Genomic DNA, 144,179 nt, shown 5'->3' with positions numbered 1-144,179 from the left:
ATGCATGCCATCTATTACCCACCACAGTTTGGGAACCCCACTGCTGCAAAACCATCCACTATGTCCTGCACATTGCCCAGAGTCACAGTCCTTTGTGGCAGGATGCGATGAACAGCCCCGCACACAGTGCATTTTCCTAACTCCAAATTGATTCTTGACTGATCAGTAGCAATTGGGCATTGAAAGTTTCCACAGAGCAATCGCCACTCACTTCGGCACTGTCAGACAGATCTCATTTTGGTGTCACTGCGCTGGAGGGCTGGGCTGAGCTCAGCTCAGCACACAGATCCAGGTATGTGGACTTACGCATCCAAAAGTTCTGCAGCCACTCCTCATCATCCCAAACCTGTATTACAATGTGATCCCTCCAGTCACTGCTTGTTTCTCAGGTCCAGAACTGGCGCTCCACCATCTGCAGCTGCTCCGTGAATACCAAAAACAATTCAAGGTTGTTGTTTTCTATGTCCCACAGTAATCTAGCCTCCAAGGAATCGTCCTGTTGCCTGCAGCTCCTATGGATCAGGTGCCCCATAATTACAACACTCGTCACAATAGTGAAGAGCTGTGCAAGATCCGTGTGTCTCAGACAGATGGTGGACAGTGAAGAGGGACACGCAGGTTTGCAGGGATTTTGAAAAGAGGCGCAAAACATTGTCGGATGCATGTTAAATTGTGGGATGGAGAACACTGCATTATGGGAAATCATGTTCCCAGTCACCCTTATGTGACTCATTTGGCCCCCATGAGGCATTGCATACCATTCCGAAAACACCCTGCACAGTGAGATAGCTACCTACTGTCTACTGCACTCTGCAGCAGTTAAAGTGCTGCAAGTTAGGACGCGCACCGCTGACACAAGGAACATAGTGTGGACACGCAAAAGAGATTTAATTACTGCAGTGGCTGTATGCCAACATAACTTAGGTCAACATAATTTTGTAGTAAGCAACAGAGGGTCCTGTGGCACCTTTAAGACTAACAGAAGTATTTCGTGGGTAAGAACCTCACTTCTTCAGATGCAAGTAATGGAAATCTCCAGAGGCAGGTATAAATCAGTATGGAGATAACGAGGTTAGTTCAATCAGGGAGGGTGAGGTGCTCTGCTTGCAGTTGAGGTGTGAACACCAAGGGAGGAGAAACTGCTTCTGTAGTTGGATAGCCATTCACAGTCTTTGTTTAATCCTGATCTGATGGTGTCAAATTTGCAAATGAACTGGAGCTCAGCAGTTTCTCTTTGGAGTCTGGTCCTGAAGTTTTTTTGCTGTAAGATGGCTACCTTTACATCTGCTATTGTGTGGCCAGGGAGGTTGAAGTGTTCTCCTACAGGTTTTTGTATATTGCCATTCCTGATATCTGACTTGTGTCCATTTATCCTCTTGCGTAGTGACTGTCCAGTTTGGCCAATGTACATAGCAGAGGGGCATTGCTGGCATATATAACATTGGTGGACATGCAGATGAATGAGCCGGTGATGTTGTAGCTGATCTGGTTAGGTCCTGTGATGGTGTTGCTGGTGTAGATATGTGGGCAGAGTTGGCATCGAGCTTTGTTGCATGGGTTGGTTCCTGAGTTAGAGTTGTTATGGTGCGGTACGTGGTTGCTGGTGAGAATATGCTTAAGGTTGGCGGGTTGTCTGTGGGCGAGGACTGGCCTGCCTCCCAAGGTCTGTGAAAGTGAGGGATCATTGTCCAGGATGGGTTGTAGATCACTGATGATGCGTTGGAGAGGTTTAAGCTGAGGACTGTAGGTGATGGCCAGTGGAGTTCTGTTGGTTTCTTTTTGGGGCTTGTCTTGTAGCAGGAGGCTTCTGGGTACATGTCTGGCTCTGTTGATTTGTTTCTTTATTTCCTTGTGTGGGTATCGTAGTTTTGAGAATGCTTGGTGAAGATCTTGTAGGTGTTGGTCTCTGTCAGAGGGGTTGGAGCAGATGCGATTGTACCTCAGTGCTTGGCTGTAGACGATGGATCGTGTGGTGTGTCTGGGGTGGAAGCTGGAGGCATGAAGGTAGGCGTAGCGGTCGGTGGGTTTTCGGTATAGGGTGGTGTTAACATGGCCATCGCTTATTTGTACTGTGGTGTCTAGGAAGTGGACCTCCCGTGTAGATTGGTCCAGGCTGAGGTTGATGGTGGGGTGGAAGCTGTTGAAATCATGGTGGAATTCTTCCAGGGTCTCCTTCCCATGGGTCCAGATGATGAAGATGTCATCAATGTAGCGTAGGTAGAGAAGGGGCGTGAGTGGACGAGAGCTGAGGAAGCGTTGTTCCAGGTCAGCCATAAAAATGTTGGCATATTGTGGGGCCATGCATAATTTTGTAGTGTAGACAAGGCCTTGGGGGATCTTTGTGGATAATCAGTTGCCCGTGTGTTGCTGTGGCCAAAGGGGCTAATGCAAATTATGCAATCCTTGGATGCATAAAAGGGGAATTTTGAATAAGAATAGAGAGGTTATTTTACCTCTGTATTTGGCATTAGTCTGACTGCTGCTGGAATACTGTGTGTGCAGGTCTGGTGTCCTCAATTCAAGAAGGATGTTGATAAATTCCAGAGGGCTCAGAGAAGAGTCACGAGAATGATTAAAAGATTAGAAAACATGTCTTATAGGGATAGACTCAAAAAGCTCAATCTATTTAGCTTAACAAAGAGAATGTTAAGGGTTGACTTGATGACAGTCTGTAAGTACCTGCCTGGGGACCAAATATTTAAGAATGGGCTCTTCAGTCTAGCAGAGAAAGGTATAACATGATCCAACATGATCCAATGGCTGGAAGTTGAAGCTAGGCATATTCAAAAAGCACAGTTTTTTAACAGTGAGGATAATGAACCATTGGAACAATTTGCCAAGGGTTGTGGTGGATTCTCCATCACTGCCAATTTTTAAATGAAGATTGGCTGTTTTCCTACAAGATATGCACTAGGAATTATTTTGGGGAAAGTGCTGTGTTAAACAGGATGTCAAGCTAGGTGATCACAATGGGCCCTTGTGGCCTTGGAATCTATGAATCTATGGTCTAAGCTCCTTTCTCTCTCCCCCCACCCTCCCCCAGGCAGGGCTTCCCCAGATCCTCACATCAGGAGTTGGATAGAGAGATGGGCTTAAACCCCCTTAGGCACCCCAGATTCCAGCTTACACGAGGTGGGGTAGGGAGAGGGGCTCAGACACCTCCAGAAAGGCAAGCCCCATCCAGAACCTGGCTCACATTGGGGGGTAGAAAAAGAGGGTCAGACCCTCCACAGATGGGCAGGGGGCCCCCATATCTTGAACACTCAAGGGCAGGAAGTGGGCTCAGGACCCCCAGATGCCAGCTAAAATAGGGGAGGTAGGGGGAGGGGCTCAGACCCCTGAGATAGGCAGGTGTGGTGGGGCAGCTGCCCCCCACAGGTCGATGGAGGGTTAAAACAACCCTTTGGGAGGCTGCACAAAACCCAACCAATGGGAAGTGGGCTTGTAGAGAACCAATCAGGAGAAGGATTGTTGGAGCAGCCAATCAGGGACAGGGCGGGCCATATAAGAATGGCTGCTCAACAGAGCAAGGGCAGTTTCTCCCTAGAGTGTAAGGGAGAAGGACTGGCTGCCTTAGAGGAATACCTTAGATAAAACAGTGTTGGGCAGGGTCAGGGGAGCAATAGGGAGCTCCAGCCTGAGGACTGCCAGACTGAGGCCCCTGATACAGGGGGCCAGGAAGGTGCTAGGGCTCTGGGGAAGTAGCCCAGGAAAATAGGTGGCGGGAGTTGGAGGAGCGGCAGCATGTGGCCATGGGCTATAGGGTCCCTGGGTTGGAGCCTGGAGTAGTAGGTGGGCCGGGCCCCTCACCTTTTCTCCCACTTGCCACAGAGGGGGATGGCCAGTATTAGACTGCAGTTTGCCCCTTGAGATGTGGGGCTAGACCAAAAGCTGCAGTAGGCCACAGCGGCAAGTAGCTGGACTTGAGAAAGACAGTTCCCCCGGAATAGGGGAGAAAGCAGAGTGGGGCACAGTTGGAGGGCCGTGCCCAGAAGAGGATGCTGCGGGCCGGGGACTTAGAGGTAGAGCAGAAGTGACGGTGCTGAGACACCACTTTCCCACCTACTCTTCCAACCAATCACTCTCTCCTTCCAGTAAGGATCTGCTTGTATAGTTCCCCCCCCTTTTCAAATAATAGTTTTAGGGCCTCCAAACTAATCTGCTGTATTGTACTCAGATTACATGTCTCCAAAATAAAATATACCCTTTGACAGAGGTAGATTTCCTCTTTCTTATTTCAGATTTCTGCCCTGGGTTGAATTCCAACTCACAGTGGTGATGGTGTACTTAAAATTTGATGACAATACTATACTCTCAGAGCAAACGAGCTCGTTATAACTGCCAACGGTATGGGCAAGTAGCAGCTGTTTGTAAAGGGAAAACAAGATGCAGTAAGTATGGGGGAGAATACTCCTATGAAAGTTACATAGAAGGGATAGAGGTCAAATGTAGTAATTGCAGTGGTAATCACAGTTCAAAATATAGCAGGTATATCATGGAAAGGCAAGTTAAAGAAATAAAGACAAAAATTGCAGAAGCTGTAAGGATACTCTCAAAACATCAGGTGGAGAAGGAAGATACAATCAGCACAGGAAAAGGGGACCTGCAGACATACCACGTTCTTTGTAGAATGAGGCTAAACACTGCAGAAGGAATGGGCGATGATCTACCAGTAATGAAAAAATAAAGGTTTATTGCATTTATGATAGAAGTGATAAATTGTCCATCACAAATGGGGGGACGGGGGGTCAAAAAAAAAAAAACCACTATAGCAAGGGCAGTGGAAAAATACTTGTATGTTAGCAACTTGTCAATGGACCATATTTCACCATTACCTTCATTCAAAATTGCATGAATATGACTAGTATGGGGATCACAATCTTTTGTTGGAATGCACACAGTCTGATAGTACATGGTCAAGAAGTAAAAGAAAATATCCTGGAAATGAAAACTAAACCAGATGCTTTATGTATCCAGGAAACATGGTTGGTTGAAACGCTTGCTTTTAAAATTCCAGGGTATATTGCCTTTAGGCAAGACTGAAAACTAGGAAAAGGAGGAGTTTGTACTTTCATAAGGGAAAGAATACACTACATAGCACTAGAGAATGAAGAATTAAGCCTAGACTATAATGCTGTTGAGGTCACAATGCAGAAGAGTAATATTTCTTTAAGGATTTATAGTATCTGTAACCTATGTGGGAAATTAGAAAGTTCAGAGCTACAAGAAACAGTGAAGAATGCTAAAAGACCATAAGACTATATGTGGTGACCTAAATATTCATAATAAATTGTGGGGAAGTAAGACAACTGATAAAAATGGTGCATGCTTAGAAGAGTTAATTGGTTTTAAACAACTGCACCCCAACTAGATTTAAAAGCAGCAGATGGTAGTTTTTCCTGCTCAGACCTGGGAATTATAACAGAAGGTATTGGAAGTTGTCATAACTATAAAGGGAAGGGTAACAGCCCTCCTGTGTACAATACTATAAAATCCCTCCCGGCCAGAGACTCCAAAATCCTTTTACCTGTAAAGGGTTAAGAAGCTCAGGTAACCTGGCTGAAACCTGATCCAAAGGACCAATAAGGGGACAAGATACTTTCAAATCTTGGTGGGGGGATGGCTTTTGTTTGTGCTCTTTGTTTTGGGGGGAGTTCGCTCTTGGGACTAAGAGGGACCAGACATCAATCCATGCTCTCCAAATCTTTCTGAACAAGTCTCTCATATTTCAAACTTGTAAGTACAGCCAGGCAAGGCGTGTTAGTTTTATCTTTGTTTTCTCAACTTGTAAATGTACTTTTTGCAAGAGTGTTTACCTCTGTTTGCTGTAACTTTGAACCTAAGGCTAGAGGGGGTTCCTTTGGGCTCTTTAAGTTTGATTACCCTGTAAAGTTATTTTCCATCCTGATTTTACAGAGATGATTTTACCTTTCTTTCTTTAATTAAAAGCCTTCTTTTTAAGAACCTGATTGATTTTTCCTTGTTTTAAGATCCAAGGTGTTTTGGATCAGTGTTCACCAGGGAATTGGTGGAAGAGTCTCTCAAGGCTACCCAGGGAAGGGACTTAGCACATTGGGAGTGGTGGCAGCAGACCAGATCTAAGCTGGTAGTTAAGCTTAGAAGTTTTCATGCAGGCCCCCACATCTGTACCCTAAAGTTCAGAGTGGGGAAGGAGCCCTGACAGAAGTAAATGCAACTGAAAAATATATAAGGAAAAAGGAATGGGGAGCAATCATTTCCCTATGCTCCTTACTTTTCAAAGGCAAGGTAAGGTTGAAGGTAATGGAAAATTACCCACCTGTAAGTTTAAGAAAGCTAACTGGGCGCTATTTACAAGTGTACTGAATTTGAATAATCATTGTGTGAGTGATGACAGAATTTCAGTGATAATGTAACAAAGGGATTTATAGCAGCAGCTACTGTAGCCAGACTAAGTTATTGAAGTGCCTCAAAACTAAAAGCCTCACTTCCGTGGTGGAATGAGGAGTGCAAAATGGCAGTTATAAAAGGAACAAATCCTATAAAAAAGCAAAAATCAATAAATAAATACAAGGAATAGTGCCGATCTAATGAAGTGTAAAAGAAATCAGGTAATAGCACAAAGAATTATACAAAAATCAGACTTGGAGTAAGTGCTGTGGGCAGATAAACAAAGATACCAAGACATCAGAAATACACGGGCAAATTAGAAGAATGAATGGAATTCAGACTAAGAGTAGCCACATCCCAGGTCGTTTGGGGACTGACAACGTAGTTAGAAATTCTGATAATGAGAAAGCAGAAGTTTTAGCAGAAACTTTCCAGAGTGCGAGGAATGATGAAAACCAAAGTGCAACTTTCCACCGGATTAAAAGGCAATTCATTGACAGGAATCACGATCTATTATTTAGTTGTCTTAAACATGAAGATACTACATTGAATGAATGGTTTTGTATGCAAGAACTTGAGAAAACTATTGATATCAGTGAGAATACATCCCCAGGTAAAGATAATACATGTAACAATGTTTAAATAGCTCTCTGAGAAAGCAGTTCGAGGGTCGTCATGGAATTATTTGACACTATTGGAAAAAGGAGTGATATGGATGGGGTTGAGACATGCACTAGTAATTCCAATATGAAAACCAGGCACACTATCCACAAAAGTGGCTGCCTATAGACCAAGTGCTCTTACATCCTGTCTGGGCAATATTATGGAGAGAATTGCGAATGAAAGATTGGTTTCCAAATAGGAAAATACTGTCATTACAGATAAGGTGCAGATTGGTTTTAGGAGAGGAAGATGCACTGTTGATCATGTGGCTAAATTAGAATTTGAAATACAAAAAAGTACGTGACAAATGTTTCAGGGTAGTTGTCTTCCTATATATTGAAAAGGCACATGACATGCTATGGAGGAAAGGCTTGCTATACAGAGTAGATGCAATAGGGATAAGGAGAAGAATGTATGGGTGGATTAGAAAATTTTGGAGTAAAAGGGCCATGCAAGGAAAGTTATGTCAATTATAGATAATATTAAAAATGGTACACCATAGGGAAGTGTTATCAGCCCAACCTTATTTAATATTTGATATATGATGTCCAAAAATAAATTAAATGCTAGGGTAGGTGTTACTCTATTTGCAGATGATTCTGCTTTGTGGTTTAAGAGCGGGAATAGTGAGGTGTCAGAAAACAGAATCAACAGAAGTGTTATGAGAGACCTTTGACTGGGGAAATGCATGGGGTTTCAAGTTCTCCATTGCTAAAATCAAAGGACTGATCTTTCCAAAAAGGAAAGTTACAAAGGAATATAAAACTATCTGTATGGAGAACAAATAGATATGGTTAAAAAATTCAAGTTCTTAGGGATAATATCTGATATTAAATTACTTTGGAAAGATCATATACACTGTGTTAAAGATAAATGTACAGGAAGGATTGACCTGCTTAAGTCCTGCTGGGACTAATTGGGAGACAGATAAGAAAACACTACTGATGGTATATAGAGCCTTAATCAGACTAATTATTAACTATGGCTGACAAGGTTTTGGGTCAGCATCAAAATCAGAACTTAAAAAATTAGAGATTTAATATAAGCCAAGGCACTATGAATTGCATGTGATACATTTATTACAACACCTATATGTGTGCTACAGATAGCGTCTAGTGAAATGCCAGTTACGCTATGAGTGAAACTACTGGACCTAACTTTCTGGGCCAAAGCTAATGGGAACTGCAATGATGAAGTACCAAACACATTTGGGGATTGTGAGGAATTCAATAGGTGAGCTATAGCACACCATGTTAGAACTCCACATGCTGTTCGAGTTAAAGTGTGGATGCAGGAGCTGAAAGACAAGGAAAAGCTGAATGAAATCAAAACTTTTAGTCGTGGGAAAACTATTTATGGATGGGAAGTCACATGTCCAAATGTGGATTTAGATTTTATAAACTTAATAATAGACAGTATGTATCAAAAATGAAATGTACCAGTGTGTAGATGAAAAGTGGAGTAGGTTGTCTATACACACACACACGTCCAAAAACAATAAAAAAACCCAGGAAGAATAGGGACAGCATATTGTATACCAAAATTGGGAAATAGTCAGATATTCTTTTAGATGTACTATGTAGTGGTCATTATAGCCAAACTAGTAGCAATAATGCTAGCATTAAATTGGCTCTGGGATGTACACCCAGCAGCAGTCGTCATTTTTTCAGATTCAATCTCAGGCCATATGGCAATAAAAATGGGTGTCTCCGTATGTAGAAGTGATTTAATCAATTAAGTTATATGTCTAATAACAGAGTTAGTACAGATGGGGATACATGTAGCATTAGCTTGAATCCAAGAGCATATTGGGATAACAGGGAATGAAAATGGTAGACAAAGCAGCTAAAAATGCTGTGTGGGGGGGGGGGGGAGGGGGGGAGGAAGGATTGGCATAGAAATACCCTTAAGTAAATAGGAATTCAAAAGCCTAGTACAGAAAAATGTAAAAAGGAATGGCAAAAAGTTGTATTAATAAAAAAAGGAAGAATTTTTGAATTGTGCCATAGAGTTGAGGATTATGACATACTACAGGACCTAGATAGGACTGATTAAGTGCTTATGTTTAGCGTAACTGGCCATTGTGGTCTAAATAAAAAAAAAAAATCTTCATAGATATTTATCTTCACAACACTGCAGTGAGGTGGTAATATTATCCCCATTTTACAGATGGCGAACTGGCTCATGGAGAAACTAAGGCCCCGATAGACAAAAGTGCGTACTAATTTTGGGTGTACAACATGAGACACTTAGGGCCTGATTTTTTTTCAAACTACTTAGAATTTCTGAAGTAGTTTATACCAATTGCAGCATCCTGGGATTTTAAGGTTCTATGTGGGAAACTAAAAGATTTATTTTCTCCAAACATAGCAGCTACAAAGTGTGGCACAGTGGAACTGTTATGAGTGGTAGAGAACTTGATGAATCCTCACAGTCTCCGCATGGTTGCTAAATCAAATTTTTTCTCACTGTGGAAAACTTTCCTGTGACTTTACAGATAAAATTGTTCAGGATCTGACTGAGCTTTCTGCTGCCATGGAAACATAGTTGTGTCTTGATAAGCCAAATACCGTGTCTTCTCTGTCTGCTTTTCAGCCGGTATTGGTCACTATCACTATAGAGGTGCTGGGGCAGCTTTGTGGCACAACATGTGATGTGGACCCTTGTCCTTCCTGGCTGGTGAAGGCCATCAGGAAAATACTGGGTAGATTTGAGGTTGAGAATGTCACTGTTTCTCTATGGGTGTGCACCACTTACCGGTTGTCAGGCATCTCCTCCTGATCACTCTGGGGATTAGCTCTTGAGGCCAACACTTCTTCCCATGGTCACATGCCATCGCATCATCTCTCTTTCAAGTCCATAGCTCCCCTCTCATCCCATGAACCAGAGCATCCTTTTCATGACGCAGCCCTCCAGCCAGTCACTTGGCATTCCCCCCCTTCTGGGGTATATCAAAATCAAAAAGTCTTCCCATTCACTGCCTCAAGTACCACTCCTTCACTGGCTGGTAGGAGAACCCACCCTCTACTCCAGGTTCCAGTCCAGGAACCCTCAACCTAGTAGGGCTTTATTCTTTGAGCCCTCACTGCTTCTTCCTTGGACTGCTTCCTACCACTCTTGGTTCCCCCATTTCTCTGGGAATGCCAGCTCCAAACCTTCCTTCCTCTTCCCAGGTTGTGACTGCTGCCTTTCTCAGCAGCTTCTGTCTGTTGCCAGGTTCTTGGCTTTATAGGCCCCACCTGTTCCTGCCCAGCTGAGCCTGCTTGCAATCAATTCCCTGCTCCCTGTCTCTCCCTCTAGGTGCAGCCTGTGGAGTTAATAGGCTTACTTGGCCACCTTAATCCTTTCCAGTCCTCAATGAGGTGGACACCCCATCACAATGGCTGGCAGGATTCCAGCAGCTCTGAAAGAAGCTATCATGAGGCCTACATTAAAAAAAAAAATTAACTCTTGCTGTTGAAAGGCTGATGATCAACTTGTGTCCCATCTCCCATTTTAGGGAAGGTTACTGAGAATATTATGACAGGGCAACACTGGCTGTTTCTTGATTCCTCAGATTTCCTTGACTCTGGGAAATTCGGTTATAAGCCTTGGTATGTAATAGAAACTGCACTGGTTGTGCTTGCTGATTATATCCTCCTAGCAATGGACAAGACAAACTGTCCATGCTGATTCTTTTAGATATATCAATATCCTTTGATACAGCTGACCACAAGAGTTTGTTGCCAGACATGAGCAGGGATGTCTTCTTTTTCATGGGTACTGGCAGCAAGATCCTGAGAGCCCAGGAGAGACAGTCTCCCTGTTCACAAATCTGCTGCCTGGCACTGCACAGGCTGGTGGGAGGAGCAGTCCTGCTCTGCCTATCACCTTTGGTTGCAGTATCCCAGTGCAGATGGAATCTAAAAAGAATTTAGCTGCCAAACTCTAACCAGTCTCTACTGAGCATGTGCAACCTGAGATTTTTCAGAGGCTCCTTACCTGGCCAAATTTGGGTAGATTTTCACATAGACAGCAAAAGGTACTTTTTGGATTCCAGTGAAAGACCCTTTCCTCACCAAATCTGTAGTTCCTGCTCCAATGGATGGAGGTGTAAGAACTTCTCAATGAAAGGGTTATAAGAATTTTTTTACATTGGCAAAACAATACCAACTTTGTTCTCTGAAAAAATCTTTAAAAGAGAAAAAAGTCAGCCTGAGGCATAGAAAATTTCAGGCCAAGCAGTTATTTGGCAAAGTTATAAGCAAATGAAAACAGAGTCTTATAATGGAAAGTGTTAGGCAACCTTAATTACAGGCATCACTGCTAGTTCTGTTTATAATTCATGAAGAGACACAAACACTTGCATCAGACTATATCCTCCCCTCTATTTTATGCAGAACTCTCCATTGAGTTAACTGGGGAGTCCTGTACATGGACTAATGCCAGAACACAGTCCATCATTAGCAACTTATGCCATTTCCGAAATGGAGTATTATTGCCTTGGTCTTATTGCCTGGCTCCTGTTTTAAAAACTCAGACTGGAGCTTGTATACCTGCTGCCCTTGTACAGCCAAGTCCCCAGGCTATACAAAAGCAATTAAATGTCAACACTTGATTAGGGGACAGTGTAATTGCCAAACAACTCAATGTACGTTCACAAGCTCTGTCAGAAGCTTACATTCACATAATAAGCTCTGCTCATGTACACAGCATAATAATGAATACAAGCATTGTATGAAGATTGCAAAGCTTTCTTCATTAACCTTGATTTCACTACCCTTGGGAACACAATGCTGAGGCATTTTACAATAGTAAAAACTTAAAAAAAAATCACTAAAAATACTACATTCACTTTGTGCCCATGTGTGCCTACTTTTGTCTCTCTTGTTTTCCTCTTTCCTGCTGATTTTGAAGAGGCAATTAAAAGCCCAGTGACTTTTGTAATAGATGGTAGAGAGATAAACAACATCTGACCCATGAATAAATAGCTATCTAGATTTCATTTTATAGCAACAGAATTTTTCAGTGGTTGCTAGGGAGACTGTCATCTGCATCACATTGCCTGACACAAAGTTTTGGTGGTCTTGACTTTTTCATTCCCTGAGACACTCAGTGGAATTCTTCAGGCAGTCAGTATCTGAGCACTCTGTTGGCTCCTTTCATATCTGAATGACACATTCTGCTAGTCCAAACCATAGTATTATCTTTGTAAAGGTATAGGTGAGTCAAGTTATTCTAGCTACATTTTAGTACTGTCTAGGCAATATGATGTTTCATAGTTATGGGTTTCGGTGGCTTAACCAGAATGGCACCTGATCACACAAATTTTCTTTGAAAATTATAGCTGTACTTTACAAAATTCCCAGTGAATTCAGTCAGAGCACAATTGGGTCATCTGTGCAGTTTGTAGGTTCAGGCCTTTTCATTTTAAGTAACATCTTGAGCAAGCTGTGCAATGCTGTGTGCAGGTTTACAACCTCTTTGAAGGTCTTTTTCATGTCTGTCTCTTTGCACATGTGGGGAATAGATGTGTGCTTACATGACGGTAACAGGCAATGCAGTGTTTTAAATACAGTAGACTCCCATGTATCTGAATGGCCTGGGAGACATCCAAAACTTTTGGATAACCAGGCATTTGGATAAACCTAAGTGATTAACTAACTAGTTAACAGGGCAACATGGCAGGGGACACACTCTGGATTCAGATAACTAGGATTTCTGGAGAAAGTTGAATTTGGATATCTGGAATCATACTGGATGGTTACTTGCTCACCTCTGAAAAACACTTCAAGGAAACAGAGCTTCCTGTAAGCAAGGAAAGGTAGAAGAGCAGAAACTCCATGAAGACTGTGTTATTCCAATCTAGTAATTAAAAAGCACTCAATACTAAACACGTGTCAGTACAACACCCTAAAGCAGATCATCCATATTAAATCTTACTCTTGCCTTTCATTTCAGTCAAATTATTTGTAGCCTGCATATGTGCTTTGAAAGTCTGAGCCTCATCTGGTTCACAAAAGATACAAATTACCTTAGAAACTGGAAAGAATCCTCGTTGGTTGCAGAACAGTTTCCTCCAGGTTGACATTGTTTTGTACAAATCAGGAAACAGGTTGTAAGTAGAAGCTGCTGTTCCCAACTGTACTCCTTTTTTCCTGAAATACTACACAAAATGGCTGTGCTAACTTGCAATGGCTCTGCCATCCCCCTAGGGACCATTCTGCTGACCCAGGATGACTGGCGGACTCCTGCCTTAGACATGCCCCCAGTGCAGGGAAGGGTGGTGGGAGGGACCAGGAGCGAGTAGTATAGAATTGGCTATGCTAGTCCAATACCACCCAGGCACTCCCCTAGGCAAAGGGAATCCTCAGCTGCTTCCAGGGGGCATGCCATCTATGTATGCAAGGCATGCATTACGAGCCTGACTGGCTGTGCATTGTCCATCTGGCCTCCAGAACAAAATGGCATCCTTCACACAGCATGACCTCGCACGCACTGTACGAGTGAGTCACGCCGCATGGAAGACACCATTTTGGACCCCCTAAGGCAAGCGAGTTGTTGCGTGGACCCCCTAAGGCAAGCGAGTTGTTGTGTGCCTTACTAAAACTGTCACTGCAAGCCACTGGCTCTCTCAGAAGGATTATTGCAAAGCAATCAGACGGAGGGGGAAAGGATCAGGCTCTTTAACTACCAGAATGGTGTAAAGTTGCTTTAGTGTAAATAAGAACCAGGCCCTCTATGTTTAATGTAGTCAAATCAGTTAGGTTAGATAGAAACAATAGGGCCATACATTCCCCTCTCTTTTGCAGAGAGATATAGAATAGTTGGCACTTTGCTTTGGTGTTAATGATGCCAACAACTGAGCCTGTTGCTACAGGGCAGGACAAAGGGGAAATGCATACTGGGCCTAATCTGGCAAAGGGCTGAGCACCATTAACTCCCAGTACATCTGATCAGGTCCTTCTAAACCCTGTCTGGCTGGATTGGCTATGCAGAGTCACCAACAATTCCTTTGCTGTACTTACAGCAAAATCCATTCTGCAGCACAAGGAGGCTATAGTGAGACAGAAGGGGAAGGCGACAGGGAACTGCTATTTGATGTACCATGTTCCTTCCAGGAGCAAACTGCTGTGGCTGATGTTGGAATCAGCAGTGCAAAACAAAACAACTCACACCCCACATGTGCTCCCATTGACAGGGTTATGCGCGCACCTTGCCAAAGGAGTACAAGTGACAGCTGTGCTGCCAGCACTGAGGGAGGAAGTGGGAGGCATATACAGAGACAGAGCGAGCTGACATGTTTGGTCTAGAAATCACCTGGATTAGAGGCTCGTGAATCCTTGGCATCTGCCTGTGTGCCAGCCCTATCCCCTGCCACATTTATGCTACTCTAGAGAGGAATGTACAGCAGAATTTAGGGACTTCCACCCACATGGTTCATGTTTCTCTCCTCACATGGGGAAACATGGGTTTGACATAGGGAGGGAAGGATTTGGATAATAGGCTCTAGAGATGGTTTGGCCACCCACTTCACTTCCCTGCCTGTGCAGGATTGCTCCCTGCAGCACAGTCTCTCTAGTTCTTTATGAGGTGTTCTCTGCTGCGATCCAGAGGTTTTTAAAAGGAGCTATTTGACTCTAAAACCACAGAAAAAGCAGGTCCCTAGCAAGAGGGGCTCTGCAGTACCGGTGCTCTCAGCCAGGGCCGGCTCCAGGCACCAGCTTGCCAAGCAGGTGCTTGGGGCAGCCACTCCGGAGAGGGGCGGCACGTCCAGCTATTCGGCAGCAATTCGGCGGACGGTCCCTCACTCCCGCTCGGAGCGAAGGACCTCCCGCCGAATTGCCGCCGCAGATCGCGATCGCAGCTTTTTTTTTTTTTTTTTTGCACCGCTTGGGGCGGCAAAAACCCTGGAGCCGGCCCTGCTCTCAGCACCATGCTTCTCATGTGACCATTTAAATGCAGTGCTGAATACTCTACCAGGATGGCTTTACCAACACCATGGGTAACCAACAGCCTGCACTTTGGTCACCCTTGTGCTACCACAGCAGAAACCATCTCACTTTGATCTGATGCTCTGAGAAACAGTGAGATTAAACATCCACTTAATTTATATAACTGAGATGCTTTTAAACAAATCATCAAAAGTTTATGCTAATTCTGTGTACATGACTGAATACCCGAGGGGGACACAACTCTTATCTTGTCACCTTATAGGGTAGACCAGTATTCTTTCGCAGCCATTTCAAAGTGAAGGACAGGGCTCTACAGGCAAATGATTATAAAAACTGTCTCTGAATGCCTAGTGAGGGCCAGAACCTGAGAAGTATCTGCAAATCTCATTGAGGCCTTGTCTACACTACGAGAGTACTTCGATTTTAGTTAATTCGACTATGTGGAATCGATATTACTAAGTCGAACGTGTGTGTCCACACTAAGGACAGTAATTCGACTTTGTGAGACTTTGTGAGTCCACAGTAACGGGGCAAGCGTCGACATTGGAAGCGGTGGGCAGCTATCCCACAGTTCCCGCAGTCCCCGCTGCCCATTGGAATTCTGGGTCGAGCCCCAAATGCCTTCTGGGTAAAAAAATGTGTCGAGGGTGCTTTTGGGCGCCTGTCGTCATCCGTCCGTCACTCACGCCCTCCCTGAAAGCGCCGGCGGAAAATCAGTTCGCGCGCTTTTCTGATTACTGACAGCGCGGACGCCACAGCAGTGCGAGCATGGATCCCGCTGCGACCATCGCTGCAGTTGTGGCAGTTCTCAACACCTCGCAGCTTCTCCTCCACCTGTACCAGAGGCAGCTGCAGATCAATCATGAGAGGAGGCTACGGCACCACCGTGACGGCATGAAGTCGGACACTAGCTCCGACCTCTCTGAGAACATGAGACCCAGCGCCCAGGACATCTCGCTGTCACTGGGTCTTGTTGATACTGTTGAACGGCGATTCTGGGCCCGTGAAACAAGCACAGAATGGTGGGACCACATAGTGCTGCAGGTCTGGGATGAATCCCAGTGGCTGCGCAACTTTCGCATGCGGAAGGGGACTTTCCTCGAACTGTGTGAGTTGCTGTCCCCTGCCCTGAAGCGAAAGGACACCCGGATGCGGGCAGCCCTGACTGTCCAGAAGCGAGTGGCCATAGCCCTCTGGAAGCTCGCAACGCCAGACAGCTACCGGTCCGTCGCTAACCACTTTGGTGTGGGCAAGTCTACCGTGGGGGTTGCTGTTATGCAAGTAGCCAGGGCAATCGTCAAGCTACTGCTATCTAAGGTAGTGACCCTGGGAAACGTGGAGCTCATCAGAGATGGCTTTGCCGAGATGGGATTCCCAAACTGCGGTGGGGCTATAGATGGGACTCACATCCCTATCCTGGCACCGGACCAACAGGCCAGCCAGTACATCAACAGAAAGGGGTACTTTTCCATGGTGCTGCAAGCACTGGTGGACCATCGGGGACGTTTTACCAATATCTACGTTGGATGGCCTGGCAAGGTTCATGACGCTAGGGTGTTCAGGAACTTTGGTCTGTGTAGACGGCTGCAGGAAGGTCTTTACTTCCCGGACCACAAAGTAACTGTTGGGGATGTGGAGATGCCTACAGTCATCCTCGGGGACCCTGCATACCCGCTAATGCCCTGGCTCATGAAGCCCTACACTGGCGCACTGGACTCAGGGAAAGAACTATTCAACTACCGGCTCAGCAAGTGCAGAATGGTGGTGGAGTGTGCTTTTGGCCGTCTCAAGGGGAGATGGAGAAGCCTACTCACTCGCTGTGATCTCAGCGAGACCAATATCCCCATTGTGATAGCTGCTTGCTGTGTGCTCCACAATTTGTGTGAGAGCAAGGGGGAGACCTTTATGGCGGGGTGGGAGCTTGAGGCAAATAGTCTGGCTTCTGATTACGTCCAGCCAGACAGCCGGGCGATTAGAAGATCCCAGCGGGACGCGCTGTGCATCAGGGAGGCTTTGAAAGCCAGGTTCCTGACTGAGCAGGGTCTCCAGTGACTGTTCACTTTGTGGACACAGATACTGAACCTGCCCCCGTTTCTTTACCCAGTTACTGTTGACTATCCTTCCAAGTTACATACCCCCTTCCCCACCTTCCCAACAAATAAAATCTGTTCCGTTTTGTTACTGAACAAGGTTCTCTTTCGTACTGTTTTCGCGGGAATGTTTTAAACCGGGGACGCAGACTGTGGCGGGGGGCTGGTTTATTGTTTTGATGCAAATGATGCTTCTAAACTCCGGGAATGACAGGCTCCGCAGTGCTGGATTGGTTGTTTCAACGCAGCCTGCCAGCAGTCCTGGGCGGGACTGCATGTATGTGTCAGCCAAGTGACTTTCTGGCAGGGGGCGGAGGGTAACAGATCCCCTGCTGCGTGGCTCTGTGATCCAGGATAAGGACCGCGGCAGAAGATCTGTAACTGCCCTCCCCCGCCACAAAGTCACAGATCAACCCCCTCGCACCCCAGAACATGAAAACCGCCTCCCAGACTGAGCAGGGTAACTGGTGACTGTACTGTGTATGTGTCCTGATGCTGGACCTGCCCCCGCCTCTGTAGCCTGCTACAGGTGACTGTCCTGTCCAAGTAACAAACCCCTTCCCCCCCTTCAGACAGAATCCCCTCTAAAAGACACTCTCGGAAACAGTACTTAACAGAAACAGATGTTTTATTATGAACCGCACATGAAAAGGGGGGGAGGAAACTTGGACGTGGGCTATTGTGAGATGGGTAGGAAAGGGCTTTTCAAACTTTGGAACGAGAGCCTTCCATTGCTGCAGCAGTGTGCAGGGGCCGACTGAAAGTTTTAACGGCTCTTGCCGCCCCTCCTTCTTTGGACTTTTGGTGAGGGGGGTGTGGGACTTGGTGGCGGGGGAGGGCGGTTAGAGATAGACAGCAGCAGGGCTCTGTCCTCCTGCCTCCGGTCTTGCAGAACATCCACTAGGCGCCAGAGCGTCTCCGTTTGCTCCCTCATTAGTCCAAGCAGGGTTCGAGTAGCCTGCTGGTCCTCCTGGCGCCACCTCTCCTCCCGTTCCATGACTGCTCTGTGCATTTGTGACAAGTTCTCCCTCCACTGTGTCGTCTGGGCTGCCTGCTCTCGTGAGCACTCCATAAGTTCATAAAACATGTCTTCACGCGTCTTTCTCTTCCTTCTCCTAATCTGCGCTAGCCTCTGGGAGTGTGATGCCAGGCTGGGTTGGGAGACAGTCGCAGATGTGTCTGTGGGAATGGGAAAAAGGGAGTAAATTCCTGAGACAGATAAATGAAGTTGCTAACAAAGAACATAGTCTTTCTCTGTGAACAACACCATGCACTGGACCTTTCACATGCGCACTCAGGACAAGGTCGAATTTTCGGCCCTCGCCTTCAGTGCCTGGGGTCTTGCAGTTGCGATCAGAGAAGCGTGGCAGGACACCTCTACTTTTGTTGCAGGAAAACATGGTAAGCCGTAGACTTGTGGCAGCTTAAAAATGTAATAGTAGCACTGGGCTCCTTTCGCACTGAATGCAAGGCCACTCTCTGCTGGCAGCAATCAGGGAAGCATGAGCTCTGCCCCTGTCCCACCACCTCGCGGCTGTCCCCGGGAAAGATCACTGTATGCTGCCCCTCTGCCGCCTCCACCGCGTGGCTGTAAAGCAGTCCCAATACTAACATTCCCCTCCCTAATTTAAAGCAGGGCGTCATGTGCGATATAACTCTAATGAGGATCTCGGAGAGCGAGAGGGGAAGAATGCTTCGGGAGACCATGCAGAGGCCAGGGCCGTATGCCGCCATGCTGTGCCGTGCCATGATCCCGGACTACTTACTGGACTCATGGCGTGGGAACGTGTGTTACCACGGTGGACCAGTTATGTTAAAATTACATGTTTAGATGTTTAAAGCACTCACTGCTTGATCCTTCCCCTGATTCGGTGTCCGGGGTAACGGCTGTGGACGGTTGGTAGGGGATCTCGGTAAGGGTGATGAAGAGCTCCTGGCTGTCGGGGAAATCAGCGGTGCAAGCGCTGTCGACTGCCTCGTCCTCCTCATCTCCTTCCTCATCTTCCCCGTCCGCTAACATTTCCGACGAGGAACCGGCCGTGGACAGTATCCCATCCTCTGAGTCCACGGTCACTGGTGGGGTAGTGGTGGCGGCCGCACCTAGGATGGAATGCAGTGCCTCGTAGAAACGTGATGTGTGGGGCTGGGATCCGGAGCGTCGGTTTGCCTCTTTGGTTTTTTGGTAGCCTTGTCTCAGCTCCTTGATTTTCACGCGGCACTGCGTTGCATCCCGGCTGTATCCTCTCTCTGCCATGGCTTTAGAGATCTTCTCGTAGATCTTTGCATTCCTTCTTTTGGAGCACAGCTCTGAAAGCACGGACTCATCGCCCCACACAGTGATGAGATCCAAGACTTCCCGATCAGTCCATGCTGGGGCCCTCTTTCTATTAGATTGCACGGCCATCTCTGCTGGAGAGCTCTGCATCGTTGCCAGTGCTGCTGAGCTCTCCACGCTGTCCAAACAGAAAATGAGATTCAAACTGCCCAGACAGGAAAAGGAATTCAAATTTTCCCGGGGCTTTTCCTGTGTGGCTGGTCAGAGCATCCGAGCTCGAAGTGCTGTCCAGAGCGTCAACAGAGTGGTGCACTGTGGGATAGCTCCCGGAGCTATTACCGTCGATTTCCATCCACACCTAGCCTAATTCGATATTGCCATTTCGAATTTAGCGCTACTCCTCTCATTTTCGAGGAGTACAGAAGTCGAATTTAAGACAGCTCTATGTCGAATTAAATAGCTTCGTGGTGTGGACGGGTGCGGGGTTAATTCGATGTAACGGCGCTAAATTCGATATAAACTCCTAGTGTAGACCAGGCCTAAGTCACCACCTCTCAGGATCAGGCCCTAAGTGAGTATGTTGAAATCCAGGGCCACATTCTCAGCTGATGCAATTCCATGTGTTCTAGAGTGCTGGGAGCTCCGGAGCTATGCTGATTGACACCAGCTGAGAGTGTGGGACATCACTGCTTTCTCAAAGTCCACTTATGAGAGTTGCACTTGGAATATTTATAAAGTTGGTTGATCATTTGAAAAAAAATACAGCTGCAGCTGCTCATGGTAGCGTGACAGCATTCTCTGTTGCTATCTATCTGGGAAGCCTTAAGATTCAACTGTAAAAGACTTGGGGGGGGCTAGGGGGGAGTCTTGTTTCACTACTGTTACACTGAGTTTAAAAGCAGAATACATTCAATTACATGCCTTGAAAATACAGCCGTTTCAAATCAGTGTATCAGAGTAGAGAATCAGTCCCTCTAATATGTAACAAAGGACAGGATCATCTCTTTTTGGAGAAAGGGCTTTAGCAATTCATTTGGAGAGCTAGTTGCAGCTCACAAGAGACTGTGGAAAAACTAACTCAACTATGAGTAAAGGGAGGTAAATGCCTGGAGCTCCATGTCCGGGGGGAGAAAAAAAAATCTGCCATATGCATCTGGAATTTCTGTGCTTTCATCCAAACTACAATTCCGTTTGGTTAATGGGGCTGAGAGCATCAGAGGAGATTCTAGTGCATTTAATAGGAACGTAACTTTAGGACAGGTTTAGGGTAGTACATTCACGCCTGAATGACCTCAGATACAAAGACACCATCTGCACTGGCAGAATCACACAGGGAAGCTTTACAAGTGCTTGTCTAAACAATGCCAAGCCCTAGCCAGAAGCACTAGTATTATTATTAGACTGCATTCTCCATATTATTCAAACAAAAACATTCTTGCAATCTTTTTTGACAAATAGCTGGGGGAAAAAAGATGACATTGAGGCGTGCTTTTCATTGTTCCTGTGAACAATGGTTTAGATTTTGGCTGAGCTCAGAGCCTTTGAAAATTGAATGTGAAATATCAGGCCACCATGAAAATTAAAAGAATGTAAGCATACAAGAATGAAAAACATATTACAAGATACTATACATTGCGTCCAGTTATAAAAAACATGTATACTCTTATTTTATTTGAGAATAATATATAATCATGTAATTGAAGACTCATAATGCATATGCACAAGGGGTCAGAGTTAAGGCTGCATATGCCCAACTTTAACTTTGGCAAATTCTGATTTTTAAGTGCTAATTATCATGTTCAGTCTTAGTGTACAGTTGATATAGTTGTGTAGTTATAATTTTGTATGGAGTTAATATTAAAAGTCATACTTAAAGAAAGAAGTTCTACATAGTAGAAATAAACCTAAAAGGCAATTCCTGGAACAATCTTTTATTCTGAGAGGAAAAAATTCCACTAAACAGAAATGCATAATCAAAAAACAAAACACTCTGACATTGCTAACCTGAGAAATGTAAACTACCCTTTATTTACAGACAAAATTACATTATCAGAGTCTAAAATCTGCATTTCCTCACTAGCTCTTTACTATTTGTAAAGTTCACATCATCAGATGAAACTGACATGAGTAGTACATTGTAACTGTATGCAAGAGATGACATGTTTATATTGGAAACGCAGATCGACATCTCAGTCTACTGTATTCTATTCATCATGGTATCTCATTGCCTTGTGGTGAAGATGATGCAAACAAATTATTTAAAGTCTCTGATATGTCCCTTTTCTCCTTTATTGCTTCCTGGTAACATAGTAAATTTACCAATTAATTCTCTTACAGGCTTCTGATATGAACAATGTTTTTATTTTATTTGTGTATCCAGCCATTCCCCCTTAATATTCCTTCTTAACCCTCTTCATTTACATCTTACCTGCCATAGTGCATGCTTCTTTCTATTGGCTTCATTATGGTTGGATTTCTAAGCATGTCTTAAAAAGTATAGTTCATAAAAGGAGGCTATCACTGTTGTGAATTGTTTTTAATGAAGACTTTTAAAAATATACTCAGCTACACAAAACAGAGATAAGCATTTTAAACCCAGGATAAGTCCATTTAAATCTGCCTTTGACATTTCCTGAGCAGTCATAGATTGATATGCCACCATATAGGCTGACAGCATAGAATAGAAACAGAGAGGCTATTACATACGTTTTAGGAGCTGGTTACCACAAATGTTACCCAGAAATTATACTGGGGACTTTTCATGACCTAAACGCTGGTTTTTAAATGAGATTCTGAATATCACTCAGTAGAGTTTTAGCACAAATGCTATTTGGTTTGCCCAAATTGTAGAGAACAGCTCATCTCTTCACAAGCTTTCAGAGCTTTTAATTTAGTGAGTTACTGTTTATTTTAATGAGTGTCCTAGGAGATGATTTGGCATTACTAGGGGAAGATTAATTTGTGTACTAACCCAACTTGAAAGTTCACTCAATTTACACAAAGAAATGAAAAGCTTAAACTCTCAATAAAAATTCAGCTATTCCCCCCCCCCCACTGCAGTTTATAGCATGTGCTTCATCAGAGCCAGAGTAAGTGAGGCATCGGGAAAAAAATCAGATCAGAGATGACTTCCCAAATGTATATCAAGGCTTTGATCATTAGAATTGTGTACCCCACACTTCAAGGCGCACTGGCTGAAGCAGTGCAAAATGACTGTAATGCTCTATTTGTGCTGCTGTAGCTACAGATCTGTCAGTATTTTTGTTACAACCCTTCACTTCAGGAACAAACTAAATGCAGCTCCCACAGAAATCACTAGGAGTTTATCCATTGACTTCAGTGGCAACCAAGCTTTAACATCAAGGGACTTTTTATGGTGAAGGACCTGATCCTGCAAACCTTACTCATATGAGAAATCCTCATTCAAGGAGCCCTCAGTCAAGTACCTTAGCCGTAAAATGACACCTGATACAGATAGGATTTGCCTAAGGCAGTGGTTCCCAAACTGTGGTTTGAAGAGCATTTTCTGTGGGCCATAAAGAATTGGCTGTTCAGAGAATGCAGCTCCTCCTCCTTGTCTCTAGCTGCAAAATAATGCCCAAAGAAGTTAAAATATATTAAATATTTTCCTAATGTTACACTTCCATGTCAGCAATGTCATAGTTGCCACAGGAATGTTAAGATTCAATCTCCAACTGTAGGGGAGGTAGTTCTTGCAATCACCAGTGAGAATGGAGATTGTCCAGAAGCTAATGGCCTATTGAGGTGTAATTTGTTGTGACACTGATTTAAACCTATTTAAAATATATATATATATATCAAATCTCTTTGGTGGTTTAATCCCTAACACAAACCTTCTTTTCCCCTGAAAAACTAAGAGGCTTTACCTCAAAACCAACTGATTTTAACAACAATGTTCTGCAGATAAGGCTACATTGTTTTTTCAATTATTGTTTTAGAAACTAACTATTGTGCACATTAACTTTTTGCATTGAAAATGACAAAAAATGTCAGCACACAGATTCATTGCACCCTCAGGGCCTATGTATTACCTCAATAAACTAATGACTGAAAGCATGGCAGTGTGTGGGTTGCTGGTCTGTTGAGGTAAAAAAACCCAGACACAGTATATCACAGTAACTGTTCTGAACTATGGTGTGAGCCATGCTAAATTTATCATGTAATAATTGAAAAGTTCACATCACCTTCAAATAAGTCATTAAAGTCTTTTTACCAAATTACTTACATGGACACGTTTTGGTTCTCTCAATGCCTCCTTAAAAAGGATCAGGGAAATTAAAATAAAGACAAAGTCTATGAACTTGAATCAGACAATTTTAAAATAGAGTTAGTGTCAATAATACAGGTTATTTCGCTGACTTTTGCTTATGCTGTTGTGCAAGACAGACCGGTACAAGTGATAAAAGGACATAAGTGAATGTGTGCTGGCCTGGATTTTCAGATGTAACTGCAAATTTCTGTAACTTTGCTAAGATTAAAGTGTGATTGTGTACTAAAGTTACTGGAATGATATTGTAAGGCTTCATGTTTATTATATCTTGATTTCCAAATCAAATTTGCTCAATTTACAAATACAAACTGTGTTTTTTCTCATGGAAGTCACAGAATCATAGGGACCTTGAGAGGTCTAGTCCAGCTTCCATGCTGAGGCAGGACCAAGTAAACCTACACAACCCCTGGCAGTTGTGTAATCTGTTTTTAAAAACCATCTATGATGTGGATTCCACAACCTCCCTTGGTAACCTATTCCAGTAGTCAACTATCCTTATAGTTAGAAAGGATTTCCTAATTAACATATATCTTCTGTGCTGCAGGTTAAGCTGATTACTTCTTTTGTCTTCCTAGGTGAAAGGTCTTGGCCTAAGCAGGTTTCTCGCCTATCTTCAATTTCCAGTGGCTTCAGCCCCTCCTTGATTGAAGGGCCCATCTTTCTCAGCTTGCAGAGCTCTGGCCCCTTCTGTCTGTCTAGTGATGGATGCCAAAGATGGCCTCTGTCCTTGCCTATATCTTCCAAAGTTCAATGACTTTAGAGAGGCAACATAAGATAATAAAAGAACATAAGAATGGCCATACTGGTTCAGACCAAAGGTTCATCTAGCCTAGTATCCTGTCTTCAGACAGTGGCTAGTGCCAGATGCTTCAAAGGGAATGAACAGAACAGGAAAATTATAGAGAAATCCATCACCTGTCTATTCCCTCAGGGACACTCAGAGCATGGGGTTGCATATCTGACCATTTTGGCTATTAGCCATTGATGGACCTATCCTCCATGAACTTATTCGGTTCTTTCTTGAACTCATTTATACTTTTGGCCTTTACAACATCCCCTAGCAACAAGTTCCTCAGGTGGACTCTGTGTTGTGTGAAGAAGTACTTCCGTTTGTTTTAAACCTTCTGCCTATTAATTTCTATTCCCAACTGATAAGGCGTCAGTTGGAGTATTGTGTCCAGTTCTGGGTGCCAAATTTCAGGAAGGATGTGGACAAATTGGAGAAGGTCCAGAGAAGAGCAACAACAATGATTAAAGATCTAGAAAGCATGACCTATGAGGAGAGGTTGGAAAGACTGGGTTTGTTTAGAGTGGAGAAGAGAGGACGGGGGGGGGGGGGAGAGAGGGATGGGATGGGGCGGGGGACATAACAGTTTTCAAGTACATATAAAGTTGTTACAAGGAAGAGGGTGAAAAATTGTTCTTTAACCGCTGAGAATAGGACAAGAAGCAATGGGCTTAAATTGCAGCAAGGGAGGTTTAAGTTGGACATTAGGAAAACTTTCCTGTCAGGGTAGTTAAGCACTGGAATAAATTACCTAGGGAGGCTGTGGAATCTCCGTCATTGGAGGTTTTATAAGAACAAGTTAGACAAATGCCTGTCAGGCATAGTTTAGTTATTATGTACTCCTGCCTTGAGTGCAGGGGACTGGATTAGATGACTTCTTGAGGTCCCTTCCAGTCCTATGATTCTATTGTTGGCTCATATTCAATTTATCTTTTACAGCAGAACTACTGGCTAGCCAGTTATTCCACAATCTGTAGTTGTGCATTTGATCTTCCCTTCCTAAGTGAAGTACTTTGCACTTGTCTTTACTGAATTTAATCTTATTGATTTTTAGACCAATTCTTCAGTTTATCAAGGTCATTTTGAATCCTTATATCCTGTCTTCCAGAATGCTTGCAACCCTTCCCAGCTTGGTGAATCAAGACTTAACTGGCCTATGATGATCCTCTAACTACACCCAGGAGCTGGTACCTGTTCCAGATGGTGGCTCGTTAGCCAATTAGCAAAGGAGAAGCTGAGTTCTATAATTCTGCCTGCACAGCATAAATAGGAGGTGGCTCAGGTAGGAAGGGAGATCCCAGGTGTGAGTAAGAAGGAAAGTGCTGTTCCCAGGCAAGGCTTGGGCCTACAAGCTAGGGAGAACCAGTGCTGGCTCCTGTAAGGGAGGAGCTCTGAGTTATGGCTTAGAGGAAAGAGGGAGATCCCCCAAAGGAAGATGGTCAAAGCACTAGGGAAGGGAGACAGTAGGGGATGCTTGTTGTCAGGTCTGGGAGGCCAGCTTTTGGGTGCCTTTAGAGAGGCCCAGCAGTTTGGGGCTGGAGAGCTGAACTACAGGAGTAGAGCTGGAAGGCGGTCTGTGGGGTGGTGGTCCAAGAGGGTAACAGAAGAGGCCAATGGAAGCAGGATAGGCTTCTGGGAGGGAGCCCTGAGTTAGGGCATTCAGGAAAAAAAGGCCAGCAGGGGTAGAGCACCTGTTTGTTGTATTTGGACTCCCAGCAGGGGGAAAGCCAGGGAAGCTGGAACTCCAACAAGAGTGAGAAAGTACTGAGTTGAGCCCAGGAGGGGTAAAGGACCTTTTCTTTGCCAACTGGGACTCTGAGTATTCAGAAGGGGTTTGAACTGTGGGCTTGGCTGGATGGCTGAGCCATGGAAGACCCAGGCAGCCTGCAGGAGGTGCTGGAGCTGAGGATACTGGTGACATTAGACACTGAGGCAAGGGGGTACTCCAAGGAGGTGTGCTCTATAACAGCCTGATTCAAAGCCCACTGACATCAATGGGAGTCTTTCCTTGGACTTCAGATCGGACCCAGTATCTCAGAAACAGCAGGAGAAAAATGAACTTTCAACACTGTTGTAAGGCCAGTTTTAAATCCGCATTTAGTTAATATAACTCTGACCCTAGGAGCACCTCAGTGCCAGATGGTATGGAGCTCCCTAGTATGGAGCAATGAATCTCAGCTGGTCTGGCCAGCTCAGTGTACCTCGCACACTAAATCCAATGGGGGCATTTAATGTCATCAGAAAACTAATAACTCACTGGTCAATATTCTGATATATGTACAATTAACCTGCAAAGAATTATACAAATGTGCTGGAAATTGGTAACTAAAAATGTCTACACCAGGCATATGAGGGGAAGTTGATACAGAGGTTTTTCCAGACAAAGGAAAGGGGCTGACACCTCAAGCCAAGTGTGGCAAGGGAAAGTGGGCCAGCCATTTGTATCGTAGACTGCAAGAAGATCATGTGCATTGTAAAAGTCACAAGTTGGGAAGGAGCCAGCAGGGGAAAAGAACTTTATCTGGGGATACACGTCAAGATTATACATTTCAAATGTTTACTGGACTATAAAGGGGGGGGAGAGGAGATCCCTTAAGTTATACTTCACCACAAGAGACAAAAGAAAATCAAGCACTTCAGGCTATGTAATTGATCCTCAGCCAGGACTAGCCAGCCATGCTGGAAGAATGACTATAGTGAGAACTTTTTTGAACAAAAGGACACTAGTTTGTTGCATTTCAGTCTTGGTAGCCTATTTTTGCAACCATTTCTATCACTTAAACCTATGTCTATGTTAATGAACTTTTTAGTTTTATATAAACCAACTCAGGGCTATGATTGAAGGGAAGGGTGAGAGAACCCCAGGTAAGTTAACCAGCTGCTGTATACTGCCTTGTTAAAGGAGCAGCAAAATTGATAGTTTTGTGGGTGCTACAATAAGAGGGGACTAAGCACTGCAGAAAGATGTCTCTGGGGAGAACTTGGGGCTGGAAGGGTTGTGGAGGTCCCTCTGCAATGAGTAACTGGGTGGTGAAGCTGGGTGAGACCTGCATGCTTGTAGGCTGTCTGTTGCTGTCTGGGCTGTGAGCCACAGCAACATAACTGTGGGTGCTTTGACAGTTGCAGGGCAGGTGGTGACTGAATGCTTTACTGGCCTGGGTAAATCCCAAAGGGTCACAATAACCACTTTTAAATTTATCCTTTTTGAAATATTAGGTTGATTTAAAAATGTGGTTAACCAACTTATCTTGCAACATTTTTGAACTAAATATCGTTTCTGATTTTTATACACTACAGATTGTATAATTTTGTGCGCATTTCCTAAATAGAATATTTACATATAAGAAAAAATAATTGACATATCAACATTCATTTTTAAGCATAAAGAAATTTATTTTGCACACAAGTATTTACAGAAAAATGTACTTTTTTTTTTTTTTTTTTTGGAAGTTGCTGAAGTTTAATAGATTTTACTCCTGAAAGAAAACTTCATATCTTTGCATTATAAAAACATATTGCCTTTGCTATGTGAAAACCTGGTGTTTAACTCTCTGGATTTCTTTATCAGGGCTTTCTTTTGAACTTCGTCAAATCGATTGACTTGGAGGTCCTGGTCTCGGTCAAATGGCCTTCTCTCTTGAGGCTTCTTATCTTCAGTTGCTTTGCTCTTTAATTTTTTATGATGCATATCCATGAGAGATTCTGATCTTTTTGAGTCCTGGAAATAGGGGAAGAAGGAGGGTGAATATTGCAGAATGATGGTGAAATATAGCAAAAACAAAAATGACTTAAACTGTGTCAAGAGTCAGGATGGTTATGAGGAATTTCAGAAAGACAAGATAAGCTACTGGGCAACATGAAAGTAAATGAAATTCAATGTAGACGAGTGCAGGGTAACTCAAATTAGAAAAAACACTTTTATACACTGTTTTAAAATCGGGTTCTTACCTCTGAAACTCACTGTAGACAGATGAATATGAAGTTACAGGAAAAAAGTACTAAAGATTGGTTTTAATTCAGCAAAACACTTAAGCATTTGATTAGTCCACTGAAGTCAATAGGACTATTCACATGCTTGAAGTTAAGTACCGGCTTAGGTGCTTTGCTGAATTAGGGGCTTGTGTTGTTTTTCAGAACCTGATGCTGCTGTCATACAAGTCAATGGTAAAACGCCCATTGATTTTTAAACAGGAGTGACATCAGTCCCAAGTAGGGGATGCGGCACCATCCTCTGAGAGCAAAGTGTGTATGCCCTGCTATGGCTAGGCAGTTCCTTGGACTCCCATCCCATTGCAAACCTGTGCAAAGGCTTGACACAAACTGGTCTATAGGCAAATCTGCTTCTATCTTTGTCTGTATTTCTAATGACATCTACATGAAGACAAGCTCTTTGTTAAATTGTATTTTTCTTTCTGCTTATTCCCCACTTGTAGTCACCATCTTCTGTGATATCAAACTGTTGCTGTGGAAAATCATTAAAATCACAGGCCAGATTCATTCCTGGTGTAATTCCACTGACTTTAATAGAGTTACACCAGAGGATTGATAGTGCCAAGTTATCACTGCAGATGCTAAAAAGAAACCATTTTAAGATATAAAGCACTTTCCAGGAAAGTGTCCTTGGTAGGAAATCAATGGAAAAAGGAAGAAAAGCCATTTGAAAATGATCTAAGACTTGTTTCAATGCAGAACATTTTTCAAAACATTCTAAGAGGCATCAGCTAACCTTGCACAGTAATAGTATATGCAAGTTTCTCTCTGGTAGGGGAGATAACAGAATACAACTTAAAAGAACTGCATTTATGTAATGTCCACAACTGAACAAGCAGCAGGAAATAGAGAAAATTCAAGACTGTACACTAATAGTTCTGGATCTGCAAGCCCTATAAATCTAAAAAGATGCATCACCTAATGAACTGCAAATAAATTATTAAGAGTGCCCCATAAACTCAATTCTTCTAATATAAACTAAGGTTGCTGTTCTCTCAGTTAATTGTTTTCTCTTAGGAGATTTGACTGTCTTCCAGCTGATGGCTGTAAACAAGGGAGAAAAGGAAGGGGCAGCTGTAGGACAGACAATAGCCCATGCTGTGAGACAGCAGTGGGTGGGGGAGGGAAGTGATTGTGAAGCTATGAGGCTCAGATTTTTAATTACCAATATTTGTCCATGAAAACCACAACTGCTTTTGCAGAAACTAAGGAATATTTCCAAGTAAAAATGTTGCCCGAAAGGCAGACAATTATGGTATTGATCTCTTAGGCACATTGAGCCTCCTTTGGATGGTTCTGTATTTTAACCTTTCAATTAAACCTGCAATGCTGTTTTCTTCCAAGGATTCCTGTAATTCAGTGAAGTCTTTTACTGTTTGACTTGAAACTGTCTATTCCCAGCAATGGAAGTTCTACCATAGGAATCGTTTAAGTAAAACACAAACTGAAACTCATCTAAGAAAAGGCATATAAAAACCTACACACACACACTCTGACACTATTTTTCAGCAGCAGCAGGAGGGCCCAATCTTGCTCTTGTTGAAGTCAATGACAAATTCTCTAATGGCTTAAATGGCTGCAGGTTTGGGCCCCAGAAGAGAAGAATGTAGTGATATCACCATGGAAACCAACAGTGCTAGGAATGAGAAACCAAAAGAGAGCTAAGAATTAAAGGAAACCTAGAAGAAAAAGCATTTTGTGCTTATACTTGCATTGTATGAAGACAGCTGCTCAGCCAGTCTCTTGTCTCTTGCCGATAATACAATTTCTTCATCACCTTTACTGGTTGACTTCTTTGCTTCTTGCATTTCCTGATGAATGGAAGCAGACTGCAATTATTAGCAGGCAGCATACTTGAAGTAAGTGACAAAGAAATCTATACTTATCTTGCTTAAATATTAGAGGAGCGGGTCAAGATAGAGCCTTTGTACCTCTGCCCCTCAGGCATTTTTGTTCTGCTTGATAAGAATCAGTAACTGGCTGTTCATTAAATTGATACAGAACAATAGACTTCCCAGGCCGTAGCAGACAGATATAATGTTTAATGTAAGAAGGAAAATAACTACTTTTAGGTCTGAAATTTCTGTGTTTGGGAACATGAGAGCACTTTTATTAGGTTATCCCTGAATGGCAGAGGTGAACTCTGAGAAGACTGATAACATATAGACTGTCTGCATGTTTATATGAATGAATAAATGCTCACTTGGGCTTTCCTCTCTCTGTCGGCTGGAGTATCTGTCCAAATTGACTTATCTCCTGATTTCTCATCTGTTCTTCTCTTGAAAGTTCTTGGGCCCAATCCAAAGCCTTTCAATTCTGGTGGAAGCTCAGTCATCCAGGACTCCCTTGAAACTTGCTTGGACCCATCCTTTAAGAAAAAAATCATAGTGGGAATGTTAATAAATAAATTGTGGGTTCTTCTAGATAACATTTTCTTAAGTGCTACAGTCATTTAGCATCTTCAATATATACAGCTGAGCTTGCTAAAATTCACATCTTTTTAGGCCAAGAAAACATGCACAGTCAAAATTATTAACTTACATCATCTGAAGAAGTAAGTTTTTCTTTCATTCGCTGAGCTCTGCGTTCAAAGTCTCTAGTTACACTGGATTCTACTGGTCCTTTTGCAGGCATTGGACCTATGACAGCATCGTCTTCCTCACTACTATCTGTTGCCTTCCAAAAATAAAATAAGACATTATCAACCATAATAGGTCACTACCGAAATAGTCTTAGCTATAAACCCAACTGTCTTCTCAAACAGGCCCATAACCAATAATTTCTTTCAATTCATATTAAGAAACAGGTGTATTATAAATACACATTACTTATATATCCAAGCATTTAAAAGCTGTCCAGTCCCAGCTCTAACTCCCATTGCCTTTAACAGAAACCAAATTATTTCTAATCTCTACACTTCTGAATGTGTCATCAGTGGTGGTCAATAGAATTCTTGCCAGAGAGACATTAATAATGCACTTTTTTTTGTTTAAGATGTGTAGAATACTCAACATCAAGATGATATCTTTTGATATTCTGCTCACTCTCCTGTAGCTCCAGTGATAAATGATTAACATCAGAAACAAGTGAAGTGTACATGTACAACTCTGATATCATGGGCACCAATATATCCTCCATTACTGCCATCAACATTCTGAATGTATTGCCATAGGTGTGCATAGCATTTTACATAGCAAGAAAAGAGTTTAGAATCTAAACTGATCATAGTAAAACTGGATGTTGGGAGGAGGAGAACAGGAAAGGGTGGGGGTGGAAAGAAGGAAGGAACACACAGAATATAGTTATGGAATTGCTTCACTGGTACAGCACATGCTGTGCTAGTTCCTAGTTAAGGTTTGGTTTGTGTGTGTGTGTGGTTTTTTTTTTTTTTTTTTTTTTTAAATTTCCTTTCAACGTTGTTTAAAATGCAATTTATATTTGAAGGATTGTTGGGAAAGCTAGAACTGAAGAAGGCTGGAGGGAGTACAGAATAAAAGGAGACATTCCAGGTGTAGAGTGCTGAATGGGAGATGGCGCAAAAGTCCATCTAAGAGAAGAACTAAGCTAGGTGGAAATGGAAGGACACAAGTTCTGCGAAAGAGACTGCCAAGTGACTAGTGATGAGCTGTAGGAAGTGGCAGAGTTGTGCAAAGCCTTGAAAATGAGAATAAGGAGTTTGCCATTGATGTAAAGGTGGGGCCTGTTAAGTGGGATAGATGCATTCAAGTGGCAGAGGAGAGTGGTGGCATCTATTGGTAACCTACAAGGCAACAACAGGGCTGGCACAGCCCAGAGGAGCAAGCTTGAGTGGCGAACAAGCTGGTGGTGGTAGGGAAGTACCAGAGCCACTGTGGGCAAGGCGGCTACTTGCAAGAGGCAGGGGGTAACAACATGATCAATAGTCCTAGGTACCCTGAGAACCATCCCAATGGACAAGGGTGTCTCTCTCTTTCTCTTCTGCCCCCCCCCACCCTCCCCCCAGTCGGTAAGAAATCTGTATATTTTGTAAAGCAAGATGTGGCAGGCTTTAGACACACCCTGAACGTTGGAGGAAGGCAAGAGAGTAGGATGACAATAAGGCTGTGGGCCCACAAAACTGACAACTGTGGAATTATCTAATATGATGGAGAAAGGAAGAGGAGGGATTTATTTTGGGGGTGAGATGGTTTTGGCATGCTGAGTTTAAGTTGACAGGTGGGCTTCCAAACAGTAGATGAGACAGTGGCAGAAAAGAGTGGAGAGGAAAAAAACCCACCACCAGACTTCAGTGTAAAAGAAGTTACTCACCTTGTGCAGTAAGGATGGTTCTTCGAGATGTGTGTCACTATGGGTGCTCCACTGCAGGTGTGCTTGCCTCCCTGCACTGCTGATTGGAGAACTTCAGTAGTAGTGTTGATTAGACAGCAGATGCGGGCTAACCCCCCTCAGTTCCTTCTCTACTGCAGAGTCCCAGACAAGAACCCTGGAGTACAGGGAAGGAGGGTGGTGTGCGGAGCACCCATGGGGAACACATCTTGAAGAACCATAATTACTGCACAAAATGAGTAATTTCTCTGATTAGCATCTGTATGGGTGCTCCACTGCAGGTAACTCCCGAGCACTATCCTTATTGGCGGGTTGGGACTTCGGAGTCGGGTCAGTTACAGATGACTCTACTGTGGCGCTGAAGATGGCATAGGAGGTGGAGTCTCCAGTGATCGCGTAGTGTTCTGTGAAAGTGTGGACTGATGCCCATGTTGCTGCTCTACAGATTTCTGAGATAGGATGTTCTTGAAGAAGGTGATGGGTGAGGAGATCGACCTTGTGGAGGGCATGCAAATAGTATCTGGAGGGGTCCTATTACAAGGTTGATAACACTGTCTAATCCAGTTTGACACCCATGTGGAGAGTCTCTGGACTGAGCCCTTGGATCTCTCCGCAACAGCAAGGAAAAGTCTAGAAGACATCCTGAAAACCTTCGTCCTATCCAGGTAGAAGGCTAGGGCTCTTCTGAGGTCTAGCATGTATAATATAGCCTCCCTGTTGTCTCAATGAGGTTTGGTATAAAAGGTTGGAAGCTGAATCAGTTGATTCATGTGAAGTGTGGTGGTTAACTCATGATTAACTCAAAAAAAATTTACTGCAATTAAAAAAAATTAATTGCGATTAATCACACTGTTAAGCAATAGAATACCAAGTGAAATTTATTAAATATTTTTGATTTTCTACATTTTCAAATATTGATTTCTATTACAACACAGAATACAAAGTGTAGTGTTCACTTCATATTTTTGATTACTAATATTTGCACTCTAAAATGAAACAAGATTTTTCAATTCACCTCATACAAGTACTGTAGTGCAATCTCTCTACTGTGAAAGTGCAACTTACAAATGTAGATTTTTTTTGTTTTGTTTTGTTACATAAGTGTTTTGTTTTTGAGTGCAATGTAAAACTTTAGAGCCTACAAGCTCACTCAGTCCTACTTTTTGTTCAGCCAATCGCTAAGACAAGTTTGTTTACATTTACAGGACATAATGCTGCCTGCTTATTATATACAATGTCACCTGTAAGTGCGAATGCTTGTTCTCACTTTTGTAGCCGGCATTGCAAGGTATTTACATGCCAGATATGTTAAAAATTCATATGCCCGTTCATGCTTCGGCCACCATTCCAGAGGACATGCTTCCATGCTGATGCTCGTTTAAAAAAAAAAAAAAGAATTAAACTTGTGACTGAACTCCTTGGGGGAGACTTGTATGCAGGGGTGAAAGTAACTTAAAGGACTTACCGGTATGCCGGAGTCCTGAGTGGGGCGTGGCCTTAACTGGAAGAGGCAGGGCCTTTCAAGATTTAAAGGCCCTGGGGCTGTGGCTGGAAGCCCCAGGGCCTTTAAATCACCCCTGAGCTACCAGCTGCAGAGGCTGGGGTAGCGGTGGCAGGGCTCCGGCAGCTATTTTAAAGGGCCAAAGGCTCCGGCTGCTGCGGGGAGCCCCGGGACCTTTAAAGCGCCGCCGGAGCTCTGGCAGCGGGGCTTGGGCGGCGCTTTAAAGGGCCCGGGGCTCCCCGCAGGGGCCGGAGCTCCGGGACCTTTAAATCACCGCCAGAGAAGCCGATCCAGTCCGGCACAGCGTACTGGCTTACTTTCACCTATGATTGTACGTCTCCTGTTCTGTTTTACCCACATTCTGCCATATATTTCATGTTATAGCAGGCTCGGCTGATGACCCAGCACATGTTGGTTTTTAAAAATACTTTCACAGCAGATCTGACAAAACGCAAAGAAGGTACCAATGTGAGATTTCTAAAAATAGCTACAGCACTGGACCCAAGGTTTAAGAATCTGAAGTGCCTTCACACCTCGTCCCTCTCAGATTTTGGGAGCATGCTTTCAGATGTCTTAAAGGAGCAACACTCTGATGCGGAAACTACAGAATCCAAACCACCAAAAAAAAAAAAAAAATCCACCTTCTGCTGGTGGCATCTGACTCAGATGATGAAAATGAACATGTCAGTCTGCACTGCTTTTGATCGTTATGGAGCAGAACCTGTCATCAGCATGGACGCATGTCTTCTGGAATGCTGGTTGAAGCATGAAAGGACATATGAATCTTTAGCGCATCTGGCATGTGAATATCTTGCAACGCTGGCTACAACAATGCCATACAAATGCCTGTTCTCACTTTCAGGTGACATTGTAAACAAGACATGAGCAGCATTATCTCCTGCAAATTGTAAACAAACTTGTTTGTCTGAGCGATTGGCTGAAGTAGGACTGAGTGGACTTTTAGGTTCTAAAGTTTTACATTGTTTTATTTTTGAATACAGTTATTTTTTGTATATAATTCTACATTTGTAAGTTCAACTTTCACAATAAAGCGATTGCAATACAGTATTTTTATTAAGTGAATTAAAATACTATTGTTTTTTACAGTGCAAATATTTTGCAATAAAAAATGTGAGCATGGTACACTTTGTATTCTGTGTTATATTGATTTCAATTACATTTGAAAATGTAGAAAACATCCAAAAGTATTTAAATAAATGGTATTCTATTATTAACAGTGCCATTAATAGCAATTAATTTTTTTTAACTGCTTGACAGCCCTAGTTATGACACTAAACATGTGGCACCAATTCTGTCAAATATCTTACACCTTCCCTACAATATATCTTACCTTGGAGCAGAGTTCCCTGCAAGTTACATCCCAGCAGGAGCTGGGCATTCAGTAGTGAAAGAGGAAAGACACGAAGGGCAATGGGAAGGAGTAATGAGCACAATTTTGAAAGAAATCTTAAATAGGGAGGAGAGTAAATGGGAAGAAAAATGACCATTTCCCATCCTAAAGCACACCATCATCTGACCCGTAATTGAAGATAACATACAACGGAGAAGGTGGGAGTGCTGTGCCCAATTTTTACTTCCTTATGATGGATAAAGGAAGCATGTAAAAAGTGTGTGTGTATATTTTAAACATACAATTCAGGCCTCATCTACCCTCTAAGACTACAGCAATTGAAGAACTACTGTCATATCACAAAAGATGAGCAACTGAGAAGATATGAGATTTTTAGACATGCTCTTTAAAACTCTGGGGTTTAAGCTCAATACAAAATGGAGAAACTGTCATTGTTAAATATTCAACACTCCTGCTCCTTCAAAACAAGTGTGACATCTCATACTCACTAGTCTAACAGCTCTTTATATCTAGTATAAGAATCTTCTGAGCCTAGGGTGACCAGACGTCCCGATTTTTGCTGCTTTGTCCCGCGTCCCGACCGATGTTTGGTCGGGACACTGGACAAAAAAGAAATGTTGCGCTCCGCCCCGCCCCCACTGGCTCCCTCCCCAAATCCCCGCCCTGGCCCCGCCTCTTCCCCAACCACGTAGCATTCCTCCTCCCTCCCAGGCTTGCAGCATGGCGGCGCAAGCCTGGGAGGGAGGGGGTGGCGGCGGTGCCTGGATCCTGTAGCTGGTGAGGCAGCTCCGGCACCCGGGCACCCGGCGGGCAAAGGGGGGCTGGCAAGGGAGGGAGACGGGGGGGCTCAGCTTTGAGCCCCCCGCCGCGACAGAGGGCTCCTGCCCGGGCCACTGCACCCGGGGCCGGAAGCGCAGCCTGGAGGCTGCTGCAGCCCGCGGGGCAGCGCGGTGGGTCCGGGCGGGGGCAGTGTGGAGCGGGCAGGGGCCGGTTGGGCGGCGTGGGCCGAATCCCTGCTGCTGCCAGGGAGCCCTGTGTCTCTCCCTCCCGCTCGCGGCTGCGGCTCCTTCCCGGCAGGATGCGCCCCCCGGCCACATGCGGCACACGTCCAGCTGCTCCTTCCCGGCAGGAGGGAGAGTAGGCGCGGGCGACGCGCGCCGCATGTGGCCGGGGCGGCGGGAGGCGCGTCCTGCCGGGAAGGAGCCGCAGCCGCGAGCGGGCGGGAGAGGCGCAGGGTTCCCTGGCAGCAGCGGGGATTCGGCCCCTGCCGCCCACCCGGCTCCTGCCCGCTCCGCGCTGCCCCCGCCCGGATCCACCGCGTGCCGCATATGCCCGTGGCGGGGTGGGAGGCTCCCCGGGGAGGTCAGCGCGCGGGGCCGGGGCCTGCTAACGCCCCCGGCCCCTTTTAAACGCCCTTTTTTTTTTTTTTGGCTCCGCCCCCCCCCTTTTTTTCCCCCTCCCCCCCCGTCCCGATATTTTGGACTGCTGATCTGGTCACCCTATCTGAGCCCAGCACTAAACAACTTTCAGGATTTCTCTCCAACCACCACAGGAGTGCAGGGATAGATGGTAGTTTGGGAAGCACCCCCAAATTACTGCCTCTGTTCCCAGTGCAAGAGTGAAGTTCCCAGGTATGGGGTGGTTGGGAATTCAGTGTATCCCTCACTACTCAACTGTTGCTGGGTATTGTCTCAGGCTTCCAGGAATGTAGTTTAGAGTCCATCAAGACATGCTGACCATCTGACTGTCTCTTCCCCAGAGACAGGGAAGTGAATACCGTCTATTTGGGATTTGTTGGCATTTTGGGTCCTGGGAAGGGAAGCTCTAGGGGAGAGGCTATCACACCAGGAGAAAGTGAGGGGACACTTTGACTACAAGTCCACAGGCCTGACTTTTTTTATTTAATTCAGTCTACAATACCCATCCTCCAGCAAAACCAAGAAAGAGCAGACTTTGGGCTGGTCTACACTAGGAGGGGGGATCGATCTAAGATACGCAACTTCAGCTACGTGAATAGCGTAGCTGAAGTCGAAGTATCTTAGATCGATTTACCTCGGGTCCTCACGCCGCGGGATCGACGGCCGCGACTCCCCCGTCGACTCCGCTACCACCTCTCGCTCTGGTAGAGTTCCGGAGTCGACAGGGATCACGTTCGGGGATCGATTTATCACGTCTAGACGAGACGTGATAAATCAATCCCCAATAGATCGATTACTACCTGCCGATCCAGCGGGTAGTGAAGACATACCCTGAGTGGCAAAGAATAAGTTTGCCATAGTTACTTTAACACCTGCTGCTTGCACCCTCACCCCTCCTTTTCCCCAGACCTCACATTTCCTCTGCTTTGTCCAGCTCCTTACTTCTATCCTCCTGCTCGTCACCACCTCCCCATCTTCATGTTTGTTCCCAACTAACTTGTTAGATAATTAAACTTAGATTGTAAGCTCTACAGGGCAGAGATTTTCTTTTTTAAATTCCTTGAAGTGCCTAGCATGCTCAATAACAACATAAATGAAAAGGTGGGCAGAGAAACTTACTTCTCTGCTGCATAACCCCTTTCAGACAGGATTCTGCAGTTACAGTTCAGAAGCTACTTCATTAGCACTGATTATTTATACTGCAGTGGCACCCAAAATGAGCCAGACACTTTCCACCTACAGAGCATGACAAATCCCTGCCCTATAGAGTTTACGGTCTAAAACAAGATCTACTGTATTAAAAAGTTATTTCTATGGGCTTTGGATCAGGCTATCTGTTAGAATCCTTCAGATGCCAATGCACTATAAATACAAGATAGATCTGTGCCATTTCAGTTTTTACAAACCTGGGTATGGAATTCTGAAGAAACAGAAGATCCTATGGAACAGCTGTTCTCCTCACTATACTGTGTAGGTTTCCTAAAACCAGGTGGTAAAGCAGGACCTATAACAGGCCTCAAAAAAAAAAAAAAAAGAAGAATTCTTATTTTCTTTCCCTAATTTAAAAAAGAATCAGCATGAAAAGCACATTTAAGTAACAACTTTTTATTGTTTGCAGCAAGAATCAATATTTGAACAGTTCAATGAAGTGGTAAAGTTGAAAGTGTATTCTCTTGTAAAAGTCACGTTTTCATTAATATTCACACACTTTCTATGCATTACATTCATAAAGGGATATCATTAACTTGAAAAATCACACTTCCATCTCCACATTCCAGGAGATTTTTAAAGTTATCACTTAAACCCTCCCCCCCCCCACAAGTAGACACTGTCTCTATTAAATACTTTCCATCTGTTTATCAATATGATCTGCACATTTTGTGCAATCAGAAATACCTCATTAAAGTTTAAGGCCAGAAGGTACCAGCAGATCACCAAGTCTGACCTCCTGTATATTCACAGGCCAACAAAATTACCAAGCACCCACACACTAAACCCAAATTAGACAAGAGGATCATTAGACTATTATGTTCCACAGGCCAAGAACAGGAGGGATTGAGGTGCACCACTGCTTGAGGCCCCTTTTATGGCAGGGAAATGATTAAATGAGATATACCCAGATAATCCTGTCAAGTGACTCTCACCCACACTCTGCAGGGGAAGGCGAAAACCCCCAACGTCACTGCCAGTCTGACCTGGGGAAAATTCCTTCCTGACCTTGCATATGATGATCCGTTAGACCACAGGCGCTGACTTTTGTTTTTGCCCGTGGGTGCTTTTGAAGAGAGTGAGTGTGTGTGTGTGTGGGGGGCACTCTGCCAGTTTTGGGGGGAGGCTATTTTCAGCATATTTATACATTTCTTTCATATTCTAGTTATTGAATGTGTCTATCATTGGTACCTTTACTATTTGAATAATGATTCACTTATTATGAACTACATAATTACATTATCATGAATTACAGTATATTAAGATGATTGCAATCACCTACAAGCCGTCTTCACCAACGTCCCAGTTTAAAGACATTATGTCTCACTGTAGCTTTCTGGATGAAACTGTCAGCAATCTTATTTACATCTAGGTTCCCTGGTATTATTGAGATGCACATTAAGGACAGCTACATTATTCAGTTGCGTCTGTCCCATTGATGACTGGTGATAATTTTTAAGTCTTCTGAAGCAGGAGAATGAGCATTTCACAGTTCGGAATGATACAGGCACAGTGAGGAGGATTCTTATGAATTGGCAGTACTCTGGAAACACAGTGCTTCCAGAGTACAGCAAATGACTCCAAGATCTCTTTCTTGATATAGGCACTATCATTTTGTATGTATTGTTGGGTGTGACGCTGTACCCCATAATGCTTTATGGGAATATGACATAACTGGAATATGTTTTGTGCTGCCTGTGCCATGTAACATATCTCTGTAAAAGTTATGGTCTACCATATCTATTCATCCTATTTGTACACATATATCATTTTCTACTTGAGGTTAAGAATATGGGCTGTATACTTGCTTGGTTTCTAAGTAAGCTTTGTGAGGCATTTGGTCAGCTTCTTTAGGAAGGAATTCACAAGGTTAAGTACCCGATCAGGAAGCACTTGGGCAACAACGCATCTTGGAATGCTCCAATCAACATAAAAAGTCTTCCTGGAGACATACAAGATACCATGTGGATAATGGCTTCTGCCTGTAAAGACTGTGAGTCATGCATGGACATGTGACTTGCCCAGGTGACTCCAGATCTCCATCTTGGAGCTAGACTTTGCATAGGAGTGAGGAGGAGGGATCTCCACCCACAAGAGAAAGTCTATTTAAACCCGTGGGAGACCCCTCCATTTTGTCTTCAGCTGGCTAAAGAGAGAGCCTCCTCACCCCCCAGGATACTTGGAAGAAACTGGAACAAAGGGGTGTGAGTGATTGCTGGACCCAGGCTAAAAGGAGATTAGTCTGTAAAAGGGAGCATTCTGGAACTGGTGAGGATCTTATCTGTATTCAGTGTTTGATTAAACATAGATTTGCGCATTTTATTTTATTTTGCTTGGTGACTTACTTTGTTCTGTCTGTTACTACTTAGAACCACTTAAATCCTACTTTCTGTATTTAATAAAATCGCTTTTTACTTAGTAATTAACTCAGAGTATGTATTAATACCTGGAGGAGCAAACAACTATGCATCTCTCTCTATCAGTGTTATAGAGGGTGAACAATTTATGAGTTTACCCTGCATAAGCTTTATACAGTGTAAAACGGATTTATTTGGGTTTAGACCCCATTGGGAGTTTGGCAGCTGAGTGCTAAAGACAAGCACACTTCTGTGAGCTGTTTTCAGGTAAACCTGCAGCTTTGGGGCAAGTAATTCAGACCCTGGGTCTTTGTTGCAGCAGATGGGAGTGTCTGGCTCAGCAAGACAGGGTGCTGGAGTCCTGAGCTGGCAGGGAAAACAGGGATAGACGTAGTCTTGGCACATCAGGTGGCAGCTCCCAAGAGGGTTTCTGTGATCCAAACCGTCACATTGGGTTTCTATTTTGCCATGTGCATTACTTTGCATTTAACATTGAATTTCATCTGCCATTTTGTTACCAAATTTGTTACCAAAAAATACCAGTTTTGTGAGATCCCTTGTAACTCTTTGCAGTCTGTTTTGGACTTAATTATCTTGAATAATTTTGTATCACCTGCAAACTTTGCCACCGCACTGTTTACCCCTTTTTGCAGATCATTTATAAATATGTTGAACAGCACTGATCCCAGACCAGCAGAAGCCCCTTGGGGGGACACCACTATTTACTTCTTTCCATTCTGAAAATGGACCATTTATTCCTGCCCTTTGTTTCCTATCTTTTAAAGGACTGCCTGGGAATGCTTTCAGGATCATCTAAGGATCCTTAATTTAATGACAAGCCTTTTGTTATCTTAATCACCCTGCCTCTGTTTATAAACAAACTGCCTGCCAAGGGCAGAAGTTGTTAACAGCACAGAACTCATCACATTCCACACTCAAGCTCTGACTCCTGGTTATTAAGCACCCACTATTTTTTTCTGTGGGTGCTTGAATCCAGGAGCACCTACGGAGTCAGCGTCTATGCGTTAGACTCTCAGAACGTTAGTAAGAACCAGCCAGCCAAGCACCTGAGAGAGAGAAAATGCTCAGTGACACTTCAGAGTCCTGGCCCTCCACATCCAATGTCCTATTTCCAGTTGTGGCCATGCCTGATGCTTCAAAGGGGATTAAAACAAACAAAAACACCAAGCCAGAATACACTGGGGGAAAAATAATACCTTCCTGACTCCTGCAGACGGCTGGCTGAAACCCTGAATGTGAGATTTTAGGAACAGAGGAAATGAGCCCCAGGGCCACTGAATTATGCTTTTATTAAATCTGTTATAATCTAATCAATCAAGCCTTGCAGTAGTGATGCTATTGCCAAGACTTCAAGCAAAACAAACAAAATCTTACCAGACTCCTATAGTCAGAGGATTACACCTACTGACAAAAAGGAGATAGAACAAGGGGCATATGTGTAAACAGGGGGCACCTGCAAGGTTCAGGGTCAATACTCCCCCGAGAAGCCAGCCTGCTGTAGCAGGAGTGCCAGGAAGGGAATTCTACTGTGGTGCTGCCCCTAGCCAGAGAGAGCTCCCTCTTTCATTGCAGCCTCTGGCTTACAAGTGTCTGCTAAATGTGAAGCTCCACCCCCATCTAGCTGCTGGAAGAGAGAAGCAGCTTTTTGTCTTCTCTTCTGCTTTCTCACTACTAAGGCAGCGTCCACACAGGAAGGCTTTTTGGTATAATGGAAGTGTGAATTTAAAACAAATACATTTATACTGGTGGTACCCCTTATTTTGGTGGAAGAGTGCCTTTGTCAGTTTTGCTTATGTTGCGTAGGAAGGGGTGTACGCCAAACAAGAGAAAGCTACTCTGGCTACGACACTGCAGACACTGCAGCTGGAGTGTGATCGTGAGTGCAGGTAGACAGACCTGTGCTAGCTCTGCCTGAGCTAGCACACTAAATAGTGTGGATGTTGCCACACTGGCAGCGGCTTGGGCTAGCTGCCTGAGTCCAAGCCTGCCGAAGCCCTTAGTCCAAGCCTGGGTGGTTAGCCCTAGCTGCTGCCCATGCTGCAGTGCCTCCACTGCAATTGTTAGCACACTAGCTGAGGCAGAGTTAGCGCGAGTCTGTCTACCTGTGCTGGGAATCACACCCCAGCTGCAGTGGAGAAGTTCCCTCATAGTCCAGAGTAGAGTATCTATGCTGGGGGTTATACCTGTATAACCCATAAAACTTCGCTACATAGACAAAGCCTGAGAGAGGGGCAAGCCTCAGCTACTCTACCCCCTCCCACCTTGTAGGCTGTTCCAAGGAGGGGGGTAGGAAAATGGTTTTCAATACTCTATGTGTCCCACAGCCTCCATTTCTGTGGTGTCTTCTGCATGAATAACTCTGCTGCTGCTCAGGACTTTCCTCAGCAGCATAGAACTGACAGGATTTTTGACAGCTTGCTGGCTGCCCAGAGGATCTCTGAACAGCAAGTGTGAATCTGAGTGAAATCTTGTTAATAAGCTCTGCTGTTTGGCACAGCTTTGATGTTTTTCTACGGACTGAGGCAGAAAACAGGGCTGCTGTTTACTTTTGGCACATATGCAGAAGATTATTTTTAGAAACATAAGGGCAGGAAACAATATTTTTTAAAATGAAATTTTAAGTTACACAAAAAACGATGCACCGAGGACTCCATACTTGCCTGAGAGTTTCCCATTAGCCACTGGATTTTTCAAGCCACAGCTAGTATTATGGTTGAAAATGAACTCTCTTCCCCAATCCTATTTTTCTGAGGCTTAATTTCTTCAAAATGTGTACATTTGGGGCTAAAACATCTTGTTTGTTCTCAACTCTGATTTTAAGTTTTTCCAAAAATATTCACAAGTTGAATTTTCATATTATAATATTGTTAGTGATATTATTTTCAAAACTAAAGAAAACGGTTCGTCTATATTTTGTACTTGACTAACTCAAAAAAGGTGTTTTAAAAGCTGAAAATCGTCATATATACAGTGCTCAATTAAGAATATATGCTTTGACAAATTTGAAAGATGTGTCTGAGAAATAAAGATGTTTGAAAGGAGTGGGGATATATTATACAAGGCATAAACAGTATATCCTCATATACTTATGAACCATTCATACATTGGGATATCCATGCACTGAAATCAACATGAATCATTTTGTTTCAGTAATTATGGACTAGATTGAGCAGATTGTAATCTGACCAGAATAAGGGGCACTGTGTTGTTTTGCTGCCCCTGGAACAGCCCAGGAGGGAGACACTAATTAGCCATCACAATCTTTTTCCCCACTCTCCCCACTGATCTGGGGAGGGAGTAAATGGCATCAGGTCTATACCAGTCACATCATGTGTTCTCCAATGTGCCAGCATAGTTACACTGCCAGTGCACTGGGGAGTGGTAGAAGAGAGACAAGGCTCTGCGTGGTCCCTGTCCTTTTCACACATTTGCTCAAGAAAGGGAGATGGTAGCTCTGCAAAGCTTGTTACTCTCAAAGTGCAAGGGGATCCCTTAATGCCCCTTTGCTCCCTTGTGCCAGCACACAGGATGGGGCACAATCTGGCCCCAAATGTTCAGTTACTGCATGTTAGCCCTAACTGTGCTTTGTTTAATTTGACCGTTTAGAAGCAAGTCGCTAAGCAGAAAAAAATCTGGGAGGAGAGTGGACCAAAAGACTTTAAGACACTCTTAATACAGTATATCCTGCTTAATAGCAATCCTGATACTAGCAATTTTTGGTTACTGGCGACATTTTGCTGGTAACCAATCCCATCCCATTAACATCAATGTTAATGGAATTTGAATATTTGCAACAGCATGCCGCTTATTAGTAATTTTTTTTTTTTAAGAAAGATTCTAACTGCACACAGGTTTGCAGGGCTGCAGTCGGGGAAGGAACCACTGGGATGTGCTGTGCACACCCTGCACACAAGCTTGCAGGGCTCGAACATGCTTCCCTGGCGGCAGGCCTGGAAAACTGTCTGTGGCCGGTGCTCAGTCCATCCCAGTACTTCCTTCTGGGACAGCAGCTTGGCAAATCATCCTGTGCACAGGGACCACACAGGAGGTAAGTGGCTGCGGGCTGGCACAGGAGGCTGTGGTCTGGCACGGGAGGCTGTGGTCAGGGGAACAGTGGAGAGGGGAAATGCAGCAGAGATGTCGGAGCTGCATGGTACCGCTCCCTGCACTCTCCAGGCTGCGCCCTGCTGGGGGTCTGCACTGTTGAAGGAAGGAAGTGCTGGGACATCCTGAGCCCCAACCCCTGGAGAGTGCAGGGAGAGGTATGGTGCAGCCCCACGGGTCCCCAGCATCTCTGATCCCCAGAGAAAGCCCCAGCATCCAGACTGCAACTTCCATCCCTGCTGCTGCCCTGCCTGCAGCCAGGCTTACAGGACTGCAGCCAGGAAAGGCATGTCCAAGCGCTTCTTTCCCTGGGTACTACCTTGAAAACCTGCCTTTCGCTTATTAGCAACTGACAGTAATAGAGTACCAACCTTTTGCTGGCAACCGAGGGATTGCTAATAAGCGGAATTTACTCTATGTCAGAAAGTAGAAGTGAAAGGTGCACAGTTCTTTGCTCTCTAGTTCACCTTTAAATGGCTGCCTTTCCCCCTGTGGGCGCAACCCTGCTAGCCATGTTCACATGAGTAGTCCCGTTGACATCAAGAGGACCTACTGTGTAAAGCTTTCAGGATCAGACACTTTGGCTGTTTTATTAGAGATCCTATTTGTATATGGCTGAAAGAACGTCTCTTGTCCAATGAAACATGTTTTCAGTATTATTTGTGCTGTGGTAGTACCCAGGACCCCACCGTGCAGGGTGCTGGTTCACATTTACTTGAGTTTGTACAATAAGAAGGGGGAAAGGAAGGGTAACAGTCACAGAGTTGTTATTGATGTGCACAACTAGATGGTCCCAAATAATCTAAAGATTTAGAAAAAACCAAATTAATACATAATAAAATCAGCTTTCCCCAGCTGCTGCCCCACCTAGCCATTGTCTGGCTGACTTCCTTTATGTGTGACAGCACAAATCATTCCTTGAGGAGGGATTTGAAGGATGAGAGGTGTCATAAATATAAAGGGAAGGGTAACAACCTTTATGTATGCAGTAACATAAATCCCTCCTGGCCAGAGGTATTGAATCCCTTACCTGTAAGGGGTTAATCAGCTCAATTAACCTAGTTGGCACCTGACCAGAAGGACCAATGGGGAAAGAAGATACTTTCAAATCTGGGGGGGGAGAGGAGGAGGGGAGAAGGTTTTGTTTGTGCTCTCTTTGTTGGTTCCCTCTCGAGACAAAGAGAGAGACCAGGCAGGTAACCCAGCTCCTAAAAAGACCCTGAACTGATACATCTAAAAATTACAGAAATTGTAAGTAATAGCAAGGGAATGCGTTAGATGATCTTTTGTTTTAGCTTGTGAATTTTCCCTATGCTGAGAGGGAGATTTATTCCTGTTTTTGTAACTTTGAAGTTGAGCTTAGAGGGGAATCCTCTGTGTTTTAAATCTTTTTATTTACCCTGTAAAGTTATCTTCCATCCTGATTTTGCAGGTGTGAGTCTTTTTTTTTTTTTTTTTTTTTTAAATAAAATTCTTCTTTTAAGAACCTGATTGATTTTCAGTGTCCTAAAAACCAGGGATTTGATCTGTGCTTGCTTTGTTAACCTATCGGTTGGTATATTATTCTCAAGCCCCCCCCCGGAAAGGGTGTGAAGGGATTTGGGGAGATATTTTGGGGGAGTTAGGGCTCCAAGTGGCCCCTCCCTGAATGTTTGTCTAAATCACTTGGTGGTGGCAGCAATACCGTCCAAGGACAAGGAAAGGAATTTGTGCCTTGGGGAAATTTTTAACCTAAGCTGGTGGAATATAAGCTTAAGGGGTCTTTCATGCAGGTCCCCACATCTGTACCCCAGAGTTCAGAGAGGGGAGGGAACCCTGACAGCGGGTAATGGCCTTTATAATGAAAGCAAGCACTGAGATACCATATGTTATCCTGAAATAATTATACCAGCTATTTATACTACTTTTAACTACACATTTGGAGACAGTTTTATTGCATTAAAGATGTGGCAGCTCTGGTATAACTCTGCCTGTTGGACACTCACCACGCTGCTGTTTTGAGCCTATGTGCTTTTAAGCTTCCTGAGTCTAAGCAGAGTCCAGGTACTTCCTTTGGGTCACTGGCCACATTCTGGGTGTGCAGATCTTCCAGCTTACATCCCCTTCTGAACGTTCAACTGCCTACGCCCTGTGTTTCGTGCTAGCTCCCCCAGGTTCCCCAGTATCATAAGCACAGCCTTTCCCAGAGTGCCAACTTTGTGGGAAATCTAGTTTACATTCACCTCTCTAGGGACATGATAGTTGAAGCACACAATGCATAGGCTTTAAGTTCCCAAACCAGCCACTCTTTACTACAGACAGCACAAGATATATACATATCTAGACAAAACAATACAACACCTGCATGCCATCCCTGCCTCAGTTTTCTCACCTCTCTTGCGCATTCTTTGGGATTTGGCTCAGTGTTTGTTTATGGAGTTTGGGATCCTTCCTCTCTCTCTGCTCTCCTGCACATGGCTTCTCCTCTGGAACATGGAATCTCTCTGGTCTCTTCTCCCTCTCTTCCCTCCAGCCAGACTCCTTTGACCTTGGCTTGTCCCCCAGTCAAAGGTCCCCTTTGCTACAAAAACAAGTTCTGTTTGTTCCCCCTCTCCTGCCCAAGCTTCTCCTTGTGTCTGAATCCCTCTGAGTTTTTAAAGGTATTACCACCTGGTTTCTTTGGTTTCCTGTTAAGGGATTTTTCCACTCTTCAAACCTTCTTCCCTTCAGACAACCTAGGCAGAATTAGTTTTCACAGCTCAGACACTGTCAGGTGCCATAGGTCTCAAAGCCAGGGCTGCTGAGCAGCAGCCTTATCTTCTGCACCATTGAGCTACAAGGGCGGACAACAGAACTGCTGCTAATACCTCATCACAGAAGCTACACCCACTGACTCAGCATGGTCAGATGACTAACAGCTGACAGCCAATTGGACACCACTGGGTACAAGACTTCCTGTCCCATGCCTCGTCTGAGCAACTAGTCATTAGGCCTGTTGATGCCCAGATCTCTGAGACCAGGTCCCTGCTTCCTCGCCTGGTTCCTGCTATCTACCCTGCCTTGTTCCTGTTGCCTGCTTCCTTGCCCTGACCAAGTTGCAGACTCTGACTTTGACCCTTGGTGTGATTTCTGACCACTGGTGTGACCACAACCCTGACTCTGCTGCTAGCTCCAACCACTAGGTCACAAAGCTCATGTTTTGGGCTCTGCCAAGCACCATCCTTAGCATACCCATTGTTCAGCCAGAGTTCAGTTGTTAAAATTAATGATTTTATTTGTTCTGTAACTTCTTCCAGACTGGTGGGTTTGTGTGAATGAGAGAGATGTCATGGATCCTGGCAGCCCATGGTAGACCTACTACACATTGCAGCACTCAATGATACAATCTCATAAAATTAACCAGAATGTATACATTGTACACAGAGAGGTTCCCCAAATCATCTTAACAGATTTAAACCTGGAGGAGAGACAGTCGTATTTCTTAATATAGAGAAATCCTCTCTCAATAAAAGTTATCAGATTTGAGACACACTTTCAACTACAGAATTTCTTGCAGACAGTAATGCTACAACCAGAACTGTTCAGCAACAGACTGGCTCATCTTCCTAACAATGACATTATTTCTGACAGGTAAATATTGGATCATTCTATCTACTGACTCTTTCTAGCACTGAGGAAGCAAACAGCACAGATGTCAAAAGCAAATCTGCAAGGAAGTTTCTGCTGAACATTTTATCTACTAATGTTCTCTTGAAAGTAGTGATTTTCATACAGAATATCATTTTGAATTACACTGGAAAGAGCGGAGATTGATGTGAAGATTAGGAGGCTGTCAGATGCAGTTAACAAATTCTGAATGGAAAATTAACAACTAGCTTTCTCCAATAGGTATTTTATCATTGAATGGGCTTTGTTTCTGACAAAAAGGCTATAAACAATGCTGATTTAGTAAAATATGATTTTAACAAACATACTCCATTCAGCATTGTTTACATGAAGAAAACTAATGATCCCAATGTATTAACAGAACAACCATTGCAATAATATATGTCATATTATATTACATAGAAACAAATTAACGTTTCAGTCCTGCAATGAGTTCCATGCAGGTGGGCCCCTGCACCTGAGGAGTTCAGAGAGTTTGGGCCTAAGGTAGTTATAGGTATTAGACAATACCTATAAAATCTTCAAAATAAATATTGAAAAAACACAAGCATATTCTATACAACAGTTTGCCTGTCTAACATGCATACTCTTTTTGAGCTTTATCTTAGAAGGTGGGAGAAATTTGATATTCAAAATATGATTAGACAGTTCATATACAATTTTCCTCTTCTCTCTGACTTTCCAGAGGATACATGGGGAATTTTGTACTCAAATTACAAAGGAACACTGCTATGTGGAAGAAGGAATTCTAATCACATAAATCTTAAGTATAACTAAGGTATTCACTGATAAAACAATTATTTTCAATAAAATATTTTGTGGCTCTAACGAGAGAAGCCTGAACACTATTCTGCTTTAATTACCTCTCTGGAGAATCATCCTGCTTTTTAAATCCAGGAGGAAGAGCAGGTCCAAAAAAGCCATCATCGTCATCATCATCTTCCTGAGCTCTCTTCTGTTTTCTACAAATACAGTGATTTAGCTTAATAATTACTCTGACATAGATGGCAATTATCTACACTTTAAAGGAAAAAAACCCAAAATGATTTCCAAAAGTCTTACATTATGTACTATCTTGCTGTTACCACGGAAACACAGCATAAGAATCTGAAATAATTTGGAGCAATTAAATATTTGTTAGCGTAAGCCTCATTCTTACACTGCAGTGACATTTTAAAAAAATGTTATTGGTGCAGAAAGAGAAAATCAAATAGTAAAACACGGTAATGCTTGTTTTGCATGCATAAAGTAATTTTAACACCAGCATATTTCTTGCTACATTTTTACCATCATTCTATACATTTTGACTAGTACTTTTCCAAATCGAATTTTAGACTGAACAATCAGTAAATAAAACCATGGGGGAAAAGTGGGGAGTATTTACACTAATGATCATTACATGGAAATAGTATAATGCCCTCTAAGACTCCAATCCTGCAAACACTTACATGTTTTTAAACTTCGCACATTTGACTAGTCCCATTAAATCTGAGTATGTGCAGTTTGCTGAGATTTGCTATTAAAAAAAAATATTTCCGCCCTTCAAATCAAAATAATCATATACCCACACTTGTTAAGGGCTTGATCACGCACAGGAATCTTTACACTGACTTCAATGGGAGTCAGACTGGTCCCTATATACAGTATTATGATGATAGGCATGTTACAAATACCTAAGTTAGATAGATAGTCTAAAAAGGAGATAACTATTATCTGTTTAACTTAAACATTTTTAACATGAACGCTGTATCTAGGAGCCCAAACTAGTTCCCACTGAAGTCAACAGAAAGAATCCTATTAACTTGTCAGAGAATCAGAGTTGGATCAGGCCTACTGGGAGTTGAAAATTGTTCACTGTGTCATTGGTAAGCTAATTTTTCCTGTGATCATCCATTTGATCTATAACTTTGATGTTATGACAATCTGAGTATTCTTACCATATACCTGTTCCTAAAACAGGTGCAGTATCTCCCATTACAGTAGTATGTTTATATTCATGTAGAGTCAAAGGCCACATTTTTCAAGACTTTATGCCTAAAGTTAGAAGTGGCTTAATTTTCAAAGATCCTAAGCACCTCTAGCTATTAACTTCAATGAGATTTGTGGGTGCTTAGAACTTCTGAAGATTGAACCACTTCTATTTAAGTTCCTAAATATGGATATAGGAGTCTAAGTTCAGGTTTGAAAATTTTGGTCTTTTTCTTTTTTTTAACCTCAAAATTTCATTTCTACCTCCAATATGCTTCTTAATATACATTTATATTAGGAAACACTAATTTCAAAATTCACAGTCCACCCAAAGTCTACTATAGACCCATTGCTTATTGCTAGCAAAGATATAGTTTACCAAAATACACTTCCATGAACAGGCCCATCACAGCAACTTTAATATAGTTATACTAACAAGGTGCTTATTACTTTCTGCAGGGAAACTTGCTGTACTTTGGAAACAGAATTCACACAATATTAAGTTTTCAGATTTCTAATAAAGCGCCTATCATCCACATCTGTTGTGTATACACACAAATTAAAAGTACCATCTAAAAGTTAAGTGACACATCAACCTACATACAAAATTAAAATGAAATGAACAATTTAGATTGCACTGAACAAGCCAGTCACAATCTAAGGAGACATACAGATTAGGTAGCCACTACCACCCTGGAAAGGACGAGGGGACAACGTTAGCAGACTTTATCTTGGTGTGGCATTTGCTTTCTTTAGTTGCATAATATAGCCCCTTTCCGATTCTGCATCTGGGCTAATTCAGTCAACTCATTGTATGAAGTGGTCCAATTTCTGCTTATTTTACCAATGTAAATACATGAATGACACACAAACAGACTGACTTGGGTACTGGATCAGTGTCCTGCTCCTCTTCAGAATCTCTATTTGCTTCTCTGAGCAGAGGAGGAGACTTGGAGCCTTCATCACTGTCATGCATTTCTGAGCTTTTTTTGTAGCCAGGAGGCAATACTGGACCTGCAACTAAACATCAAGATTTAGTGTGGATATTCGATTAAACACTTTAAAAGAACATTACCACTTTTGGTATCATCAAAATATGTATTTCGCTGGATTTAACTTTATTCAAACAGTCCTGTCTCTACATAAGAGTTAACAATGATTTAACAAAGGTCCTGACACAGCCGAGCAGGTAAGAACAAGCGTTAATGATTTGCTGAATAAAGATTGATTTAAGCATGTGTTTTAAGTGCTTTGTTGAATTATGGTCTAAATGAATAATTGATATCACAGGATTGAATGGCTCTGACACTACTGGGCTTTTTATAATTTCACAGTGCATTCTGAGGCATAAACTCTACAGGGCCTTTTGAAATTGCAAACACTGATTTTAAGGCAGACAGGAAGGGAAACTTATTTGGCTGGGAAGAGGTACAGTGAACTTTTACTACAGCCAAAGAATTAGAACAAAAAAAGATCAGGTACAATGAAGTCATATAAACGAAGGCTGAGAGAAAATTACATCTACAATTAAAGAGCTGTGACCTTTTAAATTATGCAAAATAAACCAGAGCCATCTAGAAGCTCAACTTTTATTAGGCAAGTCTTAGGGCTTGTCTTCACTACCAGCCCGGATCGGCGGGTAGAAATCGATCTCTCGGGGATCAATTTATCGCGTCTCGTCGGGACGCGATAATCGATCTGCGAATCGACGCGCGTACTCCACCAGCCCAGGTAGGAGTAAGCGCCGTCGACGGGGGAGCGCGGCGGTCGATTTGCTGCCGTCCTCACAGCGGGGTAAATCGAATCAGATATGTCTAATTCAGCTACGCTATTCCCGTAGCTGAATTTGCGTATCTGAAATCGACCCCCCCCCCCCCCCCCCCGTAGTGTAGACGTAGTCTTAGACAAGAATGAGAAAGATTAATGGGGACATTACACAACTCATCATTTCTTCACATAACTAAAACACAAAACAAGAATAACATACAATTTACAAAGCAACCACTGATCTGCCTCTCATTTCAGCTTCTTGTTTGCATGGAAAGGAAATGAACCATTTGTCCAAAAGACAACAGACCCATGAATCCACTTCAATACCAGATATTTCTGGTGATTCATGTCAGAGTTACCCATTTTGGTTTGTTTGATCAGTGTAACTGAATGCATGCCCATTTTTTATCAGTTATTTAAAAATATATATATATATTTAAGACCCTGATCCTGAAAGCACCTATGCACATTCTCAACTTTTCACAACTTAAATTCAGCGGCATTACACACGTGTAAAGTTAAATTTATGTATAAATGTTTGGAGGATCAGAACCTAAATGAGTAAAGTATCCTACAGATGTGACAGGCAATTATAAACGGGGCTGCTAATGCTACTTATTATTAAGGTTGCCCAAAAGTTCCCATTATAAGACCCTGTTTTCAGAGACTTAACACTTTACCAAATATTAACCATTTGGGCTGAAGTTTTCCATGCCTGGTGTCTGTCTCAGGTTGAAATATTTGGAAAATTTCAGCCAAAACAGTTCAGCATTTTCTAGGAACAGGGCTAAGGAAAAATATATTGGCAGAATTTTTTAACATGGGCAAAACAATCTTTTCTTTTAACAGATCTTTTGAAGCAGGGACTTAAAATTTGGTAGAGATATAAACATTGTGTCTATAAAAGGAACCTTACTTCTAGCATCTCCTAACTTTTGAATGCTTAACATTGAAACCTTAATAGTGCCCTTTTAATGTAGTTGTTTTGTGTATGTTATATGCAAAAAAAATAAGTAGGCATAATGAAGCCAAAAGAAAAGATTATTAAATATTTGCTGACATACTGCCTCATGAAAATTACACATAACCAAACTGTGCATGTGAAGTAGTAAATCCATTTCATGAATGTTGACATTAATAAATGGTTGTCTTCACTCTTCTGATTTCAGGTATCAAATTAACCTTTTCTGATGGAATTACAAGCTTGAAAGTGCACAATTTTGTACGTCATTTTCTCTAAAGAAGGTAGATGCTACAAAAGATGTCTAGAAATGAAAATGTCCAAGGAAAAGTGAAGGACAAGCTCACACATAAATTCAACTACCAAACAAATAAAAATAAATACATATTTGAAGAGTTGTTCAGATCAGGTCAAAAGAAAAGAAACATCAAGTATCAGTCAAACAAGAGCAAGGCCCAGGAAGGAACATCTGGGAAGTGGTGGCAGCAGTGGCAGGTGTGGAATGCAGACATCCTTATCCCCTAGCAAGTTGCACCAGTTCCCCCCATCAAATATCCTCCCATGCACCACAGAAGTCCCAGCAACTGCAGCCTCCACACAATCTCTCCACTTACCCCAGTAATCCCAGCATGCACCAGCTTCCTGCCCCAACATCTTAATCCATCCTAGACACTTTCCAGCATCCCCTCCTTCCCTCCCCTCCAGGTACAGCTGCCAGGTTTTATAGAGCTCCATGTCCTACTCTCACCACTGCTTAGGGAAGAGTGTGTTGGTCAGAAGCAGAACTCTGTTTACGTACTAATTAGTTGTAAATTTGCAAATTATTTAAATCATTTGTATGAAATGTCACAAAACTACACAAAACTGGGCAGCCATGCTACATCTGCGGAAGAATTGTGTTAATAATAACTGAGTTTTAACATAGTTGAAAATATTAATGCTAATGAATGAAACTAGGTCCAACCTAGGCTTGAGAACTATTTTTAACAGGATGGATTATTTTCAATCAAGGTGCTTCAAATCGTGCAATTAAATTATGATTTAAATCACCAAGTGGAAAGTCTCGATTTAAATCAGCAATTTTAATCAACTTTTCCAGTTGTACTTCAGTTATTTTCTAAAAAAGATCATTCACACTGGCTGATGTGACAATTAAAACATGTTGATTTACAACTAAATAGAGCCTTTACACTAGATTTAGTAATTTTTTTTGCTACTTAGGCGGGTACATTATATACAGTAGCTTGATATTTTAAGATTCTTATTAATTGTACATTTTTAGTATGTTAGAAAATAGTGTATGATATCTTGGTTATTTACTAGATAATTAACTTGCTCATGATTTGTTTCCTGCTGTATTAGGATGTTAACTAGAATTTAATTAAACACACAAAACAGCATATCAATTTTTTTTTATTAAACAAAATAAGCCCATAGTACAGTATATAACCTGTTGTACCATATTATTAAATTTTAACCTCAGAAGTTGGCTGTTTCCCCCCCGATTTATTCCGTATATAGAAAAGCAGCCTTTAACTCAAAAGTTGTTGATAGAGGCTCATGGATTAAGCATACCGTATATACAGTAACTCCTCACTTAACGTCCTCCCGCTTAATGTTGTTTCGAAGTTACATCACTGCTCCATTAGGGAACATACTCATTTAAAGTTGTGAAATGCTCTCTTATAATGTCCTTTGGCTGACTTTACAAGGGAGCATTGCACAAGTTCCTCTTCTCCGCCTCCTCCCCCTCCCTTCCTCCCAGCGCTTCCCCCGCCATTTGGCGGCGCTTAGGACTTTCTGGGAGGGAGGGAGCGAGCGGGGAAGCTGTCCCTCCCCCCCCGCCCGGCAGGCAGGGCCACCCAGAACGTATGGGCTTTAGGGGCTGCAGGGCCCTGGGCTAAGGGGGCCTCGGGGCCCTGGCCTGCAGCTCTAAAGCCCCTTTCGGAATGCAGCCCTGCGAGCATGGGCCGGAGGACTCAGGAGGAGCAGGGGCAGTCGCACAGCCAGCGGCCAGAGAGAAGCAGCGCTTTCCCCTTCAAAGCCGGCCAGACAGAAGCGGCGCTTTGAAAGGGAAAGCACCCTTCTCTCCGGCCGTTGGCTGCGCGGCTGCCCCTGCTCCTCCTGAGTCCTCCGGCCCATGGAGGAGCAGGGGCAGCCGCGCAGCCAGCGGCCGGAAAGAAGTGTCGCTTTCCCCTTCAAAGCTGGCTGGAGAGAAGCGGTATTATATACAGTATATAATGCCTTTTGTCTGCCCTCAAAAAATTTCCTTGGAACCTAACCCTCTGCATTTACATTAAATCTTATGGGAAAATTGGATTCGTTTAACATCGTTTCACTTAAAGTTGCATTTTTCAGGAACATAACTACAACGTTAAGTGAGGGAGTTACTGTACTTGATCATAAGCCGGTTCGTTTATAAGCCGACCCCCCCAAGATGGATAAGTAAAAATGGAAAATTTTTATGACTCACTCATAAGCCGACCCTATAATTCAGGGGTCAGCAAACTTTGGCTCCCGGGCCATGAGGATAAGTTGCTGGCAGGCCGAGATGGTTTGTTTACCTTGAGCGTCCGCAGGCACGGCGGTAAACCTAAGTAAACAAAGTGTCCCGGCGTGCCAGCTGCTTACCCTGACGGGCCGGGACAGCAACTGGTGGGGAAATGTTTTTTTTTTTTTTTGGGGGGGGGGGGGAGAAGCTGGGAGTCAGGGGAGTAACCCGTGACCACCCCCCACATGGCCCCACCCCTAGCCTGGGACCCCTATCCCATCCCTTCCCACCTTATCTGGGGAGGATGTCTCTGGCCTGGCTGGAGCTGCTCCGGCGGGCTGGGCAGCACGGCCACAACCTGCTCCAGCGGGCCAGACCGGGCGGCGCAGCCGCAGCATGTTCCAGAAGGCTGGGCCGGGTGGCACGGCCGCACCGTGCTCCGGCGGGCCAGTGTGACGACACAAAAAGCTCCCTCTCCCAATTCCCTACTTTGGGTGAACTGAGCATGCTCACCCGAACTGAGCATGCCCAGTAACCTTAGCTTTTGCATGGCGGAAACTGCAACTAGTTGCAAAAGTGGAGGGTTGCTGTTTGTGCTGCTACACCGGGCCGTGCGGCCACAGCCTGCTCTGGGGGGTGGAGCCGAGCAGCACGGCTGCAGCCTGCCAGCCCCAGAGCTGCAGCTGCTTCGGAGGCTGGGGGGAGAGCAGCGTGGCCAGAAGTGGAGAGACTCTGGCCCCGCCTCTTCCCTTCTGGCTCTGCTGCCTCTTCTTGCTGCCTCTGTTGGGGGGAGGGGTTCTGTCCCACCTCTCCCTCTCTATACCCGTTCATAAGCCGACCCCCTTCACTGGTGCTTCCCTTATTTACTAAAAAAATTCGGCTTATGAATGAGTATATACAGTATTTATTTTTTATTTAAATGTCAGGGATCGGCAACCTTTGGCACGCGGCCCATCAGGGAAATCCGCTGATGGGCTGGAACGGTTTGTTTACCTGCAGCATCTGCAGGTTCGGCCGATCGCAGCTCCCACTGGTCGTGGTTCGCCGTTCCGGATCTGGGCTAATGGGAGCTGCGGGAAACGGCGTGGGCCGAGGGATGTGCTGGCCGCTGCTTCCCACAGCCCCCATTGGCCTGGAATGGCAAACTGCGTCCAGTGGGAGCTGCGATCGGCCGAACCTGCGGACGCTGCAGGTAAACAAACCGTCCCGGCCCATCGGCGGATTTCCCTGATGGGCCATGTGCCAAAGGTTTCCGATCCCTGTTTCAGATACAATAATAAGTTTAGGCCTTAACATATTTTCAACTGATTTTCAGTGGCACTCACACTGCCCGGGTCCTGGCCATCGGTCTGGGGGGGCTCAGCATTTTAATTTCATTTTAAATGAAGCTTCTTAAATATTTTAAAAACCTTATTTACTTTACATACAACAATAGTTTAGTTATATATTATAGACTTATAGAAAGAGACCTTCTAAAAACGTTAAAATGTATTACTGGCACACAAAACCTTATATTAGAGTGAATAAATGAAGACTTGGCACACCACTTCTGAAAGGTTGCCGACCCCTGCCTTAAACTGTTGGAAACCGCTTCTAAACAAATTACCAACAAACCTAGATGGGCCTTTAAACTAAGAATAAAGTAATATTGTTTAAAAGTGGTTAACATAATCTGCCTCCATATAACAACCTTTTAAGACCATTTTACACGTTAAGTAACCATATTAAAACTCCTCTAGAGAATCATCTCATAATACTGAATGAGGTTTAGCTTAAATCCATTTATCTGAGCTGCAGACAATGTTTTACAGAACTTGTTGCAGAGCCACATTAGATCTTTCTCAAGGGCATTCCAACAATACATGGCAAATACCAGCATCTTAACTGTTTTCTGAGAGGCTTCTTCAGAACAACTAGCACAATGTAGATCAGCATAAGCAGCATCAAGACATATAAAACGCTGTATTTCATATTTGTCTGGTGATTTTATGCATTGCAAAGCACATCAGATGTGATTTTCAGAGGGGTAATGTGGGTGCTCAAATATGGTTGTAAGAATACTCATGGATAGAATGAATTAAGTAAAATTGTTTTCAGACACATAGTTAAATTTTGGGCTAAGACATAATTTAAGCATCCTCCCCAATAAATGAGTTTAAAATATAGTCCCTTCTTAAGACAAATGCAGCAGCAAATAGTGAAGTATGATAAAGCAACCTACTGTAGGTGAACCAAACCTGAGGTATCTGCTGCCTACCACAAATGACAAAATGCAGTTAAAGGACAAGTAAATGCTAGCAAACCCATAAATAGACAAAGTGTAAGGCCAAAAGTAGTAAGTCTAAAAGAGTCAGTAGCATTAACAATACCTCCCCCGAAGAGAGAAAATAGTAAATTATATGGCAGCCATATGTATGTAAAACAGCAGTTCTCAATCTGTGGGTCGGGACCCCAAAGTGGGTCACAACCCCATTTTAATGGGGTCACCAGGGCTGGCTTGGACTGCTTTGGGCCAAAGCCCGAGCCCCACTGCCCAGGGCCAAAGTCGAAGCCTGACAGCTTCAGTCCTGGGCAGTGGGGCTCAGGATGCAGGCCCCCTGCCTGGGGTTGAAGCCCCTGGGTTTTGGCTCTCCATCCCCACCTGGGGCACCAGGGCTCGGGCGAGCTCAGTGCCCCCTCCTGGGGTCGTATGGTAATTTTTGTTGTCAGAAGGGGGCTGTGGTGCAATGAAGTTTGAGAAACCCTGATGTAAAATATCCTAGGTACTAGAACACAACTACAAGAAAATATAGTGGTTGTGTGTGTGTTTCTCTTTGATAACCTGTATGAAATCATCTGAAAACTGGGTGCAGCAAGTTGCAGCTGTGGCCCTCAGTGTCACAAAGAAAAAAATCACTTGAATTAGAGGACACCGAAAATCAACTGTGAAACAAGCAGCTTGTCCCGGCCTTAGCTACAGCAGGGCCGTCGCACAGCAGCGGGTTTCAACCTTTTTTCATTTGCGGACCACGAGAACGTGTCGAAGGGAGGCGCGGACCCCTTCGGAAATCCCCTGAAAACCACCGCAGCGCAGCAAGTGCCGCCCAGCGAGCGGGCGAACAGCCTGGGCGGGGGCTGTTGACGGGTCCCGCTGGCTCCGGCACGTTCAGGTGGGAGACGGGCGGGCGCGGGGCCGGGGCTACACACAGCCCCAGGCTGGGACGGGACCGAATCCCTCTGAGGCGGCCCCGCCTCACGGGCCGCGCCGAGCTACTGCTTAAACCCAGGCCAAACCCTGTCCTCTATGGCGTCCTCACCCTGGCTGAAGTCCTCATCCGGGTCCGCCTCGGCACAGCGGGCAAAGCCCGGGGGCAGCGCCGGCCCCATCAGCTCTCGAGCCATGGCACAACAACACCGCCGCGCATGCGTATAGCATAGCGACTCTTGCGGCCCAGGCAAACCCGCCGGCGCATAGGCGGCTGACGGTCCCCATAGCCTTTCCGGCGCTGTGCGATGACGTTACTCGGTAGTGTGGCCGCCGGGGTTCCGCACCCTGGCTTTGGGGCGTGGTGTTTACAGTAGTGCCGGAAGTGATGTATAATGCAATGGCCGCCTGTGTCCCCCATGTGGAAGCAAGCGCCGCTGGCAGTGGCAGCACGGGTAGCCGGAGGGGTCTTTTCGGGCCTGACATGAATCCGTTCGCCTGGTACCCGCCACCGCCTCCCATGTTCAGGCCCCCAGTGTTCTGCCCGCCCCCCGCCTGGGATCCCGGCTTCTGGGCGCCGCCGCCTGCGGATTATCCGCCGCCTGGCGCATGGTACCAGCCGTCACCGGCGTACGGGGAGCTGCCGAGAGCCCCGCACCCAGGTAGGGGAGACCCCCGCGGGGGCAAAAGGGAGGGGCACGCGGGCCGGATATTCCCCCTCCCTGTTCTCCCAACGAACCCCCCCCTCTCCGAGGGGCTCCTGCCCCGTTCCCCCCATATCCATCCTTCGGCGGGGCGCGCAGGGTTTCTCCCCACCTGCATCTCGGGGGTGAGGAGTGGTCCTGGGTGCTGCAGCCCTGCTTCTCACGTGCAGTCTGGCTTGTGGCTCTGCTTAGGTGGTTGTTGCTATCCTCCAGTGCTGGCTATTTCTTGCTTATGACTAAAAGAAGAACGAGGTAGTTCCCACGCTCTTTCCCAAGTTTCCCAACCCTGAAACTTAAAACCAGGTTTTTGTCCTTTATTTGTCAAAGATTTGGTGATGCTATAATATACCTCCAAGGAGGCTGTGCCCTTTTGGGGTTTGCCATGTTGATGATGTCATTGAAAAAACAAACCAAAAAATCCATGTGTTATCTGCACTATTAAATAATAATAAATCAGTATTTTAGATTTTTTTTTAAAGTGGTAGCACTAATTTTCAGGCAGTTTTTTAAAAGGATTGATAGAATAAGGGAGATCCTGAGAGGTCTCAGCAGTGACGTATAGGACACCAAGGAGTATAAGATAACAAGTAGTGTAATATTGTGATTACACAAATGAGGTAAGGAATATTAGATGGATCAAAAAACTTCCATATTTGTGTTTTTCTTTAAAAGATTTTTTTGCAAGGTTATTTAGAGTGCACTGCTTTTTTTTTCCAAACATAATATTGAAGAAAGTATTGTAACAGCTATGTGTAATTTCATTTTTCTTGTAATATTTTTTTATTGAAGGTGGAAATGGCCATTTTACCCAAGAATGGCAAGCTGAACCAACACCTGCATTTTTTAAACATTCTCCAGGTGGAAACTTTAAGCAAAAGGTACTTATTATAGCTATTATGTGGAGCTTAGTAACTCAGTTGTACTTCCGGGATACAGTAGTCTTAATCCTACCACACCAGTTAGGATTATGTTATAACCATATGTTGTAACATATTTTAACCCAGGGGTGGGCAAACTTTTCAGCCTGAGGGCCACATCAGGGTTCTGAAATTGTATGGGGGGCTGGGTAGGGAAGATTGTGCCTCCACAAACAGCCTGGTCCCTGCCCCCTCCCACTTCCCATCCCCTGACTGCCCCCCTCAGAACCCCTGACCCATCCAACCCCCCCCCCCGTTCCTTGTCCCCTGACTGCCCCCTCCTGGGACCCTCCACCCCCCTGGAATCCCACACCCTATCCAACCCCCTGTCCCCTGACTGCTCTGACCCCCATCCACACCCCCGTCCCCTAACAGGGACTCCCACGCCTATCCAACCGCCCCCTGACTGCCCCTGGGACCCCCTGCCCCTTATCCAACCTCCCCGCCCCCTTACCATGCCGCTCAGAGCACCAGGACTGGCAGCCGCGCTGCCCGGCAGGAGCTCGCAGCCCCGCCGCCCAGAGCGCTGGCGGCACGGTGAGCTGAGGCTGCAGGAGAGGGGGGACAGCAGGGGAGGGGCTAGGGGCTAGCCTCCCCAGCCGGGAGCTCAAGGGCCAGGCAGAACGGTCCAGCCCGCAGCCCGTAGTTTGCCCACCTCTGTGTTAAATATTATGTTATAAATGAGAGCATTTCATGATGAGACAAGTCTGCAAGTTCTGGATCCATTCAAGGGAGGGATGCTCTAATCAACTTATTTAAATCGTACATTGCGCACATGATTTTATTGTTGAGACGTACTAACCTTGCAAGAACTTTTATTTCTGGTGATGAGGCCACTTTGGCATTTTGGTTATGTTGGCAATGGTGACACTTAGTAAAAAGATGTTACTTGTAAACTGAGCACATTTGAGTTGGAAATTGCGAGATATGGAACACAATAATTTGATTTTTTTTTTAGTCATTTTTCAGTCTAGATCAGGGGTCGGCAACCTGTGGCATGCATGCCAAAGGCGGCACGCGAGCCGATTTTTACTGGCACACTGCTGCCAGCCGGGGTTCCGGCTGGCGGCCCCGCTCAGCCCACTGCCTGCCTGGGTGAACGGAACCCTAGGCCAGCCACGGGCTGAGCGGGGCCGGTGGCCAGGACCCCAGCTGGCAGGAGCTGGCAGACGGAACTCCAGACTGGCAGCTGACGGTCTGGAGTTCCGGCCGCCTGCCCCTTGTCAGGCGGGATCCCGGCTGCCGGCCCCGCTCAGCCCGCGCCGGCCTGGGTGAACGGAACCCCCGGCCAGCAGTGGGATGAGTAGGGCCGGCGGCCGGGACCCCGGCTAGCAGGAGCCGGTGGACGGAACCCCAGACCGGCAGCGGGCTGAACCGCTCAGCCTGCCACTGGTTTGGGGTTCCGGCCGCCGGCCCCTTTCCAGCTGGGGTCTCGGCCCCCGGCTCTGCTCAGTCTGATGCCGGCCTGGATGAATGGAATCCCCGGGCTGAGCGGGGCCGGCGGCAGGAGCTCGCAGAACCCCAGACCGGCAGCAGGTGAGCCGCTGCCGGTCTGGGGTTCTGTCCGCCACCCCGCTCAGCCCACTGACGGTCTGGGGTTCCGGCCGCCGGCCCCTTGCCAGCTGGGGTCTCCGCCCCTGGCTCCGCTTAGCCCGCTGCCGGCCTGGGTGAACGGAACTTCTGGCCGGCAGCAGGCTGAGCAGGGCCGACGGCCGGGACTCCAGCTGGTAGGAGCTGGCAGAACCCCAGACCGGCAGCGGATGAGCCGCTGCCAGTCTGGGGTTCTGTCCGCCACCCCGCTCAGCCCGCTGACGGTCTGGGGTTCTGGCCACTGGCCCCTTGCCAGCCGGGGTCCCGGCCTTCGGCCCTGCTCAGCCTGCTACTAGCCTGGGATACCAGCCGCTGGCCCCACTCACCTCACTGCTGGTCTGGGGTTCCAGCCGCCCGGCCCCCTGCCAGCCGGGGTCCAGGCCTCCGGCCCTGCTCAGCCCGCTGCTGGCCTGGGGTACCGGCATCCAGCCCAGGGTTGTGCTCCTGGCCTGGGCCCAGTGCTCTGTAGCCACCCCCAGCTTCTAATGAAATCTCGCATGTCTCACACCCCCAGGAAGGGCATCTTGCACCCCAGGTTAAGAACCACTGCACTAAATTGATAAGATCTGCATTTTAATTTAATTTTAAATGAAGCTTCTTAAACCTTTTAAAAACCTTGTTTACTTTACATACAACAATAGTTTACTTATATAATATAGACTTATAGAGCCAGACCTTCTAAAAACGTTAAAATGTATTACCGACACGCAAAACCTTAAATTAGAGTGAATAAATGAAGACTCGGCACACCACTTTTGAAAGGTTGCCGACCCCAGGTCTAGATTATGTATAAAATGTTTTGACTCTTGAAACACCAACTAAAATAATTTTAATGTCTTCATGTAAGCATGTTCCAGCATATTGGTTTCTATTTAAAATAAAGTGTAACTTATTTTTTGAAGAAATGAAGATAATGTCACTCTTTTTAACAGAACAAAAGGAAAAAAGAACCAGTTTTCTCTCATTATTGTGATACTTGTGATCGTGGCTATAAAAACCAAGAAAAGTATGATGAACATGTTGCACAGCACACACAGGTTAGTTTAAATGTGCGGGAAAGTTTGTCTTATAAAGCAGCTTATTTTTACAATTTACAGTCATACCATTTTGGCCTGTGATTTCATAAGCTAAGCAGGTTTTGGTCCCAGTCAGTGCTTGAATGGGAGATCACCAATGGAAAATCATTTGCTACAGGAGGTGGTAGGTGGCACTTTCTTTGGAGTCATCTCCTTCACTGACTCCAAATAGTGCAAGGCATAGGCGCCGACTCCGTGGGTGCTCCGGGGCTGGAGCACCCATGGAAAAACATTAGTGGGTGCTTAGCACCCACCGGGGAGATCAGCTGTTGGCAACTGCCAATCAGCTATTTAGCATGCGCAGTAGCCCTCATCAGCTCTTTGGCTGGCTGCGGCCAATCAGCTGTTAGGTGGGGACTTCCCACCAATCAGCTGTTTCCCCTGCAGCTGGTGAAGCTCCCAGCAGGCTCCCACCTCCCACTGCAGGCAGATGTGAGTCCTTTTAATGTTCAGGGCAGAGGGAGCTGGACTAGGGGGCACAAGCAGCCAGGGCACAGCAGCTTCTGGGCTAGCTGCGGAGGGGTGGGGGAGATGGGGTGGGCAGCCTCTCGGCAGGGGGATGGAGGGAGACGGGCAGGCAGCTTCTCGGCTGGCCCCAGGGGGCTACTGGGAGGAGTACGGGCCAGGGGGTTTCTCGAGGACTGAGCCAGCTATTCTCAGCCCACCCTGGTGTCTCCCCCAGGACCTGTGCCCCTCCCTCCATCCAGGAGAAACCAGCTGCGGACCCCCTTAGTGCTGGGCAGGGGGACAAACCAAAGGGCATGGCTCCTTTAAGAAAAGTTTGCCCTTGTGCCTGCTCTCATGCCTGGCAAAATAATGCTTGCCCAGCTCAAAGTTGTCCCCCCACGCCCAGATCAAGCCTGCCTGAGGGGCTTTTCCTCCCAGAGATAAACTTCATCTCTCTCTCCCCTCCCACTTTCCCCCCATCAGCGTCCCCTCCTCCCCTTGTCAGGAAGGATTGATTTTCCCCCCCTGCAGCTCCCAGAGAATCCCTTCCGTTGCATCCACCCCCCTGTATCAGCTTCAAGTCAGGAGACGCTGCCTTGCTTCACCCTGGGACACCTGAGCTCGTCTTGCTTCAGGATGCTGGGCTGCTGCAGCCCAGTGGAGAAAGCAACTCCCCCCTCCCCTCACCTTTGGCCATGTTCCCACCAGGGGCTCCCCTCCCACAAAAGTTGCAGAGTGTGTGAGGGAGTCAGGAGCGAGCTTCAAAGCAGGGGTGGGCTGCAGCCCTGGGGACTGGGAGGAGCTGGAGCGACACAGCAGCCACACAGCAGCATAAATGAATGGGCCATTTCTATGCTGGGCTGTTGAATTAAATTTCTCTCTGTCTCAGGGCGGGCAGTTTCTGGGCTGGCCGCAGAGGGTGGGGTTGGGGGGAGACAGAGCTGCTTTGAGTGCGTGGGTGGGAGCGGGCGCTAAACAGAGCCACTGGGAGATGGGGAGCAGAGAGAGAGAGATGGGGAAAAGGGACACAGGTGGAGAGCAAGAACTGGGAAACATCAGGAAGGGGAGATACCAATGATAGACACACTTTCAATAACTAGAATGAAAGTGTATAAATATGCTGAAAATAGCCTCCCCTCAAAACTGGCAGAGCACCCCTCCAGCACACGCACTTCGCCCTTAAGGCAGGAGGGGGCAGAAAGGAGTGAGCGGCAGGTGGGAGGCATTTGGGGAGGGGGTTGGCAAGAAGGAGGCGTTCAGGGGGGTCTAGGGGGATGGGGCAGGAAGAGGTGGAGTGGGGCGGGGCCTTGGAGAAGGGGGCGGAGCCAGGATGGGGCACCCACCGGCAAAACCAAAAGTCAGCACCTATGGTGCAAGGAGTCACTGTGTTGTTGCGGGTGTTCTTTTTTGATTACGATGTAAAACGGAGGCCCTAAGTGAGTACATAGGTTCTGCCTGTACTTATAGGCGTTGGGGTGCTGGTCATGTATTTGATCCATAATGGTAAATGTAAAATTGGTAATCAGTAGTTGAAATTATCCGTGATTTGTGGAAAGTCATACAATTTTGCGTGAATTACTGAAGTCTTTGGGGATGACACTACTAGAGGGATTTGCCTTGTTTGGCCACCTATAGGTATCCTATAGGTATAGGCCACCTATAGGTATAGGTACAGCATGAACCTAAGAGGTGTTGACAATGTGCTTGTGCTGTTTGCATCCAATCTGAAATGCTGACGGTCTCCTGCCCTAGAACAGGGATGACTACAGTGTGTGTACAATTTTGGCAAGTCCTCTATGATGGGGCTAAGACTAATTCTTGGATGCCAGCTGCTCCAATTCCTGCATGAAATGATGGAAGATCTTCACTGTTATAAACTGTTGAGTGCATTCTGAATCCTAAGATGTCATCATAAATGAGTACTGTGGAGAATAAATATTGTAAAACATAGTGAACATAATGTATTACTCTTAGGCCACTTAGTAACTGAATGTCTTTTTATTTTTTTATTTTTTTTATTTGATTGTTAATGCTGTAGTACTGGTACTTAGCCTTTTACATCTTCAGAGCTCTGTGAGAGTAACTGAGACTATGTTGGCAGTTGTTGTTTTGTTTCATCATTCAAGAAAGTGATCTAATATGCAGTGGTATGCAGTGTAGTTAAAAATAAGTGGGCTACATCTTGACTCTTCTTGTGTGCATAATTCCATTCAAATAGTGTTGGAGTATATATTTTTTTTCTTCTCTTGCAGTGTGCAGAAGATGGCTGCGGTTTCAGTGCACATGAGAAGTTGGTTCAGATTCACTGGAAGAATGTAGGTACCCCAAACTGCTTAAAAAATTGAGTCCATGAAAATTGTAGAATTGATTATTAGCTTCTCCTCTGGCTGTCTTTATGCATTTTTATATTTCTCTAGAATGACAAATTCCAGTCTCAGCCTTAAAACCGACCCTCAATCCCATATTAAACATGAAAAGCATGTAAAAGACAACATAATAGAAATGAAAATCGCCATGTATCATTTTTAGTCTTCTCATTTTCTAAATGCTACACCCAACTTCATCAATGCCTGGGTTTTTAAAGTTGCAGAATTTTGTGTAATTGCATAAAGGGAATATTCAGTCACATTTTGTAATGTTTCTGAAAACTTGTCCTCCCTAGATGCATGCTCCTGGTGCTAAAAGAATACAGTTAGATACTCCAGAGGAGATTGCTAAATGGAGAGAGGAAAGAAAAAGGTGAGTAAGCTTCAGAGACTGTATAGTTTAAGTTGTAAGAGGCTTTCAATTCCAAAACTTCTCATCACTCCCATCCACTTTTCCCTTGGGGTTCCTAGCACTTAACTTAATATTTTTTTTAATGCTTGGGGGGGGGGGGGGGAATTCAAACTCTCAAGTTACGCCAGCAAGAAAAATATATGCCTCAATCTTTAAGATGCATTATTTTGTCTTTAGATAACTCATACTGTTTGTACATGTCATGTTTAAAGCTCAGATTCCTGAAATGAGGAATGTGTGCTGGATGAAGTTGGAAATAGTTGGGTCTGAAATAATGAAGATGTGAACATCTGAAAATGGTGTACTCACCACCTCTATAGTACACTTCATTGGGTGCAGACTTCCAAAAATTGACAAGTAATTTCTGTAGACTTTAAATTTGTACCTAACTTTCTTTCTAACCTGTATCTCTTGATTATCATGCAGCAAGCTCTGCTAATTCATAAACAGGGGCGCGCGCAGGAATTTAAATTTGACCACTTTTGGAGGGCCACGTTAAACACACAAATGAAAGGTTCACGTGCTCTCCTTCTCTCCCCCTCCCCCACCCCCGCCATTTCTCTGGACGCCTCTGGCAGGACACCTCTGGTGGGGATGCCCAGCAGCGAGGAGGCAGTGGCTCCCCCTGGCAGCAGCACTCTCTGTGTCCCTGCAGCCTGGGGATGGAGGAAGCAGCAGGGCGGCTGGCTGCAGGCTGATGCAGGGAAATATGGAGATTTTTGGGGGGTGGGTGGGGTGAGGAGGGCGTGCCCTTGCTTGCCCCCCCTTTGTGTATGTCCCTGTTCATAAAGAGCATTTATTCAAGGATGAGTGCTGCTCGGTACCTCTTTCTACTACAAAAACCTTTTCCCATTTGTAATAGTGTAAAGCACTTTAAATCAAAAGGTATAAGAGATGAAACTGATTAAGCTTATTCTGTGGTTAATGCACTTATAGGAATGACCAGTTTCTCATCTGTGAAATGGAGGTAATGCCTACACTCACAGATAAGCTGAAAGAAAAACAGCTGGATATTTGAAAATAGACACCGTACTGGTCTGGACCTGATCCTACTGAATTTTCAAAGATAAGCAGGTTGCACCAGATTAATAGTTCACAAAAATAACAGGAGTACTTGTGGCACCTTAGAGACTAACAAATTTATTAGAGCATAAGCTTTCGTGGGCTACAACCCACTTCTTTGTAGCCCACGAAAGCTTATGCTCTAATAAATTTGTTAGTCTCTAAGGTGCCACAAGTACTCCTGTTATTTTTGCGGATACAGACTAACACGGCTGCTACTCTGAAACCTGTCATTAATAGTTCAGGTTGTCACAGATGTTCTAGATTTTGTCTCTCCGGCTGCAATTGTGGGTTATGAACATTTTTATATTTATATAGGTGTGTAATGTCTCTCTCTCCCTTTTATTTTATTCATTATTTATATATATATCAGAGAGAGAAAATTAGTGGTAATGCTTTGTAGCATTAGATTAGAGAGGTGGGTTTTATTACTGGACGTCGCTTTGTAATGGCTTCAGAAACAAAACTGGCTCCAGCTCGCAGTCATATTGCAGTGGGCTATGATATTACTAGATTGCATAAGAATAGGCCTGGCCATTGCTTGGATGGGAGATACCCCAGAGAATCCCTGGAAGACGTCTCTTGGCGTGTAACTGTAGCTCTTTCATGTTCTACAGAACGTCTTGTGTGTCCAGAACTGCTTCTCCACTTCCTACTCTGTAATATTCACACCTGAGGACTTTTTTTTAATTCAGATTTACTGACATAAAAACCCTGCAGTAAAACAAAGGAAGCATGAACAGACTTTCTGTGAGGAATGGGTCAGTGGATTTGGTGTAGGATGAAAGAGGTACTATGGAACTGGGGAGATAAAGTGGGCATTGGGATACTGGGCTGGGAACTGGTGGGTAGGCTGGCTGGGAGGTGCAGGGAAACCCACTGCTCTGACCCTGTGCCTTCTGTTCTCCCACATGGCTCTCTGATTTCTCCTTCTGGAGACATACTAAGAATTGCCTGCACACTCTCTCTTAACAAACCTGCCACGGTCTATCAGTTTGAGACTCACCCCTAGTGAATCAAAAGAGGTTTGCCAGATGGAGGAGATCTTCCCTTCTCTATGGTAGATCTACAAGCTCTACTTGTCAGGATACCGCCTCCAAGCCTCCCTCTCCCACCATGTCTCAGTCATAACAGTGGCAAGGAGGGGGTAGGGAGAGAGGGAGGCCCAGTGACAAGTTTGTCTGACAAAGGGGACTGAGTATCTCTGCTACAAAGAGAGATTTTCCTAGAAAAATTGCTATGGCCTGACAGACTTTGGCAGCTAAGATGATGGGAAGTCATGTTGGCAAGCTTTGGAGTTTCTGAAAAGCTAGGGGTGACCTCAAGCCTCTCCTATTCAGTCAGGCACATCCGCCCCTGTCCCAGCATCCCTCATCCCCATGGGTTTCTGCAGTCTCCGTCCCCAGGCTCAACGCTGTCACCCCACTAGCTCCCGAGCCCATGCCCATCTGTCCCCCCCACTAGCCATTCTGAACCCCAGTCTGTGACCCCCCTGCAGCTCTGTGTGCTCTGCCCTGTCCTAACCTGACTCCTCAGGCAGGATGTTGTGATGGACTCTACTCCTGGGGGAATTCAGCAGCACTGGGCATAGAAATTTTTATTTTCCTGCATAAAAAACATTTTGCCTAATTGCTGCAGTTCTACCTTTTGCCCACCAGAGGTTGCTGTGATGCTAGAACAGAGGCATGAATGCAACTGCTTGTTCTGGTGCCACAGCGGCCTCTGGTGGGCAAAAGGTGGAACTGCAGCACTGTTTAGGCACATGTTTTTTGTGCATGAAAATACAATATGCGAGACAGATGCGGATGCGCAGAATTCCCCCAGGAGTAACAGTTAATGGGGGGGAAAAAACAAGCTTGACTTCTGTCTGATAACTTCAGTGACTATTAGCTGCTGTAGGTACCAAAGCTTCCTCTTTATCCTAAAGCAATTCAAAAGGAATTTCTTGGCCCACTTTCATGTTACCTGGAATTTGGTGTCATAGCAAACTAGCTTTCTTTTTCAGCAAAGCTTCTAGAACTCCCTTCTCCCCCCATTATGTAAATACAATAAGTGTTGCAGAGTTCATTAAATAAAAATATCTTTAAATCTAATCTATGATATCTGTAACCCATGACTAATTTTTGTGGCACTAGGATAGCTCCAAGTAAAAATCTAGTATTTTAGGGTAGTTGAAAATTAATAGTGGATTTTTCACATGCAACTCCTTTCATCACTTGGATACAAAAAGTCTCCTTTTTGGGGAATATCTGTGGGCAAATTTCCAACTTGTGCTGATGTCAGATCAGTTTGCTTGTACAGCAAGACTCCCGTTTTGTTTGTAGTCATACTTCATCTTCTCTAACATTGCCCTTGGGAAGGTCAGATAGCAAAACACGAAGTGTTAACACCTATAGTAAGAAGTACATTGAAACATTCATTTATGTAATGGATTTTAAGCTGTTCAGACATGAAGACATGGCTACTGTTTGGTCTACACTTAAAAATGCTGTTCGGTTTTTTTTTGTTTAGGATTTCATTACAAAATACTTGTAGCACATGAGATGCATTTTGTACATCAGACTAAGTACCTCTACATGGGTTCAGAAATTAAAGACTGTTTAATTTTCAGTAAAAGAACAGGAAGTTAACTTACAAGGTTCTATCTTGCTGATGACTGGAGCATGACTAACAGATTGCCCAAGTAAATATTTAATGGTTCTAAATAATACAGTAGAACTTTACTAGTCTGCACCTTAGATTTGGTTTTGAAACTGGTCATCCTGAGAACCAACTTTAAGGTCTTCTGTACATTGAAGTAGCGACTGCTGAGTTTGTCCTGTTTCGGGAGAAAACTACAGTGGTGTGCTCAATGTGTGGTGATCTCCTTAGATCTTCTGTGGTATTTAAAAAAAAAAAAAAAGAAAAATAGTTATAGCAGTGATATTACTTTATTGTATTCCCTTAGAATGAGGGCTTCTCTTTTCCGGCTTCTGAAGTTGGAGATGGAAGTGTAACAGTTAGTCTTTCAGATTGTAAACTATTTGAGGCAGGGACTGTCACTATGTTTGTACAATGCTAGGCATAATGGGGCCCTTACCTGGTTGGCTTATAGGTGCTATTGCAGCATTAAGGTTGTACTTTTTTCTCTTGTGCTTTACCTTTCAAAAAACAAGTTAAAATAGATTTTTTTCATGAAGTAGTAATTAATAAATTCTGTGAAAGGGATATTAAGCCTCGTTTTAGAGATTAAGACAATCTCTTACTAGTAGAGATTAGGATGAGATCTAATGTGTGTGTGGGGGTGTGTGTGGGCAGATTATCACACCTCTGCCTACTGCTTAGTGCTTATTTACACCTTTCTCTGAAGCATCTGGTGCTGGCCACTGGAGATGGGATACTGGTCTAAATAGACCTCAGGTTTGATTTTGTATGGCACTTTCTATGTTTCTAAACAGCCCTCTGTTGGGGTATGCAGGTAAGCCAAACACCTGTTGCCCGGCCCTCAATTTGCATGTTCTAGCTGGCTGCCTAGTCACTGGAAAAGTTCTAGGTTTATGTGTGTATAAACATTCTGTACTAGACACTAACAGATGAGGAAAATAGTATGAGCTGGATTGAGTAAGGGCATTGGCAAATTTGTAGGTACCCTGCAAAAACTATTCACTCTTTATAAAGTAAAACTGTATGATTTCCTTGTTGAATTTGAGTTGACTATAAAGGTGTCTACAGTTAATTCTAAGTAAACTTTTACTGATGAAATATTTTATACCTGAATTGTGTAAGGACTCAAATTTTTCTACTCAGTATGTGAGTGCAGATACTCTTAATGTCAAATTGCAAGTAAGTTACTGTAGAAACTTTGTATAAAATTGCCTGAGAAAAATACTTGGAAATGGGCTTGTTGCTGAGCTATAATGAATAGGAATAATAAGGCTGTGTAACTCGGAACTTGTTCTAAAACAAGTCCACTAGGTGGTGTAGTTCTGTGGTTTATTTCAGTGCTTTCATTGCCTGTGTGGGCATCTTATTTATAATAAATAGGTGCAACAAAATGACTACCTGGGTGGCTTCTGATACTCGTTTTATAAAATGAGGATGCTCTATTTACCTGAAAAACTGTAGCTTTTGTGAAGCAGTAATTGGGCCTCCAGTAAAGTAACAATTTAGAACTGAAGCTGTGCTGTTGAGTCACAGTAATGAAAAGGGAGCACCAGAGGGAATCTGAGCTGTTATGCAGTCTGGGTTTGTGATATTAGAAAAACAATTTTCTTCTTTCTGAAAGTTCCTGTGGTTACTCAGGAGGGATTTTTTTTAAGGTAATCATTGGTGAGTTCATAAATAGACAACAGTTGTGTTCATTTCTGTGCTAAGACTCTTAGGGATCTTTTTAATTCCTCTTCTGTTGCTGGTTTTTTCAACTATGAATAGTTACTTTGTAGGATCAGAATATTTTATTTTTTATATTAGTTGCTCCGTCTTCCAAGAATGTGTGTTCTACTAAAACCTGTTAGTGAGAATGCACCTACACCAAGGATGCATACCCACCTGTAATAGGAAAACTGACACTTTCCTCTCTTCTTAGCCTGCCCAAACAGAACTTTTTAAATCTAGGAAATGTCACTTTAATTGCGGTGGTGACTATGGACTTTGCACTTGCTGTTTCACTGAAAGTCCTGAGGCTGTTTGGGTAGCCTTGGGGCCTGGTAAGCCCCTCCTCAGCCTCAGAAACCTAAAGTTAGACAGGTGTGGTGAGGTGCTTTTTGGGGCCTCTGTGCTCAAAGGCAACACAGGCAGCCAATAGAGGGCTCTGATGTCGACTTTATTGATAAAGCTAGTAAATCTCATTTGTGTATTTCCCTCCAGCATGTGGAAAAGTCTCTTGACTTGTTGTTTTGGCAGTTGTATGCAGGGAGAGAGGCAGGGTAATAAGAATTATTCACCATGAATATGTTTGCCTTCCTTACTATCTCAGAGTGCATTGTTCTCATCTTGCTTCCTTGATATGGTACTCCTGGGGGAATTCAGCGCCACTGCACATGTGCAGAATTCATATCCCCCTGCAGATTTCTTTGCTTCCCTGCAGAAAATACAGGGGAAGCAAAGGGAATTTTAGTGGGGAGGGCAATGCACCTAGTTTGGGGGAGGAAGTGGGGGAGCCTTGCCCCCCCGAACAGGTGAAGTGTGGGGGGGGCACACTGCCATCCCCCCATTTCTGCGAGCGCAGAGCTGCCTGGGTGAAGGAGGGTGCCGTTTGGTTCTGCTGACTCTGCAGCTGGATGCTGTCTCCTGGGTCGTAGTGGTGTTTGAGCTCCCCTTCTGTGTGCTGGGAGCCATCTTGTTTTCTGTACAACGGTGAGTGGTCATGGTGGAGTAGGGCAAGGAATTCGGGCAGAGGAAATGGGGGAAGGGTGGTGTGGTGGGATAGGACGGGGGCAGGAGACAGTGGGGAGAGGAAGGGGGAGGGAATGAGGAGGAGGCAGTGGGGAAGAGAATGGGATGGGGAATGGGGAGGGGAAGCAGAAGCCTGGCATCCCCTCGCAGCAACTGGGGCTCCCCCATTAAGCAGGCCCATTGAACCCTCCCCCCCATGAGCCTCACCCCCCTGCATCTGGACCATACCTGGACCTCCACCCCACTGAGCCCCATCCTGCCACACCCAGATCCCCTCGCTGAGCTCCAACCATCCCCCTGCAGCGTCCCATTGCCCCTGCACCAAGAACCCCCCAATGAACCCCTGTGCTTCCTTATTTCCCCCACACCTTGGACTCCCCCCACTGAGTCGCCTGCACCCAGATTGCCCCACACAGAACCCTCTCGCCCCACACTAAGCCCCTCCACACTTGGATCCTGCTGGGCTGAGTCTGCCTGCGCACACCTGGTGCGCCTGGCACGGAGGGGGTCAGGCCTGTCCCTTGTGCTGCATCAGGGTAGGGTGCAGCCTCACCGCCAAATCCCTGTCCCGGGAGCAAGGGCTGCAGGGTGATCTCCCACCTCTGTGCAGCGAGCAGCTTGGGCTCCCCACTGCCTTGCTGGAGCCTACACATTTATTTATTAACAAATAAAATTTGCAGAATTTTAAAATACTGTGTGCAGAATTTTTATTTTTTGGGGCAGAATTTCCCTCTAGAGTAATATGGGAAGTACTCCTTCATAATGAAATCTGTGTATTCCATTGGTTCATAAGGAATCGAACTATCCTTTCTCTAGCCATCTCTTCTTGGGGAAAGATTGTGAAGGTTATAGCAAAGCAACTCGGGAGTAATCTGAAATTCTTACATTTTCCTTTCAGTTGGACTTCAGGCCTAGGTATAGTAGAATGTGCATTGGCTGATCATCTCCTTCTGATCTTGTTTGTTTTCCCTTGCTCCACTTTTTCTCCCAGCCCATTTTGTCATGTTTCTAGCTGTTCAGGTTAGGGACTGTCTTCTACATTTCTTTGTGGTGCACACTTGGGTGCTCCGTGAATGAGTATTAATGCTGACCAAAAGTTCGTTAGTTTGTCTGTGGTCTTTTACCTAAAGTAAACTCTACTGTTAGAGTGGTCCTGTTTCCTCTCTGCTGGTGCAGCCACACCAGGACAAGAAGTGTTTTCTTATCCCCTGTTTGCTAACATGATAAAAGTCTAGCAAAGATGAGGCAGTTAGTATTTTTAATGTGTTAACAGGTTGAAGTACGGGGGGTATACGGCATGCCACAACTTGCTAACCTGCTAGCACATGTTAGAATCATGGAAGATTAGGGTTGGAAGGGATCTCAGGAGTTCATCTAGTCCAATCCCCTGCTGAAAGCAGGACCAACCCCAACTAAATCATCCCAGCCAGGGCTTTGTCAAGCCCCACGGGGCCTTCAAAACCTCTAAAGATGGAGATTCCACCACCTCCCTAGGTAACCCATTCCAGTGCTTCACCACCCTCCTAGTGAAATAATTTTTCCTAATATCCAATCTAGACCGAGGCCTCCCCCACTGCAACTTGAGACCATTGATTTTATTTTAATTAAATACTTCAATTTTAAAAAATAAATAAATCTGTATTTAAAATTGACAGCCTATATGTAAAGGCCTAAGCTAATCTATTAATTTTATTTAAATAATTTTTAAAAGTACTATTAAGCAGTGTGTGTTTGCTGTTAAAGTTTTAAAGAAAGCCAAAGCACTGAACCTATGGAAATCACTGGCTAAACAGTACCCAGAGTTTGTTAAAGGGCTAAACCAGCTTTTGACAGCAATAGTCACTTCTGCAGGTGCAGAGAGAATATTTTCTTTAGTTTATTCAACTAGTTCAGTTTAATGATTAGTTCTTTCAAAGTTAAGAAACTAATTGGGAGTTGAAAAAGCAGGGAAGCTTGTTTCCTTTTTCCAGTCTATGAATGAAAATGATGTGTGAGAGGCTGAGATCTGCTAGTTTTGAAACCTTGAAGGACCTAGTGACCAGAAACAATAGTTAAATTCACTAACTACAGTTATTTTGTTTGATCAGTTAATTCTAAATGCAAAACATGTTTTCATTAATTTTTTTTATGAATCCAGCACATTTAAGATTGTTTTTCATTAAACTATTTTAAAATGCTGTCTTTGTGGGGTTTTTTCAATTGGATTTAAATTTACAATCACAAGTAAAAATTAATCTAAGAAGTAAGAAATGGATAATTCACCATTTTCTACATAATGTAAAAGGAAAAAATTAAGAATCTGAACAAATGTCCGTAAGCTACATAATTGCTTAAAAAATGTATGTAGGTATGGTGTTTCCTCCTTGTTAGTAAAAAGCACCAAATTTAGTGTAAAGACTATATATACACCTCTACCTCAATATAACGCTGTCCTCGGGAGCCAAAAAATCTTACCGCGTTATAGGTGAAACTGCATTATATTGAACTTGCTTTGATCCACCGGAGTGCGCAGCCCCCCTCTCTCCCCCCCCTCCCCCCCCGGAGCACTGCTTTACCGCGTTATATCCGAATTCGCCTTATATCGAGGTAGCGGTGTAGTTGCAAATCAGTATATTTTAATGCTTACCAACCAATGAGGATCAGCCCATCTTTAGGAAAATAGGTAAAAAGTACAAATGCAAAACAAGATTAAAATCAATTATTTAAATCAAGGCTTCCTGCTTGCAGATTTAAATAATGATTAAAATCAGTGATTTCAATTGCTTTGATTTAAATCTATCTACCGAGACCAGTTCTTTTCCAAGTGATGGACAGGGTATTTTTAGGCGCTTAGATACTGGAATTTGCTTTTTCTCCACTGCTTGGACAGAGCCTATACCTGACCTTTTTAAAGCCCTTCCTTGTTTTTTTGAGTCTCTCTTTGACTGGTTGATTAGTTTGGGGGGGGGGGGGGGGGGGAATGCCCTTGTCCTACTACCCTTTGAAAAAGAGGCAAAAACTGTTTTGTTTTTTGTCCAAATTTTTGGACATATGCCCTGAGAAATGTTAACAGTCTGTAAATCAAAAACAAGTTCATCTTGGGAAAAGAGAAGAGATGCCTCCATAGTGCAGATACTCTCTCTGCTTAGAGGAGTGTTTCTCCCCGCCCCCCTCCCCAACCACCCTTTTCTTGACTTGATAGGGCATTTATGCTTATACAGGAAGCAGTCTTCCTTAACTTGAACTTCTTTACAAGATTCTTTTTAGGTGAAAAATCTGAAGAACTGACCCAAATTGAGGCGTTGTCAGAGGAGGTTTTCGAACAAATTGATAAATTTAAACAGTAATACATCACCAGGACCTGAGTGTATTTACCCAAGAGTTCTAATGGAACTAAGATATGAAATTGCAGCACTACTAAGTATGATATGTAACCTATCGCTTAAATTAGCCTCTGTACCAGATGACTGGTGGATAGCTAAGGTAACACCAGATTTTTTTTTTTTTTTTTTTTTAAAGGCTCCATAGGCAATCCTGGCAATTACAGGCTGGTAAGCCTACCTTCAGTACCAGGCAAATTGGATGAAACTATAGGAAAAAACACATTTATCAGACACACAGATGAACACAATATGTTGGTGAAGAGTCAACATAGCTTTTATAATGGGAAATCATGCCTCACCAATTCATTAGAATTTTTTGAGGGTGTCAACAAACATGTGGACAAGGGTGATCCAGTGGATATAGTATACTTCGATTTTTCTGAAAGCTTTTCACAAGGTTTCACACCAAAGGCTCGTAAGCAAAGTAAGGAGTCATGGGATAAGAGGAAAGGTCCTCTCATGGATCATTAACTGGTTAAAAGATAGGAAACAAAGGGTAAGAATACATGGTCAGTTTTCACACTGAAGAGGGGTAAATAGTGGGGTCCCCCAAGGATCTGTATTGGGACCAGTTCTGTTCAACATATTCATAAATGATCTGGAAAAGGGGGTAAACAGTGAGGTGGCTATGTTTGCAGATGATACAAAATTATGCAAGATAGTTAAGTCCAAAGCTGATTGTAAGGAGTTAGAGGGATTTCACAAAACTGGGTGACAGGGCAACAAAATGACAGATGAAATTCAATATTGATAAATGCAAAGTAATGCACATTGGAAAACATTATCCCAACTATACATACAAAATGATGGGGTCTAAATTAGCTGTTACCACTCAAGAGAGATCTTGGAGTGAGTTAGTGCTCTGAAAAATCTGCTCAATGTGCAGTAGCAGTCAAAAAAGCTAACAGTGTTAGGAACCATTAGGAAAGGGATAGAAAATAAGACAGAAAATATAATGCCACTATATAAATCCATGGTATGCTCACACTTCGAATACTGAATGCAGTTCTGGTCTACTCATCTCAAAAAAACAATATATTAGAATTGGAAAAAATACAAAGAAGGGCAACAAAAATTATTATGGGTATTGAACATGTGAGGAGAGATTGAAAAGACTGGGGCTGTTCAGCTGCTAAAACAGACTAAAGGGGGGATATGATAGAGGTCTAAAAAATCATGAATGGTGAGGAGAAAGTGAATAGAAAAGTGTTATTTATCCCATCACATAACACAAGAACCAGACATTACCCAATGAAATGAATAGGCAGCAGGTTTAAAACAAACAAAAGGAAGTTTTTCTTCACCCAGCGCACAATCAACCTGTGGAATTTGTTGCAGGGGATGCTGTAAAGGACAAAAGTATAACTGGGTTAAAAAAAGAATTAGGTAAGTTTACAGATGATAGGTTCACCAGGGACTATTAGCCAAGATGGTCAGGGACACTACCCCATGCTCTGGATATCCCTACACCTTTGACTGCTAGAAGCTGTGACTGGATGATAGGGGATGGATTACTCAATAAATTGTCCTGTTCTGTTCACTCCCTCTGAAGCATCTGGCACCAGCCACTTTTGGAAGACACAATGTTGGGCTAGATGGACCATTGGTTTGACTCAGTATGGCCGTTCTCATGTTCTTAAGATCTGTGCCAGAAAGATTTGTTTTTCTGTAGTTTGGGTACTTTGTGGACAAGCTTGGGCACTGAAGTTTTCAGAATCTGTATGGCATGTGCAAAAGTTTAAGCTTTCCCAGAAATGTGCCCCAGCCCTGACGTGGAAAGATTGTCTCCGTAAGCGTGTAGTTATCTATGCTTTTTCATTTCTTGATCTCTCTGCCAAAAAAGAAGCTAATTGTGACTGTAGTTTTTGAAATGTGGGCACCTTCCCACTAGGGTCTGGACTGATGTTGCCTACTTTGCATATAGGCTACTAAATAGCCATCATATTGTGACTTCTGGTGACTAGCAATCTCGGCTGCACTTGAACTGGTGACCTGAAGGTAACAGGCTTCATATCCTATTACCAGTCAATACTTTGAAAGATTTTTTAAAAATCATCTCTTCATAATAAAATAAATGGCACAGTGAATGTGTTTTGAATGGCTCATCAATCTAGCAAAGGTATAACAAGGTCCAATGGCTGGCAGTTGAAGCTAGACAAATTCAGACTGACAATAAGGTGTACGTGAGTGAGGGTAATTAACACTGGAACAACTTACCAAGGATTTTGGTGGATTCTCCATCACTGGCAACTTTTAAATCAAGACTCGATGCTTCTCTGAAAGAAAGTTTCTAGTTCAAAGAGGGATTATTTGGGGGAGTTCTATGGCCTGTGTTATAGAGGAAATTAGACTAGATGATCACTGTGGTCCCTTTTGGCCTTGGAATCTATGAAAAAATGAATCTAACCGTGATCTGTGAAAACCTCCTAATACCAGAGTTTCTGTTCAAGACAGGTGTTTCAAAAACCACTTCTGCTTTTTCCATCCTTGTCCTTCAGCTTGTCTTGCATCAGTGTGACTTTTTAGCACTTAACTTCTGCTGTTATAAAATAAAAGGAAGTTGAGTGTGACAAGACTAAATATTTAGGTCTGAAGACTGTTTTTGATAATATATATGTATAGCTGTTCTAGGCTTCTCACTCGTCCATCTTAATAGACTTATAAAATATTAATGACCTGAATTACTCTCCTAAAGAACAGAATAGAATTAGATTACTGTGTATAGCCTTTTGCTGTCTCAAAGTGCTTGACAGAGCAATGACATCTAGATACTGAAAGTGTTGTGGCTGAATATGCATCCAGAGACTGTTTTTGTGATACACTTTTGTTTTTTATTTCATCTCAAAACCCAACGTCAATGAGACTGATAAGCAGAAACTCTTTCACATGGAGGATGAGACTATCTTGCTACACATATATTGTACCTTTAAGACAGTTAAAACTAGATTGGATGAAACACTTAAAATAAAAAATTGTAGGGCATAATCCTATGCTATCATAGAGGGCGTGTGTGTAAAAAGCTTCTGCACTTCAAGGTCCATCTGCACCTACATATGTAGGAGTAGAGGTATATGTATTTTTCTTACCAATCCCTGCTTCAGGAGGAAACAATTTGATTTTAATATTTCATTTTTTTGTGTGTGCAACTAAATCTTTACTGTGCTGTTCATAATGCAAATGTGGGTTAGAGCAGGGGTGTGTTAAACATTTTAAAAACATATATATTTATTTGCTCTAGAAACTTTCCTACGTTGGCAAACATTGAAAAGAAGAAAGCATTACAGATAGAAAAAGAGGAGAGAGGAGAAGTGCTGACAACTACACAGTTTGGGTAAGCTTTTTCTGACAATTTTGTTCACTCTAGTAGTTAGTCCAAAAATACTATCTTTGATTCTTTTTACCTATTGTGCAAATACTTGTAACTTTCACTGTACACTTATATAAACTGAGTGGACTTGTATCCTTCATTTAACCCACCAACATGTTACAAATTTAATATGTTGTTCACAGTATTCTACAGTGGATTGTAGTGAGTCTGATCTGGTTGAAACAATACGTTTGCAACTTTGATGTGCTCGCAGAGTTCAACTCTCTGGCTTGTTTAAGAAAACCAAATTGCAGAATAGCCATTAGGCTAAAGTAATAGACGCTGAATCTTTGAAAGAGAAGTTGCATTGTGTGACTTTGCCTCCTGCCTGAATCTGACCGGTCTAATTCACTCCCCCCTTGCAAAAAAGAGGGGGGAAAAACAAACAAAAAAGTGAGTTGGTTTATGATTCTAGATTATATTTCTCTCCCCCTCCCTCCACCACTCCCCTTCATTTTTTCAAATGGTGGGGTCAGAGCAATAATAACAAACTTAAGAAGGAATTATATGTCTGAGTTTATAAGCTATCTAATTGTCACTGTAAACTGCTTTGGTAGCTGAAAGTACCTTCAATACTCTTATTTTCATCTCTTCCACCCTGCCTCATCTTGATTTCTCCTCTGGGGCTCTTTTTTTGTTCCTCTTGGATTTTATTTGTTCACTCCCATCATGTACTCTGATCTATTTTTCCCCCCCCTCCATACCTCCATATGTGTGGCCTCTGCTCTTTTCCTCCCCCCCACCCCACCTTTTTGCATACTGTCTGCCTCATGTTGAGCTTCATCAGTGGCTTTACTTGAATACTGCTGTAGGGAGGGATTTTTTTTAAAGGTGTTATAATCTCCCAAACCTCCAGGGTCTGGTTTAGTGGACCAGAGGATCTGAGTGGGGGTAGCAAGAATGTTCCCAGCTTGTTATGTCAGACTCCTTCCTGCCTCTTTGTGGACCTTTCTTTCTGCTGTGGGAAAGTGGGCTTGGGCCTTGAAGTTGTCTACACTTAAAAAATCTTGCACCAGTGTAACTACATTGATTTGGTTATGCCAGTGCAAATCCCTCAGATAGATGGGCTGCACAAATGCTAAGTGGATTTATACCAATGTAACCTAATTTGGTAATGTCGACTGTTGCAAATATTCTTAATGTAGACCAGGGTCGGCAACCTTTCAGAAGTGTGCCGAGTCTTCATTTATTCACTCTGATTTAAGGTTTCGCGTGCCAGTCATACATTTTAACGTTTTTAGAAGGTCTCTTTCTATAAGTCTGTAATATATAACTAAACTATTGTTGTATGAAAGTAAATAAGTTTTTTAAAATGTTTAAGAAGCTTCATTTAAAATTAAATTAAAATGCAGAGCCCCCCAGACCGGTGGCCAGGACCTGGGCAGTGTGAGTGCCACTGAAAATCAGCTCGCGTGCCGCCTTTGGCACGCGTGCCATAGGTTGCCTACCCCTGATGTAGACAAAGCTTCAGAAGCCACTCCCGTCACTTATATCTCTGGTAGCATCTCAGATTGCCTTTACTCATCTCTTCTGGCCCATAGGAAAGCCCCCTGCTTTTAAAGAAATAAGATGGGATTCTCCTTGCATGGGGAGGAGGGGTTTGCAGTTGCAGGGGCACTTCAACAAGTGCTTGATTCTCAGTACTAGTTGTGAATTTAAAGCATTGAATGCATGAAAGCAGACATTGAGAGACGCTCCTACTTGTTTAGTAACTAAAGTTAAAAGTGAATCTGGCTTGTCAAAGTAACAAAATCAGTGGTATTTAATCATTTTTGTTTTAACGCATGTGGCTTCACTAGTGAGCTGTGACTCCGCAGCAGCCCTTAGGTGTCACTCAGCAATTATACTTAAATCTTTCTTCTGGTCAGAAGAGTGATCAGAAATATGATGTAAACGGTTTCCTGTTTGTTCTTACTAAGTGATCTCTATAACCCTGGCTTTCTTAAAAAGCCTCTTTCCTAACTGTTAGTACTATAAACTCAATCTGCTGCCCAAAAAGCTGTAATTTTTGGTATGAGTGTCAACAATAAAAATCTGGCACTGGTGCTTAATCTTGCAAATTTACTGTTGTGTGAGACATAAGAGAATTCAGCTTGCTCTCTGGAAGCTTTCCTATTGGGGCAAATAGCTAAGTAAGATTTTTCAAAAGCATTTAATACTTCTATACCACCCTTGAATTCTGGCCCTCTGAAGTACTTTACAAATGTTAATTCTCAACATCCCTATGGAGTAGATTAGAGATACAGAAGGACCACTTCACCTGTCACTTAAATGTAGCTACCTGCAGGGTGGAATGTAGCAGCTGGTTAATACTGCACCGTTATGCTGTAGTTCTGAACAGGAAGTGAAGAATGCATTTGCTAATAGAACCAGCAGAGGAGGGCAGAATGCAGTTTCCAAATTGGAATTTGACTGGGACATCCAATTCTGGTTCTTGAGAAGTGCCCTGGGTTTTTAGTGACCACAAGTGGTCAGGGCCTTGGTTTTATGTCTTGGTCAAAAGACAGCACCTCCAGCATCACAGCTTCCCTTAACCTGTGAAACATTGGTTAAGTATTGCTATTTATGTTAGAGGAGCGCCTAGACACCCCAAACTGAGTTCATGGCCCCATTCTGCTAGCCACTATACAAACACATAGTAAGAGACAGTTCCTGCCCCAATGAGTTTACAGTCTAAATAAAGGCAAAGTGTGGGAGAAAGTGTTATCTCCATTTAGTGGATGGGGAACTGGTGCGCAAAGAGGTGAAATGACTTGCCTAAGGTCAAAGGACGAATGTGGCACAGCTGGAATTGAACTCAAATTGCCTTAATCAGCTGGTTTTAGGGAGAAATTTTTGCCCTTAGTATGGTATTTCAAAATTTGTCAGGTATTAGAAAGGTTCCTCTAATGTGCTCTGTGTATTCAACTGTTGGAGCGATGGTAGTGAATAAAATAAACCATTTGGTCCACTCTGGTATGGGAATTCTTATGTTAATATAACAGTCTGGAGGTGCAATTAAGCTTTTGTCAAAACGCTAAGTAAATTATCACTTAGAAGACCCATTCTCAGCAGGCATGGATTAACATTTTTATAGGTGCTCTTCTCACTGTAACCGTGGTCTAAACACATTTCCAGCATTTCACCATAATCTCAAATATGTAGATTGGAGGCTCATTTGTGATTTGTAGAATTAGCATACTATAGCTCTATCTTTAACTTACTTTTATTAAAAACACAGTTCCATGTTTCCCTGATATAACTTGAAATATCCTGCTCTAAAGGAGGAAAATTGTTTTCCCCTTCCCTCACTAGCAGTCCATTCTACCTTTTTCTACCTCTGCACCCTTTCCCCTCCCCTACCCACATGTGTAAGCAGTCATTGCAATTGGAGTGATAGGTTGGTCTGATGTGTCTGAGGCTTCAATATTCAGCAAAGTGCTGTAGCAGTATATGCTAAAACTAAGGTGACTTCAATAATAGCATATGCTGATGAGAGATACTTTCCTTTCTGTTTTTCTGCCTTTGAATGGCCTTATTTCTCTGAATGAAGAGAATGTTGATTTTGTAATGTGAAGCGAAAAATCTAGGACTCTGTTTCGACCACTGTGTTGGGGATTAAGAAGCTTGCCTAGTTTTGTTCTTCTCTCACCAAGGTCATACCTTGTCCCACCCCATGATCGTGTGTGTCTCTCCATTTCTCTGTCTCGCTTTCTTTGTAGTCTTTTTTTTTTTTTTTTTCATGTTTGTGTCTGGCATAGCTTCCTCTTCCTTCTGTCATGTCTCAGTTCATTGTGCCAATAGCCAAATGAGACTTATTAACCCCAAATAAAGCACTTGTAGATGGGTGTTCTAGTAAACTGCATTTGGCTACTAATATGCTGAAACTGGCAGATTAAAGTATTGAAGCAGGGCAGAGCAATGTAAGACAGGGAGAGCTGAAAAATGTTGTATTGAAGGATAAATATTCCTCTACTCTCTTGGCTGCTATAGGGCACAGGGTTTTTTAATTTTGTTGGGGGGGAGCGGGTGTTTACCTTGATTAGTTTCATTTATTTTGTGTGGTGGTATTTGTTTAAGAATTTTACATTTTCTTTCCTCTAGCAAAATGAAGGGAATGTGGAAAGCTCCACAAGATGAAGAGACTTATGGGTGGCAAGGAAGACAGAAGAAGAAGCAGAAGCGTCAGTTCTGGAAGAAGTTTAAGAAAGGTGATGGAGATGATGCATCTCCGCTGAAAGCTCAGAATTCAGCTGGTGGACCAGAAAATCATACGTTTGTTAAGGAATCTGAAAAACAATCTGTTTCAGATGCACAGACCTATAGGAAGGATGTGGATCCACTTGGCATTCTGGCAAATAGTGATGCTGGTAAGATGAGGGAAGGAGCTTGGAGAAATCTTTTACTTTAGGGGGAATTAATGTTACGTAGGTAACAGCTTTTTAGGAGAGCTGGCGACTTGGAAAGAGCTTGTCTTTTCAAAGACTTTATACTTGGTTTGGAAGATGCCATTGATAAGTGCTCTGTCATACTTGACAACTCTTCTATCTGCCACTTAAAACATTGTTAGGACTTTCTTGCACTACGGCCAAGGCAGTTCAAAGGTTAGTAGGTCATAGATTTGTTGCTGCCAGCTTCACTGAAGACCCTTGTACCCAGATTTTCGTTAGAATTTCCTTTTGAATGGAAATTCCTGCTAAGAACATAAAATGTTGATAGAAGAAATCTGAAACTTTTTCCTCCTGGTCAGCGATTAGGAAACCCTGCCAAGGAGAAGTTTGTGTACAGTATTACGTGTTCTACAATAAATAGATTAAAGGGACAGTGTTAACTTAAATTTGGTCCAGAATTAACTATTGTAAAAACAAACTTTGATTTAAAAACAAAGGAGTAGAAATGTTTCCATCCAAAAAAATTGCTTTAAAAAAAAAAAGAAAGTCCCTTTATGCTTGAAACCAAATTCTGCTGTTCTGAGAACCTAAAAGTGAAACTGACTTCATTGTTTTAAGGTGAGTGAAATGTAAAAAGTAAAACAAAACTAGTGACAAATTGTTTTTTTTAATTTTCATGTTTAATAATCTAATATGGGGTTAATACATAGGCAATACAATTGTTACAAAATCCTGATTTCAGGTAGTGTTTCTTTAATTCTTGTAATTGAACCAGCTTCCACAAAAACTTTTAACAGACACCTTTCTAATAATGTTACTAATAGGGGGTTTTGCATGTTTTCCCCCCCCAAATTTCCATGTAGGTTCCATGCAAAAGAACTGACATGTATTAGCCTTCTGGTTAAATGCCAGCATTTGAGTATATCTGTGATGCCTCCAAAGGAAATGGTGCGTCTTGGTACATATAGCTTTGCATCCCATTAAATCTATCTGTGATTTTAATTGTTTACTTTGGGTTGCTTTTTGTAGATTTTTCCCTTTTGCCCACTAGCAGCTATTCATAAGTCATTGGTCCATTTATCTTGTACCTTAGCTCCCTGCCATTCTGTGTTATCGTGAACAACTTGGATTATAAACTCTTTACTCACTCATGCATACAGATGGCGCTAAATACATATTTTTAAGTAATCAAGTTCTCCGAGATCTCATTGCCGTAGTCTTATAAGCTTGATTTGAATGTCCCTTAAAGTGATTTCACAATGGGATCTCAAAATTTCTTCCCCTTGGAAATTCTAATTTTAAATGTAAATAATTCTCCCCCTGTAAAAGATTAATTTCTGCACATATTTATCACTCGACTACATCCGGGAAATCTAAACAAGTTTCTCCCTCTCTGCTATTTGCAATTAATAGCAAAGACTGTAATTAAATTTACTATATGAAGATGGAGCCAAAAGCCCAAGTCCTTGTTCAGAGAAATCAAACTGCTTTTTCCCCTACAGCCTTTGTCAGGGCTATAAATCGGTGTTTAGACAACTCCTGCCCCTGAATGTTAATGGAAAGAAAGTAGCAAGCATTTTATCAAGCAATGGTGTTGAATAACCTTGTCCAGTGTCAGATGCATATTCTCCAGGAGAAGGTCTAGTGACAAAGCTGGCTGTCAACATATAGGAGCATTGAAAGGTCTTGGTACTCTCTTTGCAGAGTCGGACAAGGATGGAGCAACTGCAGAGGATGGAAAGTTGGGATTGACTGTCATTCCGAAGCAGGTAACCTCTGCCCTGAGTTCACTGGTGACCAACTATGGCAGCACATCAGATAGCGAGAACGAGCCAGAGGGTGAGTTGGGGTCTAACTAGCTTTTTTCTGTCTTATGAACAGCAAAAGCTTTCGAAGTGTACCAGAAAAGACCCTTTGTCTCCGTATAAAAATCAATCTGAGAAGGAAGGTGGCATGCAGTGTGGGCACCTTGCCTCTCCCGCCTTTCTGTCCCCCTCCTGCCATCCCTCTTCCCATAGTTTTGTCCTCATTTATGAATATGTAAATTTGCAGCTTTTTATATTCGGAGACTTACATTCTTAGATCTAACCAAAGACATAAACACAATATTTACTGGCTCTACTTCCAGGATATTCATGAGTGGGAAAACATCCTGGTTCCTGGCACCTCTGGTTGCTGGTGGAGTAATTGAGAGCAGCCTTGGATCTGCCACTCTAGCTTGTTAGGCAGTGAGGGACCATGTGTGTTAAAGGTAGAATGTTTTGTATCTCGAGGGGGATGGTTTTCTGCTGTTATGCTTGCAGCGTTCAGTGTACGTCATACGAACACAGACACAAATGGAGGATGAAAAAGGTAACATGGGATGAATGGAAGGATGGGAAAACCCAGCAGACTGCACTGAGGCTACTCTAAGAGCAACTGTTGCTCCCTGGAGGAGAGACCACTCATTATTTATATTGCAGTAGCAACCACAATGTACCATTTGTATACCCAGGATTCACTGAGTGTAGAACATTAGAATTGCCTACAAGATCAGACCTCTGATTTATCTAGTTCATAGCCTGTCTATTAATAATCATTCTCTTTTTTTATACTACATTCCAGAGTTTCCTCAAAGGGTGGCAGGTTCACAATGTTGTTTTTCTTGTTTTGTTTCTTTCCCCCTATGTTACGTGCCATGTCCTACCACCTTGTTCTGAGATAAAGGTGGGGATACATCCTATCCAAAAAGAGAATGTATAACTTTTGGAGAAATGTATGTGAGTGAAAAAAACATCCTTAAAACCCTTATCCTAAAATTGTGTTTGGTGAAGAGGGCCAGGAATGTGCTGTCACTCACCCTGTGAGCTAATATCCAAGCTTCTAGTACTTTCTACATAAGTGTGCTACCACTAGAGATTCTTGTAGTGCTTGGAGACTGAGTGCACATTCTGATTTAATGCAGAGCTCATTCCTTCCATGATCACCATTACAGTAATATCTGAGCATGTCACAATCTTTAATGTAGTTATCCTCACAACACCCCGGCGAGGGAGGTAAGTGCTATTACCTCCCATTTTACATACCGGGAACTGAGATACGGAGACTGAGTGACTTGCCCAAGGTCATAGAGGAAGTATGTGGCAGAGCAGGGAATTGAATTTGGATCTTGAAAGTCACAGGCTAGCACCTAACCACGGAGCCATCCTTCTTGTCCATGTATTTCACTGCAAACTGGGTTATAATGTGAAAGCAGTGTGCTCTGATGTATGGAACATGGGACTGATTGCAAGACAGAGACCTGAGTTCTGATCCAGACTCTCTCTACTGCCTCTCTGATATTGGGCAAATCACTTAACTTCTGTGTGCTTGTTTTCTCTTATGGGAATGGTGATAAGATCCCCTCCTCTGTAGAACTCCATGATCATTAAAACAGGGCATGCTAGTACCAGTAGTAGTAACTAGGTGAGCTGTCAGTATGGAGATATGTGATTGTTATTTAGGACTTTGAGAGTTTACAGTTTTGTTCTTTCTTTTTTTAGAAGTTCCTGCCAAGATTGTAGCAAAAGCTCTTAAGGAAAATCAGACTATCCTCCAAAATATTCCTCAGGCTTCAAATATCCCTCAAAGTCCAAATAGCATAAACCGCAAGGAACGTGCAGAATTTACAAGTGCAACGTTGGTGAGCTCAAATACAAACACAGGGCATTGCAGAGGTTCTAACAGACGGAGGAAGAAGTCGCTCCCTGTATTGCCCAAACGTCGTCCAACACTGCTGGAAATGGTAAAGGACCTCTCCCTCTCTCTTAAATAATGGCTGCCTGCCACACAGGGGTCTTACTTTAACTATACTTGAGTCATATTACAGTATAAAGCTGTCTATATTAGTAGCAGCTCTTTTAAGGTGGTGGCTGGATGAACATACAGTTCAGCAAAAACGTTGCACAAATATGTAAACAGATTACTGCATGGTACTGTTCAGATTATGGCTTGCTCTGGTGAGCCAGAATTGAAAACTTAATCACATAGTTAGGAAGCTACACTGAGGACAAAAAAAATTATTATTATTATAATTTTTTTTTTGCTCTAAAGATTCACATTATAAATCATGCTTGCTTTTATGTGGTACAGTCATTATTCGGATTCCCTTCTTCTCCCCTCCCTCTGCCCCCTTGATGTGAGGCCCTACATTGAGTGAGGATGTGAGTACCAGGCTTCTGGCTGAGACAGACTGGATGGTGGCCTTGTGCCCCATCAACACCTATCTCTAATCAGCTAGAACGGTTGTCAGGGAACATCAAGCATCCTATCCAACCCTCTTCTCTCCTTCTTCCCCATTTGGACATTAGAAAAAACTTTCTGACTGTCAGGGTGGTTAAGCACTGGAATAAATTTCCTAGGGGGGTTGTGGAATCTCTGTCATTGGAGGTTTTTAAGAGCAGATTAGACAAACACCTGTCAGGGATGGTCTAGATAATACTTAGTCCTGCTATGAGTGCAGGGAACTGGACTAGATGGCCTCTCAAGGTCCCTTCCAGTCCTATGATTCTATGGTTCCCTCCCGCATACACAGGCCTCTTCTATGTAGAAATATACTTTTCACTGGTTCGCAAACTGGCCTGTATATCACTGGTGTTGTGAAGATTTAGGTGAAGCCTCCTTGACCAAAGCAGTCAGTCTTCATGTTGTGACTTTTCTTTCTAGCTGAGGATGAGTCTGGGGTATGCAGAGGCTATTCTGACCAACTAAACTTAAGCAAAATAAACCAACAACAACTTCCATCCAGCACAGTTGCTCTTTAAATTTCTCTGGCAGATTCAGCTGTCATTTCATAGAATTTAAGGCCAGGAAGGACCATTATATCATCTAGTCTGTCCTCCTGTGTATTACAGGTACTAAATTGTTGTGTGCCAGAGGCAGAGAGAAACAGGAGAGACTGAGGTGCCACCAATGCCCAAGGCCTCTGCAGTGGCAGGGAATAGATGAGGTGAGATAGGATCATCTGGACATAACAGGCGATCATTGCCCCATGCGGCAGAGGAAGGTTGGAAAAAACCCAACCCTGGTTCCTTTCAAGCAATACTGAAATTGGAGGTGTGGCAATGCTAAGGATGGAACCAATCTATAAAGCAACGTTGGGGATCAGAACTGTGCCTAAAAAAGGACTGCCTACTAATGTCAAGTTCTGCCGCCAGAGAGAAGGAATAAATTGCATAGATATAATATGTGGGCTGGGGATCTTAGGTGGATGCAACAGATGTTGAATTGTAAAGCATATTTATTTTTGTCTTCTCACTTTCATATTGTCCTAACATTACTTGTTCATATGCTAATCACTATGGTTGTAGCAGGAAAAATGTAGATTGGAGTGGGTGTTTGTGATGGGAGGCATCCAGAAGAGGATTGCCACTGTAGGAAGTGGTCTGTGGTGTGAAAATTCTGAGAAACCAAGTCAGAAAGTCTGTGGAAAACCTGTCCACCCTTCTCCTTCCCTCCGAAGGGATTTGCTTATTGAAAGAACGGGCTGTGTGTGAAATGATGTGGTTTTTTAAAAGCAGATCTTGTGGTGGTGCTGCAGAGCTCTCTGTTGGCGTTCATTAAATCAGCTTCAGTACACCCAGGATGTTTATCATAGTCCCACATATGACCATGTATGTTTAGCTACATTTATAGCATACAGACTGACTGAGAATAACAAAACCCATACGTCATATTTCTTCCAATATTTGTCAATACATACAGCAGGATAAAAAGGTGTTGTGCACCTAGTTGCTCATATGGTTTAAATATAATGACAGATGGCCAATTAACCAACTTTATTAAAGGATGATTGTGCATCCCATCTGCTTCTTCATGCCACCACTTGGGAATTCTGCAGTTACCCCAACTACAGCAACAAGAATGTTGTTACACTGTCCTCACACTGTGTGTGTGTGTGTGTGTGTGTGTAATGATTACAATAAGCTCCACTAGCTGAACTGCCTTCAATCATTTTATGTATAGGTAAATATCAAAAAGTGTAACTAGTTCATTTTATGGACTAACTGCCTGCAACTCTTTTAAAAAGCTATTATGGATAGCAAGCACCCTTTTAAATGGCTAAATAGATTTCTTTGTTGGAAATAAATTTATAACAAAAAATTGCTTCCCATCAGATCTTACATGCCAAGTTCAGCTGAGTGCAACTTTTTACAGTAGTTCTCTTGTAAATGATAGTCACAGATTTAACCCCCTACTTTATACTCACATCTTATTCAGCAAAGTCCATTTACTTTTAGCGTTCACAACGCCAAAAACGTCCTGCAGTCTTCCAACTGTTGTAGAAATACTAGTGTAACTTTCTCGAAGCATTAGTAGGAGTTCAAAGAAAATAATGTCTTTAGCAGTCTAGTGAAGAAACGTTGTGTATCTTTTTTCATGGAAAAATTAATGGCATTTGGATGTATTAATTTTTCTGCCAGGTAGGTTAAACTGGGAATGACAGCTCATTCAAAAGGATTTTGTCAAATTCAACCAGCTCTAATGCAGTGATAAAACTATAGCCCCCTGATTCAGCAAAGAGCTAAAGCATGTGAGTTATCCAATTTGAAGTCAATGGGACAAAGGTGCAGGGTCATAATGTTCACATACTAATTAAAACTTCACATCTTCCAAAGCAGTGTATCGCTGTTACAAGCCTTGCAGCATCCCTGGAAAATAATCCCATTTTACAGATGAGACTCCGACTTTGCCAGCACCCCACAGTAAATCAGTGGTAGAGCTGAGATTGGCTCCAAGTCCTGAATTCAATCTAATAGGGTAGTTTCTCCTGCCTCTTTGCTTCCAGGTCTTGCTTGCAAACCTATTATATACATTTGCAAATACATCTAAATTAACTGTGTCACCATACCGTGTTTACTTTGCATCTGTTACTGATTAGGAGACAGAAACCTGCATCACTTTCTCTTTTTCATTCCAGTTATTAGCCCAGGACATACGACACGAAAGGAATGTGATTCTGCAGTGTGTTCGATACATCATCCGAAATGACATGTTTGGACTTCACTTAAAAACAGAACCAGTAGCTGAAACTGACAGTGGACAGGCTTCTAGAGCTGCAGCGGAGTTTTTGACAGACAGACCTGATGGATCTAATGTTTCTTGTAGCTCTGACCTTCAATTAGCAGAAGGAGAACAAGATGCATTATTTATATCTCAAAGTGAAAAAGCAGCTATAGGTCAGGCATCACAGATGATTCACTATATAGATGAGGAGACATGGGAAACCCCAGCGAGTCAATGTGAAGAAAACTGACATTTGTTACGGTATGCCTGTGTCATGGAGGGTGAACCAAAGGCTCAACTTTTGTACTTCACTGAAATATTTTTTGAAAGACAGTAGAATAGAAAAAAATAAATCATATCTTTTGTATTTTAAGAACCATTAAAATCACTTTTCTGAACACACTGCCAGAAGTGACCCTTTCCTTGTGGAAATTACATCCATTTCAGATGGCTCTTTGCCTTCTACTTGAAAAGCTCAGTAGTGGAGCATAGTTACATCTTTCTTCAGTAGCAGTGTTTGTTTGCCCATGGGTTTGAATTGAGGACTCTTCATTACAGAATATGCCAGTGTTTTAAAACCATAATCAGAGCAAAATTATGCTGTTGATAATGGTGCTCTCTAACTTGCTCAGACAACCAGTTGTCACTGGAGGGTTAGTGGGCCTCTGAATGTTTTGAAATAAATTTTTAATACATCTCTCAGCTGTTGTTGGTTTAAAATATAAAATTTACAAAATAGTTGGTTTGGCTCTAAAACTTTCACACTGAAATCTACCACTAGTACAATAAATCAGTTGATCAGAGAGAATGGAAGCACAGTTAAGGTGGTGGCAGCTTTAGGTGGGGAGTTAAGTAGAGAGTAGAAAGTTGTTTGAAATCATTCTTTAAGTGACAAACCAGTAGCTACTGCTACCTTTTATCCATCCTTTAATAGCTGCCTGTAACTGTAGACATAGCTTCACCTCAAGCCTTAACTGCTGTAGCTGGTCATTGCTTGGCTGAACTAGCTCTTGAAATGGATCCTTATTGCTTGTAGGAATGAGTGCTATAAATTAAGGGCTTTGGAGCTGTGCTCCAGCTCCGGAGCAAGCTCCAGGCAAAAACCTGCAGCTCCACTGCTCCAGAGCTGCTCCGCCCTTCATCTCTGGGCTCCGCTCCAAAGCCCTTAGATTTTAATTTTGGAGTTAAGGAAACTTCCTAGGATGAGTTTCTGTTTATCTCCCCTAGTTAATATAAAAGTAAGACTGTTATCTGGCATTCTATAACCTATTTTTTCTGATTCATTTTTAAAATGCCAGTGACACATCCCGTGGATTTCCTTGGAATTGTGCTATTAATGTCACTCATACAAAATGTTCATTCTTTTCTGTGGTGCCTGAAGTTATAAATCTCATACAAGCTTTCATGAGCTTTAAAGTTGCATTAGTTGAGGATTTAAAAATAAGTTCACCACCTTTTGGTTAAATTGTGTATACATTTGTCAGGCACCTTCTTGTGAAGTTCAACTGTCAGTTTGTCTCACTCCCAGTGGAAATATGATATGAAAGTGACTTAGTCTGCTTAAAAATAGTTCCCCATATTCTGTATTTTAGCCACAATTATTACATATTGTAGGCTCAGTTTCTAAATTAAATTGCCTTCTCAGGAAATGCATTGATCTTTCTTTGCTTTACTCATTCAGGTACAAGTACACCCCTGTATGTAACCTGCAGAATACTAAGGACTGTAGGGGTTTTTGTATTCTCCAATAGCTGTATGTATTAAGTTATCTTGTTCAGTTTTTAAAACACTTGCCAGTTTTGTGGAAATAAATCTTGTTCGTGGAGTACAGGAGGCAGGGAATAGCTGAAAATTCCATCTTTATTGCTCTACTATATATAGCTACACTGTATACTATGTTTGTAAGATACTGTGTACATTTATGGAATTATATAAATATTGGCACTCATGTAAGAGGGTGGTGAGTCCTAGGAATGTGTATATGTAATAGATTATTAAATACAGCAATCATAAACTTGTTATATATGTACTTGCAAGCCAGATGACTCATCCTTCCCATGGTGGTCCCACATACCATCACTTCATTTTATTACCTTGAGTGTGGCTGTTACCCAGTTTACTGCAGTGAAAAATAAACAGCGAAAATTTAGCTAAGGAGATTGGAACTTTTACAGAATTTGGTTTCTGGATACACTTGTATTCAGTCTGGGTGTGGGGGGGGGAGGAGGGGTGTCAAATCAACAGTTGTATCAGTGTAGTAAACAAAAATGAGCAAGTTAGGATTACTACAGAATTGCACTTCTTTTTTTTGTAACTAATCCACCCCTTAAGGTCCTGCTCTTGTTCCTATTGAAGTTTGTGGCAAATCTCCTTTTGCAGAGGGAGGTCCTGGGTGAGGAAGGCTCTGCTATGAATTGCTTGTACTTCTGTTCCCTGATCTAAGATTATTAAAATTCTACAAAATGTAGACCCATTAGAAGTCTCTCTCTCTCCCCCCCCCCCCCCTTCCCCCAGTTGTGGTGGGCTTGGGGGCCTTTCTGGGAAAAACATTTAACATAGAAGGACTACCTGTCTTCAATCAATCATTCATTTTGCTTTTGTGGTGTTTGTACTGCATATATTTAAAACTGCCTTTTGTGCTCCAGGAACGAACTGCTTCTGCTTAATCTAGGGAAGACATGTAGGTTGCATTAAACCAGGAATAGCAGCCTTGATCTGCATACAAAAAACCCAACTTTTTCACTTTGGTTCCTTTTGTAAGTCAGCAGGGAGTTTCCCCTGACGTTCCAGAATTCGCTTTCCTAATACCTTTATCAATTAACATTGGAATGTTAATGCTGTAATTTCCTGTCTTGCTTATGTCAAGCAGCTGCAGTTTTGCTTCTGAGGCTTTGCCTTTTCTTTTTGTATCCGAGTATGACTATGGGTTTTTTCCTCCCACTTGCATTAAGATGCCTGTCTGTGGCTGTGTAAGAAATAAGCAGTTGCATTTTGAATCCACAGCAGCTGATTTCTTTATTATGCTATGCATGGCCTTTAATTGTTTCATTATTGATTTTGGTTGGATTATGGCATTACTGTTTGAAAAATGGAGCTTTCAGCTTTGGATAAAAATACTCAACATTTCACTCCCTCCCTTCAGCTTTGGTAACTTAGCAACAGAAGATGTCTGATTTAAATTCATTACTCTTCTTTTAAAATTCCATGTTTCACTTATTAATCCAGAAAAACTGAAGTCCGTTTTTATAGCTGTCTAAACCTTAGTCAAGTTTGTGAATGGTGATGTGACTTAACAGACAACTCTGTTTTGTTTGAACAATGCTGCTCATTTATGGGATGGCTTCTGTCTGTGACGGGTATAAAGAAATGAACTTTGTGGCCTTGTATTACTGAACTGTAAGCATCTCCTTGTGATTTTGTGTTTACATGAAGGTTCTTGCAGCTCGTCTGTACTTGTGTTGTAGCATTCTAAAGTTGCAGACTTCAGAATTAAAAAATAGGATCAAAAATGGTACAGAGCCATGTGAAGGGGTGTACCAACCCTGCACTCAGCCAATGGGGACTGGCCAATCATTGTGGTCCAGGAGGCCATGCCCCCTTTCCCCTGCTGTGCATGCTCCAGGTGGAAGAGGCAGCCCAGCTCAGTCGGGGCTGGCTGCTGAGGAGGAAGGATGTATACTGCAGGCTGCTCCAGAGATGCCGAGGATGCTCCAAGCAGCAGAGCCCATGGACGCAGACTACAGGGCAGATGACTCACGGACTGCGGAGACTGACGGGGACGCCAGGCCACCACCAGCGGAGGAGATGCCTGGTGCAATTTGTGATAGGAAGTGACCCAGGGGAGGTAGTAGAAGCCGATGCCTAAATCCTTAGCGAGGAAGTCCCCGGCTTCCTAGGGCCCTGGGTCGGAACCCGGTGAAGCTGGAGGGGCTGGGTTCCCCTACCACACTCCATGGGTCACTAGGCGTGGCTGCTGTTTGCTCTTGCCCCAGCCCGTGGGCTCAGGGACCATAGACCATTTGTTTACGCAGCCCTGCCAGGGAACCAGAGCCCACCTGGCTGCAACTCCCTGAATTAGCAAGGAATACTGAGAGCTGGGTGACAGGGTGTACCAACCCCACACTGGGCCAACGGGGGCAGCCCGGCTTGGCCCACGGGGACCTCATCACAAACCAAAATACTGTGGCATAATTCAGAGAATTGGAGCTAAAAACTGGGATAAGCTGACCCTACTTAGAAAGATATATATCAAGACCTTCTCATTACCACCGCGTTGCCTATCCACAACAATGCGTGTGTGCTCACCTCTGTTCATCATCTAAATCCCATTATTCACAAGATGTCCATTGAACTTAGTTATAAAATCTTTTATGGACAAAAATGCAGGTCTCATAACCTCATTAATTTTTTTTTTTTAGACCTAGTGTAGAATATGTTGGTGATTTGTCCTGTTACACATGTAGAAACCCAGCCTTCATTGGGTTTTACACACACAAAACTAGTACCAGTATCTAAGTGGGTTACCCAGGATGGGCTACATTGGCTACCATTGACTGAAGTGTGTCTGCCATTTATTTTTAAAGATAGATATTTGTTAGGGTAGAAGAATCTTTTGTGGTTCTCTGCAAGTTCCAGTTCCTCTTGGAACATTTTAAATGGCATGAGGGAAGGATGAAGAATGTCCTAGGACTCCATGAGTACCCAAGCAAAGCTAAGACCAGGTACTGCAGCTGATCTTGGAGAGCCAAAGAGAGGAGAACACTAAAGAAAGAAGATTATAGTAAGAAGCTAAATGTTTAAAATTCCATATCTACACGTGTTTGAAAGAGAAGGCAGTGGGATCCAAACTCTTGAGTCAAAGAGCCGGGTTCATTACCAGCTCTTTGACTTTGTATCACCTTGGGCTATTGATTTAACCTTGCTGCCGCAGTTTCCCTATCTGTAAAGCAAGGGGAATGCTTAATTACCCTTGTAATTTTGAGAGAGATGAATGAAAAGTACCTACGTGTTAAGCATTGTTCCTTGGAAGGGCACTGGGGCTAGTGAACCAGAGTGGTATCAGTCTTCAATATTCCTGTATTGATACAATCTAGAAGCATTTAATAACTTGTAAATATTCCCTCACTTCCCTGCTTTTTTTGTGGGGGTGATTTGCCCCGTCCCATCTGCTGCTCCTGTGACTGTCCTTAAATGGATTCTTCAGGCAGAGTCTTCTGTCTGTAGCTGATAAGATGTGATGGTTCTTGGCAGAGTACAATTTTTCCATCTCTTCTCTATTGTACATGCTATATAGACTTTTATACGGTCTGTCTGTATAGGTTCCTGTCATTTAAAACAAATACCAGCCCAGTAAAACAAAACTAACATCCAGGAGAATGTGACACGCTGAAAGACGTTCCAAAGCACAGTAGTAGGTTTTAAAAAACATTTTTTTTTTTTTAACTGTAGATTTCATCAGGAAAAACTGTTCCTGTTGAGACTGATTAATTTGTAAGGGTTTGAACTAAGGACTCCTCACTGACAAGGGAGACCAAAGAATCGAAAGAAAAGCAATGTAAGATCACAGGAAAGAAAAAAATAAAACAAGATGAATGTGCAACTAACAATTAACCCCATTAGCCAGAGTGTCTCTTGGAATTGTGCTCCCAGTCCATAAGATTAAGTGTCTGACTCTCTTTGAAAATGCATATATAGCTATTTGGTATGTGCACAGTTGTGATTCTGTATGCAAGTTGAGTATTTATATAGGCAAACTGTCAGTTCTGAATTTAACTGGCCACTTGTGGCATAGTTGTTGTTATGCATGCAAACCTAGTTTGCAGTTGCATGTGCTCCTTAACCAATGTGGACTAATGTTTAGATTAAAAGGGGGATGGGGAGAGGTGGGGTTTCCTCTCAGGTAGTGGGAATATTACTTGTGTCATAAAAAGAACTCACAGAAATAGTTCTCTCTACATTGGTGATGGGACTGTTACCTTTCTGTCATCGTAAAAGAGTATGCGCTTTGCATGAATCAGGCTGTTGAAACCTCTTTCAAGTGTGCCCCGCTGGTCTATCTGAATTAGGTAAGTTAAGATCCTGGTTTTGGACAGGATCATAATGTATTTAGCTAGCAATGTCAGCATTTACTTGTCTGTACTAATCTACTTATTGTTACTGGAGGACAACCCCTTTGCCCTATGCGCGTGTTAGGTGTATTTTTAACTCTGCTTCCTACGCCAACTTAATGTGGGGAAATAAATAGCTCTCCCGTTAAGAAGACTTGCAGAATGAACTGTGATTTGATAGCATGGTTGGTCAAAAGACCAAATGAAATGGGGAAGGTTTCGGATGTGAAAGGGAGGATGCTAGTACATTGTCCAAGGCAATTCTGTAGTTAAGGTTATTTCCTAATGTTGAGTCACAAATATGATACAATTGCTCAGTACCACATTTTGGAGCCTTTTTGGTCTCCCAAACTGCGTGCCTCGCTTTTCAATTAAGGCTAATTAATTCTAAATTTTAATTATTTTTTTTAATCACTATGTAGGTATTGTCTCTCTAGATCTACTCTAAACAGGTCCTGAAATTTGCCTGCCTTATATTGTGAAGACATAGTAAATATTAGGGTTTTTTTTAAAAAATCCTATTTTTCACCCCCTTGATTTTGCTGGCACCTATTTAACTTCAGTTTCTAATTCACATTTCTGAGAGACACCATGTCTGTAAGATTTTTGCAGTGCCGTTTACCCATTTAGTTAAGGTGTGAGAGCTCCTAATCCATGCCTGAGACTGCCTTGGCATTGTCTAGCAAAGTCAAGGAAGACCAGAATTGACACTTCTGTTTCTTTCTGAAGTAAAAAATACCTTAACTTAGGTGGGATGGGGCTGGAGCAGCAACATTTCAGGCTTTCTTTTTGAAGAAGAAGAAAGAGTATAAACCCAGTTTCAAAAAAATGTTTGCTTTTTGCATAGAATTGAATAAATGTAATGGTGTCATAAAGGTGTAGTACCTGATATTTATGGGACCAATTAAAGCAGAAACTTAGCATTTCATTATGCTGTGATTTGGTGTATGGAAGAGGAGCAGGCTAAGCACCTCTATCAGCTTTAAGGGCAAGGGGCTTTGTTTTAAATTTCTAGTTTTAATGAGAGATTGTTGAGGCAAAGGTGGTGGGCCAAATTCATCCTTGGGGTAGTTCCATTGCCTCTAACAGTTACACCAGTGATTAAGCTGGCCCATATTTAACAGATTCTTAGATGGGCTATTCAGATTGAAAAGGTTTCTGTCCTTTGTGGGAGGATGTGTGATTTCCCCTCGTGCAGTAACCATGGTCTCTGGGCTGCATCTCTGAAGTTAGAGAGAATATGAATCTCTGATCATTTACGTACAAGAGCTATAGTATGCCACATGCATGCTTTACTCCTAGGGGAATTCCGTGAAAAAAAATTAAAAATTGGCAACAAAAAATTAAAAATTCTGCGCACACTATTTTCAAATTCTGCAAAATTCTACATATTTTATTTGTTAAAATAACACAATATAATCACACCAGTTTCAATTATTTTTGGTCATTTATTTCAAAATACCTGTCAGCAAATATGTCGGTAACAATACAAACAACAAAAAAGATTCAGAAAATGTTTTCTGACAAATAGATTCCTTACTAGGCATATTAGTAGAGAACTCTGAGTAATAATTCATTTGAACTACAATACAGGCCATATTTCCTGCACCCCCCAGAAGCAGTGCAAAGGCTGGGGGAAGTCAGGGGTAATGGAGGAGCTGAGGGAGAGGGAAATAATTGATGGGAAGGAAGGGTGTGAACTTGGAGGGTTGTTGGGTATGGGTGGGAAAAGTATGGAACAGGTTTTTGGGGGGGCTGGAGGGATTGTTAGGGAGCTTCCCCCAGCAGACCCTGGCTGACCCCTAGCCTCTCCACCCCCACTCAGACACCTGCTTCCCAATCCCCGTGTGGCCCTGCACCCCTCCCCACTCCCCATGTCTCTGTGCCCCCACCCAGCCACTCCCCTGTCCCTGTTCCCCCGCCCCCTGTCCCCATGTGTCTGTGCCACCACACAGCCACCTGCTGTCCCTATGTAGCTCTGCATCCCCTCCTCCATCACCATCTGGCCCTGCACCTCCCTCCCCCTGTAGCCCTGTGCCTCCACTCCCATTCAGCCCCTGCCACAGTCTGTCCTCCCCCATTAGCCCTGAGCCCCTGTCTGACAACCCTCCAGCACCCCACACTGTCAGTCTCCCCATTGCCCCTGTCTCCTGATCTGGCCCAACAGGCGCTGTGAAGAAGGCAGGCTCTTTTTCTTCCCTAGCTGCCTGGGAGCGGCTGCTGTGTTCTATCGCCACAGCGCCCCCTGGTGGGCAAAAGGCAGAACTGCAGCAACTTTTCAGCAGAAGCTTTTTTCTGTGCAAAAAATTAAAAATATGCGTGGCTCATTAATTATGCACACGTGCAGTGGCGCAGAATTCCCCCAGGAGTAATGCCTGCATAAAAGGGTCTGTAAAAATGTCTTCAGAGGAGACTGAGCCCATAGCCTAGTGTTAATTCTCAACCTTGCCAGGTAAGAGTCTTGGGTTGCATTGTTTGACTCTGGACTGATGGGCTAAGTACACTTTCAATTGTGGGTGCCTTGTTGCAAGTGAGAGAGAATGGTCTTGTGCTTAAGACACTAGACTGGGACTTAGATCTGGGTTCAAACCCTGACTTTGCCACAGGCTTCCTGTTTGATTATGGGCAAGTCACTTAATCTTTTGCCTGAGTTCCCCATGCAAATACTACTAATTCCTGATCTCCTGGGGGTGTTTGTTTGCAAGGCCTTCAAGTGAAGGCCATGGAAGGACTTCAATAAATGGAACCCCTTTCTGAGGAATTAAGGCCATTCTAATAGCCTTTGAAGGAAGTCAAGTACAGTCTCTGTCAGTAAATTGGATGGTGGCTGTGACTTGGAAGGGCAATCAAAATTTGGCTGGACACGAAGATCATTATAATTTTTGTGACAATGTATCCCATAATGCTTTATGGAATATGACATAACTGGAGTATGTTTTATGCTACATGTGCCATGTAACATAGCTCTGTAAAGGTTATGGTCTACTGAATCTATTCATCCTATTTGTACACATATATCATTTTTGTACTTGAAGTTATGAATATTGGCTGTATACTTGCTTGATTTCTAAGTAAGCTTTGTAAGGCATTTGGTCAGCTTCTTTAGAAAGGAATTTGCAAAGTTAAGTGCCCAATCAAGAAGCACTTAAGGAACAATGGATCTTGGAATGCTCCAATCCACATAAGAAGTCTACTTGAGGACGTTCAAGGTAGCATGTGAACAATGGCTGCTACGTGTAGTTCTGAGTCATGCATGAACATGTGGCTTGCCCATGTGACTCCAAAACTCCATATTGGAGCTGGACTTAGCATAGGAGAGAGGAGAGGGTCTCCACCCACAAGAGAAAGTCTATTTAAACCTGTGGGAGACCCCTCCATTTTGTCTTTAGCTGGCTAAAGAGAGAGCCTCTTCACCCCAAGGATATCTGAAAGAAACTGGAACAAAGGACAGTCACCACAGGGGGGTGTGAGTGATTGCTGGACCCAGATTAGCAGGAGACTAGTCTGTAAAAGGAAGCTTACTGGAACTGGTGAGATCTTATCTGTATTCCGTTTCTTACTGTATTAGACATAGACTTGCATATTTTATTTTGCTTGGTAATTCACTTTGTTCTGTCTGTCACTACTTGGAGTCACTTAAATCCTACTTTCTGTATTTAATAAAATCACTTTTTACTTATTAATTAACCCAGAGTATATATTAATACCTAGGAGGTTGGGAGTGGCAAACAGCTGGGCATATCTCTCTATCAATGTTATAGAGGGTGAACAATTGATGAGTTGTAAAATAAGCTTTATACAGGGTAAAACGGATCTATTTGGGATTAGACCCCACTGGGAGTTGGGCATCTGAGTGTTAAAGACAAGAACACTTCTGTAAGCTGCTTTCAGTGAAGCCTACAGCTGTTAGGGGACGTGGTTCAGACCTGGGTCTGAGTTTGCAGCAGGCTAGCGAGTCCGGCTCAAACCGGGCAGGGCACTGAAGTCCTAAGCTGACATGGCAGGACAGCAGGGGCAGAAGTGGTCTTGGCAGCTTCCAAAGGGGGTTCTGTGATCCAACCCGTCACAATTCTGATGTGTGAAACCCAAAATGTAACCATTTTAATAAAGCCTGATGCAATGTGACACATCATGAGAAAATTGGTAATATAAAGTTGTCTCTCTCATTCTATTTTAAACATTTGAATCATTGTCTTTTTCAAAATTAGTGTATAGATGAACTACAAATTGTTCCCAACATGGGATTAGTAAATTCAGTTGGGACTTCAGTAAGGAAATACATTTAGGATTTCCTTTTTAAAACTAATGCTTAAGTAGCAGTTGCTTTCTGTGTTAAAAGCTAGAGTCACAAGCTAGTATGTCATCTGTTTAAGTGACTCACTCTTCCCCCAACCCCCTGGATCTACTTTTTATTTGAAATGTTCAGCCAACAGTGGTGTTGACTCTTGTACTTCTTCAATGTGTATCTTCGCTCTTTGTAAAGAGATTGCATGACTCTAATTTGGCAATGTGGCCTATTGCTGCCTTCATTATTAACATGGAGAGACATCTCACTGCAGGGCTGTAGCGAGACAAGGTGGCTGAGGTAATATCTTTTATTGGACCAACTTCTGTTGGTGAGAGAGACAAGCTTTTGAGCCACAGAGCACTCTGAATACTACAGGGTTTAGCATTCTGTGCTCCATCTTGAAATGAGCAACCTTGGATCTGTAGTCTCTGGGCCAGAGCTCCATAAACAGCGGGGTTGCTTCAGTCTCTTCATTTGTGCAAACTGAATACAGACCTAGAGTACATCTGTACTGCATTGTCAACCTGGGCTGAGGTTCAGGTTGGAGCTCAACCCCCACTACCATACACCTTTGTGACTTGGGTCAGCAAGCACTCAGAACCCAAGTCAAAGCCCGAGTCTCATTGAAACTCCAGTCCAAAATCTGTCACTTTCCAGTGTGGATGGCGCTCAAGCCACAGTTCCGAGTCAGAAGATCTGCATAGTCCAATATGGATGTATTAGCACGGCTGTGAGCCCCAGGTTCAGGTTTACAATGTAGTATGGACACTCAAGCAGGGGCTCAGAAACAGAGTCCACAAGTGTAGGTCCCACAGACCTGACTTTACAATGCAGTGTAGTCCTACCTTTAGAGATGCTGTCAAGCTGGATATGTGGTACTTGGTTGGTCTAGTTTTTTGGCAACCTTGTCATTGTGACCATAAAGGAAAAACAGACAAAAAGGAATAGAAGAGGAGCCTACAACGTACAGTGGTGCTTTAAACTGCGATGCAGATGTGCCCTGAAATGTTTAGCAAAGACTCCGCAGTTAGGCCAAGAGGTGTATCCACACAGTTAATGAGTTTCTCACTCTTTCCCGTCAAACCTGAGTCTGCTCAGGCTTCTGGAAACTTCTAGTTTTGCACTGGACATGCTCTGAAGCTTAATGCAGGCAGTAACAAAGTCATTTCCATATTAACACCTCATGTCACTTGTGTGTTCTTTGCAATTATAATAACTAACCTTATATACCCCTCCAAGAAATTCCATAGTTGACTAATATCTCTTCCTCACTGCACTGATCTGGCTAGCTGAAATATTAAAGATAAATGGAAAAAAACAAAAGCAGGTTGTCTAGGGCAGTGATCTCCAAACTTTTTTGATCAGTAAAAAAATTTTGAGCATGCACCCCCTGCTCCCGGTCGAAGCAAAAAAAAAAAAAAAAAAAAAAAATAGCCGCTCAGACTCCCGGCCGAACTGCCGAAGGGGGGGGAAAAAAAGCGGTGCTGCTCTGGTGGTGCTCCTCCTGCCGCGCACCCCGAACGATGCTCTTACGCACCCCCTGGGGTGCATGCACCCCACTTTGGAGACCACTGGTCTAGGGAAGTGTAAATGTAGAGAGTTGCTACCCACCACGTGTCCCTCTAACACACAACCAGTGAGCACTTTCTACTGCAAGTATTTAGGAGAGACTGTAGTTTTTCAGTCTGGCTGCATTAAACTAACTAAAAGGCCAAGACCATTAACACAAGCTGAGCCACGAGACCAAAGAGACATTTGTTTGACCCAGTTTGAGTTCACCACTTAGATTCATCTTTTTCAAGCCTATAAATAACTCATCTAAATGCAGTTCAGTGGTGATAAATAGGACAATAAGCTTCATACTTGTAGCAAAGAATACAAAGGGGGAAATGCTGTTTAATTGACTGTACCGTGCTAACTAGGAACGAAGGAAAATTCACTCATTCGATGTGATGTACAAAAGTCAACAACCAAGTTCTCCTGTTTGTTACTAGAATAATGCAGCATGGTTCAGAGGTCTGTATAATTTCATAATGGCAAAAATGCAATGCCCTTAAATAGCATCCAGAGCTCAAAGCCCCTTGCATACACTAATTTACCTTTCATAAGATTACTGTGAGGTAGGGAAGTGTTATCCTGATTTTATACACAAGAAATTGAGGCACAGAAATTCCTCCTAAAATACTTCCTTTCTCCCATCCTTTTTGCATATTGTCTATTTAGACTGTTGACGCCTCAGGGCAAGGACAGTCACTGTGACTTCATCTGTGCCTGGGACAATGGGTCCTGAATTCTGTTGGCATCTATAGATGCTACCAAGATTTTGGAATGGAATTTCTGGCCCAGCTAAAACCCAGAAGTAGTGGAAATACATATCATGAGTAGTATTGCAAAATTCCATGACTAAAAGGCTTTGATAAGTGATTAAATGGAACGTTGCAGTACTTATCCAAACAGGTTTTCAGAATGCTAGCACCTATTGTGTCCTGCCCCATATCAGGCATCATTGGAGGAGGAGGCGTCCCTATGATCTGGACATCCCTTCCCTGCTGATGCCCACAGTCTAATAAAGGCTCCTGATGGTGCTTTTTGCTCCTTCCCACCCTTTGTCAACTGCAGTATATCCTAGAGATCCACTTGTTCCGCTGCCTAGTCCTGAGTGTCCCCATTGTTGCCTTGTGGGAGTCGGAGAGGAGTCATTCCTTTCAGTCAACTTAGTGGGGGCTTATCGCCGGTGTAGAGTCAAGGCTTCTGGAAGGAACTCTCAATACTCCACCCCCACAAAATCATAGTTTTAAAATTATACCCTTACTGGATGATTTGCTAATCCTGACCCTCAAGGGCCAGATACAATCTGAGGATAGTCACCCATTAAGTGACTTGGATTCCCGCCCACAGCTAGAATCTCTGTCTAGAGCTGGGATTTCAACTCAATAGTTTTTGTCCCCCACAAGTCCTGTGTTCAGACCACCATGCCATGTCTGTCTCACTGCTGTATATCGTATTGATAGATATTTAGTTATTAGCATTGATACTAAGCCATCACTTCTGCTCAGTTATATGCAAAGCCTAACTCAGGTGCAACCAAGGCCGGTGCAAGGATATTTTGTGCCCATAGTGCAACTTCCACCTTGTGCCTCTCCATCCCCCTGGCCCCGCCCCGACTCCGCCCCCTCCCTCCCCATTGGATCCCTCCCCAAATCCCCACCCTGGCCCCACCTCTTCCCCAAGTGCGTGCGTTCCTCCTCCTCCCCCCTCCCCCTGGCCCTGGCCCCGCCCTGACTCCGCCTCCTCCCTGCCCCATTGGATCCCTCCCCAAAGCCCCGCCCTGGCCCTGCCTCTTCCCCAAGCGCATGCATTCCTCCTGCTCCCCCCTCCCTCCGAGGCTTGCCACGCGAATCAGCTGTTTTGTGGCGCAAGCACTGGGAGGGAGGGGGGAGAAGCAGGAATCGGCAGCCCACTCAGGGGAGGAGGTGGAGGTGAGCTGGGGCGGGTCAGGGAGCTGCTGGAGTTGGCGTCGCTTTCTGGTGCCCCCAAATCTTGGCGCCCTAGGTGGCTGCCTAGTTTGCCTAATGGTTACATCGGTCCTGGGTGCAACTCCATGGACTTCATGGAGCTGGATGAGGAATTTGTCCCAGTGTCTTTCTTACAATCTAAGGCCATGTCTACACGTACTGCACTGCAGTGGCGCAGCTGTACCGATGTAGTGGCGCTCGTGCAGCACGTCTGGTGAAGATGCTGTGTGTCAACGGGAGAGAGCTCTCCCGCCGCCATAAAAACCCACCTCCGCGATCGGCAGAAGCTGTGTCGGTGGGAGAAGCTCTCCTGCCAACATAGCACTGTGCACACGAGCACTTATGTTGGTGTAACTTATGTCACTCAGGGGGGTGGTTTATTCACACCCCTGAGTGACATAAGTTCTGCCAACATAGACTATGGTGTAGACCTAGCCTAAGTGTTAATAAGGGAATTCAGGATATAAATGGGATGACAGATACTAAAATTGCCTAGCATTCAAAGTTGTCCTGTTCCAGTCATGAGCATAACTGCAGGATCTCTGTTTATAATCTACCTCATCAGGCTGCCTGAGCCATCCAATCACCCAGCATTTCTATTTATAATTCTTGCTGATTGCATGTACTGGGTGCATTTAACTGCTGAATCACTAGGAGTCTGTTCCACCCGGTCACGATGTGAGAGTTCTTGTAAATGCATGAACACACACATTCACAGCTTGTAGGGAGCCCACACCATCCCTCCCTTCTGTCTGATGCATGCCTTGGCCTTGGTGGAAGAAATGCATATGCTTCTTTTCAGGTCTGCCGAACAAGCCTTGAAACTAGGGATGAGCCAAAGGAGATCAGATGCAGCAGAGCATAATTGGGTTTCTATGTGGACTCATGCATTCTGGGTGCATGAAAAATAATCAGGCTTCCACTTGGTCTGAAGGTTGTGGGTTTTTTTGTTTTGTTTTCACAGTATGCTCTAACTCGGAATATGGAAACACTTAATTCCAGCATAGTGTGTGTAAGAGAGAGCTTTGATTTCTACTTCAGTAGAACTGCCGTTTTGTCGGAAGGATTTTGCATTCATTAACATCACTACTGTTTGATGAAGATCTGGACTTATGTCCTCTGAATTACCGTATTATTTTTGTGTCTATTTTTATATAATAAGGTCATCTAAGTTTCTCTGTAATTAGCTAATGAGGAAAAGTTCAATGTGCTACTGTATTGCGTCAGTGTCCAATACAGTCTGATCCACATCTGCAACTGCTGGTGAACAGGAACTAGAGAATCTTGAGCACTCTGACCCTCAGTGTTTATATGTTTTATCCTGCACCATTCAGTGAAAAATCATAATATTCTCTAGTCACTGATCGTATTCAAGTATAGGGTCCAATGGTCATTCATTTGAACTGTCCATTTATGTTTATGGGGAATGGTTACCATGTCTTGTTTGTTAGTAGCTGCACTGATAAGCTAAAAGAAGTACAACTCTTCTCCAGCTAGCTTCTTTGCTCCTCTGGGAGCGAGGGTTACTGAGCACACCTGAAAATCAAGTCACTTCTAGTTAGGTACCTAAATATGGATTTAGGAACCTAATTCCAGTCATCCAGGTTTGAAAATGTTGGCCTTTATGAAAACCTCGTTTGGCATTAATCAAAAGCTATTTGGTGGCTTTTTTGTGTGTGTGCTTGATGGGAAGCAAATTTTGGTTCACTGGCTCTCCCTTAATAAATTCCAGATAACCGATTAAAGCCTAGAAAAGCAACATGTTCTGTTTTTAAAGAGGTAAGTTTCAGAAATGGTGTGGACTGGCAGCCTGTGGCTTAATCTGTGACAGAATCTGAATCTCTGTTGCCCTTTGCACAGTGCATCACTGTCAAGTTTTACTGGGCGGGAGGAAGTCATCCTGTTTCTCGTTCTTTAATCATTCAGTAACACCAGTTTCTGTGGAATTTAAGGGAGAATTTTTCAATGGCACAATGGGAAAATAGTGCCTGCCTCCCACATGTCTTTTGACTGAGAATAATTGAGGAGGAGATTTTTGGTCTGTTTTATATTATGCATTTGAGCTCCAATCACTTTCACGCCTTTTGGATCTGTGCCGGCGTCGTCCTGGGTGTATGCTGGATTCCTTGTTATTCTTGCAAATATGGATGAAAAGTTCTGTTTTTTTAAAACACTTTGATCAATTAATACTTTACTGTGTTGCTAGAGGACAGTGTCTCTTTCAAAGTCCATTTTAGTGAAGTGAGACACAATTTTGGACTCCCTTGCAGTATGAACTGCAACACTGGTAATTATGGCATTGGCTTCATCTTCAAACAGGGATGCATCTGGGAAGACATAAAGTCAGTAGGGTAACAGGGACAAAGGGTCATGTGTTTCAGACCTTCGAAGCTAAGCCAGCAGGGGCTGATTAGTACTTACATGGATAATGAACCAGTACCCCTGCATAGTGACAGGAGACACTGCATTACTGTCAAGATAGAAAGCCATTGTCCTGACAAAATCATTAGAGATGCTATGTTGAGTGTTAATTTTCAAATAACTAGCTCTTGATTACAGACCATCTCATTCCTCCAGAGATCTATGCGACAAAAACATTTACTGGAAGTACAGGAAGCCCTAGTATGAGAAGGCATGTATAGAGAAGGAGGGGTGTGTCTGGTGTGGCATCATCTTTCCATGCGGTGTGGCACATAGCCCATGCCCAATGGCATTACTAGTTGTGGTAAGTACGATAGTCCTAAAACATCTTGTGGGCGGTGGTAAATGTTCCTTTGCAGCACATCAGCATTAGGAATTCAAACTGTCTCCAAAACTAAAGACCTCTCCTCCTGTCTAACATATGGGTGATGCTCTTCTGATTCTGACATAGTCATCTGATTTGCAATAATAACAGCTGAGACACTCCTGGAAATAACACTCTAGATGGGGAGTACAGGTCAGTGTGGTGCGGTATCGGCATGAGTTTGGGATGGTCGCATTACCCACAAGCAGCCAAATTATGTGCTAGGCAAATCATTCCAAAGGAACATTGATAGTTTTTACCCTATCCCATTGTGTATTTTGGGTTTGTCACAGATAATAGGTAGGTCTTTTTTTGGAAGGGGTTAGCTTAGGTTTTTTTTGTTTTTAAATGAAATTACTGGGACTATTTTTTATGTTCTCTACCTGCAGTGTCTGCTGTCTTATTTACCAGCAGCCTAACTGTGCTGGGCTCTTGGGGACCGAGAAGTGAAAAATGTTTTTAAAATGATCTAAAATCACCATTTTCCTAAACCTAACATTAAGGCTTGTTTTTAAGGTCCAATGCTTTGATCCTTTCTGGTCTAGAAGTGAGTGCTGCTGGGTCCCGTTTGAAGCATGGCTCAGTGAGACAGGCAGTGGGGTAGTGGCCTATTGACAAAGCTACACTACACTGTACAGTTAACCTCAGGGAAACAGAGTGGGCCATTTGGGCTACAGGAAAGCCTGTTGCATCTCCCAGTTGGTTGCCAGACGTCAGTCCATTGAGAAGATAGACTCATTAGGTGAAACCCTGGTTTTCTTGAAGTCGCTTGCAAAACTGTCATTGACTTCATTGGGGCCAGGATTTCACTCATTGGGCTACAGGGCCAAGCAGCAGCAATGGTCTGAGCCACTGCTCAGAGCTTGACCATTGCCACTTACATTTCCCAGCCCACAGTATCGTGGCTTCTCAGAGCAGCACCTACACACACGATAGCACGGTAGCTCTGAAAATTAGACTACTTTCATTAAGGTACCTACATGTGGATTTAAGTGCCTAAGGTGGAACAGCAGAGTCTGAAATGTTGAACCATGGCCTTTTGGCCAAAGTTTACAAACCCCCTGAAGGGAGTGAATATATGCAGAAAACAGGATTTCAATAAGAACTATTGATCTGAACACTTTGTCTTTATTGGCGATTTATTCTTGCGCATTGTGCCGCCTCTCCATTGTAGTTCATTCTGATCCATTTTTTTTTCTTTAGCTGCTCAATGGAGAACCATAAACTCAGAATGGAGCACCACCTTTTCTTGCTCCTTCTCTAAAATAGTTGTGAAATCAAACTATTGGGCAAAACTCTGATTTTTCTTTAGGTTCTCTCTGACATGTTTGCAAAACAGCATCCTGATATAAAAGCTCTGCGATTCAGCTGAATATGAGTCCTCTTCCATTATGCTTCAGACTTAAAGCTTTCAGACTTTTAGTCATCAATACACAGAGCTATTATACCCTTTCTGGATGTATTCTCTGTTCTGCAGTGAAGTTGTTTGTTACCATGGATATTGCTTTGTCTCTGGAGGCCATCAGAGAGGATTTAAACAGAAACTTATGGGTCAATATTTCCATAAGAGCAAATGTACATCTTAGGAATTCTACTCATTTTACAGAGCCTTGATGTAATGAAAATGAGCAACCCCGAACTTTCAGTTGGAGAGATGAAAAATGAGGTGCCTCCTTTCCCTTCTCCTTTTTATTTCATTTTTTAAAAGTTTTTTTTAGCCATGCCTGGAAAGATGGCACAGATAAATGAATGTCGGATCACAGCAAACTAAAAATCAGGTTGAAGTTTCTCTATTGTGTGTTTTGGAGAATCTGAAATTACTCTTTTTTGCCAGTAATGGATTTTGTAGAAGTGCTTTTCAGTGGGGGGTTTCCAAGATGTGTCATATTGCAGCTTATAAATGGACCTGTGTTCTAGGCAAACAATAGTTGTTACTGTTTTGACACAAGGATTCAATAAAATTTGCTAATGACTGCTACAAAAAAATGGCCCAATTGAGCTGAGAGAAGTTTTTAGTTTCTGCCCAGGAGCAAAACTCCCACTTTACAGTACACAAATTTCATTAGGTGAAACTAATTAAAGAGATGTTTCTTATTACAAACATGAGGATCTGTTGGAGAAGAGTCACTCAGACCTGGCTTAATTTGTATGTTGCAGTGCAATGATTGTCCTGCTTTGAAATGCTGCAAAGGGGCTTTGTCCTATTTCATTTCACATTCTATTTGTTTCCCTTCGTGACTCATAGCACAACACTGGCGGCAGGCCTAGGAAGTAGGTTATGGGATGTGGTTTAGGAACATCGGTAGATTGTATTCCAAGTTTTGTGCTTACACTGCACCATATGCCATGACGGCATTCAGCTAAACGTGTTCTTACTGCACAGCAAGCTGGTGACTTCAAAAATTAGGGTAATAGCTGAAACAAGGCACCAAAGAAGTTCCAATATCTATATTTACATAGCTTTTGTGGTAAGAAGGCTTTGCTGAATGAATTTAAAAAACCCGCCCCAAAATATGAACCGATCATCCTCGGTCCATCTCTTAGCTTTGGGTACTGTCTTTTGTTTTTTAAACAATAGGTTAATCCATTTCAGCAATCCCAACCCCCTGTCAGGGTTACTGCACAACAATCATTAGACCTTCACAAATGTAGGATTATCAAATAGTTGTTCACAGAACTAGTATAAAACACTGCTCTTACTTATCAGTGGGAGGTAAATGCAGCCACTCGCATTCAAATTAAAGGGGACTTGCTGGCCTGTTGGTGTGGCAAGTGGTGGAAAACGATCCCTCACTCTCACAGATCTTAGGAGACAGGCCAGTCCTCACTTACAGACAACCCCCCAACCTGAAGCAAATACTCACCAGCAACTACACACCACACCACAGAAACACCAACCCAGGAACCAATCCCTGTAGCAAACCTCGTTGCCTACTCTGTCCCTATATCTACTCTAGTGACACCATCAGAGGACCCAACCACATCAGCCACATCATCAAGGGCTCATTCACCTGCACGTCTACTAATGTTATATATGCCATCATGCACCAGCAATGCCCCTCTGCCATGTACATTAGCCAAACCAGACAGTCCCTACATAAAAGAATAAATGGACACAAATCGGACATCAGGAATGGTAACATACAAAAGCCAGTAGGTGAACACTTCAATCTCCCTGGACATTCTATAACAGATTTAAAAGTAACTATTCTTGAACAAAAAAAACTTTAGAAACAGATTTCAAAGAGAAACAGGAGAACTAAAATTCATTTGCAAATTTAACACAATTAATTTGGGCTTGAATAGGGACTGGGAGTGGCTGGCTCATTACAAAAGCAGCTTTGCCTCTCCTGGAATTGACACCTCCTCATCTATTATTGAGAGTGGACTACATCCACCCTGATTGAATTGGCCCTGTCAACACTGGTTCTCCACTTGCGAAGTAACTCCCTGCTCTCCATGTGTCAGTATATAATGCCTGCATCTGTAACTTTGACTCCATGCATCTGAAGAAGTGAGGTTTTTCACCCATGAAAGCTTATGTCCAAATAAATCTGTTAGTCTTTAAGGTGCCACCGGACTCCTTGTTGTTGTTTTTCAGACAAACAAGTTTGTTTACATGTGCAGGAGACAATGCTGCCTGCTTCTTGTTTATAGTGTCACCTGAAAGTGAGAACAGGCGTTTGCATGGCATTGTTGTAGCCGGCGCCTCAAGATATTTACGTGCCAGATGTGCTAAAGATTCATATGTCCCTTCATGCTTCAAACCCCATTCCAGAGGACATGTGTCCATGCTGATGACGGGTTCTGCTCAATAACGATCCAAAGCAGAGCAGACCGACACATATTCATTTTCATCATCTGAGTCAGATGCCACCAGCAGAAGGTTGATTTTCTTTTTTGGTGGTTCGGGTTCTGTAGTTTCTGCATTGGAGTGTTGCTCTTTTAAGACCTCTGAAAGCAAGCGCCACACCTCATCCCTCTCAGATTTTGTAAGGCACTTCAGACTCTTAAACCTTGGGTCGAGTGCTGTAGCTATCTTTAGAAATCTCGCATGGTACCTTCTTTGCATTTTGTCAAATCTGCAGTGAAAGTGTTCTTAAAATGAACAACACGTTGGGTCATCATTCGAGACTGCTATAACATGAAATATATGGCAGAATGCGGGTAAAACACAGACCAGGAGACATACAATTCTCCCCCAAGGAGTTCAGTCAAAAATTTAATTAATGCATTTTTTTTAATGAGCGTCTTCAGCATGGAAGCATGTCCTCCAAAATGGTAGCTAAAGCATGAAGGGGCATATGAATGTTTAGCATATCTGGCATGCCTGGTTTGCCTTTTTGACTGCTGATGCACATTGTGTGGAAGTTTTCAGATAGGGTAATCCACTGGTGGGCTGCGAGACAGTTTGTTTACGCTGACCATCCATAGGCACGGCGCCTGCGCCGCTTCCAGCAGCTCCCATTGGCTGGGAATGGCAAACCACGGCCACTGGGAGCTGCGGGCGGCCGTGCCTACGGATGGTTAATGTAAACAAACTGTCTCGCAGCCCACCATTGCCGTGGATAGTTCTCTGAAAACTTCCACACAATGTGCAGCAGCGGTCAAAAAGGCAAACCGTATGGTGTGTCGGGCACTCACTTCCATCGCAGTGGTGTGATAGTTTCCCACAGGGCCTAACTCGAAGGAGTTTCCCAACTGAGGATTGGGAAAACTGGAAAAACAATCTATGGGGGAGCTGGATACTTCTTCTCTGGCCCTCTCTCTTCCCTTCAAGCTGACACCTGGGGAGCAGGAGGGACCTCCTCTCTCCCAGGCATCTGGTCGCTGGGGTAAAAAACCAATCAGAGCTCTCCTTTTTTTATGACATCTGAGGCTGCTGTTTAGTTCCCTCCCTCCTGCCTCCTCTCTGCTTAACGGAGGGTTGCCTGGACATGGGGCAGCAATGCTTCTGGTATACAGTCTTTGGCCCTGGATATAGAGTTCCTCCTTCAATACATTCAGCCCTAAGGAATGTCTCCACCCAAGCTGTGTGCTCCTCCGCAGCTGTTGGTTTTCCCCCAGCCTTCAGTTTAAAAATTCTCTACCTTTTTAATTCTATGTGCCATCAGTCTGGTTCCATTTTGGTTAAGGTGGAGCTGATTCTTCCTACATAGGCCACTCTTTCCCCCAAAGATTCCCCAGTTCCTGATAAACCTAAATCCCTCTTCCTTACACCACGGTCTCATCCACGCATTGAGACCCTGCAGCTCTGCCTAGCTAACTGTCACTGCTCATGGAACTGGAAGCATTTCAGAGAATGTTACCGTGAAAGTCCTGGACTTTAATCTCTTACCTGGCAGCCTAACTTTAGCCTTCAGGACCTCTCGTACCTTTCTGTATGTCATTGGTACTTACATGTACTATGACCACCAGCTCCTCCCCAGCACTACCTATAAAGCTATCTAGATGTCTCATGAGATCCGCTATCTTCACACCCGTCAGGCACTTCACGATGCAAAATCTTGGTCATCATAAACCCAACTATTTATATTTCTAATAATCAAATCCCCCACTACTATTGCCAGGTCTCTTCCTAGTAATTGGGGTCCCTGTCCCCAGAGGGATATCATCTGTGTGAGAGGATATCATGACATCTGGAAGGTGGGACCCAACTATGGGATCATTTGCCTCCACTCCAGCTTGATGTTCTCTAGCCCCTGAGACTTTCCTCCTCCTTAACAGCATAGGAGCTGTTGGACAGGACGTGGGACTATTCTACTGCATCCTCAAAAGTCTCCTCTACTTTTCTGTCTCCCTTTGATACTCCAGTTCAGCCACTTTGGCCCCCAGAGCCCATACGCTGTCTCTGAGGATTGTGAATAGCTTGCACTGCATGCACGCACACACACACACACACACACACACACACACACACACACACACACACACACACACACACACACACACACACACACACACACCAGCCCCCACCCTCTGCTGGTCTTCTGGCTGCATTTTTTCATGCCTGTGGCTTTTTATGATGTGGCCTGAGGGCAGGTCTACACCTAAAATGCTGCATCACACTGATGCAGCTGCACCGCTGTAGCGCTTTAATGAAGATGCTCTAAACTGACAGGTGAGAGCTTCTCCCATTGGTTTAGTTAATCCGCATCTGCAAGAGGCAGATGCTATGTCAGTGCGAGAAGCTCTCCTGCCACATAGCGCCGTCTACACCGGTGCTTAGGTGGGTATAACGACGTCGCTCAGGGGTGTGGATTATTCATGCCCCTGAGCGACGTCGTTATACCGAAGTAATTTTGTAGTGTAGACCAGGGCTAAGTTTAGGTGTATTAATTTTTCTTGTCAGTTACTTTGCTTGAGGAGTTGGTGTCTTTTTAAATTGGTCTAATCCCTCATCTTCCTCCCCCTGCAGCCAAATCGCCTCACTTTGGCAGCTCACTCAATTGCTGTGCTCTCTCTCTGTTTCGGCTCTTTCATACAAGGATCTCTAAGCACTTCACAAATATGAATTCTCTAAGCTTCCCAAGTAGGTATGATAAAGAAAAACAAGGCACAAAGCACAGTAAAATAGTAAGTTGCTCTACTGCTTTCTCAGCTGCTCGCCCTTCTAAACAGAATATAATTAGGATTTAGGGTTGATGTCAATGTGTCTTTTTGTTGGTGGTGGATTTCTTAGAAAAAAATTACTTATTACAACTGAGTCGTAGAGAACAAATTCTCACGAGGCTTTTCCCTGAAAGGTATCAATTGCAAAAGGAGGCAAGAAGGTTTTCCTGTCCAATACACTGATGGCGATTGCCATTAAAATGCGGCATTTTCCTGCAGTTTTCACATAATGGTGTCAGTGGCTACCATTTCTTTGTCTGGACAGTATCATCATCATTTATAACTTGCAGGTCTGAAATAGCACATCATTATTTACTCTAATGGAGTCACTCCAGGGCTTCTCAAACTTCCTCAGCATGTGGATCTCTTCTTGACAGAGAGATGATCTGGTGGGCCACCACCTCTCCTGCTCGTAATTCCATTGGGTAACATCCCTGGAACAATTATAGTAGCAGTATACATGGAAAAGTAACAGTGTATAGAGCTGGAAGCAGAGGAGAGCCAGAACCATATGAGCAGCCAGCTGCCCAGGGACCGTGGTTTGGGGACCACTTATTTACTCTTTACAACATTTATAAAAGTTCTAAAACAGCTGTCTGGATTCCATGTTGGCATTGAGATGATCAAGCCCATTGTAAAGAATTCTAAAATATTTTTTGGGGGGCAAGTACACCACTCACAAAGACTGTTTGGAACCAGAATGAGCTTTCAGAGCATCTACAATGGCCACAAGGGATTCAATTACAGCAACCATCCTGGATTAGCTCTGCTGGAGGATAGGGTCCAAGTAACTGCTTCATTCCGTTTACAAGCTTCCTTTCCCCCCATGAGGTGTAATAATAGTGATGTTTTCTGAGGTGTGTAAGTTGCTAAAAATAAAGCTTTTTGATTTGTGTCTCAGTATTTATCAGTTGGTATTAGACTATTTTTGTTACTGGTGCGGATTGAATTCCATTAATGTTATTGCTTAATTGCTGTATACACACAAGCGGTTGAGTATTTTGTAAAGCATCACATCAGCAGTGAAAAGCAATATTTTTTTCCATTCATTTTTGCCAACCCTTCCATGGGTTGTATTTCTCTGCAAAAGTGAGATTTTGTAGAAAGCTGTAATTCATAAGAAGGAAGACATCCCAAAGGTCTGATTAAATTTATAAGGCTTTCTAGAACAGGTTGGCAGTTTATTTTTAATGGCTTCTTGCCCACTGCTCAAGTAATAAAACATTGAACAATGGTAGTTTCCTTTCCCTTTGGTCCTTTTCATGTTTATATTAAACTAATTCGTTTATTTTAACAAGGGGAATTATTTCTCTTCCCCATCCATCTATTACCGCTCTCCTCAAATCCTGATTATCCCAAAGGGCAGCACTGACATGGCAGCACGACACACATTACAAATGTAAATGCACTTTCCGGTTGAAATTTTAACAAAAGGCCAGTAGAACCCATGCGAAACAATCTGATTGCCATGTTATCAACTGTAGTTTTACTAGATGAGACGTACAATTCAGTGCAGGGAGAAAACCCACTCCAGAAAAACAGTACAGTATTTGGTAATCTTCTTTTGACCATTCAACACAACAGTATAACCGTCCTCATTTTGTTTTAATAAGTCTTTAAAGAGCCAGTGATGTCTCGTGAAATTTTGAGAAAGATTAATGCCTATATTCTACAGTTATGGGCTCTCTGGATTTTCTTAAGGTAGATAGAAAATCCTTCTATTGAGATACAGTATTGTAGATCAGTCTTATACTGCACAAATCTTCCCCTCACTACTGGGTTTTATTTATTATTTTTGCATGAAAACACTCTTTATTGATCAGCGCTTCCTGAGACATCGCCTGAAGTTAGAATCCTTTATTTGTGACATCACAACTGATTACCACTGGAGACGATTATTATTCCAGTTGATAAATATATAGGCGCAGATTTAAAAAGAAGAGGGGGAATTTGTATCAGCAGATATGCTTCTAATTGGAAAGTTTTCCCCAGAGGGTGTCAGTGTCACACTTTAAAGTGCTTTCAGATTGTACTGGGAAAGAGAAATAGATGCTTTGTGTGATTTTTGTTTTGTTTCTTTGTTTAGTATGATGGCAACTAACTAATGATTAGTTGTCTGTGATTTAATATTCTGGAAGTAAAAGTGACTATCAATATGGTATATATTATAGACTGCGTGCTAGTACAGTAAAGTTTCCATCTTGCTGCTAGCATCACTTAAAATGGCTAAAGCAGTGGAGGCTTAAGCGAAGCTTGGATTCAGCTCATGTTTCTGGCTGACCTTTTGTCTGTGGTTGACAAAGATTCAACCCAATAAGACTATTCTGGCATTATCTAAAAGGTGGCCACAGGGACCTTTTATAGGGTATTTTTACTTTCTCAGATGTGTATAGTCAGCTGCAATGGTTTGGCTCATGTTTTCGATTACAGATTCAAGCTAGACCTCATGACTTGGCTCCATCCTCCGACATATGGACTTACCAAGGTCTAACTGTAATGCTATTCCCCAAGGAAATGGGATATGTGGTGAATTCTTGAGTCTGTTTCCACCTCCCACCCACATGATTACTTTAAATTTCCTTACCAGAGTGCTCGGAATCACTAGGGATGAGGCCAAATACAATTTGTGTGACAAGTGGAGTTCTGCCACCACAAATTTGTTTTTGATTTTTCTGGGGAGGACGGAGGAATATCTTTTATATTGTGTGTTACTGGTCAGAATATTTGGCTCCTGTTTATACAGCTTCTAAATGCAGGTCTGCTATGGAACTGCTCTCTTACCTTGTACATCAGTGTGCTTGCAACTGAGGGCTGGGTTCTGTCAGAGAAATCCGTGTCCATGAGAAGGGCGGGTCTGAATCTTTCTTTTGGGAGGAACTTTCCGAAGTGCAGGGAAGGGAAGAGAGACACTTGACAGTTGAGCATTAAGTTGTCGATATTACTTATATACACCTCTACCCCCGTATAACGCGACCCGATATAACACGAATTTGGATATAACGCGATAAAGCAGTGCTCCGGGGGGGTGGGGCTGCGTGCTCCAGCGGATCAAAGCAAGTTCGATATAACACGGTTTCACCTATAACGCGGTAAGATTTTTTGGCTCCCGAGGACAGCGTTATATCGAGGTAGAGGTGTAGTACCTAATATTTCCCTCGTCTGTGCCTCTGCCTCACAGCTGGTGGTGACACTTGTCCTAATCCAGGCCCACAGTACCAAAGCCCGACGGCTCCCAACGGTTCTGCATCGACTTTAGGCGCGTGAATGCCATCTCCAAGTTCGATGCCTACCCCATGCCCCGGATAGACGAGCTGTTGGCCCGGTTAGGAGGAGCTCGTTACATCACGACCCTTGACCTTAGCAAGGGGTATTGGCAAATCCCCCTGGACCCTACTTCCAGGGAGAAAACTGCGTTCGCCACCCCTACAGGCCTATACCAGTTTACCCGAATGCCCTTCGGCCTCCACGGGGCCCCGGCCACGTTTCAGCGCCTGATGGACCGCCTCCTCCAACCCCACCAAGACTACGCGGCGGCACTACAGTGCGCAGTGGGAAAACCATCTAGAAAGGGTCGCAGCCGTCCTAAGGTCCCTGCGGGCCGCCGGGTTAACGGCCAACCCGAAGAAGTGCTGCATCGGCCGACAAGAAACTAAGTATCTGGGGTACGCTATCGGACACGGGCAGGTAAAACCGCTGGTGGACATGGTGCAGGCCATCGCGACCTGCCCCCCGCCCGCCACGAAATGGCAGGTACACCAGTTTCTGGGGCTGGCGGGGTATTATCGACGCTTCATCCCCCAATTTGCGGCGATTGCTGCCCCCTTAACAGGGCTCTTGACGAAGGAAAGCCCCCGACAAGTGGTCTGGACCCGCGAGTGTGATGAGGCCTTTCAAACCCTCAAAGCAAGCCTCTGCCAAGAGCCAGTCTTATACAGCCCCGATTTTAACCAGGCCTTTGTCCTGCAAACCGACGCTTCGGAGGTGGGACTCGGGGCGGTCCTCTCCCAAGAGGTCGGCGGGGAAGAGCATCCGGTCCTCTACATTAGTCGGAAGCTGTTCCCCCGAGAGAAGAACTATGCGGTGGTGGAAAAGGAAGCCCTAGCCGCGAAGTGGGCTTGTGACGCCCTGCGCTACTACCTCCTAGGAGCCCCTTTCGTCTTGGTCACCGACCACTCTGCTCTTCAGTGGTTGGCTCGCATGAAGGACCATAATATGCGGCTGCAGCGGTGGTACTTGGCACTGCAACCTTATGCCTTCACCGTTCGCCATCGGGCCGGGAAAGACCACGCGAACGCCGACTTTCTTTCCCGCCTAGGGGGTATGGAAGGGTCTGGCCCCGGTACCCGGGTGCCAGCCTTGAGGGGGGGGCCGTGTAGCGGGGCGGCCTGGCTCCCAGCCGCCCCTGGAAGGGACGAGCCAGAACAGCCGCCAGAGTGGGCGGAGCCACCGCCGCCTGTCCCCGCCCCCCGGAAGTCAAGGGGCGGGACAGGAAGTATAAAGGCCAAGCCACAGCGCTCAGTACCTGGGCGGCAGCGGGAGAGGACAGACGCTGGTGCCCGAGCTCCCGCGGGCCTGAGCCTGCCCAGAGCCCGGTACCCGGAGGAGGACTGGCCGAGCCTGCCCAGAGCCCGGTACCCGGAGGAGGACTGGCCGAGCCTGCCCAGAGCCCGGTACCCGGAGGAGGACTGGCCGAGCCTGCCCAGAGCCCGGTACCCGGAGGAGGACTGTGGCGTGGATGGAACTGTTGCTGGTGGCTGTGAGTTAAACCATAAGAATAGTGAGAGCTCCGGAGCTTTGTGTGGTGATCCATCGCTACATCTGTGCCCTATTTAAACTGTTTCTGAATATTTGAGGAATGCTTCCCCATTAAAGTTTAGGGGCAGAGGGTGGAATGATTCACATGTTTACCTTTAATCTCTGGGACCCTGATTTGGTTTTGGGCTGGAACACTTGTGTGAAATGAGTTGTGCTGGTCTATGCTTCTGTGGCCCAGAGCTTCATCTATTTTCCAGTTAATATGTCCGGAAAAAATAAGTCAGAAGAGTCAGAAAGCAGCTGGCTGTTGTCCTTGAAGCTGCAAGCTTGTTCTAGCCCAGATGTGGCTGCACATCTGTTATTTGGGCAATATTTGCAAAGTGCTTTGAAGTACCAGGGCGAAGAGTGAAATATAAATGGAGCTTTTATAATGATTAATTGATTGGTTCAGTGAAACAAGGCAGGCTGTAAAATAGGGCTAAATGGAAAATTATAGGCCTAATTTAGTTCTCATTTACACCCAGACAAATTTGTTGCTTTCACTGGAATTGACTGAATGTAAATGAGTGCAGAATATGGCTCATTAATAGTAGCTATTTTTCTAGCAAGCCCCAGGGAAATAAGAAGTGGTATCACTTTACAATTTTCAAAGCATTTGGCTATTAAATGCATTCAATTTAATTGTGGCATTGCATCTTATTTGGGAAGCTTTCACAGTTGCTATATAAAAATTAGCAAAAGATAGCAGTAACCGATTCCCTAGCACAGATGTGCTCAGAAGTTTGGTGGCTGATGTTGTAATAGATAGGCGTGGTACATGGATTGAAACTCTGGGGAGGAGGCAGCAATATTGACAACACTTTGGGACACGTGGTTTTCTTCTAACAATAATGTTGGGTGTCATGTCATGTAACAAGACTTGTGGATGGGGGGAAGCGGTAGATGTGTTATATCTTGACTTTAGTAAGGCTTTTGATACTGTCTCACATGATCTACTCATAAACAAACTAGGGAAATACAACCTAGATGGAGCCACTATAAGGGGGTGCATAAATTGTTGGGAAAACATCCCCAAGAGTAGTTATCAGTGGTTCACAGTCTTGCTGGAAGGGCATAACGAGTGGGGTCTCGCAGGGATCAGTTCCGGGTCTGGTTCTGTTCAATATCTTCATCAATGATTTAGATAATGGCATAGAGAGTACACTTATAAAGTTTGTGCATGATACCAAGCTGGGAGGGGTTGCAAGTGCTTTGGAGAATAGGATTAAAATTCAAAATGATCTGGGCAAACTGGAGAAATGGTCTGACGTAAATAAGATGAAATTCAATAAGGAAAAATGCAAAGTACTCCACTTAGGAAGGAACAATCAGTTGCACACGTACAAAATTGGAAATGACTGCCTAGGAAGGAACACTGCAGAAAGGGATCTGGGGGTCATAGTGGATCACGAGATAAATATGAGTAAACAATGTAACACCATTGAAAAAAAGCAAACATCATTCTGGGATGTATTAGCAGGAGTATTGTAAGCAAGACATAAGAAGTAATTCATCTGCTCTACTCTGTACTAATTAGGCCTCAGCTGGAGTATTGTGTCCACTTCTGGGCACCACATTTCAGGAAAGATGTGGACAAATTGGAGAAATTCCAGAGAAAAGCAACAAAAATGATTAAAGGTCTAGAAAATATGACCTATGAGGGAAGATTGAAAAAAATGGGTTTGTTTAGTCTGGAGAAGAGAAGACTGAGGCGGGACATGATAACAGTTTTCAAGTATGTAAAAGGTTGTTACAAGGAGGAGGGAGAAAAATTGTTCTTCTTTACCTCTGAGGGTAGGACAAGAAGCAATGGGCTTAATTTGCAGCAAGGGAGGTTTAGGTTGGACATTAGGAAAAACTTCCTGTCAGGGTGGTTAAGCACTGGAATAAATTGCCTAGGGAGGTTGCGGAATCTCCATCATTGGAGTTTTTAAGAACAGGTTAGACAAACACCTGTCAGGGGTGGTCTAGATAATACTTAGTCCTGCCATGAGTGCAGGGGACTGGGCTAGATGACCTCTCGAGGTCCCTTCCAATCCTACAAGTCTATGATTCTATGACTTGACCACCTTGGCAGCCATGACTCCCCCTTTGGCCTCATCTGCTTTCCATTTTCATACACACTGGACAGCTGCACTGAATAGATGTACTACCTAACATTGATCATATCTGAGCATTATGCACTGTCATCTACCTGCAAATATCAGACGACATTGAGGCTGTCATGTCTCAAGCTTCAACATCAGCCTATTTTACTCCTGACTTTGCCACACGGAGTCAGAACAGTGGACTAATGTGTTTCCAATTTAGGCCCCATTGGACTTACACAACCATTTAGAAAATGTCACTCTCATCAGATGCAGCAGGAAGAGGAAAGAGATTAACAGGAATATGGGGTTGGGAAGGTGCGGGTTGGGAAGATAGGTAAAACAATTGAGCAGAAAAGCAGACATCTCAGCTCACCGCTTGCCTAACTGATGCCAAAGGAGAGTGATTTGCAGGCATCACAGCAAAAGCAGATTTGAAGAAAGGCTGTAATACCGAAGTAGGTGTAATCTTGATGGAGAGTGTGGTTCTCATTCAGAGGGCAGTACGGTGTAGAGGGTTTTTTGTGGGAGAAGTGGACCGATGGGCAATCCATACAATACATATTCATACAAATTTCAGTATTGATTTTGAATTGGGTGACATTGGGCAGTAGCAGCCTAAAATAGCTTTTAACCAAGTTTTGGTTTGGGGGAATTATCAATATTCTCATGACCAAAACCTTTAAACTGCTTTCTTTGTACACGAGCACAGAAAATCCTGTAGAATGCCAATGCACTTCACAATGCATATTTTCAAGAATAGGTATCATGGTGACAAGTGTCATCCAAAGTCATTTATGATGAAAGAATTTGGCCTTCAAAAGTAAACACTTGGCAGTGGAATTAACAGGATCGTATTTAGGCTAGATTAATGTATGCTATGCAGAACCTGACTCAGAGGAGTGGAGCCGTGGTCTCTGGAAAGCATGAAGGAAAATGTGTTGACAATTTTGCTACACAATTTGTTTTTCCTCATTTCATTTTGCATTTGCCAAGTTTCCCAGTTGCTCTCAAGTGGTTAAAATGGAAACATCTCATGCCTTATTTACAACATTCAGGGAGCTGAAGCCCTTCAGTACTGTCAATGTGGATGTTTCTGGGCCCTTTGTAGGAATTTTCACTCAGAAATCCACTGGATCCTAGGAAAGCAGACCATAGAGAGTGGCTACTCTCCTGGCTTCACCCACTTCTAGGCCCAATATTCCCCATGCCAACTTGCACAGACTCTACTCCATGGTATGTCTGCCTGGGGCTTTGACTGGCTAGGGGAGCATTTGGAGCATGCAGTGTGCAGTCTATTCCTTCCCTTCTATGGCCCCTTTATTTCCCCCTCAGTCAACACAATTAGAGGGGAGCATCCAACACATTTCCAACAACCTTTCCAGCTTGGAAAGGTTACTTGTTTTTTATACTCCATTACAATGCAATAGGAAATGTAACGGAGCATAGACAATATAATGGAGCAATAGATATAGAAAAAGAGTTTGAGAGAGAAATGTTTCCTGGCAGAAAAGACCTTAACCCATAAAATCATCACTGACAAAGTTTGCAGATGACCCAAAAATTGGGGGAGTGGTAAATAATGAAGGACAGAGCGATCTGGATCACTTGGTAAAGTGGATGCAAGCAAACACGAAGCATTTTAATACAGCTAAATGTAAATGTAAGCATATAGGAACAAAGAATGTAGGCCATACTTATAGGAGGGGAAAACTATGCTGGGAAGCAGTGACTCTGAAAAAGATTTGGGGGGCATGTTGGATAATCAGCTGAACATGAGCTCCCCTATATGTACTGTGGCCAAAAGAGAGAAGTAAAATTTCTGAAAATTTTGAAGGCATGCAGAAAAAAACAGCCTTTTAAATTTTTTTCAGAAAAAAAATGGAAATTTGGCAAAAAAAATAGAAATATCTGCAGTACTTATTTGCTTATCTAAGGTAAACATTAATTACTTCTTTAAGAATGAGGAATGTGTTATGCATAATTTAGTTAGAACATAAAGTACTGCTAGGTATATTTATGAAATAAGTATACATTCTTTACTTTTGAATAACAACAAATATACCTAGTATTAGAGATGGAGCTTCATGCTCAGGTACTTCAGTGTATTTTGTTGCCTGTTGACATATCTTTAAACTAGGGGGGGAAATAATTTTTTGAAAATAGAAAGCATCAATACTTTGACTTGTAAACAAAAAGGAAGATTATATCCACAAGGCCCAGAAACAGTAAGTAAAAAGAGACTTGATTTATAATGCAGATACAGAAAACACTCGTGTTTCTAGAGAAAAAGCTCAGAAAATGAACATCCTATATATATTCAGTGTAATGTTGTTAACACAGCACAATATTAAGGACCAGCAATGAATCTGGGTAAACATCCAAACTTTATAGTAAACACCAGGCTCTTTAGTAGAGCATTATCATTGTAAGTGTCACAACAGTAGGCAAAATTAGCCATCCTATAAACAAGTGTAGTATAACTTAAACAGTTTAGTTACTAATATAATCATGGAAATGCTAGCTTAAATTTTAACTTGTGACTTCTCTAATCAGAATCTGCGTGTGAAAGATCCACAACTTCTGATTCTGAGCTTTCACTATGTACTTAATTAAACTGATGATTTTCATGAATTGAAACAAGTTTCTCAAGTCTTTCATATGTTAGTCTGTTTCTTGATTTTTGTGTGTATATTTCCAAACATTGACCAGTTTCTTTCACATGCTGCAGAAGACGGAGGAATCTGAAGCAATTGGGAAGCAAGAGGAGCCAGTGGTTGTGTTGCCACCATGTTGTAGGAGCAACGTGCTTGGCAGATTCACAGATTGCATTGTTGGACCAAACACCTGAAGAGATTCTGTATTCTGCAACATTCGAAGGTACTTTGCCAATATTTAGTCCTAAGCATGTTGCTTATTTAATAGTTTAGTCAGATACTGTAAAATGCTGTCATCACTAACATTACTACCTTTAATCTAAAAGGTTTACAGCAGGTTGTATTGGCTTGCAGCAAAATTCTTCTCACCTATAAATAAAGTCCTTCACTTTTATTACATCCTGATTTGTGAGTGCAGATGCATGTAGATTGTCAAAACCAGTTGACTTTGTCTTGGCCATACGTTGAGGAATGTCTGACAAAAGTGGTTTGTCTGATTCAGCTAGAGTGATTGCAGACACAATTGGCTGTTGAATCTTCAGAGAGTTCTGCAGGTGAACCAAGTACAGTGTGTCGTACACCTTTAACTACTTTAAGATATTCAGTTAGCACTGGTTCATGAAGAACTTATTTGTTTTTAAATAAACTTTCAAATGACATCACCACACTTACCCATCTTGTTCTGCTAGAGAGTTTTAAAGTTATCATTTTATTCTGACAGAAGGTGTCAACCTCCCAGTCCACTGAGGAGAAGTGATGTCTCTGGGATGAGTGGCCTGCTCACTGGGACAAGTCTGGAGGACAGCAGCTTCAGGGTAGCAGCTGTCCTACACCAAACTCCACTTCTAGGACAGAAGTCACCAGAGGACGGCAGGCAGCAATCCACAAAAAGGACCCTTGTACTCACTCCTATTCTCTAGTAGAGATGGCAGTGCCCTCTGCTGATTGGGGCTGTAAGAATATGCCCCAGGGGTTTACACTGATAAATATATGGTATATAGATCTTCAGAATATAGGAACTTGTAATTGGCTAATATTATAAGTTTTGAAATAATGTGACTTCATTTGAAATACTTATTAGTTATTAGTAAGGCTCCGTGTTTGTCACAGAAGTCACAGCTTCTGTGACTTTCCATGAACTCCGTGACTTCTGCAGCAGCCAGAGCGCCTGGCCCAGGGGTCACCTGATCACCTCGGGCAGCCCCTGGGCCAGGCACATCAGTCGTGGCTAGGGCAGTCACGGCCCCCCCTCATTCCCCAGCAGCAGGAGTTTGGGGGGGGGGCCTCAGGGCTGTGGTTGGGGCTCAGGGCAGTGCTTACCTGGGGGGGGGGGGCGTCCCGGAAGGGCGACAGGAACTCCCCTCCCTCAGCTCCTAACTCCACGTGCTGCCTCTGCCTGCAGGCACCGCCCCTGCAGCTCCCATTGGCTGCGGTTCCCAGCCAACGGGAGCTGCAGAACTGGGGCTTGGGGTGGAGCGGAGGCAGCACGTGGAGCTAGGAGCTGGGGTCCCCGCTTCCCAGGAGCCAGATAAGGAGCCTGCCTCAGCCCCGCCCCCCCGCCCCCCAGCACCCATGCCCCCCCCCGAACACCTGCGCCCCCTCTAGGTCGCAACCCCCCACAGCACCCGCACTTCCCCTGAGCACCCACGGTGCCCCTCTGGGCCGTGACACCCCCCTCCGAGCACCCCCCCAGGCCGCGACCGCCTCCCCAGAACCTGTGGCTCACACATCCCAGGCCGCAACCCCTGGGCCGCGCCCCCCAGGCCATTCCCCCCAGCACCTGCGGCACCCCCAGGGTCGCCCTCCCGAGCCGCGCCCTCCCCCACCAGTTTTAGTCAGGGGTATATAGTAAAAGTTATGGACAGGTCATGGGCCATGAATTTTTGTTACCTATCCATGACTTTTACTAAAAATACCTCTGACTAAAACGTAGTCTTAATTATTAGCATTCTGAAGGACTCGAGTGCAGCAGTAATACTTAAAAGTAACTCTAAAAATTATTTCACTGTTCATTCTGAGATAAAATTCTTCACATAAAAGTTTCTTTTAAACCTTTCCCAAAATTTCCAATTTTTCCATACCAGGCCTTGAGGGATGAGGGGGTGGGAGCGGAATGGGAAAAAAGTTTGTTTGTTTTTCTGAAATCTTACAGGTTTTTCTAGACCCACACATCTACAGCTAATGCGATCCTGGGATGCATAAACAAGGGAATCTTGATTAAGGAGTAGAAAAGTATTTTATCTTTGTATTTGGCATGGGTGTGACCGCTGCTGGAATATTGTGTCCAGTTCTGGTGCCCATAATGCAAGAAGAATGTTGATAAATTGGAGAGGGTTCCCAGAAGAGCCATGAGAAATTCATCTGCACCTGGTAACTCAAAGGTCTGTTAAGGCCTTGAAAGTACGGTCTCATTGTTTGTGCATTTTCTTTGGTGAGACACTAATGGTTTTGTGTCGCCTAGTGAATACAGCAGGTGATTAGGAGCAAGGATTCCTAGCTTCTAGTCCTGGTTCTACCATTGATTTGTTGGGTGATCACCTAAACTCTGAGAATTAGCTAGTCAGTACAATAGTACTCCATATTCACTGGAGTGTTGTGAAATGTAACAAATGCCAGTAAAGCACTTTGAGACCCTAGGATGGAAGTTGCTATCAAAATGCAAGTATTGACTTATTTTTAAACTTGGGTAGCTATAATCTCAACCCCACCCTAGTGATATCCTATAATTGTGACAGATTAATGCATAATGCCAGTAAAACATAAATCAATCAGTTGGCTTCAGAGGTGATATGAAGTTTAAATTGGATTTTAATAATACATTGAAACTGTTTGACATCACAATGACTCAATGAACATCTATACTGCCTATACATTGAAAAATGTTGCCCATTCAAATGAAATGAATTTTGAAGTGTTAATGAGTCTGCAGCAAATGTGTCTTTTCTCTTACAAGATGCTTAGTAGTGCACTATTGGAAATGCCAACAATAAAAGCAGTGACTTAATTACATTATTTCTTTGTTGTGAAAGAAGCCTTAATTAACAGGCTGGTGGCTCTAGTGTGTAAATTTCCTAGCACTGGTGTTGATTGTAAAGTGCACATTTATTGAGATCCAGACTTGGAAATCCTTTGATGACACATCTCCTAGATGAAAATCATCAAAAGTAAAACCCATTATTTCCTCCTGAGCCTGAAACCCCCCCCCCCCCCACCCGGAGGAATTTTAAAAAAATCTGAGATTGAAAAAATAAAATTGAAATGTAGGGCTAGAAGGGACCTCAAGAAGTCATCAAGTCCAGCCCCCTGCGCTGTGACAAGACCAAGTAAACCTAGACCATCCCTGACAGGTGTTTGTCCAACTTGTTTTTAAAAGCTTCCAAGGATGCGGATTCCACAATCTCCCTTTGAAGCCTATTCCAGAGCTTCACTACCCTTATAGTTAGAAAACTTTTCCTACTATCTAATCTAAATCTCCCTTGCTGCAGATTAAGCCCATTAGTTCTTGTCCTCCCTTCAGTGAATAATTGATTACTGTCCTCTTCATAACAGCCTTTAACAGGCTGGAAGACTGTTATCAGGTCCCTCTTTAATCTTCTTTTCTTGAGACTAAACATGCCCTTTTTTTTTAAACCTTTCCTCATAGGTCCTTTTATCATTTTTGTTGCTCTCCTCTAGGCTCTTTCCTGTTTGTCCACATCTTTCTTAAATTGTGTTGCCCAGAACTGGACACAGGATTCCAGCTGGGGCCTCACCCAGGGCCAGCTCTAGGCACCAGCAAAACAAGCTGGTGCTTGGGGCGGCACATTTTTAGGGGCGGCATGGCCGGCGCCAGAATGCTGCCCCTAAAAATGTGCCCCGGCCGCCCTAGCTCACCTCCGCAGCCGCTCGCGCGCCGCTACTCGCCCTCCCTCCCAGGCTCTCAAGCCTGGGAGGGAGGGGGAGATCCCGAGCGGCGCACGAAACAGCTGTTTCGCGCGCCGCTGCTCCCCCTCCCCTCCCAGGCTTGAGAGCCTGGGAGGGAAGGAGGGAGGGGGAAAAGCGGCGCCTGCGCCGCGGCCACTCGGAGTCTCCCCCTCCCTCCCAGGCTCTCAAACCTGGGAGGGAGGGGGAGATCCTGAGCGGCTGCGGCGCGCGAAACAACTGTTTCGTGCGCCGCTCGGGATCTCCCCCTCCCTCCCAGGCTTGAGAGCCTGGGGAGAGGAGACAGGGCTGGGGATTTGGGGAAGGGGCGGTGTAGCGGGGCGGCCTGGCTCCAAGCCGCCCCTGGAAGGGACGAGCCAGAACAGCCGCCAGAGTGGGCGGAGCCACCGCCGCCTGTCCCCGCCCCCCGGAAGTCAAGGGATGGGACAGGAAGTATAAAGGCCAAGCCACAGCGCTCAGTACCTCGGCGGCAGCGGGAGAGGACAGACGCTGGTGCCCGAGCTCCCGCGGGCCTGAGCCTGCCCAGAGCCCGGTACCCGGAGGAGGACTGGCCGAGCCTGCCCAGAGCCCGGTACCCGGAGGAGGACTGGCCGAGCCTGCCCAGAGCCCGGTACCCGGAGGAGGACTGGCCGAGCCTGCCCAGAGCCCGCTACCCTGAGGAGGACTGGCCGAGCCGACCCCGAACCCCGTATCCGGAGGAGCGGCCTGAGCCAACCCCCGCCGAGAGTCCGGAGGACCCGACCCACCTACCCAGTGCTCGGAGTCCGGAGGAGCCCATGGTCTGGGACACGGCAGACGAGGCTCAGGATGTGCAGGTACCAATGGAGGAGGAGATGGGAAGTGGCCCGGGGATAGCAGACCCCGAACCCATGTCAGTGTGTTGCGGTCAGGATCCCCACTGACACCGCGGCAGACGGACTGCTGCGGATAGGGCCCCGGGCTGGAACACAGTGGAGTGGGTGGGCCTGTGTTCCCCCCTGCCACCCCACGCCGGGTGGTAGTCTCTCCTCCTCCCTAACTTTGGGCCTCTGAGAGACTGATTGCTTGCTGCCCCGCCCTGACCTAGGGCCTGGGCTGCCACAAACTGACCCAGCCCCTGGTTAAGGGCCTGGGCCTCTGAGAGACTGATTGCTTGCTGCCCCGCCCTGACCTAGGGCCTGGGCTGCCACAAACTGACCCAGCCCCTGGTTAAGGGCCTGGGCCTCTGAGAGACTGATTGCTTGCTGCCCCGCCCTGACCTAGGGCCTGGGCTGCCACTACTTGTGTGCTCACTCCCTGCCTAAGGGCCTGAGCTCTGAACTATTACTTGTGTGCTCACTCCCTGCCTAAGGGCCTGAGCTCTGAACTATTACTGGTGTGGTCAGCCCCCTGCCTAAGGGCCTGAGCTTTGAACTACTACTTGTGTGCTCAGTCCCTGCCCAAGGGCCTGAGCCTTAAACTGTTATTGGCTTTGCAGCGGGGCGGCCTGGCTCCCAGCCGCCCCTGTAAGGGACGAGCCCCACCCCGGAACGTCTACACGTGGTGCCTTCTCTGAGGAGTTCCGCCCAGGATGTGGGCGCGAACTCTCGACTCCGGGGAGAGAGGGGCCGGGGGAGAAAGGTCCCCCTCCCGAGAGATGGATCTGTCCCAGCTCTTGGCCCTGGTGACGGAAACCCAGGAGCGGCAGCAGGCGGCCCAGTCGCAACAGCAAAAGGAGCAGCAGGCCGCACAGCTGCAGCAGCAGCTCGTGGAGCAGCTGGGAACGCAACAGAACCAGCTCGTTCAAGACCTAGTCACCCAGCACCAGGACTTCCAGCGGCAATGTCTTCAGCAGCTCGCAGCAGCACTGGCCCAACCTGGAGAGGCACAGCTGGGAGGCGCAGCCGGGACCACACGGCCCAGCCCCCCGATCCGGCTGACGAAGATGGTACCCGGCGATGACCCTGAAGCCTTTCTCGTCACCTTCGAGCAGGTGGCCGTCGTCGCCGGCTGGGCCCCGGAGCTATGGGCTTCCAACTTGGCCCCGTACCTGACTGGGACTGCACAGACGGTCTATCGAGGCCTGTCGGTGGAAGCAGCCCAAGACTACAGCCAAGTAAAGGCTGCCATTCTGGACGCCCTGGATGTGAGTCCTGAGACTTTCCGCCAGCGGTTTAGGACTCTGACCTACCCCACGGGGGCCCGGCCTCGGCGGGTGGCCCAGGAACTCCGGGAAACCTGCAAGCGGTGGTTGCAGCCCGAGCGCCGAACGTCGGAAGAGGTAATGGAGCAGGTGCTGCTAGAGCAGTTCACCCACGTTCTTCCACCACGGGGACGGGCCTGGGTCCTCCGCCACCGGCCAGCGACCCTGGCCGCCGCCGTGTCACTAATGGAGGACTTCCTCGCGGCTGAAACGCCGATAGGCCCAGGACTCCGAGTAGCCCCACCAGGGGCGGAGCGCCCTAACTCCGAGAAGAAAGGGGCGCCCGCTCGAGCGGGTTCACGGGTCTCCTCCCGGGAAACCGAGGATTGGACTCGTGCCCCGGTGGTACCCGGGCGACCCGCTCGGATCCCGATCCCCACAGGGCGAAGAGACCACCGAAGTCCGCCTGGACCTCACCCTGGGACTCGGCTCCGGACGGGACGGGCAACCCTGGGGCCCTGTTTCTCCTGCGGGGAGTACGGCCATCTCCAGTGGGATTGCCCGGGACTGGAGTGTACCTTTGGGCAGGTCTCTGCAGGGGAGGCTCGTGCCCGTCCTTCCCAAGCGGCTAAGATCACCGTACCGGTGGTCCTTGAAGGATACCCGACGGTGGCCCTCCTCGACTCGGGCTGCGGACAGACGCTAGTCCGCCGACACTTCGGTCCCCCGGCTGACGCCCGACTGGGTGAAATTCGGCTACAGTGCATCCATGGAGACATACGGCCCTACCAGAGTACCCGGGCCCAACTGACGATTGGGGGGGTCACCCGATCAATGGTGGTAGGACTTGCCCCGCGACTGACATACCCAGTGATCCTGGGTCGGGACTGGCCGGAGTTTCCAGCAATCCTCCGCCGCCACGCAGGAGACGACCCACGGGCCATGCCAGCCTTAGAAGGGGAGACCCCCGAGAGCGAGGGAGAGGAAAGAGAAGCCCGCGAGACAACCAGCTCGATGGGAGGACCACAGAACGCTCTCCCAGGGGTGGGGAAGGCTCCCTCGCCCACCACGGACTTTTGCCGGGACCAGCGGGCCGACCCCACACTTCAGCGGGTATACGAACAATTGGCCGTGACGGACGGGACTGTCCTCGACCCCGGTCGAGCGGCCCAGTGGCCACACTTTGAGTTGCGGCAGGAGCGCCTGTATCGGGTCGAACAGGACCCCCACACGGGGGAGACCCGGACCCAACTCCTCGTTCCCCGGTGCCATCGACAGTCCGTCATGAAGTTGGCCCACGACGTCCCCGCGGCTGGACACCTCGGTCACGAGAAGACCCTGGCCCGGATTTTGGGACGCTTCTTCTGGCCGGGGCTGTACCAGGAGGTCAAGAATTACTGTAATTCCTGCCCGGGCTGCCAGTTGGCCGCCCCGGCACGGACTCCCAAGGCCCCGTTGATTCCGATGCCCCTAATTGAGACCCCCTTCGAGCGCGTGGCCATGGACCTGGTGGGGCCTCTTCCCAAGAGCAGTGCGGGGTTTCAATACATCTTAGTGATGTTAGACTATGCTACCCGGTTCCCCGAGGCAATTCCCCTCCGGAACATTACAGCCCGCACCATCGCCGATGAGCTGGTGAAGGTTTTTGCCCGCGTCGGCCTACCCCGCGAGATCCTTACGGATCAAGGGACAAACTTTACTTCGCGGTTGCTCCGGCAGGTGTGTGAGCTTCTGGGGGTCAAGCAACTGCGAACGTCAGTCTATCATCCCCAGACGGACGGGCTGGTCGAGAGGTTTAACCGGACCCTAAAAGACATGCTCCGTAAGTTCCCCCCGGAGGACCTTCGCCGATGGGACCAGCTACTCCCACCCTTGCTCCTGGCAGTCCGAGAGGTCCTCCAGTCGTTGACGAACTTCTCACCGTTCGAACTGCTGTACGGCCGTCGACCGCAAGGCCTATTGGACCTAATGAGGGAAACTTGGGAGCAAACCCCCTCACCGGCCCAGGGCCTCTTAAAGTACGTGATCCAGCTCCAGGAGCGTCTTAAGCAGGCGGGAAACCGGGCCCGAGAGAATTTGAAAGCCGCCCAGGAGGCGCAAGCCCAGGCCTACAACCGGGACGCCCAAACACGGGACTTTTTACCCGGAGACCGGGTATTACTCCTCCCCTCCAGTGAGTTGAAGATTCTGGCTTGCTGGCAAGGGCCGTATGAGGTGGTCCAGAAGGTGGGCCCGGTTACATATGAGATCGACCAGCCCGATCGAAAGAAGAGGATACAGCGGTACCACATCAACCTGCTCAAGCCCTGGCGAGAACGGGAAGGGCTTTTGATTAACCCCTACCCACCAGAACCCGAGCTAGGGCCCCAGATAGCCCATACCCAGGACCCTGAGGAACCCCAACTTGGGGAGACCCTAACGGAGGACCAACTCAAGCAAACCCGGTGCCTCCTACGAGCCTTCCGTCACACCTTCACGGCCCAACCGGGAACCACCACCCTGGTGTACCATAGGATCCAAACGGAGCCGGGGGTGGTGATTCGCGGCGCGACCAGGCCCTTGCCATATCACCGGAGATGCGTCGTGGATGAGGAGGTACGGGCGATGCTGGACCTGGGGGTGATTGAACCCTCGCACAGCGAGTGGCGAAGCCCAGTCGTGCTGGTACCAAAGCCCGACGGCTCCCAACGGTTCTGCATCGACTTTAGGCGCGTGAATGCCATCTCCAAGTTCGATGCCTACCCCATGCCCCGGATAGACGAGCTGTTGGCCCGGTTAGGAGGAGCTCGTTACATCACGACCCTTGACCTTAGCAAGGGGTATTGGCAAATCCCCCTGGACCCTACTTCCAGGGAGAAAACTGCGTTCGCCACCCCTACAGGCCTATACCAGTTTACCCGAATGCCCTTCGGCCTCCACGGGGCCCCGGCCACGTTTCAGCGCCTGATGGACCGCCTCCTCCAACCCCACCAAGACTACGCGGCGGCCTATTTGGATGACGTGGTCATTTACAGTGCGCAGTGGGAAAACCATCTAGAAAGGGTCGCAGCCGTCCTGAGGTCCCTGCGGGCCGCCGGGTTAACGGCCAACCCGAAGAAGTGCTGCATCGGCCGACAAGAAACTAAGTATCTGGGGTACGCTATCGGACACGGGCAGGTAAAACCGCTGGTGGACAAGGTGCAGGCCATCGCGACCTGCCCCCCGCCCGCCACGAAACGGCAGGTAACCCAGTTTCTGGGGCTGGCGGGGTATTATCGACGCTTCATCCCCCAATTTGTGGCGATTGCCGCCCCCTTAACAGGGCTCTTGACGAAGGAAAGCCCCCGACAAGTGGTCTGGACCCGCGAGTGTGACGAGGCCTTTCAAACCCTCAAAGCAAGCCTCTGCCAAGAGCCAGTCTTATACAGCCCCGATTTTAACCAGGCCTTTGTCCTGCAAACCGACGCTTCGGAGGTGGGACTCGGGGCGGTCCTCTCCCAAGAGGTCGGCGGGGAAGAGCATCCGGTCCTCTACATTAGTCGGAAGCTGTTCCCCCGAGAGAAGAACTATGCGGTGGTGGAAAAGGAAGCCCTAGCCGCGAAGTGGGCTTGTGACGCCCTGCGCTACTACCTCCTAGGAGCCCCTTTCGTCTTGGTCACCGACCACTCTGCTCTTCAGTGGTTGGCTCGCATGAAGGACCATAATATGCGGCTTCAGCGGTGGTACTTGGTGCTGCAACCTTATGCCTTCACCGTTCGCCATCGGGCCGGGAAAGACCACGCGAACGCCGACTTTCTTTCCCGCCTAGGGGGTATGGAAGGGTCTGGCCCCGGTACCCGGGTGCCAGCCTTGAGGGGGGGGCCGTGTAGCGGGGCGGCCTGGCTCCCAGCCGCCCCTGGAAGGGACGAGCCAGAACAGCCGCCAGAGTGGGCAGAGCCACCGCCGCCTGCCCCCGCCCCCCGGAAGTCAAGGGGCGGGACAGGAAGTATAAAGGCCAAGCCACAGCATTCAGTACCTGGGCGGCAGCGGGAGAGGACAGACGCTGGTGCCCGAGCTCCCGCGGGCCTGAGCCTGCCCAGAGCCCGGTACCCGGAGGAGGACTGGCCGAGCCTGCCCAGAGCCCGGTACCCGGAGGAGGACTGGCCGAGCCTGCCCAGAGCCCGGTACCCGGAGGAGGACTGGCCGAGCCTGCCCAGAGCCCGGTACCCGGAGGAGGACTGGCCGAGCCTGCCCAGAGCCCGCTACCCTGAGGAGGACTGGCCGAGCCTGCCCAGAGCCCGCTACCCTGAGGAAGACTGGCCGAGCCGACCCCGAACCCCGTATCCGGAGGAGCGGCCTGAGCCAACCCCCGCCGAGAGTCCGGAGGACCCGACCCACCTACCCAGTGCTCGGAGTCCGGAGGAGTCCATGGTCTGGGACACGGCAGACGAGGCTCAGGATGTGCAGGTACCAATGGAGGAGGAGATGGGAAGTGGCCCGGGGATAGCAGACCCCGAACCCATGTCAGTGTGTTGCGGTCAGGATCCCCACTGACACCGTGGCAGACGGACTGCTGCGGATAGGGCCCCGGGCTGGAACACAGTGGAGTGGGTGGGCCTGTGTTTCCCCCTGCCACCCCACGCCGGGTGGCAGTCTCTCCTCCTCCCTAACTTTGGGCCTCTGAGAGACTGATTGCTTGCTGCCCCGCCCTGACCTAGGGCCTGGGCTGCCACAAACTGACCCAGCCCCTGGTTAAGGGCCTGGGCCTCTGAGAGACTGATTGCTTGCTGCCCCGCCCTGACCTAGGGCCTGGGCTGCCACAAACTGACCCAGCCCCTGGTTAAGGGCCTGGGCCTCTGAGAGACTGATTGCTTGCTGCCCCGCCCTGACCTAGGGCCTGGGCTGCCACTACTTGTGTGCTCACTCCCTGCCTAAGGGCCTGAGCTCTGAACTATTACTTGTATGCTCAGCCCTTTGCCACAGGGCCTGAGCTCTGAACTATTACTGGTGTGCTCAGTCCCTGCCCAAGGGCCTGAGCCTTAAACTGTTATTGGCTTTGCAGCGGGGCGGCCTGGCTCCCAGCCGCCCCTGTAAGGGATGAGCCCCACCCCGGAACATCTACAGGCGGAGTTGAGGCGGGGCCGGGGGTGGGGTAATTAAAAAACGGGGGGGGGGGACGGCCAAAATTGTTTTTGCTTTGGGCAGCAAAAATCCTAGAGCCGGCCCTGAACACAGAGAGGGAAGACAAATACTGTCCAGACTGGAGCTGGTTTACTCCAGGCCTGCCACCACCAGAGGGGGAAGTGCTAAGTCTGGCAAAACGGAGGAGGTGCTTTGCCACAGTACATAAAGTCACTTCCCCGAATGCAGTAAGAATCCAACAGGTGGCAGTTTCCTTGTTCAATATTCCAAGCCTCTTTTTCCAGCCAGCATAGGTACTGACTTCCTCTACCCGGGGAGAGGGATGTGTGCTCAACCCCCCCCCCCCCACCCCAGGCCCACCCCCACTCCACGCCTTCCTCCAATCCCCCACCCGAACCCTGCCTCTTCCCGCCCCTGATCCATGCCCAGCCCCATGCCCACTCCACTCCTGCCCCCCAAGTCCCCACCCCCGCCTCTTCCTGCCCCCACCCCATCTTTTCCCACCCCCTCCCTTGAGCACACCCCCTCCCCGCTCCTCCCCCTCCCTCCCAGCACCTCCTGCATGCCACGGAATAGCTGTTCTGCGATGTGCAGGAGGTGCTGGGAGGGAGGGGGGGATCAGTGGGGTCGCCAGCAGACTGGAGGCACTGGGGGAGAAGGGGAGCTTGGCTGCTGGTGGGTGCTAAGCACCCACTAATTTTTTTCCTTGGGTGCTCCAGGGCTGGAGCACCCATGGAGTCAGCGCCTATGCCAGCCAGCGCTCTACCCAAAAAGCCCTCTCTCTTAGCTTTCTCTCAGATCATGCTATAAGTGTTTCTCTGGTTGTCCTTAGCTTTCTGCTGCCTTGTCTGTCAGCTTCCACACCATCCACCTCCTGCAAAATAATACCCAGTGAAACTCCTCTGCCCACATAACTCAGTTTCTGACCGGTCTTGCATGTGGCCTGTGTTTTAGGTGATGGTTCCTGTTGTTTCAGCCATCTTAAGCTCTTTATATTTTACAGAGTAACTGCTTCTTACCTTTGATCTAAATGAAGGGCAGCTGTTTCACTCTCCCCCACCAGCATAACAATATAGCATATGAATGCAGCTAGGGAAAAAAGTGTCATTGTGTTTAAACAGAAGCCAAGCAAACAAGGAAGCCAAGCGTTAAGTGAAACAAAGTGCAACTGGTCCAGCAGTGGGTATTAGCACCTACATTGGTTTGAGCTGCTAATGTTTATATTGTTGGCCATAATGATCAGAAGAAAATATGAATAATAAAATCTTTCACTTCTTAACTGAGCCCGTACTGAAACCACCAAGACAGAAATCTTTATTTCTTGGCTATTTCATATGGGGGAGGAATAGCTCAGTGGTTTGAGCATTGGCTTGCTAAACCCAGCGTTATGAGCTCAATCCTTGAGGGGGCCATTTAGAGATCTGGGGCAAAAATCTGTCTGGGGATTGGTCCTGCTTTGAGCAGAGGGTTAGACTAGATGTCCTCCTGAGGTCCCTTCCAACCCTGGTATTCTATGATTCTTTTTTCCCTAAGAGTGCAAAACCTACTGGGCATTCTACAGCTACAAACTACAATGACAGGAATCCTGCCAGACACCAGCCCACAGTGCCTGCTGGGTTTCCTTGCTCAGAATCTACATTCAAACTGCAGCTGATCTTAAATCCAAGCAGCAGCACAAGTCAGCTCAATAAGACAAGGAGAGAGACAGAGAGAGTATTAAAGCTAGTCATTGGCTTTAGTGATATGAAACATTATGCCACTGGAAAAACCAATGAGGGAAACTATCTTTAGTGAAGTTTAGTAGGATAAATTGCTTCTGCTAGTGTAAAATCACCACAATTCATGAAAAAAGTGATTGAAATTATTCAGCAATTTGGCCTTCTGTTCCTTTTGTGGGAAGGGGATTAAGAGGGAACATATTATATTTATTAATTACATTAGAAATATTCCACCTCATAGATTGTTTTGGGTCAAATCAGCAGTAGGTTCTATTTAAGTATTTATATTATGGTAATGCATAAGGGGGGAATTTAGCACGCGGGCTCAAGTGTGCTAAGCACTATAAAAATTAATAAAAGACACTGGTTTTGCCCCAAGGAGCTGACAATCTAATTTAAGACAATGCAAGACGCGAATATGACCAAAACTGTAGGCTTAGGGAGGAGAAAGGTAACAGTAATTAATATTCCGTAGTTAATGTATACTAGCCAATGGAACTGTGTTACTTAGAAGTTCTTTTAAATGCCTGTAATCTTGGAGCAGATGGGTTGGGGATACTGAGCCTTTCACCTCTTGGCTACTGATTTTCATTCAGCCCAGGTTTGTAATGACTAAAAGTCACTATAATTTGATGACGCTTCAGTATCTGTGAAATCATAGAATCATAGACTTTAAGGTCAGAAGGGACCATTATGAGCATCTTGTCTGACCTCCTGCACAATGCAGACTACAGAATCTCATCCACCCATTCCTGTATCAAACCGGTGTCTCAGCCATTGACGTCCTCAAATCATGGTTTAAAGACTTCAAGGTGCAGAGAATCTTCCAGCAAGTGACCAGGTGATAGTTTGGGAGATCAGGCATTCACTTTGCCAAAGCCACCCTCAATATTGGCTGTTGATGGCAGTCTTGCTTATGTGATGGGGCAAGGCCAGATGGCTATAGGAAAGTAGTGGGAGACAGATATATTAGCCCCAGGCTAAACAAATCCCTGTTACCAGGGTAAGCAAATGGCAGTTGCTCCAGGTCAATTAAGACACCTGGGGCCAATTAAGATCCTTCCAGAAAGCACTGAAGATAGCTAGGTTGATTGGGACACCTGATGCTAATCAGGGGCTGTCTGAAACTAGTTAAAAGCCTCCCAATTAGTCAGGTGGGGGCGCGTGTCAGGAGAGGTATGAGGAAGCTGTGCTGCTGGAGAAACTAGGCAGCACAAACCCTATCCAGCACAGGGGAGGAGGCCCTGAGGTAAGGGTGAAGTAAATGGTGAAGAAGTGGGCTGGGGGAGGTGCTGCTGTGGGGAAGTGGCCCAGGGAATTGTACCTGTACTGTTTCAAAGTCAGCTACCAAGGGTTGCTGCTATTAGGGTCCCTGGGCTGGAACCCAGAGTAGAGAGTGGGCCGGGTTCCCTCCTCCCCCCCCCCCACTCTCCCCAATTAATCACAGAGACTGTGAACCAACAGAGACTGTGCGAGGGAGGGTTGTTTCTTCCCACCTCCCTTGCTGGCTTATGATGAAAATGGCTCAGTAGGCTGTGACCCTTGCCCCTAGGGAAAGAAGGACTATGTGGAAGGTCACAGTGAGTCTCTGAGGCCAGCATAATCTGCCTGGAAGCGCGGGACCCACTGAGACAAGGTCGGAGCTTTGCCATCCTATGTAAACCAAGGATTTAATGGGGCTTGGAAACTAATTTACCTCCTCATTCTAGAGGTGGTCACTCCCGAACAGGTTTGAGGCATATGGGGAAGGCTGTGTGAGGAAGCGTGCAGTACTGCTGCTTGCACTGCCTCTGTCTTACGGCTCAGCAGAGGCCTTCAGGCTCCAGGCTGTCAGTCTAGCATTTTTCCTGAACACTAAATTAACTTTAATTTAAAATAAAATAATTTAAAATCTCAGAGCCATCCTTTGGGTTCCTTCCTGATCTGCATGGTTTGAGATACCAGGACTTGGATGGGTGAACAACAGTGCACTTTGGCTCAGCAGTGTTGGGGAAATGATGACACAACTCTAATAGGGCAAGAGTTCAACTGATAAGCAGTTAATAAACAACTTCCTTCTCGATGAAAAGACTAACAAACTGCTGCTGCCACCACCCTCTCCTACCAGGCTGTGTTGCTACTGTTCTGACTTGTGGGATCTGCCCTGTCACGGTCAGCCCAGTTTGTTCTTGGATAGTGAGCATCCTCCCTATATCATCTCACAAAGTTCTTGATGCTTTATAGTGATCTGGTGATGATGAAGACCAGAGTATCAGGGATATTAAAATATTTCTTTCCCCAAGTTCTCACAACTCTCTTCTCCAGGAAGAAATAGCAATATTTTCTTCTTTTCAGACACTCTTGTTTTTGTGAGTCACCTGACTAGTGAGATTAAACATGATAAAAATATGACATTAGTCAGCATCACAGATCCTGTCTTCAGAGCATGAAGCCTTGGGTAGCTTGATCGTTTAAGACACATTGACTTTTACTGCTGTCACTGGTATGTGCAATTGTATTTTACTTCTATTGTCTCTTTTTTGTTTGATAAACAAATCACTAAAACGATGCCTATTAAAATGTAAAACTAAGTAAGTGAGTGTTCTAATTATTGAGAAAAAAAATCTAGCTTTCATGCAATGTCACAGTTGATATTAAGCATGGTGAGTCCATTCAAATGCTCTTGTCCCATAGTTGAACGGTGATAGTTCTTTCCCTGCTTTAACACATTGAAGGTGCGTTCACCTGAAGCCACTGATGCAGGCAAACTGACAAAAATACGAAATGCAATTGTGATATTAGGAAAAACCCCAGAGAGTCCAAGTTCAAGTATTTCTTGAAGCAATTCCTTTGGCTTGCAATACAATTTAAAGTTCGTGGAATATATTCATTTCAGGAAGATGACCTCGTCACTGAGATCTTTTGAGATTTCTTTGTTGTACTGTTGCTGAAATTGTTCAGCTGCAGAAAGTAGATCTTCATTACTCAGTCTGTTGAACTGCCAAAGAAACCCCAAAAGGGTACAAATTAGTCACAGTGATTCAAATCCATGTGTAAGACCTGATTGAATAGAATCAATGATGACAAGGAAGGCATTAACCCTATAATGCTGCTTGGCATCGGATTCAGTAGGTAAGTTGTGATTGGTGGAGAACTCAGATGAAATGCCAATATTCTGTGCTACTAATTTGGACTCAGTCAGGATCGCATCCCATTTTTCACGAATCTGTTGAATGTCATTGATAAGACTTTCAGTGTTATCCCTCTCAACATCAAGTGTAGCATTGCATGCTTCAGTTATCAGATTAGTTTAGTGAATCATTGTAAGTAGTTTCATCCACAAAGATGACATCAGAATGCATTCAAATTCGGACATGTGCTTCTGAATAGACTGAAGTTCAGTTCGAGACTATGCAGTGAGATTGAGAGATTCAAGCTCATTTAAAGCCTTTCTCACTGAATTCAAACGCTGCGTAACTGGTTGAACACCATCAATCTGAGCAGACCATCTAGTTTTGGACATCCCATGCAGTGAAATAGGAAGATATTGCTTCAGTCCCACCTTTGTGGACTGCTACTGAAGAGATTGTACATTTGCTGAACAGTTCCAAAGTAAGTAATTGCCGCCTCCTTGCATGATTCAGCACAGTCAACACCTAGAAGGTATAGTGTGTGGTTTCCACAGCTGGAGAAAATACAGTTTGAATTATGCTCAAGCAGAACTGCTTGTACACCTTTGTACTTCCCAGCCATATTAGATCCATTGTCATAGGCTTGACCAATGCAGACTTGAAAATCTAACTTAAAACCTTCTAGAATTGCTAGTATTCGAGAAGCAATTTCTTTTCCAGTTTTTCTCGTGAAATTATCAAACAAAATAAACTTTTCTTCAATTGAAAATATTGAGCTGTCTACAATCTTAACATATCAAATACCCATAGTATTCTGTTCCTTGTGAGAACAATCTGGAGTGGCATCAACAATGATTGAAAAATACTTGGCATTTTGAATCTCATCAAGAATTGTTGTTTGTATGAATGACCCACATAGTTCAATAAACTCATTTTGTTCTATGCGTGTGGAGAGATAATGGACTAGCATGCGCTTTTGACTCTCTTGCGATTCTCAAACACATTTAACATGCTCTGATAAAAGTGGGTCATATTTGCTGAGGAGCTCAACTATGCCTAGAAAGTTTCCATTTGCACGATCACCAATACGTTGACTGGAACCAAAGAAAGCCAATCCCCGCTCAGAAGGAAAAAGGATGACATTCAGGATGCACACAAGAAGTTTTTTCCAGTTATTAGTTTGTGTAGAGAGTTCAGTCAAGAGTAAATTCTCAACTGAACTTTCAGCTGATGCTGCCCTACTGGCTGATTTCCATGCAACATAGTTTTCTTTGTGTGACGTTGAACTCTCATGTGATGGTATTAGGACTTTCAACTTCCTCCAACCTCTGTTGATGCTCCATCCTGATTGATCAGAGAGAACTGATGCATTTGCAGCACTTTTGTTCAAAATGAAGTAGGGTGCACAATACAGAGATTGTTTTTCCATACTCCAGCATAACCAGTCTCTTATGCAGGTCTCTCCATTTGGAAGAGATTTTGTCAGCAGGCGAGTAGGGAAAACATGATTATCAGCATCTCATGGAATGTTACTTGGAATTTCAAAACAAGTAATTTGAAGAAAAGATTGCATTTGGGCAGCATTGCTCTTGTCAATAATTCCAATGTCAGTCACAGTCAGGGCCGGCTCTAACTTTTTTGCCACCCCAAGCAGCAAAAAAAAGTGCCGCCCCGCCATAACACCCCCCCCACCGAGTGCCGTGTCGCCGAAACCCCCCTGCCGATCACCGCCGAACAACCGCCGCTCCCCACCGCGCTGCCGAACACCCCCCGCCGCGCTGCTGAACCCCACCCCAAGCGGAGCGCCGCCGAACATCCCCCGCCAAGCGGAGCGCTGCTGAACGTCCACCGCCGAACACCCCCCGCCCCCCGCCGCGCTGCCGAACACCCCTCGCCCCCCGCGGAGCGCCGCGCCGCCAAAACCCCCGCCGAGCGCTGCGCCGCCGAACATCCCCCGCCCCCCGCTGCACTGCCGAACAGCCCCCGCCCCCCGCCGCGCTGCCGAACACCCCTCGCCCCCCGCCGAGCGCTGTGCTGCCGAACACCCCCGCCCCCCGTGGAGCGCCGCGCCGCCAAACACCTTCCCCCCCCCCCCCCGCGGAGCGCTGCACCGCTGAAGCCCCCCCCGCAAGCACCGCCAAACACCCCCCCGCTGAGCGCCGCGCCGCCGAACACCCCCCGTCCCCTGCGGAGCACCGCGCCGCCAAACACCCCCCGCCGAGCGCTGCGCTGTCGAACCCCTCCCCGGGGAGTGCCGCGCCGCCGAACACCCTCCGCCGAGCGCTGCGCCGCCGGAACCCCCCCCCCCCCGCCGAGCGCCACGCTGCCCCCCGCCACCCCAAGATTGGCCGCCCCTTACCAGGTGCTGCCCCAAGCACGTGCTTGGTTGCCTGGTGCCTGGAGCCGGCCCTGGTCACAGTCAAACCTGTAGTACTCATGAATTGCTCTTGCTGCGTAAGAGCTACATGTTCCTGTTGAGTTTCTTGATCGTACACAGGATCTTCTGTTGCATCTGTTACGGTTGCCACATGTCCTTCTTGACTACTATCCTCATGTTCAGGTATTGGCATTGAAATATCACCTGTTGCAGTTGCGGAGTTTTCATTATCTGTAGCATTGTTTGTTGGGTAAGGTGTGTTTTCCAGTGGTTTGAGAAATGAAGCTATTGGCTTTGAGCTCTTAGCTGCTGCTTCACTCAGTTGTTTTCACCATCTTGCTTGCACTACTTTCAAATCTCCTCTTCATAGTGATCTATCTGAAACATGGAATAAAAATAAAAATAGAGAACCTCTCAAAAAATTACCCAAATAAGTGCATTCATTTCACTCCTTTTCAATTCTAAATAATTGAACCCACTCAGCTCATAAAAATAATCCGGTGGATTTCAAGATTACAGAACAATGCTTAGTGTTTTATTTTGTTTTTTATTTTGTTATTTATTTATTTATTTGCCCGTTATAATAAAACGGTTAATTTGTAAGGTCAAAAAACAGCAAAGCTAGAATCAAAAAAAGGAAAACAAGATGGATGATGAGAATTTACTCTTGACTGAACTCTCTACACAAACTAATAACTGGAAAAAACTTCTTTGTGTACCATTCAGCAAATTAGTAGCTTATCCACACTTGAAATGCTCTAGTGTCAATAAGTAGCCTTTACAACTTGAAATGTTCTGCTGTAAATAAGTAGCTTATCTACACTTGAAATCTTCTACTGTAAACATGTACACAAATGCTGAAAAGACTTAAAACGAAGGAATACTAATTAAGACCACAAAATGAAACAGACAGATATTTTGTTATCCTTATCACTGAGTCAAAACTCAAGCACACAAGGTATAATCTAAGAGGCTGAGCTGAAGACAAAGTGATGACATATATATAGTAAACACAGACATGGATACAGACAGAGGGATAATGCCCAAAAACTTCAAATGTGTGTCCCCACGAAACTCACCGTACAAGATTGTCCTCACAAATTTTCACCTTGAATCTGGGCCTATAGACTATGAAAGCCTATGATGATGGCCAAGCTAGGGCTCAACCAACCAACCAGTCACCTCTTTTAGCTACCATATGAAGATAATAATGAGGCATTCTCACACATAGATAATTCCTTAGTCAACTAGGTCTAAAACTGAAATGTAACAATTCTCTACCTTTCAACACGCACTTGATCCAGCACCAGCCACTAGTAGTGGCTTGTTTATATAATCAGCTGATCTGAGAGGTCACGTTCATCAGTCTAATCTTGTGCCATCAGAACCGATATATTGTTATTAATATTTATGAACATTTTAAACTCTTTAATATGACAAAATCTATATCAGTTAACAAAAAAATTATCTTTTACCAAATCACATCTCTTATTTGCTTAAATTTGCAGCTCTAAGCTGAGAGAGTGTGTCACATTTTGGTCCAATAGGGATGCACATAAAAACAAGTTGTGAAACTTATCAAATGCCAAAAAATTAACAAGTGTCTAAATTTGAGGCTCCCTTTGAGCTCGAAGTCCAGGCCATATTGCCCTTCTGACCCGCCCCCGCCCCTCTCATTGGCCCTGGTAGGACCTTATTCTGCAAAAAGTCCCATTGATTTCAAGTCCCAAGGATGAGGCAGCTACTCCTAACCTTCACTTCAGTTCTGATTAGCATATGTCTCTTTCATGGAATACACAGAGTCCTTGTCTAATTTAACCTTAGCTTTCTCAATACAAAGATTATGCATTCTTAAAGTTAAAAAAAAAAATGTAACATATTCTTCTAAATTGCCTCCTCAGGAGGTTACTATAGCAACAAAACTATAACAAAACGGAGTCAAGGCTAGTCATAACAGGTGCAATGAATTGTTAGTAAAAATTACATAAGACATCCGAAAATAAATAAAAGTGGTATCTACCAATGAGAACCTGATTTCTCAGTATCTGATAAATCTGTAAAGATGAAGTGGGAAATGTCTAAAACTAATATACCCCAGTGGATTAGAGCTGTAGGGTATGGCTGCTGACCTGTAAGTGGCCTGTGTGTGGGTATGTTTGTCACTGGGCAGGTCTGTTTCCCTGCACACATCTTTGAAAGTGAACATGGTGTTTCCATTTGTTGCAGCTATGCC

At 44.8% G+C, this 144,179-nt stretch overlaps 2 protein-coding genes across 4 annotated transcripts; one reads left to right on the top strand and one right to left on the bottom strand.

The window, feature by feature from the left end:
* Window positions 1–27,907: 27,907 nt before the first annotated feature.
* GPALPP1 (GPALPP motifs containing 1) lies at window positions 27,908–58,939 on the bottom strand. 3 transcript variants are annotated; one of them, XM_065412422.1, is made up of 8 exons: window positions 58,818–58,939; window positions 51,181–51,319; window positions 49,195–49,293; window positions 38,402–38,510; window positions 30,941–31,075; window positions 30,603–30,767; window positions 30,112–30,210; window positions 27,908–28,127 (listed from the first exon to the last, which is right to left on the bottom strand). In XM_065412422.1, the coding sequence occupies exons 1-8, from the start codon at window positions 58,900–58,902 to the stop codon at window positions 27,912–27,914; spliced, it is 1,047 nt and encodes a 348-aa protein (XP_065268494.1). In that variant the 5' UTR covers window positions 58,903–58,939; the 3' UTR covers window positions 27,908–27,911. The 3 variants fall into 3 exon arrangements, with proteins under 3 accessions (XP_065268494.1, XP_065268500.1, XP_065268508.1); XM_065412428.1 differs by having other exon boundaries at window positions 51,181–51,313; XM_065412436.1 differs by lacking the exon at window positions 49,195–49,293.
* Window positions 58,940–59,117: 178 nt separating this feature from the next.
* On the top strand, window positions 59,118–91,024 carry NUFIP1 (nuclear FMR1 interacting protein 1). Its single transcript, XM_065423267.1, has 10 exons — window positions 59,118–59,367; window positions 60,199–60,287; window positions 62,849–62,953; window positions 65,692–65,754; window positions 66,102–66,178; window positions 79,253–79,345; window positions 83,465–83,730; window positions 85,456–85,590; window positions 87,273–87,514; window positions 90,689–91,024. Exons 1-10 carry the CDS (start codon window positions 59,190–59,192, stop codon window positions 91,022–91,024), a joined length of 1,584 nt encoding a protein of 527 aa, XP_065279339.1. The 5' UTR covers window positions 59,118–59,189.
* The last annotated feature ends 53,155 nt before the right edge of the window (window positions 91,025–144,179 follow it).

This window comes from Emys orbicularis, chromosome 1, assembly GCF_028017835.1.
Source record: "Emys orbicularis isolate rEmyOrb1 chromosome 1, rEmyOrb1.hap1, whole genome shotgun sequence".
Classification (NCBI taxonomy): domain Eukaryota; kingdom Metazoa; phylum Chordata; order Testudines; family Emydidae; genus Emys; species Emys orbicularis.
The sequence above is the reverse complement of the archived record's forward strand: the minus strand, read 5'-3'. Positions and strand labels throughout refer to the sequence as shown.

Excerpts from the sequence above, each read along its gene's own strand:
- NUFIP1 (XM_065423267.1), top strand. The coding sequence starts at position 59,190 with ATGAATCCGTTCGCCTGGTACCCGCCACCGCCTCCCATGTTCAGGCCC. Across the intron at positions 65,755-66,101 it reads TTCAGATTCACTGGAAGAAT|ATGCATGCTCCTGGTGCTAA; the intron begins GTAGGTACCCCA and ends TGTCCTCCCTAG. Across the intron at positions 85,591-87,272 it reads TAGCGAGAACGAGCCAGAGG|AAGTTCCTGCCAAGATTGTA; the intron begins GTGAGTTGGGGT and ends TTCTTTTTTTAG.
- GPALPP1 (XM_065412422.1), bottom strand. The coding sequence starts at position 58,902 with ATGGCTCGAGAGCTGATGGGGCCGGCGCTGCCCCCGGGCTTTGCCCGC. Across the intron at positions 51,320-58,817 it reads GGATGAGGACTTCAGCCAGG|TTGCAGGTCCAGTATTGCCT; the intron begins GTGAGGACGCCA and ends CTTGATGTTTAG. Across the intron at positions 30,211-30,602 it reads ACAGAGAGAGGAAAGCCCAA|GAAATGCAAGAAGCAAAGAA; the intron begins GTGAGCATTTAT and ends TCCATTCATCAG.